The 144,179-nt window shown below is 38.6% G+C and overlaps 6 protein-coding genes across 16 annotated transcripts; 2 read left to right on the top strand and 4 right to left on the bottom strand.

Annotated features, from left to right (window-relative positions):
* Positions 1-1,031: 1,031 nt before the first annotated feature.
* Positions 1,032-13,617, bottom strand: RB195_000391 (uncharacterized protein; the record flags this gene model as incomplete). Of its 3 annotated transcripts, XM_064196709.1 has the most annotated exons (27): positions 1,032-1,079; positions 2,316-2,475; positions 2,558-2,665; positions 2,721-2,817; positions 2,880-2,951; positions 3,065-3,179; positions 3,391-3,468; positions 3,526-3,637; positions 3,920-4,015; positions 4,108-4,200; positions 5,389-5,523; positions 6,802-6,949; positions 7,012-7,145; positions 7,321-7,428; positions 8,902-8,998; positions 9,782-9,853; positions 10,062-10,176; positions 10,565-10,642; positions 10,698-10,809; positions 10,870-10,965; positions 11,058-11,150; positions 11,262-11,347; positions 11,406-11,434; positions 11,494-11,523; positions 11,571-11,630; positions 12,583-12,736; positions 13,486-13,617. In XM_064196709.1, the coding sequence occupies 27 exons, from the start codon at positions 13,615-13,617 to the stop codon at positions 1,032-1,034; spliced, it is 2,658 nt and encodes an 885-aa protein (XP_064052588.1). The 3 variants fall into 3 exon arrangements, with proteins under 3 accessions (XP_064052588.1, XP_064052590.1, XP_064052589.1); XM_064196707.1 differs by lacking the exons at positions 1,032-1,079; positions 2,316-2,475; positions 2,558-2,665; ... (10 more) ...; positions 12,583-12,736; positions 13,486-13,617 and having other exon boundaries at positions 6,771-6,949; positions 11,406-11,489; XM_064196708.1 differs by lacking the exons at positions 6,802-6,949; positions 7,012-7,145; positions 7,321-7,428; ... (11 more) ...; positions 12,583-12,736; positions 13,486-13,617 and having other exon boundaries at positions 5,389-5,516.
* A 1,256-nt stretch (positions 13,618-14,873) lies between these two features.
* RB195_000390 (uncharacterized protein) lies at positions 14,874-31,890 on the bottom strand (the record flags this gene model as incomplete). 3 transcript variants are annotated; one of them, XM_064196706.1, is made up of 24 exons in its annotated part: positions 14,874-14,938; positions 15,012-15,139; positions 16,215-16,360; positions 17,414-17,478; positions 17,539-17,610; positions 17,893-18,079; positions 18,144-18,291; positions 19,359-19,471; positions 19,802-19,886; positions 19,952-20,088; positions 20,154-20,261; positions 21,777-21,886; positions 22,768-22,891; positions 23,469-23,478; positions 25,239-25,418; positions 26,987-27,085; positions 27,798-27,928; positions 28,405-28,482; positions 28,933-29,094; positions 29,155-29,230; positions 30,681-30,801; positions 30,864-30,944; positions 31,585-31,702; positions 31,888-31,890. In XM_064196706.1, 24 exons carry the CDS (start codon positions 31,888-31,890, stop codon positions 14,874-14,876), a joined length of 2,547 nt encoding a protein of 848 aa, XP_064052585.1. The 3 variants fall into 3 exon arrangements, with proteins under 3 accessions (XP_064052585.1, XP_064052587.1, XP_064052586.1); XM_064196705.1 differs by lacking the exons at positions 23,469-23,478; positions 25,239-25,418; positions 26,987-27,085; ... (6 more) ...; positions 31,585-31,702; positions 31,888-31,890 and having other exon boundaries at positions 22,768-22,816; XM_064196704.1 differs by lacking the exons at positions 14,874-14,938; positions 15,012-15,139; positions 16,215-16,360; ... (10 more) ...; positions 23,469-23,478; positions 31,888-31,890 and having other exon boundaries at positions 25,232-25,418.
* A 230-nt stretch (positions 31,891-32,120) lies between these two features.
* Positions 32,121-42,550, top strand: RB195_000389 (uncharacterized protein; the record flags this gene model as incomplete). 2 transcript variants are annotated; one of them, XM_064196703.1, is made up of 11 exons in its annotated part: positions 32,121-32,239; positions 33,364-33,400; positions 34,234-34,293; positions 34,370-34,423; positions 35,959-36,082; positions 36,388-36,531; positions 38,269-38,330; positions 39,557-39,693; positions 39,870-39,988; positions 40,603-40,679; positions 42,476-42,550. In XM_064196703.1, 11 exons carry the CDS (start codon positions 32,121-32,123, stop codon positions 42,548-42,550), a joined length of 1,008 nt encoding a protein of 335 aa, XP_064052583.1. The 2 variants fall into 2 exon arrangements, with proteins under 2 accessions (XP_064052583.1, XP_064052584.1); XM_064196702.1 differs by lacking the exons at positions 32,121-32,239; positions 33,364-33,400 and having other exon boundaries at positions 34,252-34,293.
* Positions 42,551-44,362: 1,812 nt separating this feature from the next.
* On the bottom strand, positions 44,363-55,473 carry RB195_000388 (uncharacterized protein; the record flags this gene model as incomplete). 2 transcript variants are annotated; one of them, XM_064196701.1, is made up of 15 exons in its annotated part: positions 44,363-44,423; positions 45,059-45,184; positions 45,494-45,586; positions 45,649-45,842; positions 45,902-45,976; positions 46,060-46,226; positions 46,718-46,747; positions 46,839-47,001; positions 47,586-47,702; positions 49,671-49,817; positions 50,763-50,837; positions 50,895-51,033; positions 52,201-52,321; positions 53,567-53,730; positions 55,376-55,473. In XM_064196701.1, 15 exons carry the CDS (start codon positions 55,471-55,473, stop codon positions 44,363-44,365), a joined length of 1,770 nt encoding a protein of 589 aa, XP_064052581.1. The 2 variants fall into 2 exon arrangements, with proteins under 2 accessions (XP_064052581.1, XP_064052582.1); XM_064196700.1 differs by lacking the exon at positions 46,718-46,747.
* Positions 55,474-63,880: 8,407 nt separating this feature from the next.
* Positions 63,881-118,415, top strand: RB195_000387 (uncharacterized protein; the record flags this gene model as incomplete). Of its 5 annotated transcripts, XM_064196699.1 has the most annotated exons (39): positions 63,881-64,033; positions 64,141-64,168; positions 64,216-64,265; positions 64,367-64,453; positions 66,688-66,759; positions 66,852-66,922; positions 67,160-67,313; positions 68,638-69,576; positions 70,710-70,997; positions 72,454-72,657; positions 72,741-72,824; positions 73,690-73,784; positions 73,877-73,980; positions 74,475-74,627; positions 74,862-75,017; positions 76,014-76,073; positions 76,132-76,227; positions 81,952-82,097; positions 82,486-82,558; positions 82,628-82,705; positions 82,807-82,896; positions 83,880-84,198; positions 84,248-84,514; positions 87,185-87,274; positions 110,881-111,031; positions 111,171-111,386; positions 111,874-112,035; positions 112,657-112,781; positions 113,747-113,861; positions 114,585-114,734; positions 115,141-115,281; positions 115,351-115,434; positions 115,529-115,637; positions 115,723-115,874; positions 116,880-116,987; positions 117,860-117,996; positions 118,087-118,186; positions 118,275-118,294; positions 118,349-118,415. In XM_064196699.1, the coding sequence occupies 39 exons, from the start codon at positions 63,881-63,883 to the stop codon at positions 118,413-118,415; spliced, it is 5,694 nt and encodes a 1,897-aa protein (XP_064052577.1). The 5 variants fall into 5 exon arrangements, with proteins under 5 accessions (XP_064052577.1, XP_013301764.2, XP_064052578.1 ...); XM_064196696.1 differs by lacking the exons at positions 63,881-64,033; positions 64,141-64,168 and having other exon boundaries at positions 64,173-64,265; positions 118,275-118,415; XM_013446310.2 differs by lacking the exons at positions 110,881-111,031; positions 111,171-111,386; positions 111,874-112,035; ... (10 more) ...; positions 118,275-118,294; positions 118,349-118,415 and adding an exon at positions 97,888-97,891.
* Positions 118,416-120,218: 1,803 nt separating this feature from the next.
* RB195_000386 (uncharacterized protein) lies at positions 120,219-139,596 on the bottom strand (the record flags this gene model as incomplete). The annotated part of the gene is made up of 34 exons (XM_064196695.1): positions 120,219-120,275; positions 120,327-120,447; positions 121,165-121,299; positions 121,751-121,907; positions 123,312-123,441; positions 123,502-123,657; positions 124,703-124,810; positions 124,864-124,977; positions 125,661-125,731; positions 125,789-125,885; positions 126,925-127,041; positions 127,103-127,236; positions 127,299-127,380; positions 127,936-128,037; positions 129,423-129,522; positions 129,580-129,671; positions 130,239-130,344; positions 130,405-130,508; positions 130,575-130,738; positions 130,827-130,940; positions 131,660-131,747; positions 131,816-131,881; positions 131,935-132,034; positions 132,127-132,225; positions 132,323-132,444; positions 132,683-132,757; positions 132,955-133,081; positions 133,595-133,727; positions 134,333-134,448; positions 134,515-134,621; positions 135,532-135,636; positions 135,782-135,948; positions 137,429-137,540; positions 139,507-139,596. 34 exons carry the CDS (start codon positions 139,594-139,596, stop codon positions 120,219-120,221), a joined length of 3,768 nt encoding a protein of 1,255 aa, XP_064052576.1.
* Between the last annotated feature and the right edge of the window lie 4,583 nt (positions 139,597-144,179).

Raw genomic sequence — 144,179 nt, 5'->3', positions numbered from 1 at the left:
GCCTTTAAGTAATGATATATGAAAATATGAGGTATATTACAATTTCCAAGATGGTATTCGCATAGAGCTATGCTGAAACGAAAAGATAAGGTAAATAAGATCTGCACTTCATGTTGTTCTATCGTAAAATCATATCATACCCTCTCATTATACATACAGAAATATAAATACAGAAACTACTCTACAAGTCTGTATTTCATCCTCTTCTATTGCAGAATTTTTGGTGCTAAAGAAAAAAGACGACAGAAAAAAACTCAATCTCTTTTCTCTCAAGGTTAGCGCTTGAAATCAACTCTAAATTGATTTAAAGCCTTATTTTCATACTTTCACTGTGCTACTCCCTTCCACATGCTAACATCTAACATTTTCGAGAAAAAAAAACATTTATGTAATTTCCAAAATCAAATAAGCCGAGAATAAGATGAGATTAGAGAGTTAGAAGATTATTATAAAATTACAAATTGACAATAGTGAAAGATCTTTACGTGAACAAGGGTTGATTTAGTTTGTTTGGATTTATTACAAATCATGATAAGACAGTGAGAGACATTTGTGCAGCAAAGGGTCAATATCCTATATTATTACATTGCGGGACCACTGGAGTTGAAGAGGTTAGCAATCACTTATACGAACTTCTGTTTGTTTTTCCTGGGAATCACGATTACAAACTATGTTTGGCCAGCAAACTATCTTCTTGAATCGTATCGAGCTTTTGTGCTCAAAAGCGAACACCAGATACAGCCATATCAGTCAAGAATACACAGACAACACAACTAGAGCTAGATGAGGAAATCAAACACAGAAACCTCAAAAATTGCTTGTGTTTCCAGCACGTACACGCATTCCGACCAATAAAAGCCGGAAATAAAGAATGGTAAAGACTAAGGCATCTTAGCCACACTAATCCACAAGTTGTGTACGTAAACGAGGAAGCAGATGAATGGCAAAATGTAAAATGAAGTAGTTGCTCTAAAACATAATCTAAGCCAATCGGCGCCTACTCAAGCTAGGGTTAAGCATCAGAACACGAATCATTCATCCATACTTGTCGCATTCTCAGCAGACGGTGATTGATGAATCTGCAAATATTCGGGATTCAGTGGAATATGTTTAAGAGTCTCTATGCGATTGGATTTATGAAAGGGAAATGAATGTATACGAATGATATGTACCGTGATTTCTCCAATTTCACTCTTATTACTCACACTCGCTAGTTAGCAAAGCATCACTTCACGAATCTCGTGTGGTACGGGTTTCAGGCGGGTAATGCCTATACAGGGTCCTAGATTGTGGGGAAGAGAGTGATCCCGACCATCTTTGCCTGTATCAGTGTGAACGGACGACCCAAGAACGCTCCCTATTACGACGGCTTCTGTTGCAATACGCAACCATTGCGCCCCGCTCCATCTGCGATTCGTCGAAAATCCATTCGGACGAATTACAGAGAGAGGGGGGTGGGAATGGTTGCGTATTGCAACAGAAGCCGTCGTAAGAAAGAGCGTTCCGGGGTCCGTTTACACTGATGCAGACAGAAATGGACATCCTCTTCACCGTAATCTAGGACCCTGTACAGGCATTACCCGTCCCAGATTCGTCATCCCAAACATCCTTTGGTGCCCTGTCTCCAACTTTATAAGTTTATTTCATTAAAAAAAAAATATCTTCGCAGTTCCAAGAAATACTTGAACTATCATTACCGAACTTCTACTATAAATGCCTCCCCATTGCCTCTTTTGTCCCCTTTATAATGAGATGGTCTCTCTACCGCCTCATAGTGGCATGGAGGTGACTCTGGGCGTCGAACTGCGATGCACAGCCTAGGAACATGCTCTCAGTAGGCCTCTAAAGCTGAGGAGTTCAACATCTCCGACATCTGACTTTTCTGAATCGGAAGCTTACCCAAGAGTAAACAACTGCTGAGATTCCCAACGTATTGGCAAAATGTCCAAAATGGTGGTTCTCTGATCCATATAGGTTTTCGACGATATGTGGTGAACTGTACTCAGTACTCTAAACACTAGGCCCCGTCGTCTCATGCGTCAGACAGTATGGCGATGAGTGAGAAGTCAGACGTCAAATCTCAGGTTGCTTAGGACATCTATCTTTTTGGACCAAGAGGATACGTGCATGGCTCGTCATGCAGCCCGTTTCAGAGATTATTCCTCTTACAACGCAAAAACGCATCCATGGACGCCGATCTTCGCGCTCTTTAGCAGATGAATGACACTACACTCGTCGTTCACGAAGACATCATTTTGTTAATAAAACTAAGGTAGTTACGAAATTTCAAAAGAAAAAAACTAGTAGTAACTAACAGAAAAATCTTCGATCTCATCCCAAATTAATCGCCGCCATTCATCAATGTTGTTTGTTTCGACACCTTCGTCCAACTCCAATTCTTCAGCCACCGGCTCATCTGTCTCGTCGTGATAAGCAGCAAGGTACTCATGTTCCATAGCCTCTGCAGCTGTAGGCCTATAATATCTTATCGTCTATCTGAGTTCTAGAGGAAGGAGGGAACAAGCTCCTGTAAGCTGCAGTATAAAGTACACAATACCGATAATCGGGATCAAGTTGGAGCATTTTTTCTAATAGATCAACTGCTGCTGGAGAAGCAGTAGGAAACAGCCTTCTGAAGTCTTTACGAGGCATTCTGGGAATATTTCTGAAATTGAAAATAAGTCGACATCTCGCGCTATACATAGATGTCTTCAACAGACCTTATATAGTTTCTCGCTTCCTCAGACTGGATTTTTGTTAGGAATTCCTCGTTGGGCGTACCGACCACATTCATTATTCGTGTCAGTTGGTCAATGTCTGAGCAGAGTAAGATGAATAAAGAACTTTGAGAAATAAGAAGACAATGATCGCAAACTTACGGTCCGAACCAGGAAAGAGAGTTCTCCCAGTGATAAGCTCAGCTAATATGCACCCAACTGACCAAATATCAACTTAAATGCAAAAATCCATCGGTAGTAGGCACGCGATTTGTATACACCGCATATTTGAAACTTCGTTTTACTCTTTGTAAAGATAAAGAATAAAACGAAACAAAAACTCCAACCTGTTTGTGTGTAATGCATCCAATTCAACATGATTTCTGGTGCCCGATACCATCGAGTTGCAACATAGCCTGTCATTTCATTGTCCGTTTGTCGAGCAAGACCAAAATCGAGTATCTTAAGAAGGTCTATTTCATTCAAATTTCTCGCAGAGGAAGCTTCAAGGACAATAAGAGTGGAAAAGAGAATCATTAAATGAGAACTATTCTAGTCAATATGTTCCAGTCAAATAAGAAAAAAAAAACAAATGAAAGCATTTTTAGTAAAATATGCTTTCTGGAACACTGTCGACGGAGGGCGCTATTCATAACACATTGGGAATCATCACCTTTAATTCACAATCTTCATTAACGGCAATATTAGAAGGTTTGAGGTCTCTATGAATAATACCAGCAGAATGAATATACTGAAAGCATATGTGTAAAACAAAGCAAAAACTAAAGAGTTGAAAGAAATGCATCACCTTCAAGCCACGTAAGATCTGATAAACCAAAAATTGAATATGTTCATCGTTTAGACGTTGAATTTTGAGAATATTTGAAAGATCAGCGCCCATCAGCATAGAGACAAAGTATCTGAAACCACCAAACTCAAAAAAGAGATACAGGACTGCATAGGTGAAAGTGAGCAAGAGTAAAGTAAGAAATAACATTCTTATTTAGTTATCTATAAATGTGAACAAAAGAAGCTTTACATCAGAAGTAGAAGTAGAGAAGTACATCTGTTCAAAGTCAAAACCTTTCTTTTGTCCTATCTTCCTTCTAAAAAAGAGATCCGCTAAAGATCCCTCAGAATTAGAGGAATAAAATGCTGATTTATCTTTTGGGAAGTGGAAATTGGTAACGATAACGACGCACACGTCTGTTAGCTGTTCACAACATGCATCCGGAGTGAAGACGTCCAACATATCAATCACATTTTCGTGATCCATATTACGTAGGAGGCGAAGTTCTCTTAAACGGTCAAATAGTCTTTTCAAAAAGTGCTAAAAGTATGAATAATGGTCAGAGCACTGCCTTCTTTTTAAAAAATGTCAACTGCGAACCTGAATGTCCTCCGCGCGTGAATAACGGACTGGAACGGTCGGCTAAATTTTTTGATTGCTACACGAGTGTTTGTTCGTAAACATTCCGCCGCACTGTAACAACATATTCCAAAGACATGGTAATTGAAAAGATGTAGCTGGACTTTTGCCGCTAATTTCGTGTCACAGAACACGTTCTATTGGAGAAGTTTTTTTCTTCACAGTGGTTAATAATTTGAACAGAAACCCCAGTATATATCTGCAATCCCAACATTGTTTAAACATGACTTACTCCTAACACTTCTGTCCTTAATTCTTCTATTACATTGGTCCGAAATCTCGCACCAAGTTTCAAACTTCTCTCAAACAGTTATAATTTTATTGTTCGTAGATACCAATCAACAATATAATGACCATCATGATCCACCACGTATGTCCAACGCTTAACTAGACTATCAAATCCACAAGTGCAGAATTCCACCGGGTGCGAGTTAAAGAAGAGCGAAATCTGATTTCTCAGGTCTCAGGGAATAACCAGGGTGCAGTAGAACTTCCCAACCACAACAAGTTCGCGAATTTCCAGGAGAGTAAGCTTCATGACAATACCTCACGTGGTATCCTAAGCAAATTGATAAGGATCAGAGACTTTATCTATATCTTTTATGTGATGTAGACGTAATCAAATCTAGCTTATACAGGCTTGTGATGAAACTACTCCATATTCATTTTATTCACTTTTAACATGGGTTAACAACTACAATTTCCTACAAAAGAACAGGAGAACGTGCTGTTAACAATGCAAACTCCAAATACTCAGTAAAGCTTGGTAGTTGAAATTCAGAAAGCCTAATTCTTTATTCTATTTCTTCGAGATCTTATTTAGATTAAGATTAATTTTAAAGAACATGCATCAATCACGCATCATACATACGTTTTCTGAAATGTTTGCGTTTTTGCTCAACCTGAAGTCTACGTTTTTCCTGGGGTTTTCATACGTCAACTTCCTGATACCCCACCTTTAAAGATAGTGCTACCGGCGTAAGACCGCCCTCACTCGCTAATCATAAAATAAATCAGATTGCTTTGAACATAGTTAACCGACAGCGAAAGATACGCTCTAGATGGACACTATACCCAATCGCATCGAATCACGACTCTTAGAGTCTATTTTTTGCTTCTTCCTCGACATTCTCAATATTTCCTCGGAACTTGGAAAAGTAGTCGGTGGTAGACCAACTTAGACGGAATGTGTTAGAACTACATGGTTTTTGGTATACTTTTCGTCAACGTTCAAAGACTCACCATACAGTCCCGTAAGCGCCGGTACCAATGGGGGTGAGGTTCTGATAGTAGACTGGAACGGCCCATACGGTACGGTTCAATTCCACCGTGTAGTACCCGGGCTTAACCTCCCTCAGCTCTCCCTCCATCACAGAGCTATTGTAAGAAAATTGTAAGAGAAAAATCGGACGAGGGAAAATACATAGAATTGGAGGAATTTGACGAAAAAAAAAGTCCAACAGAAGGATTACAGTCTGAAAAGCCAGAAAATAAAATCTGCATTAACACAGAACAAGGGAAGAGTCTACCCGTCTAGCAACCAAATTGTATTTCAATAAGCTTTCATTCTATAACATATAAAGAATACAAAATGAGATCATGGAATCAATATTAATGTGGAAGAAAGAGATCAATTCCAAACCAAAGATCAATTGCACATGTATGTTATCAACATGTAGTGGACAGGAAGAAAGCGTAAACAATTGTTGAATCATATTCGATACATAGGTATCGGGAAAAGAAAGAAGTGAGTAAGCAAAGCAATTATATTCTGCTAGCGGGAGACATTTCTGAACAATATTCGGAATAATCCGAAGAAGAATTAAACTAAATAATGAACTGTATAATCAGAAAGCTGAAAAGAGGAATGACAATCTGTCCCGTCTTTATATACAAATCTGAAATATTTGGAAACTACGGAAACTTCTACAAGTCAACTCATACCTCTATGAGTAGTAGACCGGTTACATGGCACGACTAGAATGTATGTTGGGACAAAAAGTAGATTTGATTTCTGAGTGAATAAAGGATTAATGTGGATAAAGTACACGGCGATGATCTTACAATCTTGCACAATTGAAAGTATTTTCTCTTCTCACACATCTGAGAAAAAGTTCTAATATGAAGTGGTATCAATTCTCATAAATACTTCTACTACAACCCCATAGACTAATTAGTAACGCGCGATTCGACCACTGGAGTTAAGTGATGAGTAACATGACATTTCACTCTTATCACCATCTAAATATTCCTATACAATCCGATATGGAGAAATGTAACGAAATCATAGACAGATCCAGTCGATTGGAGAAAAAATAGATTTAAACTGCTGGTGGGATCCCTTACATCTGTGCTTTGCAAATAAAACACATTATATGTACACAATTACGTAACGCGTTTAATAGCAACTATGCAGATAACTGTTGTCAATCCGTTCAAGGCTAAAACATCGCCTGGATATACCGCCCAAATTAAAAATGAAAACTATGCATAAATTATATCTGATCAGGAGAAATAGAAGCCCGCAGCACCAGCAACAGCATGACAGTGAAAAATATTCAAACTAGGTGACATTTGATGGCAACAGAAAGGGTATGTACGATAGTCATTTATGATAGCGTGAATCATGACTTAGAACTAAATCCCCCAAAATACTCCTTTTCAGCTGGTTCACACTTCTTATTCCCGTCGTTCAACTCAGTCTGCTCTTCACTTTCATTAAAATCACTCTCACAGAAATCTCCTAACGAACTGTTTTGCCGGCAAGAATCCCGGAACATCTGTATTTCTTTCCATATAAGACCTGAAAAAACCTAGGATGTTATAGGTGCAGAACACTAACTTTTCAAAGAGCATACAACATACATCTCCAGTCATCTAATGTGGTAGCTGTTTCTTCGTCTGAGTCCATTCCAACAATGTGATCAGCAACTGGTTCACCTTCTGGGTAACGGCAGTCTTGTACATACGGATGTTCTAGTGCTTCGGTGACAGGAATTCTAAGAAATGGATTAAACAGAGTAAAATAACACCATACATAAATCATAAATGTAAAAGGACAACTTTTCGAAAGTTACCAAGAAAACTTAGTGCTAGTGTCGTGTAAGAAAATAGTAAGGGATAAGGGATAAAATATACAGCGATAATAATAATAACCAAATCAAAGGCACGCACCTGTCATCGGGGTCAAGAGCTAGCATCCGTCCTAGTAAATCGACAGCTTCCGCTGATGCATCCGGCAGCAACGTAAAAAAGTCGACTCGCGGCATCCATGGCAAATTCCTGTGATCACTTTATCCCTCAACTTATAGTCGAATAATCCTCTCACATATAATCACCAGGTCTAATTCTTTTCGTTGAATAGGTCCCTTTTCTCCACAGTGATGGAATTTTTGTAGTTACATGATTTCTGGTTATTCAGAATTTCTAGTGTTATTCCTTATGTAGGCCTGCACAGTTTAGAGAAGGGTTTATTACAGGAGTCAGATTAGAGAAGATTCACTGAAGTGTTATTCTGGACAGGTCATGACTCTGAGGCCACTTAACGAGAAAGGGTAGTCTTGAGAGCTTGGGCAGATTAGGATTGCCGTCTAGGCGGATTACTGGTGTAGTCTAGTCATATTATAGCGATATTTGTTAAAGATAGTGCAATCAAGAAACCGACAATGTTGGACCTTGGCAAATATAGAGTTCCAAGCAAAGATAACGAATACGAAGCATCAAATAACGAATATAGACGTGCCCGCGCTTAATTCACCCTAATCGTACTGAAAAACGGTGGAAATCGCCTTAGTTTCTACGAGGTACGTCAGGACGCGTCACCTTTGTATACGTTCCCTCAGTAGCCTATTCGTTGGCTTTGCTTGAGTGGGCTGCTGTGCAAATTCACTTCGTCCATTTTCTACGACCATTTTCTACGACACTTTGGTTAGAATACATATGAAGCAAAAGTCCACAAAAAGTCTACACTCCAAGAGAAAGTCCACGGTTTTTTCTTTGTTTCCTTCTTTAAATCAGAGGAATTTTTCTACTTTTATTTCGAGTCGAATTAGTTGTACTCTAGTTAGTTTATACTCCAGGTTTGCTACAACAGTTCGAGGAGTTTTTTTTTTTTACACAGCTTTTTAAGATCCTACAATAGTAGAACGCTATCGGAATTTGTTTCTAGTAATCGTGAAGTTTTTTTTTTCCCTTACGAAGCGATCTGGCATCCTTATACTTTCAAATTACAAAATGAGTAACGAAGAAAAACAGCTAAAAATAAAGTGCGGGAAGAAAAAGAAACGCTTCCATTCACAATTCCAGATTACTTTCCACATATCCTTATTTTCCTCGAGTATTTACAAAATCTGTATGAAGATATGTTCGCGATTTGACTCAAACAGTACGATGTAAGGACTTCTGTGAAGGGCGTGACACTGATAGTGCGCAAGAGAAGCGACAGTAACTAACTCAGGAGCTGCGCACGGCAACTATCGATGTTCCTGGCCCCTTTGGGTACGTGGCAGCACATTAGACGGGTATTTTTTTTACTGTTTCAAGGTTGTTCTAGGCGCTGATCACAAGCATAACACTCTCTTATATCAAGTCGGCTGATGTCGATCACGTATAATCCTTGCAGTAATCTATTATTTGATTATTTCCTCTGTTGCTGCTATGATATAGGAACAATGTTCCCGATTTTGTATTTCACACTAGCACCATAAGTAGTCATTTGAGAATTATTCATTTCGAGGTATAAATTCGGCAATTTACCTTATGTAGTTCCTAGCTTCCTCCGATTGTATTTTAGACAGGAAATCACAACTGGGTGTTCCCACTACACCCATGATTCGAGTCAACTGATCGATGTCTGAAAAATGTTTATATACATAACGTGTCTGAAACAAACTCGACGTAGGAGTCCTGCCTAATTTGTTTCTCGAAACTGTTCCAACCTAATTGTTTGAAATGAGATTTCCTAATGACTGCTCAAAACCACTGGACAGATAACATTCAAGTTTCTGTATGACAGAAGTTTCACAGTCTTTAACTTAAAGGTATTGTACGATTGGTCGATAGGGCAGAAATAATTTCTTCCGGGTACAGAAACTCCCTTCCAATGTGGTTGTATCAACTCATTGCAAAAATGGAATGAAGTAACTGAGAAAAAGGTGGTATTCCCGACCCGATGAGTATGTAGTCTACCACGGAGAAGTGTGAATTCACCGTGTGAGCACGATTGCTACACAGAGTCGAGTTGGTACAATAGACGTATAGAGCCTTGAGGTGGTGTTAGTGATCTTCTATTTGGTGAAACGCTAATAATGCCCCTTTCAGCACCAAATCACATTAAAATGTTTTACATTTACTAGGTAGTTGTACAGCAAACATAGGAAGAGAGATATTCCAAAACAGCTACAGTTAGATCAAAGCGAATATGTTATGATGGCGTTGCGTTCGCTGTGGGACTCTCGCTACTCCCGAGGGAATCAATTGCGGAACTATGCGAGGTTTCTACCAAGAAAATGCCACTTCGGACGGAATCGCTTACACAATTGTACAATCCGGATTGTTTTGACCCAACTACACGCACAACTATTTTCAAAGTGAAGGAGTGGAACAAAAAGTTTAAAGACGACGAAAGAAAACATACGATCATCACCAGGGAACATCGGTTTTCCTGAGACAAGTTCAGCCAAAATACATCCGACAGACCAAACGTCCACTGAAAAACTACGTATTGTGAACATTTCACTTTATGATGGCAGCAACTCTGATTTTCGCTTCAGGACATGTGCGTCTAGAATAAGGGAACTGGTCTGACGACATTTCAGAAATACGACATTATGAATTGGTGTTCTAAAAAAGTAAAGAAGACTGGTCTGCTCTAAACGGATATCATCCCACATTAAAAGTCTCAATACGTAAATGACCTGTCTGCGTGTAATGCATCCAATTAAGCATGATCTCTGGTGCGCGATACCATCTTGTAGCTACATAACCAGTCATCTCATGATCAGCGGCTCGGGCAAGACCAAAGTCGAGAATCTTAATTTTAAAAAGAGTAATTATTGTATTCAGTAGATGTTTTCCGGCAAACATGCGAAACTAACAGAACACATTATCTGCGAGAAAGCTACCTTACGATAATAGTAACGACACTGGTTTGTGGTGTCGTATGATTCAAAAGTGAGGGCATGAACACATATAAAGCGCGAAATAAAAGTAACAAATTAGAAGAAGGTAATGATCAAGCGAATAGTTGAATTAGTAAATCCACACCAGGTGAGTTAAAACTCTTGGAAAAATGTATGTGAGAGCATCACCTGAACACAGGTGGACAATAAAGAGATGAGGCAAACACTTCCTAATTCACGTGAATAGAAGTGCATCCCAGAAAACTTAAAAATTTGAAAGCATAGAAAAAATGGCTAACCTTGACTTCTCCTATCTCATTAACTGCAATATTTGAAGGTTTGAGATCCCTGTGTACAATCCCAGCTGAGTGGATGTACTAAAGCAAAAAAATCCAATTCCTCATACAGTCAAGCGTAGAAAGAACCCTGTACCTTTAAACCTCTCAATACTTGATATATCAACGACTGGATCTGGTCATTTGTGAGACGCTGGATTTTTAAAATGTTTTGCAGATCTGAACCCATTAGAACAGATACGAAATATCTGTAAATATCCATTTTCAATGTTGAAATTGCATATACTAAACTGAAGGTCTTTACATACACACTATTCAACGAAGCGGCATCTGAGTCTGGTGTGAATACGTCAATCATCTCTAGCACATTGGAGTGTTTTAGTGTGCGTAGTAGTTTCAACTCCCTTTAAAAGAAGGAATGCGAGGAAACTAACTGATTCGTTTAGTGATCTATGCGCAAGAAGCATGAAGCACTGAAGCGGAAATAAACGCTTACCTGTACGTTCTCTTGGCATGAATTGTGCTCTGGAAAGGCCGTAAGAATTTTTTCACCGCCACCCTTTCTTTTGTCCGTAAATCCTCTGCAGTACTGCAAAAAAGAAAAAAAAAATGCATGACTAATTATGGGGTCTTACATGACGAGAAACGGGATTGTGCTTTGCAGTAAAACGGCGAAAATATTTTTATGGCTTCATCTCACCAGACAACACCGTATGCGCCTTCTCCTAAAGATCTTAGTCGATCATATGTCTTAGGAATCACCCATCTCGTCTTGTTCAACTCAATCTAAAACACAAAAACAGAGATTCACTGTGACATTACGGAGAAAAAAAAAACGGCTCACCTCGTGGAATCCGACAGGAGGGGGACGCTCTGGCGGAGGCGGCCCGAAGTTTGCAAAAAATACACCCGGCTCAGCAGAAGTCATTTACCGAGTGTGACGTACACAATATGAAGAAATGCTGCAGACCATACTCGTCTTCACGAAATGGTAGAGAATTCAACACACCTTCTGCTGTCGGCCTACGCCATGATTTCAACGGCTCAACGAAACCGAAAATTGATCGAACTGGATTAAGGGCAGCGTATCACGAAGCTAACGATGCTGGATTTTCTCTGAGCGAATAGATAGGGGTAAAAGTGTAGTTCACGAAGATGTGTATAACGACCACAATCCGTTCCTCCCAGTAGGGAGGTATCCAGGAGGCGTATGAAACGGCTTTGGTTGCACTCTGCACGTGGCTACTTGCTAGGATAGCAGAACAGCAATATATCTACTTCTGTCCAGCTACAACAGCTTTTGCTTTTGCTTATTTGAATTATATTAGTTGGACTGTGGATGTTTTACTTCACTGGAATTGCCTGTGTTATACAGTGACAGTCTGGAATGTAGAGAACACGAGTGCAACCAAGGGATTTTCTCACGCCTTTTTTTTAAATAACAGGCGGAAATGATTGTGTTCACACTCACATTTCAGAACTACACGTTTACCCCTATCTATTCGTGGAGATATCCCAACACTATCAATCTGCTGATACGCAGCCTTTGAACAAGTAAATAATGAGGATTGTACCGCAGTCGAGAAACGAGCGTGGCCAAGCTCTTAAAGGTATCACCCTACGAATCTGGGGTGGTGCGGGTTTCAGGTGGGTTATGCCTATACGCCTATACGGGGTCGTAGATTATGGGAAGAAGGGTGATTCCATCCATTTCTTCCTAATTGCCGTAAAAAACTACCCGGAAGATGCGGCGCGTGCAAAAGGCTGGCACACTCCAATCGAACTCGTTGTAGGAAATAGGGTCCCGGAACGCTCGAAGCCGCATCTTAAATCGCCGTAAATTACAACTCGGCCTTCGCCGGGGTCTGTTGTCCCTAGACATCTCCGAGCCCATCCTGTTCGATCTTCAGCTGGAGTTCGCATAGAATCCATCCATCCCTCGCTATTCCATAATCGGCAAAATTTTACGTCTCAGCTGGACTGTCTGTCAACGCCAAGTGTCCTCTCCTCCTTTTTCCTACCTATCTTATTCACCATCTCCTTCCAGAACAATCTATAACGGTACAGGAGGCCTTTTTCAGTCCATATCTGAGAGTACTCTCGGGACAGCTTGAACGAGATGATCAGACGATCTCCACATGACATGCCCAAAGTAGCGAAGACGGCTTTCTGTGACTAAATCACAAGTAAGGGCAAGAAGTTGATGTTCTCCACGTATCATCCGCTGGTACATATATCTACCTCCGAGTGAAGTTCTTCGTTATGGCACATCTTCATGATGGGGTTAATTGCGGATAATTAGACTCTCAGTTTGACATCGTTGGGAATGGAGATCAATCGCAAGAACTTGGTCAATAAGCTGAACGCCGACTTGGTTTTTGCACACCTTTTCTGAATATCTCTCTTATAGCTGCCATCGTTTGAAGTTAGAATGTTGCCTCCTGAAAGAGAGTCCGTCGAACGTGTTTAAGGAAGGCGAACACCCCTTCATACTGTCGCTATACTGCCTTATCATAGTATAGGTTTTTTTCCGGTTCTTGTCCTCCCACGTTTTTTCAAACTCCTTCGCCCCTGACGTCCATTCGTTTTCGTCATCACTTTTCAACTGACGACTCAACCTCCTTCTCAGACGCTTCTCCTGGCTGGAGTCACCAATAGTGAGGGACACATACAGATTTGTACGTGGATCTTGTCCCCGCAGACGCAAAGGCGCACTTCTTCCTCAGTACTGAAAGCGTTCTATTTGCAGCGTTCTGAATGCATCTAGTGAAAGAGTCAGCGTTATCAACTCTCTCCTTGGTCCGTAATCCATTATTGATCGACACTCATTCGCAGAACATCATCCTGGATTAGAAGTCTTTTAGGCCTGCTAAGTCAAGCTTCGCTTGATGTTGAACCCCACGACTCCTTTACTGGAACTGTACCTTCAAGCTGAGAATAACTGGGCAGAAGTCGGAATCGAATGCGACGTCCAAGACAGCTCTAGATTTTCGGACATCTGACAAGGGGATGCTCTTCGTCAGACCGTAATCGAGCTGAGGCTTTAGAGCCAGCATCTGCCGCTTTCGCTGCTCTTCTGGCGTTGTAGGGGTTGTCCCTTCCCACGTAAGCTGGTGGCGTCGATGATTCCTCTTAAATGTGGATGCGACGATGAGCTGCGTCCGCTAGGAAAGTTCTATCAGACTATTTCCTTTGTCCGATATTTGCCTTGTTGGATAGGTACATTTCCCAAGCATATCGGATTGTTGTTCAGATCCAACCTTTCCATTCGCATCAATTCCGTCAATTTTAGCGTTTCTGGCTTGGTGTCTTGGATATCAAACAATTGAGTTCATCATAAACGCGTCCTCATGTGTTTATGCAATATAACTAATCGAAAAACAAGCGCATATTCACCACCGCAGCTACCCGCATTAATCCAGAGAATAGTGCATGTGCAAGAAATGTTAACGAATGTCTACGAAATTCCATTCGTTTGAAGGACGTTCTACGTTCAGAGAACTGTCTAACTGGCTTAATTCTACAATTGTCAAGGTGCTCAAAATGTCTCTTCAGTTGGACTTCCGCGTAGACGCCGAGTGAAGTTAGATTTGAAAGAGGTGTGAGATGCGAATGTGCGCTCTCGGTGATTTGTGAGCGAATACCTCCACTGCAAATCACTGTCACGCAAATCAGTGCTACGAAAGAAAAAATCAAATCAACGCCTCGGCATTTCTCGCATTACGGAAGGAGAAAGTTGAAACTAGAACAATCAACCAACTCTTATTGTCCTAACGGCTAAGGTCGCATGGTTGGTTTCCTAGCACCAAACATTCGGGATAAATCCCCTAGTACTTCTTTTTACCTCATGGTGAAAGGTACTATTCTAGGTTCTAGGTATGACAAGTTACTATTCTCTGACCAAATAACAGCAGGACTGAACCTGTAAACACAGTAACACAGAGGAGATGTTCGCAGTTTCATTGTTGAATATTGTAACAAAAATAGCAAAAAAGAGAAAGTGAGCAAAATGTGTGGAAATACATCATTCAACGAAATTCACTACTCCCAACCACAACGTATACCGTATTTTCGAACACGCATTTCCTTTAATCACTTCAGATAGTATCTTACCACTTAATAAACAGAAAACATCACGGAGTGTATCAAACTGTAATAAAACAGTTATGTGCAAAGTATCATCTACAAAGATGATTCGAAATCCCTTCAGAAGGACTACTATAAGCAAATAAGAACCGAGACGGCATGAATAGGTGTAAAGCCTGATTTTAAAGTGAACAGAAATAGATACTAAATTCAGATCACTAAATCGTTAGAATTGAATCTTCGGCGAAGCATCGTCTCCGGTGAAATTTTGAATTTCTTGCCATATAATGCCTAAAATAAAGTTCTTTGCGCAGGAGTAAAATAAAAAAAAAACCGACATCATCGCACCAAACTCGAAACTCGCCTTTCCATTCATCCCTGGACCTGCTGGGATTATCATTTAACTCAAAGGAAGAAGTTGCAGTTGGCTCATCAGTGGCATCTACATAATCAGCAAAGTAGGGATGTGAGAGCGAACCTTCCACGGTTAGCCTGAGAAAAGGAAACAAAAAATAACTAATAATAGCAAGCTTAGCTTGAAAAAGGCATTATCCTCGCTGTAGTGACTTTTTCATGGTAATTTTGCGCTGCAAAGCATGTATTCTCGAGTAGTAATGGGTTACTCATCACCTTATGTTCTCTTCCACTTCAATTGAATATCAAATAATAAAAAACGGACGTCACCGAAAATAGAGCTTCGATGAGAAACTAAGCATTTGTGATAAGTATCACAGAATATGTGTACTAGATACCTAAAAGAAGAGCTAAAACGAAATTATGCTAACACGATTTTTTTTTTGACTGATAAGTGATTTATTAAAACGATAGGATCTAGACCTCATTTTCGTTAGTGGCAACTCATGGACGCAATATATGGATTGCACAAAATGAAATATGCATAGAAAGACCAATCAGATGCAAGTAGAAACTGAATTCGAACAATTACTAGAAAGATTTTATAAATCTAACTGTTAAACCAAGAAAGCATCAGTCCAAGTACTGATAGTTTCACATCTGCAGACTCCTTGTATATTTGGATATAATGAGCAACAAGTGTCCCGACTATTTCGTAGGGCAAACGATTACGGAAAACGCTCAAGTAGAAAAGCGAATATGTAATTACGCCTGGAGCACTATTAGTGTTGGAGACATCCGCTGCGATTGCTTGCAGCCAGCAGTTGCACAGTGGGCAAGCATGCAGCTACAGAATTATTTTGAGAAGATTAAATCATATTGGATTCTGAACCTATTCGAGGAAAGTGTTAACATGATCCCTAATCAATGATCACCTGGAAAATTGTATCAGCCACTAAATTTTAAAACATCTCGAAAATCCCTTCAAATTTTAATATATCTTGCAAACTGATAATGGAATGTGCTTCAAACCTGATATTTTTCAAACCTATAACATTCAAAATCATCATTCAACCAGGACAATTTTAATTTTAAAAGTTTTATGCTGCGGAACTTGCGATTTTTTTTTATCACTAATTGACTTTCGGCGATATTGCACTAGTCTCGCGTGTGTGATTATCCGAATCTTCAAACAAAAGATAAAAAATATCACCTCTTTTCAGGATCAAGCACAAGGATCTTGTCGAGAAAATCAATGAATAACGGTGGGCATCCGGCGAATCGCTGTGAGAAATTCTGACGTTCATGATGTGGATATGATTCGACTACTCTACGTGTTGCAGGACTATTAGCTTCTATCTGAAAAGCAAAAAACATTGTTCAAGTTCGAATGAATTCTCGTACTTTGATGAATTGGCTTCTCAATCGTACCTCCGTGAAAATTTTTGGTGATTGATGACGTGATTTTTTCAAATGACTGGAAAACCCAGATAATAATTATCAGATTTCGATAGGGTATATGAAAGGTGCAAGAATTTGTGAAGCGACACCTCACCATCTTCCCCAATTCCTCAAGATGAAATTTTATTGTGTAGCCTGTACACGGTGAGACAAAAGAGTGACAGTGCAAGAGTGATGTTCGCATCTTTTGAAGCCGTTAATATATTGACACATACGCGTTTTGCGTGTCTAGGGCTTGGAAGTAAGGTGTTCTTGGGGATTTTCAGAAATTTCTCAACACAGAAAGAATCTGTATAATTCTGCGGTGGAAATTTACGGAAACTGCTTGTGCTTTAAATTTTACGAAGTCGCTCGATAAGTTAGGGACGAAATATTTAAAAGTATTCTGCATGCGCTAAGTGCCGCATCGGCTCTTTATTCGTTTCATCCGTTATTTTCGAACCTTCCATATGAAACAACGTTCAGGAAAACATTTCGAATTGCAGTGAAAGGTCTTTACAAATCCAGAAGTCACCTGGATCAGGAACATAAGACTGATCAGTTGATGCCGATGATGCAATCCTTAAGAATAACGACGTGAAATTGACAATTGAGAAGATAACGACATAGATAAACAGTTGATTTGTTTTTTCGATGAAGCAATTTCTCACAGCCACAGAAAACGCCACAGTATTCCATTTTACTAATAGTATAGTGTAGTTGCTTCCTCAATTAAATCTATCAGTCTTAAGAACCCGATTAATTTGATTTAGAAATTCGCAGAAGGTTTTTAGGTTCGTTTTCTTCTTAGTGTTGTAGTTGCAAAATTTCAAGAACCTCATCTACTAATGAAGAAATTCAAACATCGGAAATTTCCCCAACGCTGTCTCTAACTTTTGTTTTTTTTTTTCGAGATGGTAAATGATGAGATTCAGAGTACCGAACCTTATTTATTTAGACAAAACCACCAACCTTTCTCATCAGGTCTTCGTCAGGGCTTCCGCACAAACTCGTTATCATCTCATACTGCGCATTTGCTTAACATATAAAAATATGACAGTAACGAAACGTAATAATTAGTGCAATCACAAACTTACTGTCTTCCCCAGGGAAGAGAGGTTTCCCAAGCATCAATTCTGCTGTTATGCAACCAACAGACCATACATCCACTTAAAGAAATTTGAGAATATCACATTCTTTCTAGCCTTCTCGAAATATATAAGAAGAGCGTGAAAGAAGTAGAGTCTCATATTTTACAGTTAGCTAAACTAAGTGTAACGTTTCTCAAGGAGCAACTAGACCTTCTCCATATCTAGCGATAAAAATGAAAAATTTTCGAGCCTTTACATACTTTTACTTCATGTAAAGCAAGAACAGGTTCAAATTAACAGATCACAAAAGAAATAATACACTTAAGAAGGCAAAAAAAAAACAAAATTTTCTACCAATACCTTGCTCGTTGTAGCCGTCAATATTCCAATAAATGACTTCCGGACTTCGATACCATCGCGTCATAACATACTGAGTAAGCGATGTCTCTGTGCGTTCTAATGATCTAGCCATACCGAAATCCAAAACTGTCAAATCGCTGTCACTGGTCAATGCCAAATTTCCCGGTTTCAAATCTCTGTGGATTATCTGAAACAGTTCTATGACGAAGAGGAGAAGAGATTACCCATGTACTGAGAAATATCGAACATACATTTGCTGAATGAATATACTTCAAGACTCTCAGCAGCTGATATATGATAAAAGGAACGTGTTCAGGAGTGATGTGAGTTCTACCAGTAACTTTTTGGTCGTGCAGTATTTTCACTATGCTGTCGCCGGCAAACTCCGTAACCACATATCTAAATCCACCATAATCATTTAAATGATAACATTATGACCTTTTGAAGTGGTATTCACTTTCGAAAATGTATAATTGTGTTGTAAGAAATTGTTCCTTGTAAATTTAATTGACCCGTGCCGTAATTGAAGCTGAAAAGTGGCGCAACAAGTGAGATTTATTGACTCGAACATCCCGTCTTCTGCAGTAAATCTTCAGACAAAGAGGCAAAAGACGATGATAATTAACCAGGTGCCTACCTTGGAGGCAGCACAACAAAACTGTGATGAGCACCGCCATATACTAGAGCAAAAAGGTAGAGAATCTCATAATCGTCTGTATGTGTAGGCCAGTGTAAGTCAAAACTCGCAAAGATCGAGAAGAGGAGCGGGTTCATTGGTTTAAGTGACATATTCGTCTGTGTCCGTCCATTTCTGGGTTCTTGCTTTTATTCCGGGACTACCGGTCTTTTCGTGCATAGATGCGATATGGAAGAGCCAAACACTCCTCAGGTGAAGGGGGTCTAGCTCATGGGGTGCAGCTCAGGTGATGAGGATCCCTTTGCCAACTGTCCGAAAGTGAAAGGATCCCTTCGAAAACCGTACAAAAGTCGAGGTTCTTTCGCTAACTTTCCATAGAATCAGCCTTAACCTGGATTTATCCGGTAAAACCCGAGGAGGAAGACCCACGCTAACTCGATACAGTTCACAGCAACATGAAAATAACTGGGATCCACCCTGACCTAGCACATCATCAGCAAAGTGATGTGGGGTTACTGAGGAGGTAAAGCAGACCACCAAACGAGACAGATGCTGAAGAGCAAGAGGAAAACATTTGATGACATTTTCCAAACAGTTCTCTAATCATCACTTTGGTTAATTCTTGGAAGATATTCTCTTCATTAATTCGCCTCCAATATTAAAAATACTGGGAGCGGAGAACAAGCATGGGAACATACGATGGAACAAAAATATTCACAAAGTTCTGCTCTCGCTACCATTTCCAACAAAAAAATACATACTTCGATGGAAAAAAAACGTACACTCTGAATAATTTGAGAGATGAAAACTCTGAAAAGTGTTGACTCACACGTCTTTGAACTCATGCTCAACAGTGTTCGGCGTGTATAGATCAATAGCACGAATGACGCCATCATGTCTCATTATTTGCAACAATTTAATCTCTCTGTATATCATCCGCGCCTGAAAGCCAAAGTGTTACTGATGTTATGCCGCGGAACTTTCCAAACAACAAGTGGATTAGGAACTTATCTATTTAATCTACTGAGTTGCAGAATAAGTCGAGAGTGTTTCTTCAAAGTGAAAAATACACATGGAAACAGAAATTATTTCCAAAATGTTATATACCATTCAAGAGAAACTTTTCACTCTATAAGACTACATTACTAATGATTTGAACTTCAATAAGCCTCGTTTTCTTTTTCTTTTTTTGTAGTATGATCAGAAGTATGCTCGGGAATCTATGGGACTCTCTTTACCCGCTGCCAGGCTCAGGCTGTACAGTAAGCATACCTGCAACTGATCACAAAACGGATCCCTGAACTTCTTTACAGCCACTGCACGCACTTCTCCATCACGACATTCCACTATTGTTTTGCTGCGATAAAATGTATGTATCAAAACACTTGGAAGAGCTCATAAAAGACTAAAGAGAAGACGTACATTACATTACCATAAGCGCCAGAACCAAGGAATTCGATGTCACTGCGAGACGTTGAGTAACCCTCCGGAAGTGCAAAACTAACGGTGTTCACAGGTACATAGTTAAATCTTCGTTGAACAGGTTTGCATTCCACCGGCTGAACAACAGGATGTTTATGAATATGTTCATAGCTCCGCTCGGATCATTTCCTGAGTTACCAACAGCCGATTGTGCGTCCACCACGGTATCTGAAGTCGTTAATCCTGGACCACTTACATCTGCGTCATTTGGTGAAGGCTCATCGTCACTACCGCCGTTTGCAACAACACTCTGCAAAGATTACCACTACTCGTAATCACCATAAAAAGTTATTAAAATTTACTAGTACACTAATAACAGCTACTGTTAAGAATGAACACAAACAAGAATAGGTAAATGTTCTGACATAATTGACGAAAGGACCCCCTTCACTTTTAGAGGATTGGCAAAGGGATCCCCATCACTTGAGCTGGACCCCATAAGCAGGACCCCCTTCACCAAAGGAGGATCCGGCTCCTTCCTATCGCACCTATGACCTGAACTGAGGTCCAATCGGTTCAAGCAGTGAGCTAACGGAGAATTTGAAGAAGGGCTGTGAGGGTTACCAATAGTTAATGTATGTTTAAGATTCAAGCAAGGTAATGGATTAACATCGCCAGATGTATTCGAGTAATTTGGTCACATCACTTTCACTAAGCTCCAAGAGAGAAAGCGCGCGACTTAAAGATATGTAAAACGTGTAACAACGGCTAAACAAGAAATGGCAACAGCTCTGAAGTGCACGTATCTAAATATTTCTGGAATAAAATTCCTGTGAATATTCTGTTGATAACAAGATTACGTCTTATCTATCTTGTTTAGATTTTACGACTGCTTTTGAAAGAATACTTCTTTGCTGTGACTCAGTGACAGTGAATGTTGTTCTGATGTCGGCATAGTGGACGAAGGCTTTTCCCGCAGAAGATGATTCATGGGGCAAAAAGGTAATACTCAGATGGCACAAAAAAAAAGAGGAATGACCGTGTGAATTCTCACTGAAAGAATTCTCAAGAGGTGCCGGATAGATACTTCATATCATATACCACATTAACTTTGAGCTAATTTTCTAAAGAATTCGTGCATGAAAAGAAGTTTATCCACTACATTTTCTCCTAATAATTCAGCTTAGGCCATTGAGCAGCGAAGACAAACTGCAACAACAACATCATGTTCTGGACGTGCGCTGCAACTTAAATCATCGTAAGAAACGACGTCTTCCACGCCTTTTTTACGACGATTAGGAAAAAATTAGCGGAACCACGCTGTGTTCCCCGGTCTAGTACCCAACTCTACGCCTTAACAGTGGGTTGCGCACCACATCAAAATCGTGATACGCTGCCTTCAAAATGAGCGGGGGTGAGCCAATGTGTCCAGTTGCGTTTCCTCTACGACTGATTTTGGGATTTAAGTGTATTCTTTATCGTTTACAAGAAACTCTAACCATATACAATTACTAACAAAAAATGGGAATGAATTGAACTCCAACAAACCAAGGTCTTGGAGGTGTCCTAGAAGCGAAACAGATGTTAAAACAAATGGAGAAGGACTTCTTACGACTATTCGATCCTATTACTATGTATTGCTATATGAAGAAATCGTCAAAAACTACGAAAAGCAAAAGGAAGAGAGGTTTGGCCAATTGTGACGATAGATCGACATCAAATCGAATGTCATCAGTTATGTTCCAAAATGTAATAGTTCAATGAAGCTGTAGGTAATCAGTTTGTCCAAAAAAAAGTGGAAACAATAAGCTAAATCAAAACCCACCGCTTGTTCGTTTCGAACACTCCCTTCCACCATATTTTCTTCAATGGTTTCTGGACGAGCAACGGGCGTGAAATTCACGATCGTGCGCGACTTGTGGTCATCGATAGGAACTGAACACGAAACCATCAAGAAAGTTTGAATGGCACCATTTCCACACTTACATTACACCTGCGGCAAACGATGTCTTAGTTGACGTATCAAACAACCAATTAAAGAGTTTTGCTACTATTTAGTTTTATAAGCAGTTTCAGAAACTATGTGTTGATGAAATCAACAAAAAAAGTAAATAATGGCCGAAATGAACAAAATTCAGGAATGTATGCATTATCATTAGAATTAGAAGAATAGAATACAAAAAGGTTACAGAAGCTATAGAATTCGATGTAAAACATTTGCTGCAAAGGCCATGAGCCATCCAGCTCAAAAATTAACTCAAATCTCACATAATAATTAGGCGACCACATTACTACAACTTAATCAGGTGTACTTTCGATCCGAGAAAGCTTAGAATCTGTCAGTTGTCTTCAGCCAAAAAGTTAGTTAGAGTTTAGTACTATTCCATATTCCTGTAATGACATCCAAGTGACAATGCAAAACTAATTTAAAGATGAAAGCAGCACTACACTACGGGACGGTCGTTGCCGGAGACTTCAAATCAGCAAAGCAGAGGAAAAGGACCAAATTTTGCATCCTATTTCCTTTAAATGCCAATCTTTTTGATTTTAAGTGATTCTGGTTCCATCGGAAAAATTTGTTGCGCAACAGAATGCCAACAAAATCCCAACATTATAAATGAATAAATAGACAAACGTCAGTAGATATTTCGCTAAGAAGTTTGGAAGCTGCTAAAAACTTGGGATTTCTAATTACACTACGGTGTGGCAGTTAGGGCGATAGAACGATTTTTTTTTACTGTTATGGTGTATTCGAACAAATGCGCTGCCAATTTATACGAAATTCCAACTTCTAAAAAATGTAAATCGAAACAAACCAAATTTTTTCTCTCGCACGAGGTGAAGGCAGTGGAATGAGTTACCCATTAACGAAACGGGAAAGGTGTACTCAACGGCTACAAGAAAGTCAGGATAGCGGCGATCACTGTTCCGGAACTCAACCTAGGTGTAATATGAGAAACAGCACGAAGAGAATATGAAGGCAAAGAATCACTACCACCACGAAGAGAGGAAACCACAAATTTCGTTGAGAAAGGAACACTTCTCTACATTTACTCGAAGTAAAGCGCGTTGTTACACGCGGGCGCTACGGCTGTTCGGCTGAAGTGTGCAATGAGTTCTCTCCACAGTATGCGGAAAACTCTCTCCGACCTTTTTTTTCTTTAGAAGTTTCTAGAAGGAGTTTCTTCAGAAGGAAATTGTTGAAGAAACTACAGAGGATGAAGAGGTCTGGATGTTTCCTGTGCACTGCGAAGGAAGTTCAGGGCACGCCCGCACCGAAGACGCGTCGCGTCGTCGTGTACAACACGTTTTACGCCGCGTTTTATATCTAATTCATTGCAAGTTACAACAAAGACAAGAAACCAATACAGTTAATACTACGTTATACTGATTTTTTTGGTACCCGAATTGCTTTATGCACCTTTCTCGTGTCTTACTAACCATAACTAGATCGAAATCGTTCCAAAATGTGAACAGAGTGGGATGGGAGGCGTAATAGATGAAAGAAATCACCAACCTGTGGATAACTGTAGAAGAACGGCCTCTAGCCAAAGGGAAAATCACAGAGGAATTCAAGAAAAACTGACAAACTCCATTCAAGGTCTCACCAAAAGAACCTATTTTAAGAAAGATTAGGCTACTGTCGCAAGGGCAATTCTTAAGCTACTATGTTTCTGAATTTGAGAGTCCGAGAGAAAAATGATGTTATCGCCGAACATGAAGGAAAACTACGAGTAGGGGGTTCAGGAAAAACCCAAGCAAATTAATTACGTGCAGCCGATCGGTGGCCTGGAGTACCGACCGACGCTACGCCCGCCTCTCCGCATGATGTTTCTACTTCGACGAACTGATCAAACTTTCAAGGTAGTGAAGTAATAAAACGCAAAGGTCACAACGTGGTAGTTGTTAGCAAACGAAGAGAGTTGTAGGAAAATGAAGGGAGAACGCGGTGTACTTCCAAGGATGATAGAATAACAGCAAATTAAAGCTGATTAATTGATCCAGAATAGCTGTGATCTCCGTTGACCTTACGCTAAGTCACGCTTAGTATTTAGTGTCAGACATTCACTCTGCCGCTTCCTTTCTTTGCAAATAGTATTCATGCAAGGTGGGCATAACCTACAGGGGAATTCTAAAGCAAAACTAATTCGCAGATTTCCAAATCCGCTCTGTGTAAGTGGAGTGATAATAGTTATTTAATCTCCTCGGCTTGCAAGAGAAACGATTTTACCAACAGAATCGTCGAATACAAACGTAGACTAGCGATCATGGAGCATCCCATCCATAAGATATGTCTGCGTAGATATTCTGCAACCGTTAGGCAGCTTTCGTCCTTGGCGTAAAATGAAACATTAAGAAGTATAAGTTTCCAAAGATTTGTATGGTGTGTGAATGATAAAAATTAGTCGAAAATAATTAGGACTTCAAGTACAAATTAAACTAAGCTTCTAGCATTTCAAATTTCGAATTCTGATGAAAAGCATGTAACTCTTCGAATTTGACGCACAACTCCATCCTCTTGTTCACTATCTACTCAAACTGGAACCACTATAATCATAATTGGCACTTGTTAAATCTCTGATCAAGCGTACGTAGGGGCAGCTGCGACAGCGAGATGAGCGGGGCATCCGGTAACCAAAGCAGAACGATCTGCTGTCGTTTTTGACACCGCTGCGGAATTTTTGACCCAACCACCTAAGGGTAAACTGTGACCGATGCTATGGGTTCCTCCTGAAACGCACCCAAACTACAAATACTAAAGACTCCACGAAGTTGGAAGTCAACATTGTACTACCGATTGCAATGGCAAATACAGAGTGGATTGATATGCAAGGTACAAGTGAGAAAAGCAAGAGAACGCCCTCGGAATGAACACGACCACTACAGAAATTTCTTCGCAAAAAAATCAAAGGAACATTTAAAACTTCTCCAAGTTCTGCCGAAAGTACTCCTTGGAAATACTGATAAGCAGTGTAACAATTTCAAACTTGAAAAACCTTGCCTCACCACTGAGACTAATCAGAAGAAAAAACCCAAAAGCGACGAAGAACACCGATGAAACGTAAAGGTAAGTTATTTAACCGAATTATGCGGTTCTAAAGGCAAATTGCAACACAACAAATACATTTACTATAAAGCTTAAACTCTTTACAATATGAGCAATGCTATGAGCATACTAATTCGGCAACATCCCACGAAAGGTTCATCTCAAACGGTTACAAAATCAAGGGAATGAAATCGCAAAGAGTCACATATTCGAAAGGAATGATAAAGCCCTGGCTAAAACTGGCTATTTTCACGATAGCGTTGGCGGATTGAGCTTCTTGCCGAGGAGCTTCTGTTGAGTGGCCCAGCACTCTTCGATCGTTTATGACTTCCACTTTCAGTCGACTGCTTTCGAGTGACTATTGAACCAGCTCGTCTCTGTTCTGCAATAGATGATCGGGTTTCCACACCGGATTGATGCCTGAAAGCAAAACGAGAAAACATTTATGCAGTTCTGCATAAGAACGCATCAATGGCAAACCACTAGAATTTATTCAACATGTTTTGAAAAAAAGTGTATTTTTGAACAGAAGAAAAGAAGTTGTAGAAAAAATTTCAGTGGTACTAGAACTAAAAAAGAACTTCCTGCGTAAAAAGCGCGCTTAAGACTGTGTTGCCTTTCCTTTCCTGTGAACTCAAATCTTGCAGAGTAAATGCACGAGCAGTACACTCCAGCCAGATGAGTATTATCATGGGAGAACAAGCTTGTAACCAAACGACGAAGCAAATGACTGTGCAAATGTTCACAGTAGATTCATTACGTTGGCAATTTTCGCGGGCAAAGAGCAACAAAGATTTCGCAAATCCCATCTGCAGGGGTTAATCGCTGCAAATGGAGAGACGTTCATTGTGTCAACAGAGTCATAATGTCTTCCAATGTTCTCCCTTCCAAGCATAAGAGCAAAAATAAGGTGCACGTCGTTGTTTAATCCTATTGGGATGCGCCTAAGCGTTCGACTTCAATTTAGAATCGTTCGAGGTTTACGAACGCGTATCTATCGTACACAATGACCTACGAGTGTAACTGATGTACCAAGTCAGTGTTTTTGTCATCCTAGACAGGTTTGGTACCAGTTTATTGACTCTAGAAGGATGAAAGGCTTGCTTGGCACTAGTACAGCTTCGAACCAACTATCGATCGTGCAGTCACAGCGGAACCTCTTAGTGACTGCGCCACAACCGCCCATCTAAGCATCATACTATGCTACTATAAAAAGTAGTGATTTTCCTCTGCTCGACGCGAGTTTTGATGTACACTCATAGATCTTTCGCATTAAACTTAGATGATTGAACCAACACCGAAAACTTGGGCGATAAGCACTATAATCCTGGAACATACTTCTTCACGGGTTACTTTACAAACTTCTGTCGCTCGGAGCAAGAGTTCTACATGAGACCTTAGGTGACAAGATGCTGTACACCCGACTGTGATCTTTCGGGTAGCACCATTCTTCGCCAGAGTTTGCGATGACCCCACCTCGATTCCAACCGCTTTCTCCATCACGCCTCTTCAGCGCAGCCTCTTATGCAACTGCACCGTGTTTCATATCGTTTTGACTCCACTATCCTTACAACCATGTACGCAATTGCACAATACTCAGATAGTTTTGACTAACCTGTATTTAGAAGTTTTATTAATGTTAGTTCTTAATAGAATTTTATTTGAAATAGATTTTAGAAAAACAATAGAGCAAGTAATACAAATACAAATGAAACCTGAGCAAAAAGTTTCCAAACTTCTCGAAGTTTTTGAAAATCATTTATGAATTTCTGTGAATTGATTGTTATGCTTTGTCAATATGCTATGTTTTCTTACACTAGTACTTGTGCTAAAATATCATGTCATCAGTACTCTAGTTTGACAATCGCATCTATAATAATGGAACAAAAACATCAAGAACTATTGCCATGTTCAGGGATTCTCCCCTGACTAAAAGAAGAATACAGTAATTAGAAGAAAACTACTAATCACACGAATGTATCACATACCTCGCAACACTGGTAGCCCGCAACGTATTGTATGGACTTGCTATGAAGATACTACTCGGTGACTTTCGATGTAAGGATAGTGTAGAATATCCAGGAATACTGAAAAATGAGCCTGCATTAATTAAATATCTGAAAACCAAAAATAATTAAAATGAGTTAGAAATTTACGAATTCAAATTCACGAGGAATTCGTTTCTGACGTTAGAACGTGTACTTTCGTCCCACTTAAGATATATATATATATGCATAAACAGAGAGAGATGTAGAGATGTAACTAAATTTTTGCGTAAATGCATATACGAATGTAGCATCTGAATCGATATGGAAGATGCATTTGCATTCAGATACATCGGGAAAGTGCAGCTTAAATAGGCTATTTTTCGTGAGGAGCTATTCGTTCACCTATTTATCACATGAACTTTATTGATTTCGAACCGCTTATGACCCAGACAGAAACAAAGTTATATCAGATCATCACATCACGATCACAGATCTAGTTGATTTTCATGTGTCTTCTCTTCATAATGCCAGACCTTCACATATAGGACTACACAAATGTGTCCATAAATGTGATAGATACCAGACCCAGATTCTGCTTCCCCGGCATAAGAGCTTATTCTCCTACTTTGTGAGCTTCTTTCAAAAAAGCGAAAAATAAGATTGGCATTTTTGAGCGGAGCGGTAATCAATGATTACATTCGAGTACCTCGCTGATGTAACAATAACATGGGGTTAAAAACGGATATTTGCTCAAAAGTCACTAGAAGTAATTCACGAAGGAAGCTGAAGGTACGCCGGACCACAAACTTACACTGGAGGGTACAACTTCATTTCATCATGCGGACGAACAATTGACGAATGTGCATATTTGTTCTCTAGGACAGGATAGGCAGGAGGTGGAAGTGGCTGGTATGGATGCTTCTCAAATATAGGAGGTGCGGCCTACAACAACAACCCTTCACCACAGTAAAAAAAATGAACAGATAACTGCGAACTGTTCACCATTGGTACACAAGGGTCATTTGATTGTGAATACGAATGAAAAATTATAGAAATACTTGCAAAAACCAAAACTTTACAATAATCTGCATTGCACAATGCATTCTGTGAATGCAAATGTCTCACTTTCAAAGGTTATTCAAGGCTGGACAGATTGTCTAGTCAAACGGAAAGGCACGAATGCATTAAAAAGTGATTTTAGAGAAAGGCAACAAAGTTGTTATTTTTGGAACGAACACCGGTTAATGCTGAGACATATCCTAGAAATCACAATTTAATAGTTCACCTGAATAAATGCAAAAAAGGTTTGCGTCGGTAAAGATTATTTCGTGTTCCAGTTCTATCAGGTTAGCAATAGTTTCAAGCATGTAACTTAATTTCCTTCAACATCTTCGTTGAGAAACATGTGAAGCACCCACCTGATATGTTGTTGTTATTGTCGTCACTCTAGCTGGTTCATCGTGTTGTTTTGTATGGTGTAAATACATCTTGAAAAACTGAAAGAGATTTCTGAAATCGTAGTTTTTATACCTGGAAAACGCCGATGTCACAACCGGTCGTTTCTAATTTTGCGGTTAACAAGGAACCGAGAACCTTGTATATTGAACAAAGTAGATAGCAACTCGAAAAAGTAGCTCTCTACTTTGTTTGTGGTTACTATAAATAAGTAAGAAATAAGGTACATGGTGATGGATGAGATACAATATGACTACTACATCCAAATTTACTCATATCAGTTTCTAAGAAGCAATTCTCTATCCTTTCCCGTGACACCTATTCGGTAAGCTTAATTGAAGAGGATAAAAACTGGTCTTGGAGTTTGGATGAAAAGGTATCAGTAAATAAACATTTCCTTTTTTGTGAAAACTTCGAAAAAAAAGATTTAAGTGTAAGTGTATAAATGTACAAAAGTGTATAAATAAGTGTGGAAGTGTATGAATACTCACGCTTGAAGTAATCAGAGAATAAAGAGTAGCTGCTAGTACAAGAATGACTCCTAGGATAAAAAACAATGGTCCAGCAACTTGAATTGGTGGTGGACGTTGTTTGCGATCTGATGACCATGTCCAAAACGGTGAATCATGCATAACAAAGAAACCCATGTACACCTACAATAATATCTAATATGTTTTCAAATAGTATGGAAAAACAAGTAGTAAATAGTATACCATGAGAGCTCCTCCTAAAATCATGAACACGCCAAAGGCACAGATGCACACAACGGATGATGAGCCTCGGAATTTCCTGAAAATTTCATAAAATATGAGTATATTTTACGTGAATGTAAGTTACTCACATAAAATAGTGTGGGTATAGTCTGAACATGATCACTGCTGTAATCATATGCAATTTAAAAAAAAAGCTTGAGAAATTCAAATTGGCGGACCAAATAATCGCATAACTTGTTTTGTACATATTGTTAAATAAAATGTCCATCATAGTATATTTGTATGTTTGTGAGTCATCAACTAATTTCTATACAAACTTTTTTAACCTGACTATCCATGAAAAATCTCTTATCACAAATTGGAGAGACCTATTTTGCTTAGGAAGCGTTCCACTTTCAGTGGATATTTCATTGTAACCCACGATCCCAGTTTCGCACCATTCGCCAATCAAGTGTGGCAAGAATGCAGAAGGAACTGAGATATAGTAAGCTCAAAACGACATTAAGCACGGTGTAGTAGCGTAAGCGGGTGCGCTCGAAACGACGAAGTTGGGATCAAAGTGGGAACATTGCGATCTGCAGCGATGGGTGGTGTTAGCAAGGGTTCCACCACCCGCTACGCTAAACCGCGGCGCTTACGCAGTTGCACCGCGCTTCGTGTGGTTTCAAACTGACTGTATACGAGGGTGTATAAAAGTCACACATTTGTTTCCGAATAGAAAAAGAAATGAGGGGAAAGAAAGTAGGCCATCCCAAAAATGCCCAAAACGCTACCTAACAAGGTTTCTTGAGGTCTCAGCCACTCAACAGGGTTGGTTGATTTAGTTATTACGTTATCTAGAACAATTACTTCAAATGACCAAGTATCCTCTTGCAACAACACTTATTCACACACTGATTTGTATTCACAAGGAGACCCCAAAGAGCGCAGTTCGGGTATGAAATCCCTCAACTCGCGTTTGTAGCCTTCGTACTTCAGGCGTACGTTTTCACTGCTCGCGTTCGTCTTCGTGACTATACGCGAATTTCCACAATCAGAGCGTGATCACTGCTAAGATAGTTATCCAATTCATCACTCAAATTCTTCCTTGAACTTCGATGCAAGCTCCTGACACATAATAATCAAAGGAAAATCACGTGGAGTAAGCAAGTCAGCAGCGGCAATTTTTGCCGTTATGCAAATGAATGGGAAGGCGGATTCTCGTTGATTCGGCCTTATATATGGCGATTTTCGGAAATATGTCGTGACCAACCTCTAAGTAACAGGAATAGGAATAATCAATAAACAATTTTGAACGATTTCTTGAACTGTAAGGCTTCCAGACCGAGAGATTTAAGGAGTCATCACGGCGAATTTTCCTCAACAAAAAAGACAGATCAACTCAGGTGATTATGCTAATTAACGTAATTACTAAATTAACCAACCCTGTGTAGTGGCGCAGACCTCGAGAAACCTGCTTAGGTAGCAATTAGAACACTTTTTGGGATGTCCCAAGGCGCTTATCGTCAAAAATGAAAGAAGCTTACGTAGTGCGGTAAGGAAAAAATCCAAAGTGAGCGGGATACAGAACATCCCATCCCTTCGGATAGTAATAGAAGTAAGGATCTCTCTGAGCCATGGGTCCAAAGTGCAACACTCGTTGATTACCTACAAAAACCATTTAGAATACGTTTGTTTTTCTTCTGAAAAACTCTACACCTACACCAAACCTGTCCATTGAGATGGGTCCAGCTCACCGGCACCAGTCTGTATCATTTCGTCCTTCTTGTGAGTGACTTGATGTAGTTTATCTAGAGTGCCAGAAATTTACTATACAACATGAAATAACATTAATTCATTTATTCTTGATTTCATTTACAGATATACGTAACTTTAAGGAGTGTTTTTCTCCAGCTCCCCCTACCAACATCCTCTAGAGATAACACTTCCCCCGATGTCTAGTTCTGCTTTACTTTCGAAACCAAAATCTTTAGATATTCTATATTCTCTCCAATTAAGGTAGGTCTACTACAAAACCTCTACCTACTTTACAAAATCATGAATTCTCGCAATGAGGAGACCGTTTCGTATGATATAGGGGAAGCAAGCATAACATTTTAATGAATACTCGGAAATATATTTCAAAGAAAATTGTTTGAAGTGTTCAGCTTTCTGCCGCTTCCATCAGAGGCTCAGAACTCGTGGATCTCAATGTGACTAGTATCGCTTGTACAATCGACCCTTACTTTCTGGAAGATGTATCCACAACAATAATTTGATGTCTAACTTATCTGCACTGCTTTATGCAATAAAAACATTTTGTGTATTTCTTCTCCAGCTTCTGTACACGCCATATGATCCAGGAATAAAGTACAGATTTTCTTCGCTGATTTTTTATGCGTCTTCTCTCTAGACTGAATGAGATCTCGTGTCATAAGCATGAATGCCCACTTTGTGCTCTCCTCTTCCGTTTCTGATGCTGTCGTTCCGTCTGCTTTGAGAATAGCAAGTGAGTCCGAACGCGCTCTTGGCCATTGAGTGTGGTGGAGCGACCTCGCTTTCCGCCCATCTAAATTATTACTATGATTAGTAAACCTCTCAAAGGGATGTAAGATCATCATCCATGTCCGCGAGAAAAAAATCAAGTCACTTCCTTTTTGTAGATGTTGGTTCGAGTCCGGTCAGAACTTTACTCCGCATGAGAGTCATAGGCTGGCAGTTGAAAAAATAGGATAATCAGGACGTCGGACTCACCATTTTTCAGGAACTAGAGATGAGCATTCATTATGAGAACATTCGACAATTCCCGGAACTTCTTCACCTTCCGAAATAGTTGAAGGTGGACGCCTGATTGCTCGAAATGATGAGAGCAACTGGCCCAAGGGGGACCAAGTGCTCGTGAAGATTGCGAAGTGAAAACAAGAGAACTCTGCGGATATACAGCCGCCAGCATGCTGCTGTGATACCCCTCGCATTTGCGAAAACACATGCTCATCACTGGCGCAGTGATGCGAACTCCGAAGTGGCAAACTCGTTCGGACGAGTTTTACGGGCAAGGTGGCGACGAGCAACAGACCGCCCGTCCGTGTTTTCGCGACGATAGTTGGTGATATTTTTTCTGTTTGTGTGTGTATTATTTCATGTGGTGGGGCGCAATTCGTTCATTAGTGTTCTCTTGTTGAATTTGTTTTTTCTTTCACCAACTGTAGTAATGCTGATCCCTTGGGAACTCGAGGAGGTCCACATTTCCTTTATTTTGCTAGTTCTCTATTTCATCGTCTTACTAGACTTTCTTGATTCTAAACTTCTATAGGAAGCAGTTAGTTGATGCATCTGCGTAGCCGTGTAAGGATTTGTAGGAAGTCGATGCTGAAACACATCCTGAGACATTATAGAACCTGGATAGAGGCTAAATTTTAGGGAAAAAGTGGATCGTTTTGTCTCTACTTAGAAGATCTTAATTAGCCCCTTTGAGGCTCCTCAGAGGAAAAAAAAAAAAACCCAAAAAAAAAAAAAAGGAGAAAAAAAAAATTTTATTTTTTTTATTAAAATAAAAAGAAAAATTGAAGAAAAGAACAGTAGGAAAACCTAACTCGGAAGAATCCGCTGTCTTTTTTATTTCCTGCCTAAGACATTTTCTTTAAATAAGGTCGTTCTTTGAAAAATTGATAATGTAGTTAGTGATTTATAGTTGCTCTGAAGTTCCTAATTCCATATAACCGTACCGTTGGCGTTCTTTTCCTGCGCTTTGATGTCTGTCTGATTGTTGGAACTGTAGTTGGTCGTGCTTCACCTCTTCGCCTCCATAAGGAAGAACTTCCCGAAGATTTTATATATTTTCTAGTAAAACGTCTTTGTATTTTTTTGATATACGGTTCTAGCCTATTGGATACGGACAGTGAAAAAAAACGAGAAGTTGTTTTGGGTGAAAGGAAAAAAAAATTGGTATATTGTAATTTTGTAGTGAACTTCCCTCTGCATCCCAGCACACTATTACTTCTTGTCTCCTTTTCTTAAAGTGAAGTTGTTGTCTTTGAAATGTCCACACTCCAATTCTCATGTCGAAATTCCTTTATCCAATTTCTCTGCGGAAACAAAACTTTTTGAGAATTGCATTACAGTCTTTAATTGTTCGCATTCCCAAATATCCTTCACTGTTTGATGGTTTTTGTCTTCCCAACGTAGATATTTACTGATTGTTTTAGCGGATTTTTGTAAGCTGAAGTAAAGCACCACAATTCTTGTGGAATGGGATCCGGTGGAAACGGTAGTTGACTTCTGTATTTGCGTCATATATGAGCTATGCATATTTGTGCTATGCATGTATGCATATTTGTGCTTTACATTCATAGATGGTTAGCTTGCTTGCTTTTTGCCTTCTATCATTTAGTTTTGGCTTTATCCATTAGAATTTTATAAAGTTTTTTTTTTCGTTCATGTAACCGGTTTGCGATGGAGTTAGAGCTCCAGACTCCGATTATCGCATTCTTGGATCTTAAGGCTTTGTAATCATTCGGTTAATGCCTACTAAACCTTTCTATGGTCTGTTGTCAAGCAGCGGAAATAAAACAAACATGTTACTGTTGTGAGCTGCGAAATAGATTTAGATTTAGATTAGGTTTTTAATGTTTGACTCCTTGTATTCGAATAGAGACAACTCAGACCGTCTCTTTTGGTGTTTTGAACTCGTATCATGTTGCTGATTTAATCGCACCAAGAAAATAAATGAAACTGACCTTTGATCTGTAAACAGTGTTAGATTTATACTTCTTCGTAGTACATAATGTGATCGTCTTTTTGGCTTCTTTCCTCTATGCGGTTTTATTGCTGGAGAAAAAATCCAGAATAAGAAAGGATTTCTACGACTGATGGATAGCAAACAGTGGCAAAAATACTTCGGAGCGATAGGAAATCCGAAGACGCCGGGAAAAAATGCGAGCTTTTCTCAGAAAAAAAAAAACAAGAGCAGAACTGAAAAGTGGTTAAATTGGTTTGACTTTACTTCATTAACTTTATTTGCCCCTTATATTCTATTAACGTTCGCTACGCAAGATTTGCGGATGCAATAGCTCAGTTTACCTTATTTTTATGTCTTTATAGATTCTCAAACTTGAGAGAATGTCTACCCTGGCTCGTTCCGGCAATGTTGCCACAAAAGTGGTATGTATTCCTTCTCTTTCTCACAACATCGTATTTCTTCATAGTTGATCAAAGCATCAGTTGTTTTTACTTGCAGATCAGCGGCTCACAACAGCACAGCAGTTTTGTATTGGCTACGGCTCCCAGCAAGGTGAGCTTTAATATTCATTCTTATCTTTAATCAACGTGAGCGAGGCTAAGAATATGAACTAATATTCCCTAAAAGGAGTAGAAATGCTCAATGTAGGTTCTCCCTTGTGCCGTATATACCTCGTGATATAGTTTCCAAAAGTGGCGGCAAAAATGCGAAACATCTAAGGTGTCAGATGATATGTAGCCTGTTCGACGGCACATTTGTCTTAGTGTAGCTCTTATCATAATTTTCGCTCACATAGTCGTTTCTTTACGACCATCGCTTGCCAGGGTTGCAAAAACTTACAATTCTTCGTTATCCTTCAGCCCGGATATCTCAGCTAGCTGAGCCGCGTTAAAACTGGGAACGCTGGTAGTGGCTGGAACTATTGCAAGTACGATATAAAGAGTTTCATCAAGTAAATAGAGCGGATCTGGCGTAGATGATAAGAGGTTCGGCAGCGACTGTAATGCCGATGTTTTGAAACTTTTCTGAAGCTAACCAGGATAGAAAAAATACTGACTTGGTTAAAACGGTTAGCCCCTGCAAGCCATTGTATAGATTCCTGCGTTCATAAGTTAGTTTCAGGAAAGATAAATTTTAATACTATGCTATACTTTAATACTTGCGATGGATACTTCATGAATGCGCGCTTTTATCAAGTAAATTAGAAATCATATTTCTTGAATTGCGGCTAGTTGGGAAAAATCTGAGATCCTGTCATTCAAATATTTGGAAGTTTCACTTGTTCAAGAATTTGAATATTGAAGCCTCACGGTTGGTCAGAAGTCTGAACACTGGTATTCATATTTGGTGAATGGTCGATCACTCAAAACTTTCAATATTAAAGATGTGATTCAAAGGAATTCGCTTCGCCACATACTCTGCAACAAGCTGAGAGTTTTTGTCATACCGATTTTAATAGCAGCAGTGGTCTCCTAAGATACCTATGTATTTATGAATTTTTTTCGCTTTTCCTCTAGATTCTCCTCGTCTCACATTTTGGGGGATATCTTGTGCTGTATCCTTAATTTTCTCAAATCTGTTGGAGAGCAGCCTTGTCACAATGCTTACGTTTTTTAAATGTTTTTTTTTAATATTTTAAAATGTTTTGCAGTATAACATTTAGTTTCTTATAAAGTAACGTATGTTTATTGTTCCTTTCAAATCTTACCAATCCACGGGTTTTGAAAACTCGAATATTCGGAAGTTTACAAGACAGGAAAACTTGGGAAAAATTGAACGTTTGAATTGTTCGTTATCTTTGCAAATGCTTTCTTTAAAATTACGTAACAGAAGTATAAGATTTATTTAGTGACGGAGCGTAGTTACACGAAGTGAGCCAACTTGAAGCGTTTGATTTGCCGCGCGGCAACAAATGGTGCTTAACCGCGTGAGGTAGCAAAACTACACACAGGAAGCCCGCGTGAAAAAGTGTGCAAGCGTCCCCTGCGCGTTGTCGGCGCGAGAACTTGTGAAAATGCTTTAATTGAGCACAATTCAAGCTCAGGTTGATTATTGTGGACTTTTTCGTTATACTTGATAGGTTTCAGGTCACCCCTATCAAGGATGTCGTTACTGAATTCAAAACAGCTGATTCTCTGCAAGCAGCAGCAAGCCGGAGCACACATCATGCTGGCTTGCTCTCATCAAACCTCGCGAACAAAGGAATAAACGGTGTTTTATTATATGGTTTCGCAACAGGTTTCATTTGTTTCGGACAAAACTTTTTTTGCTTTTATGGGTACAAGAATAAAGCACTAATTTTCATTCATCTGAGACTGGATGAGACGATTCCTTTGCTTGTATAGTTCCATTTTGATTTGGAAGTCATTAGCGATGAGGACATATTTTTATGAATTGAAAACTGGATTTTTTGCTGCCTGAATCCATCCATTTCTCTTTTAAAGGATCGTGAGCTGCAGCATCTTAATGTTTTTCGAGGTAACATTCTCACCAAAGAACCATTCCGTACTCTTCAGCATCTTCTCGACGTTTGGCACATACCGATGTGAAGTTTCCGGACATGTCAACCTATCGGCGAGAGGTGACTTTGAATACTCAGAAGAGCGCCCGTGATGCAGAAGATGGGCGCAGATCTCTAGCTCATGCTGTATATTATGGAGGTAAGCTTTCTTCTCTTCGACCTTTTTGTTAAATATTACTCATTTTTGATTTATGTCGAACAAATAATTTTCATTGTGGAGAGGCTAGAACTAAATGTATAGTTCAACAGGAAAACAAGTTACGCGCCTTTGTTAAAGGCATCACCCCACGAATCTGGTGTGGTATGGGTTTTCGTTGGAGTATACCTATAGCGGGTCGTAGGTTATGAATACAGGGGTGGTTCCGCTCATCTCTCCCTCCATCACTGTAAACAGACGGCTTCTGAATGCGGTTCCTCACGACGTCCTCTATTGCAACGCGCCGCGCTTCCGCGTCCGAATGGATTTTCGACGAATCATTTAACCGCATTCAAAACTTGTCTATTTACAGTGATGGAGGGAGAGATGAGCCGAACCACCTCTGTATTCATAATCTGCGACCTAGGTCTTGTATTGTTCGTCAATCTATTTAATTGTACGGTGTCTCATTCAACTAGGGTCAAGACAGTAGCCATAACTTACTTTGGGAAGATAGTATAATTGAAAATGATCTTCCTATATTGATATATCTCCAATTTTTCAAAGGAGGAACTGCATATTACCAGCAAATCCATTTCTATCCGTTATTAGAACGAGATCTGATCGCCCAATGTTAGTATCACAACACTGCGCTTCCGCGAAGTAGTGATATTGACGCTGAGAAGATTAGTTGAACCCCCTTCTCCCATTCTCCCTTCAGAAAAAAAGGCTTGCTGGAACAAATGTTACAAGGAAGAGACGCAGGTTAGCATCACATAGAGTGTATTATGTCATAAATGATAATGTGGAGTGAAGGATAGTCACAGTTTGAAGGGTTGAGGATAAACAAGAGTTTAAAGCTAAGAATTAAACACGGTCCCAGCTAATTTTTACTTCATATTTCTTTTTGTAATGATAGCTGACTTGCGTGGCACATCAAGAATGTTCCATTTGATTGATTATTAGATTTGAGTTTGACTTGGATTTCTGTGGGAGGATATACTACCATGTTAAACTAATCATTGGTTTGTTTTGTTAAAAGAAAAAAACTACGAATTTCAAGTTATACACAAAGTTTGACGCAGCCTTTTCACTTCCTCTTCGCTTCAATTTTCCACATAAAGAAGCCATTTCTCTTTCATTGCAGTCTTATTAGATATTACAAACACTTCCTACTACATATTCTTTATCAGAACAAAAGTTTGTCAAACGTATTATGTACAGTATTATGCGTTTGTCCTTTTTTTTTTTTGATACCTCTCCAAGTTACCTTCAGTGTGTAGTTGAAATTGCGTATATAATAAACATTCACCTCATTCTAGTTCCGCCGCATAGTAATGTGTTACAATCTTCTTCTGCGTATGGGGCAGTAGCACCCCATATTCAGAGCCACAAATGTGTCGACAAGTTGAATGTTTCCTCTTTTGCTTTCTTGCCCTAATATCCAAATTTTGTGTAACACTCTGCAACGTTTTTTTTTTTGCTTTTTGGAAGAGGTCTTACGGTTGAGTAAAGAGTTATAAAATCTACAGTATGAAGGGAAACACTTCACCAACGCTATAACGTGAAAATGGTCAGAGTTCGTCTGTTATCGCATCTATGAGCATTTCTAATGGATTTCATCCACATGTTTGTGATAGCGTCTTTCAGAGAATCCTTTTCTTCAAGATTATGATGATCTATGATTTTAGATGTTGTTTTTAAAGATAAAACTTTCAAAGATTGAACTATATGTTGCAGCCGGCGGTGTGATGTCTTTGTGGGCCGGAAAGGAAATGGTTCAAACTATGGTTTCTTTCAAGGTAATTGTGTTGCAGTTTGTCATGTCAGTAATGTTTCTTTTCGTCCGACGTGAATTTCAATGTACACTCACAGAGTTATGTGAACCTGTACTTCAAACTTGGTCAGTAGAAGTTGTGTTGAGCACTGCTGCTGTTCACACGCTGTACTCTTGCTCCGCATATCGCAGAAGCGGAACATGTATTTGTTTGAATGCCGCAAGAAAGCTATAAACAAAAGCAAGAAAGGGCAGGACCTACTGCAGTTTAAACTTGTGAGCAAATGTGACGTTGCTCCTATGTATTCGTGGGTTGTCAAATCATTCTCCTGCTACAGAAACTTAGAAATTGCCAAACGAGATCCCTTTTTCCATTTGTTAGAGCGCCTCGAATTTTGGTGGTTTAATCAGAACGTTTTGTTCTGTAAGGGGAGGCAACCGGTGAACGACCAAAAAAACCGTTAGGAGCACAACATATGATAAAATTCTAGGTTAGAATGCGAAAAAGCTTTTGAACCTCCAGAGGTTCTGTCAGTTTTCTTGACTTCGTGTAGGATAGAATTCTTCAATGTTTTGATAGCACACCTTGTTTCCTAATATTAGTAATTATGCTAAAATGTGATGTTATCAGCGCAAAATGACTGCAATGCCAGCTGTCCTCTCTCATGTTTTCATAAACAGAGTCGATCTGATTGAAATTTGTATTAACCGGCAGTATTAAACCGTGCGCGAAGCTAAAGTCACATCGGAAAAAGCTCTTCCTCTTGCAGGAGTAGCGACTACAATTTCTGCCGAAGTGAAGGAAAATTATGTAGCACGTTTTCCGAACATGATTATTTTTACGAAAATTTGGCAGATCTTAACCGAGTACCTAGGAAGTTGAACTACCATTTAAGAATATTCGAAGCTGAGCGTTTCAGAATTCCTGGATCCTTGAAGAAAAATTGCATCGAATTCTCTTTAGAATAACATTTTGTTGCCCCTAAACCTAGTTAGTTTAATGCTTAGCTTAATTTCATCTTTTCTTTTTTGTTAAGAAAAAAACAGTTACATCTCTCGTTAGTAGCAGATTTGTCATGTGAGGACTGCAGCAGTGTGCTTGATACTGGATGATAACCCACCTTTTTGCATATATGACATCTTTATCCCATATTTGTGGATGATTCAGCTGTTCAGATTCTGATTCAGATGTTTAAAATAGGAATGAGAGAGTCACCTGAATTTTCCTCTAAATCATCTTTTTGAACTTAGGCTATGGCTGCTGATCAACGAGCTTTGGCGTCCATTGAAGTTAACATGAACGATATACCGGAAGGGCAAACGAAGACATTTGAATGGCGTGGAAAACCCGTTTTTGTGAAACATCGTACGAAGAATGAGATTGCGAGGTAGTAAGTATTGTTGTAGATTTGCAATACCTTTTAGAACTTTAGGAGTTTTACTCTTTCCTTTTCACTTCAATACTTATGACTACGTTGAGTACCGCATCTGTTTTTGTAGCACATGTTTTGCTGGTTCAAAAAATTTCAATTGCTTTTTATTTATCTCATTTTTAATTTTTAAGAGAAAAGGCTGTGAATGTGTCGGAGTTGCGCCACGCTGAACATGACGACGAACGTGTTCAGAAGGACGAATGGTCTATAGTAATTGGAGTTTGCACCCACCTTGGGTGCGTACCAATTGGTTCGTTGCCCCTGCAATTGGTTGTTAGTGAATGACATTTCTCCCACTATTCTCTCACTTATTAGACACATTATTCGCTCAAGTTTTTTCTTTTTTTAGTTTACCAAAGTTCATAATGGCGCTGTAGCGCACGATTGTTCAAAATACTGGTTTCCCTTTCTAGTTCCACCTTTTTGTTGTAACCGTGTGCTGACATTTTGTGTACATCAGAAGTTTTGAGATTATAGATGACTTAGTAGACAGAGATAATAGTCGTATTTGGGACTCGAAACATAATAAGAATATAGAGATTGATAATAGATTAATAAAGGGTAATATGGTAAAATGCTCGCTTCTATCAAGCTAAAAACTAGGCTGTGTCATCTGATGGTGAAGGAAAAGAAGTGTTGTTCACCTGTTGTTGAAACTTAACATACATGACATGCATAACGTTTCTTTAAGACATATCCATTCTAATCAATGGGATAAGTAATGAAGAAATTTCTTCACAATTTTGAGATTGCAGGATGAATAGAATTTATTTAAAAGAGTACTCTGCTTTAAATATTTTGTCCAAGTAAACATAAAACTATCATCAAACATTTAAATTCGGTGTAGATTTTGTGTGCTTTCAGCGAATGCAGGTGACTTCGGTGGTTACTTTTGTCCATGCCATGGATCACATTATGATGGTTCCGGTCGCATAAGAAAGGTGGGGTTTTTATCTTACAATACATTTTCTATTTATTATGAAAGTACGCAGCCTTTTTCCTGTGCTACACAAGCAAATCAACGAATTCTCAGTAGTGTGTTCGAATAACACCAGTGATTATGATGCTGATAGAACAGAAGTGTGTAGAAGGGTAGCGCGTTGTAATGTACTTCGGAGCTGACGAAGCTTTCCTGTGCCACCGTTGACCACGACTAAGGGAGATTGAGCGCAGCCACGCTCATACTTATAGTCCACACCACGAACTCCATACAGTCCGGGAGAGATCCAGACTTCAAAAATTTCATGATAAGCTGCCTTCAATGTTAACAAAATCCTAACTTCATCGTCTCTGTTGCCGAGATACGCATAAAAGATTCAAGCTTTTAGAAATTGAATTTTTGCATCATTTTCTCTTTGTGCGTTGTCTATCAGCTTTCTTCGTAGTCGCAGTTGAAGTGAAATCCGTTATCCTTATGATTATCATATGTTTTCCTTTCCGGACTTTCCCTCTATGGTTTTAATTAGTTGGGGTTGGATTTCTTTGTCATTTTCCCTCCATAACCATGCATGAATGCGGATTTTGTTTACCACGATGGTGAAGTAGTGCCAGCCATGAACAATTGCACAAAAATTGTGTCGTAATTCAATCGTCAGGAGAGCTCCATTGAAACAGCATGTTTCCGTAAAGTGTAGCAAATAACTTCATGCGAAACGCTTCGATCGATTTTTTTCTCCAAGTCGTTCTACTAACTACTCTGAATTTTCTTCTAAGAGCCTGCGAGCCGCCACGTATCTTGGAGGTTCTTGACAATAAGATGACAATTCGTGGCAATTAGATGCGCGAGATGACCCTTGCTTCTTTCTTCTTCTGTCACCAGCGCTTAGCTCAAGCACGTCCCCGTCGGTTATGATGGTTCTGTTTCAGAGGCACGATTTTGATTGTGAGGATAACCGGATAACCGATGCGTTGTAATCGTGTGAGGTATGGCTTTCGCGTTGGTGGCAAGCTATCTGTCTCATGGCTATCTCCTAAGAGCATGAAGTTAACTTGCGTCGTAGAGCTGCTATTGTAGAAACAACGAGGTGGTTCCAAATGTGTTCGCCATCTTAGTTCAGTGATCCATATTGGAGACCGCCACATCTGACCTCGCTCCATCATGTCCGTGTAGATCCCCTTATTTTGCCCTTAATTCGATTCGAACAGTCCTCCGGACTTGCTGGCTTGCTTTGCCAGATGTCAATCTTGCGAAGTTCTACAAAGCTGCTAGCTCGCGCGAGCCTTCCTGGAGCTTTCCGTCGCTAAGTTGGTCTTAGTAACGTTATGTAGAACAGAATAGTGTAGAACACGCCTAGTTGCCATCGATAGCTTCCTATTCGAAACAGAGGGGACTCGCATACTTTTTTCACACTCATGGAGCTCCGTGAGAGCATCAGCTCTGGCGCGTTGTCCTGGCTTTTACCTCGATTACTTTTGACTTTATCAACTATGTGTTTGTAACAAGGATGTTTACTGTTGCACGTTCGCTCGTTGCGCGGGCCTTTCGGCTGTGTCTGTTTTAAGAATGCCATGGTGAGGGAAGACTTTATTAGTCTTGGCTAGAGGTCGAACTCGAGGCACTTTGCGTAGCACAGCGCCTTGAACCACTTCACCAGTCGTGTTCTAAATACATAGTCGATCTTGACATCATTTTGAGAATTTCGCTAGTCAGTTAATTAGATCCAAAATAAACTACTGCGGAATCATTGATGTCTATGAACCATAAAATTGTTATTCTAATGTTTGAACTTGGTTACAGGGACCAGCACCTTTGAATCTTCATGTGCCAGCTTACAATTTCAAAGACAACATCATTGTAATCGGCTCGTCGTAAGAAAGTTCTGGGAATATTTTAGTGTTTTCCAGTGATTCTAGTGTTTAGCAAAGTTGTTACATGATGTTTGATTGAGTACTGTGCGTAACTTCATTACGGCACACCTAGATAAATATTCTTGTATGCACTCTTCTTATTTCTACGCAAGTATAAAATGTCTATTTTGTCTAAGAATATCATATCGTAATATTAGGTCCATACGTCAGTCCGACAGGAACTCCCATAGAATATCAAGTGTATAGTATAGTCAAAACGACATCAAGGACGGTGCAGTTGTGTGAGCGGCTGCGCTCGAAGCGGTGGGGTGGACCGTAAGGGTTAGGATCGAGGGAGGCCGGTTGCTGGCAGCCTTCTTGGCTGCGGTCCGCTATGGTCCCCCTCGACTGCTCTGATTCGCTTTCTCCATGCCGCTTTGACCTTAAAATACCCCAAATTTGATTTCTAACCGTTTCATTTCGTTTTCTGCTATGTTACTCGCTCGTCATAGCCTCATAGAGGCGGAACATAGAGATTAAATATGCAGTTGAAAATTTGATACATTAGAAAAGGGAGGTAGATCAACATATTCAACAGCGCTGTAGTGAGTGGTCACCAGGAAGGAGGAAGATGTAGGAAGTTCCCAGGCCTCTTTTGTAGCGTAAAATTGGACGAAACTTGATCTTCAATCGACAGTGCTGCCCAGGAATGTATAGGTCGTGGACGATACTCTCAAGAAACAATCTATGTTATCCTTTTCTCCTACACTGCACTAGAAATGTACCAGATCCAGTTTGTGAAAATTTAGTGTGACTATAAAATTTTGGCTTGCAAGAGATGAAGTAAGAAGCGTAAGATATCAAAATAGTGTTTCATTTGTAGTATCATTTAGAACTATCATATTTTTTCCAAAGACAAATGTCTGCAATCTACAGGAATCAGCTTTTAAAAATGCAGAGTAGTCATTGGTAATGTATATCTGATGCCTACTAGAGTTGTAGATTGCAAAAGAATCCTTATAAAACCGAGAATTCCGATTGAGACTCTCGGAAGAAGGAAGCTTTAGTCTAGAAACGCATGGACTCTAATGGACGATTTTTCGAGGATATGAAATTTTTTTCTTCAAAAGGAGTGAAAATTAGTGTGTCTCTAAAATCACACCGCAGATGTTTCCAAAATTTAAAAAAACAGTAAGAAATTGAGGAAAATATAGAGCCGCAAATATTTGCATGCTATTTGTATGGGGTTGTAGAAACACCTTAGATAACCCAGCTATGCTCCATCGCACCGCCTCGAGCCACGTACGCAATTGCACCGTGCTTCACGTGTCGTTTTGACCCTATTCACATGCTCTGTAGTATCATGAAACTACGTATTGTTAGAAGCAGAAAAAAATTTCGGAATTTGTTAGTATCTTTAGGGAAATCAATTTACAGCAGTTTGTTGCTTTCATCAATTTTAGAAAAATAGGCAGCACAGTCCAATTCACCATCAAAGGAGACCCCTAAGATGTCTCACATTTAAAAAATAAAAAAGTTGTTTTCTGTGTCCTCGCCGACAGAATACATATCGACGTCTAGCAATGTTCAGCCATGAGTGGCCAAGTCACCTTCCGAGTAGTTGAGATCAGAAAACATTGGATGGATGATAGCTAATAACAAAGGATTATAGCAACCTCGTGTCCGGCTCAAATTAAGAACACATACTGAATAGACGACAGACTGAACTTACACTTATAATACCACTACCATTATTCTCAAAGCGACTGAAAGTGAAAGAAGAAAAAGCGCTATGATTTATTAGTTTAGAAAGAGCATTAATAAACTCTAAATATTGTCATCTTTTTCTTACTCCGAGGAAGTGGTCGTGTTCATGATGCGACCGTGGCCAAGGTTCACTGAAAAGAAAATATTACAGTTGATAGATTGGAATACGAAAGACAAAAAGGCGAATCTTTTAGGATAACATTTGAACGTTTCACGGATAGGCGATGGGAACGTATATAGCTACAACCATACGTCGTCACAGCTCAGATTTACTTGCAAAAAGTTCCAAAACGGTTGCTATTCGAGTGATGCTAAATCAGCTTCCTTCTGAGGCTGATGTTTCAGGGAACCACTTTGTGATCATTGAGATGTTAGCTACACATCTCCGTTTCCATGCTATTGACTTGAATCCCTGATTGGAAGAAACTGAGCACCTCTAGCACTTTAACATCTTGAGCTGTCCGCATCATTACGCATTAAAGGTATCGCTCTTGAGGCATAAGGGAGGGGCTTACGAAATCCGTTATACGCTTCTGTCCATGTCTTAAAGTATTTGACGTATCAATCCGCTTTGGATGCGCCAAGGCGTTCAGTCCTAATTCGGAATCGTTGAGGTTTTATGAACGCGTACTCGCATATACAATGAAGGAACTAGTCGTATCAAGTTAGTGATTTTATCTTCCCAGACAAGCCTGGCCTCAGTTTATCGACCCCGGAAGGATCAAAGGCTTCATCGCCTTTTTAATAGTCTTAAAAAAGAACGTACTTTCTTCCTGCAAAAGTCAGGTGTCGTATCCTTTCTGGCCTTTCCTCAGGTTTAATTGCGTTGATTGCAACTCCTATGATCATCATTATTACGAAGCCAACGCCAGCATACCCGTAAGTGGAGATCCTAAATGTTCGCTGATAATGCAAGAGAGGAACCATGCTACAAGCATGACCGTGAATTAAATGAAATTAGTTGAAATTAAAAATTAAACTAGTTGAAGTATAGTAGGATCAAAACGACATGAAACACGGTCCAGTTGCGTAAGCGGCTGTGCTCAAAACGGCACGGTGGAGCGTAGCGGTTAGGATCGTGATGGGATCCTTGGTAGCGCCATCCATCGCTGCAGTTGGCGGTCCCATCTCGATTCCAATTTTTCTTCGTTTTGACCATACTATACATTCATTTCCTAAATTATTAACAACTATGACGTACCTCGATATAAACATACTGTTTGGATCACCATACTGAGCATCATACGATGGTGCTTGTCGAATCGTGAAGTTGTATGAGCCGCACCCAGATACACTAGAAAAGCATTTTCCAGAAGTTTCTAACGTCGAGTCAAAAAAAAAAAGAAATGTGGTCACCTTGTGTTGGTGGGCAAAAAATGGTCCCGGTACGGATCCTCCGTATAATTAGCAATACAAATTACCACCATGATAACGTTCGAAACCACGAAAGATATGAGACAACTCCAGAATCCGGATCGTGGAAAGAACATGGCTAAGACAAAAATCGCCACCATTGGTCCTGCTATTGCTCCCATTACATTCACGCATACCTGTATTAAGACATAGTTGACAATCGTCCATCTCTAGAAAGTTTAGATCCTGGTCTTACTCTTAAAATTCCTCCCAAAGATTCCGCTGAGAACGCGAGTACAGTAGAAATAATACCTCCTGCGATAACAATTCCCTTAAAATTGCGAATTGAGTTAATTATCCCTAACAAAGAGCCTGGGAAGCTTCTAACCAGGAAAGAGAGCTGAGCGGAATTACCTTATTGAGCAGGGTAGCCTGATGATCGGTGATACGACCATCCAACGACGATTTTAGGAAATCCTCGTAAATTGCCGCCGCCATACTATTCATTCCACTAGATAAGGTAGATAGTGTGGCAGACATGATACACGCTACATAGAGCCCAAAAAGGCCTGGAGTAGGTTCTGGAAACCGCGAATGCTAGAGGATATGTGCTTGCACGAAACGAGTGATATGTTCTCATTCAAGAATTGTTTTATTTAGAAGGTTTTGTTTTGTTTTCGTTGTTGTGTGTGTGTTTTTTTGTTTTTATAACTTTGCAACAATCAAACAACTACTATAAATACAACTCAAAAACATTAATATGCATACCATACAATTCAATTTATTTATTTTTTCGCTCACATTATTGTTTTATTTATTTATTTTTGTTATGTTATTGTGTTATACTATTTTATTGTTATATTGTATGTATATTATTTATTATTTTGTTATGCTCTACTTATTTTTATTTATTAGCGCAATTAGCATTGTGTAGAGCGATGCCAAGCAAAGCAAGCAAAAAGCAGTGAAGAAAAAAAATCTCAACACAATCTCCTCAAAATGAAAATGTTTGATGTTTTCTACCAGGAAAACATTGAGCAGAGTGGGCCAGGTTGTAAACGCCACACCGTACCTACGCTTTCTTCTTTTGAAAAATACAAGCCTAAATCCCTAACATAAATATCTAAAAAACAAACAAAAAAAGGTTACACCATTAAGAACAGTTTGCACCTTCATAATACGGCTAAACTCACGTAAAATATCTCTTGCAAACAAAATTGTGAGATGATCGGTCTCCGTTATTTCGCCAGTTTCAATCGGATTGCAGTTGTAAAAATAGGCTAGTGCCATAAATCCAACGAAGGCCACAATTGTACAGAGAATGGCGAATGGAATAAGCGTCCAGTAAATAATTTGCTACAATTTCGAAGTATTAGTGATGTTCAGGAATTTGTATTAATTGGATAAGGAATAAAGCAGCCCGCGTTAATCAATCCGCTTGGAATGCGCTAACGCGTTCACTTCAATCCAGAATAGCTTGAGATTTATGAACAGGCGTCTAACACATACAATGACCTGCGGGGCCAGCCGATGTATCAGGTCAGTGTTTTTATCCTTTTTTTTATCGGACAAGTCTGGTACCAATTTTTTTTACCCCGAAAAGATGAAACACTTAGGTGGGACTAGGGCGGTTTAGAACCATCGATCGATTGTGCAATCACAGCTGAACCTGTTACCGACTGCGCTACATCCACCCAGGATTTCGAATGCTGTCGCTTATTGGCTCGCTGGCACTAGTATGCATGGAAAAATTTCCACTGCACATATTTTTTGAAAATTGGTGCAGAATTTGACTCAATATCAAAATAAGAAACAGTATATCTATAACAACAGGAGGAAAGTAGGGAACATGACACTGTTTGAGATAATTCTAGAAATTCAAAAAGTGCCCCAGTTACTGTGCGTGCCTGAACATACTTATCAATCGATATTTCACTTACTTGAGCCTGTTTCAATGTGCTTAGACTAGCATAACGTTGTATGGCTAACTGGTTCACACCGAACGATGCTAACCACGTGATCGTTCCAGATATAAGATTGATCCATACGCTGTTGTACTGAAATTGTGATTGTATTGAAAAAGTCTTGTTGTTGTTTTCAGAGTCTTAATCTGTTCTTAAAGGTAGCTGATCCCGAAAATGACGTCGTTGGGAAAACTGCGGAAAAATATAGAGTTCGAGGTGTAGATTACGAAGATGAGCGTGGTCCCGCTCAGTTTCCTCTAATCGTCCTGAAAAACAGCGTGGGAAACTGTGTTTGTTCCTACGAGGTTCGTTAGGATCTTGCGTGTGTCCACGAGCGTGTGGTCTAAGACCAGTGAGGTCTTCTCACTGCTCTGTTCATTAGTTTTACTCGAATTAGCTGGTGGAGAGACCTTCGACCAATCTTCGACCGCTCCCTTGAGGGCGCGGCGCGTGCACAGGGGTGGAGCGTTCTAACGTATCTCGCAGGAAAAACGTTCCTACGCCGTTTTTTAAAGGACGATTCGGGAAAATTGATTAATTGGCCACGTTCGTATCCTAATCGACACCTCGAACTCTATTATTCCCATCAGATCTCCTTAATACATCTATTTCGCGATGCTGTGCCTTTAACCTCTCATATCACGGCTCTGTGACATTGTAACGTAGTCCATATTGACTTTAATGAGGTGGATAATATATTAATGGGTTGCAAAGTACAGGTAACTGAATAGTTAGATACAACATAACAACTTCGCAAGATGAATTTAAACAAAAAGAAAAGCAATAGAGAAAAATCTGAAAGCACATAGGTTTCCTCAGAGGAAAAAAAAAAGAAAGAAGAAAATACGCTGCTCATCTAGTTCACTTTTTCCCATTTTTCGTTATATCCTTATATTATATTTATCCTCTCGCTACTTTTCACTAACAAGGACGTGACTACACGGTAGTGGTATTTAGAAGGAATGCAAAATTATCGTTTATAAAATTTGTTTAAATTTGCTCAGTACTAATGTTTATGCAAAACCACATACATACACTAGTGTGCAAAACTGGAGCACGAAAGTAAATTTCGCTTTATTTGTTACTGTTAGTAACATAGCTCGATGAAACTTGGACAATACATAAAAAAGAACTGCTACAGTATAGTATAGAAGGTAACTGGAAGAAATACGCAATGAGACGAACATAAATGACAGTTCTATCCAAAGAAAATAATTTCACTGATGTCACCGCGATTTATGATGGATCCCTGGACATTACAAATGGTGGGACATGGTTCTTAGTAGGATGTGTGATCACCACGGACGGTAAAACATGCTCTGTAAGGTGCTCCCATGCTGACCACAATGTTGGTAAGGAGTTCTTGTGGTACGGCGCTATACTCACGCTGACCTCACGCCTCCAGCTTTCTGTGCAGGACCCGAAGACTTCTGAGAGCATACCCCCTCACTTTCGTTCACTTCCACCGAGTTGTTATTGAAATATTATGTAAATTTACTTATCTCGTCCTTATATTTCGCACATCAGTGTATGCCCTTAGAGCAATACAAAATTAACGGGCATTCCTAACGAAATGCCCTTTAAATTTTAGCAAAAAAGCAAATCGTAAGAAACAGGATCAAATGCCTCCATGTAAACTCGACAAAATTGAAAAAAAAAACGAAATAGACGCTAAATAAACGCTAAGAAAAGGCCATTTCGTTAGAAATGCCTGTTAATTTTACCAAAAAAGCAAACTGCAAGGAACAGGATCAAATGCTTTCACTCCGGAGAGGCATTAGCGTCTATTTCGATTTTTTTATGAGTCTCTTTAATTCAATTTCACCTTCATATTTCCCTAGATAAGCCTATTGAGTTCACATGGAGGTAAGGGCATGGATTGAATCCAAGAGAAAAGTTATTGACACATGCCTTTAAGAATCGATCCCAACCTCTAACCTACAAAGAATCGTTTGCTAATTTCAATTACATCCGATTCCAGTCCTTAGACGCACAAACAGAGAAGTAAAAGTAATTATTACATTTATTAATGTATAGTTATGGCTTTTTACTCGATCTTACCTGATCTAGTCGTGGATCAAATCTGAATAGTTCTGCTGTCCTACCGCTTTCCACGGCTATACTCCATACTCTTCCGAAACCACCAACTTTTGGATGACGGAGTCCTTGTGCTATCAATGTCAGAACTCCACCGTACATGAGACATGCCTGAACTCAAATTATTCGCATGGTATCCGAGAACTGCTGATCAACTCACATAATCGTCAACTGCTTCAAAACAAATAATGGTTCACTTATTTGAAGACATCACCCCACGAATCTGAGGTGGTATGGATTTCAGGTGGATGCAGCGCATGCGCAATGCTAACGCGCTCCAGTTGAACTCGTTGTGGAAAATAGCGTGCCGGCTCGCTCGAAGCCGTATCGTCCGGATCGTTTTTACGGCAATGAGGAAGAAATGGACGGTATCACCCACCTCTCCATAATCTACAATCCCGTATACGAATACTCCACCTGAAATCCGTACCACCTCAGATTCGTGGGATGATGCCTTAAATGACATCTCAATAAAGGCTGTTCTTAGTATCCTCGTATATTTTTAGAGAATTTTTTTCGAGAAAATATTGCTTGCGATATCATTGAAGACGTTTTTAAAAAGGCAGAACTCCTATTATATATGTAACAAGTGTTGCTCTGTCGGATTGTTCAAAGGCCGCATACCACGAATCTGTGGGAAAAAGCTAGGGTTTGGGTTGTAGATTGGGAGATCCGGGGTTGTTTCGTTCACCTCTCCTTAATCTTCGTAAAAAAAAAACGGCATGGGAACCGCTTTATTCCCTACGACGTAAGTTAGAACGCGTCTCTATGTACTCGATCCATAATTCATACCGCCCTCAGCAGCCTATTCATTTATCTCATTTATCTTGAACAGGCTGGTGAGAAGACATCATTGATCGTCGACCGCTCGCACGTGGATGCGGCGCGTGCTCATGGGTGGCGCGCTGAATTTGAAATCGTCGTGTTGCATCCGATTCGAGAGAGATGAGCATGAGATTATGAGTGAACCATCCCGGAATTTACAACCTATCCCGGAATTCACGTCAGATTCGTAGTATCCTGTCCTTTATGTTAGAGATGACAACAATGAAGTACCTGCAGTGAGTCGCTCCACACAACCGCCTTCAGACCACCAATACAAGTGTACAAGGTTGTGCATAGTCCAAAAATCTGCATTTTTCAAAAACTTCATCGTAATTCGTAACAAAGATCGTCGAAAGAACTCACCAGCACTAAAATCCATTTATGGATACGAAGAACTGGAGAAAGTGCCACGGCAGGTGCATAGATCACTATTGACATGTAGACGATTGTGAAGGAGAGAAAAATTAGGGAAAATAATTGTCGAATTAGTGGAGAATTGTACCTGAAGTGGTCTTCATTTTCGTTCACCTTGAAATACTTCAGAATTATTTAATCTCAGCCTTCTTACTTTGATTGTACTTCACCTTGAAATTTCGTTATTCAATTAAATAAACACCAAGGGGGTCTAGTTTATCCTTACTCCGACTCTGAGAAGCAAATATTTCGTTGCATTGGGTTGCAAAATATGTCCGTTAGGTTTTTTTTATTTGTTCGTTGCCTGTTTTGTTGCAAAACAACTCAAATAAAAAAATCTGATCATTTGCCCCTTCTAGCTTTTACCGAGGCGAGAATGCTCGCTGAAGTTCAACTTTGTTGTGCACTAAGAGTGAAATTTACGGCTCAAAAATGCTTTTTGAATTTAAAAAGTGGAAACGATTTTGATCTGAACGAGTTTTGAAGCGACGATCTCAGAAAACTGGTTGAGAGGTAGGATGAGGTCGTAAATGACGGAGAATACATAAAAGTTTGTTCTTATACGTGTTGTTGTACTGTTTGAAAGAATTTTCAATAGCATTTTTTAAAATGAATTTATGTTACAACCCAACAGGATCGGTCAAAAAGTGATCTTGAAAGGATTACTCTTAAACGTCATATCATTTTGTTATCATTTTGTTTGTGAACGCGGCATACGCGTCCATAAATTTCTTTTAAATTTTGAATTTTTAACTGTTCTGAATCTTTTATTTGATTGAACCAACGCTGAGGTTACGGTACTCTGAACTGTTCTCTTCAAAGGTTCCCGAGAATTTTCTTCACTGTTCAATTGCACTCACCGCTGCGCACTATTTCGCTGTGATTTTTTGCTGAGTATAAGAAACTTTTCAGGCAACTTTATGCGAGTAAAAGAAAGTGGTCGGGTATAAGTTAGGATTCTGCAGCAGCTTTACAGAAAATGTTTATTGTTTTATTATGTTTCATTTAAAAAAAAGGTGTGTTAATTTGTGTATCATTGCCTAGATTTCATTTCTTCTTGTTTCCATATTTATAGAGAGAAGCCAACAGATACACCTACCATAAACGAGGTTAAATAAAGACGAGGACACGAGGAGAGCGTCTGCTTATCCATTGAGTAACGTACAAAAAAATTGATGACCATTGAACGATCAAGAATGGTACTCAATAATAACTAAGCTCCAAAAATAAATAATAAATAAATATTCAAACAGACCTGTGTATAAAGTATTCGTGTAGACACGTACATTTCATCTTATGGAACACTGGCAAAAATACAACGCATGTAATTATGGACGAAAATATTCCCACAATAAAATTCATCCAGATTTGAACACCTGAAAATCGATACACATTCAATAAAATATAATCATATGAAACAATAAAAAAATAAATCACTAGGTATAAATGAATGAAATAATAACAAAACGAACATTTAAATATCACTAAAGAAAATAATAATAAAGTAAATGTGATTAAATAACATAATAACAAAACAAGTAACTATTTTTAAATTCTTTAAACAATCACTTTTTAGAACTTCAAACTATTTAAATATCATTGGATAAAGTTACAATAAAGTAAATAATAAAATGTAGAGTTAAATAAAAAGTAATAATTGATAGAATTCCTTCACCCCATAGAAAAATCGCAAAAAAAGAAACATGCCACCGCTGATTTGTTGCGCAAGTACTTTTCACACAAAATCAAACAATAAAGTTTCACGAGGGAGACTTCATGGTTGCTTTTTTTATGGCTGAGGCTTCATTAGGATTGAAAATGTACAAAAGAGAAACCAAGAAATGGATAAGGTTAGTATTTTGCCATAAAGTAGCAGTTATATTCGTTGTTAACATGCGCCCAAGTTAACAAACTCCTAGTTAACCCAGAATTTGGATGAGGCCAGGAAAAAATGGCACGAAAAACAATAAACAGTAATATCGATTTTTTTCGAGGAAGTAAATTAATAGATTAAAGAATTAGAATAGAATTAATAGATTTCAAGATCTTTTTTTTTCAAGAGATTTTTCAATTTAATTTATCTTTATAATCTATATTTTATTTATATTATTTATTTGTATAATTTTAGTTATCTCTATAATTCATTTTATTTTTACTCCATTTCATTTTACGTTTTCTATTTTATTTTTTATTTGTTTTTTTTTATTTCTTCATTCACCAAATCTACGTAGGAGCTATATAAAGTCAGAAAATCCACGATATCGATATTTTCTGACTTTATATGGCTATTATATTTATGTAGCTTTTTTATATTATAGAGCGATGACTGTATACTTGAATTAAATGAAAAATAAATGTGATTGATGAACGGAGTAATAGTTATTCGCAGAAAATAATCTTTTAAAAAAAGTAAAGAAAAAAAGAAGAAGAAAAAAGGAGAAAAAAATGATTTCTTGCCTTCTAATTAGATAAAAGATAAATGTTATGATCGGACAAATAGTTAGTTATAGGCGAAAAGTAATCTTTAAAAAAGCAAAGAAAAAAAAGAAAAAGAAAAGAGTGGAAGGAAAGTATAGAATACCGCTGATTTTTTGCCTCATAAAACAACGAAGAGGACGCACCTCTTTGAAACATCTCTGCCGGTACGGCCAACATGAGAATCCCAGAGAGGAAGGTGGTGAGAAGAGAAAGAGCGACAGGAATCGACGGCATCATATGGCCACCCATCAGGTACTCATCTTTCGCCGTCGTTTTCGTCTGACCACTCTTCAGCAGCAGACGACTTCTGAATGGGAACGGGATTTCCAGTGACTTGAGGACGGGTGACAAAATTCCCAGGTTTTATAGTGTTTTCCTAATGGCCTTCTCCAAACAGTATTGCTATCAGTGAAGTTGGCAAAAATATGTATTATTCATAAACAAAATGCTTTGTTGACTTCAGAGTTGGAAGTTTAATTTAAAAGAATTAATATAAAATACAAAAAAAAATAATGGAATAAGAGACGAATAAAAGTGATAAAATATAGATAAAAATAAATAGGAATAAAAATAATGAAATTCAATGAACAAATTAATTCAATGCTACTCTCCCTTGTTTTCGATAGATTAGTTGTCACCTCTCGCGCTGGCATAATTCGAAATACTTAAGGATAAAATAGTGCATCATGTAATTTTAAATATTTAATAATTTCCAAATTTTTTGATTATCTAATTTTGGTTTTTAATTGAGAAAACTGCTACCAAGCAATTCCTTAAAAAATCCTATCAAATAAACCCCGGAAATGATTAAATATGTTAATTTTGTATTAAAGAATGACACAAAATGCAGCGTTAGATCTTTTCGCTAGGATTTATCATCTGATTCTGCGATTTTCGCTAAGATTCACTACTTCTAAATCAAATCCGAGAAAAAAATGTGTGTTTGTATTTTTCCACAACCTATTTGTTTTCAAACAGAAATAGAAGGATTTGTTTTTGCGTTGCGTCGCAACGTTTGTTGCCACCGCAATGAACGCCACGTGTTTTCGGTTGATCTTCTCCAGATATCAGAAAACAATAAAGTAATTAAATTTGACTGTTGATGGGGTTTTTATGTTTATGAAAATTATGAACTTTGTGTTTACATTCATAATATGTAAAGAAGTTGGCTGATATTTTTTATGCTTACACATATATACTATTTTTATATTACTATGTATATGTACTATTTTTAAAACTTATTTTATTTTTTTTATTTTATATTCATGCATTTTCTTTTTTTCTAAACTTATTTATCTATATTTATCTGAGAACGATTAAATGATGAAATTTGACTGTTCATTCTTTTTTATGTTCCTGAAATCTTTGAACTTTGTGTTTACATTAACGAATCCATAGTATTTAAATAAGTTGGTTGATATTTCCTATGCTTACACATATATACTATTTTTATATTTATTTTATTTTATTTTTAATTCCTATTTATACATGTTTCTTTCTTATCTTATGTATCTGCCCTTATCTATTTTTATTATTATATTTTATTTCTATTATCTATCCTACTATCTTTATTATCAATCTTATAATTCCGATCCGATTCATGTTCTTTGCAAATTTTCTCACTGCATCTGTTCATTTCCGAAGATTTCTCAGTGTAGATTGCTACTATCATCAACATTTTGTGAATAATGAATGAAAATTTATTTGAAATTCATTGAATTTCACATCTGACCGAAAATAATCAGTTGTAGGAATGAAGTGATGCGTGATATCATGACAGCTGTTACGTTTTGAGTAGTGTTTTCAGCGGTTATCAGCGCTTGTAAACAATTCCTCCCGGCCGGCCGAGAATCATACACGGACAGTTTGATCAATCCATATCATAAACACAGGAAAAATCGAGGGAATTATGATCTGGTCATTTGAAGAAGTAAAAATATTCCTTCGCTCACCTTATAGCATGATAGACTCCTGTCCCAACCGATAGACTAAGACTTGCAGCGAATATTGCATAATCCAACCATGAAAGCGACTTATCGTCGGTGTTCATTCGTCACTTTCGATTGATCTGCAACGAATAGATCGATCAATAATTCCGCAGTTCATATACGAGCGTATTTCGAAGATTTAAAGGGATACCCCACAAATCTGGGGTGGTGCGGACTTCAGGTGGGTTATACCTATACGGAGTCGTAGATTACGGAAAGAAGGATTCCGCCAATCGCTTTCTAATTGCCGTAAAAAATGGCCCGGAAGATATGGCTTCGAGCGCTCTGGTGCGCTGTTCTCTACAAGGAGTTCGATTGGAGCGCGCCAGCATTGCGCCGCCGCCGATCACCCTTCTCTCAATAATCTACGATCCCATATACGAATACTCCACCGAAAATCCGCACCAATCCAGATTCGTTGGATGATGCCTTTAATACAGCACAAAAATTCCGCCTGAATGTCTCAAAATAACGTCAAAATCTCAGAAAGATGGAGAAGTTTCGGAAATGAGAGATAATAGAATACTTAAATTCACTGAAAGAGAACAAAAAAAGTGGACCCAAGTTTTTTCTCCGCTTTTTCCGTAACTGGACTCATTTTACTCTATATCACGCCTTTGATCGGCTCGCCTCTGAGCGTAATAAATAAATAAACAAATAAAAATCACATTATATCAGAATCAATCGATTCATAATGATGAGATCTATCTATCTAGTTTGTGTTTGTGAACTCGGAAAAACTTTTCCAGAGATGCACTTATTTTCTAAAGTTCCAGCAGCTCATGGTGGACAGGCTCAGAGATAATTCCACTTTGAACATCCATGACATTTGACGCAAACAAAAGCAGAAAATAAGAGAAGAAAAGTTAATATGAAGAGAAGAAGAAAGAGAAGAAAAAAGATGAGATGCGAGAAAAGCTATGTTACAGTCGAATATTCGCAAAATAGATGTTGGCATGAACATTTTGGTATCCATAAGTATTTTTGAAGATTTTAAGATTTTTACACAACTTTTTCGAAAGTGACACATTTCAAGTTGATTAAAATACTTGTTTTCCCGGTTAGGCACGGTTTAGTCCCGAATTTTATGAAAGAACTATTCATTTACATTAACTTATCTACTTTAAGTTACTTAAATTTAACCTGTTTGAATCATTTTTTATTTAACTACTCAGAGAACTTTTAGATTTGCGATGTTAGTCTTTCGAAAACTACGTAGGATTCTCGAAATCAAATCCACGGAATCTGCTCTTTCCTCATCATTTACTTTTTAGAATTTGCATTAAATTAATGCAAATTTAATTAGTCGCATAATTTTATTAAATTATGTAATTTAATGTAAATCTTTGACCAAATGTCAACTATCTATGATAAACGGTTCAGCGCTTGCAACTTGATACTTCCATAGATCTCTCTGTTCTCTGGCTACGAGTTCAGGTAGAATTCAAGAGTGAGATGAAAAATTCTATTGTTTACACAAAAAAAAAAACAAATTTTCGTGGATCTTACAGATCACTTCTATATTTTCTGTTTAATTGTCATTACTATTTTATAATGATTAAATTAGTTAACTAATATAATTACAAATAAATTGTTACATCAAAAGACTTTGCTACTGAATAATAAAATTCGAAAATTAAAAAGTAAGTAAAATAAAATTTGAAACCGAAATTCGTTTGATTTTGTGGATTTCTTCCGGAATTTTCCGCCGGAGTCCGGTGGACACCACTTATAATGCAGGGATTTATCGCGGCCTCAGAAGGGTCCGCCAAATATTTCAAGCCACACAGCTAGACGATTCTCCTACGATTTGGCGGTTTTCTCTTTTCCTGTCAAATTAATATCCTTACATTTGGAAATAAAAAAAAATAAATCGACAAAAACACATCCATGGAATAGTTTCTCATAAGAATCACAACGAAGTGGTTTGAAATCTTAAGTGAAAGGATTTTGAAGGGAATTTTTGGAAAAATTCAGGAAATAAGTGCTTATTTGAGAAATTCTCAGAGTTCAGGACGAACTAGAAACTAGATAAATTGAATATGGCGAAAAAAAATGGAAAGTGAAAGGGATTCGAGCGTTTCATCGATTTTCTCTTAGGATAAACGGTATCCAATCCCAAAGATGCACTTCACGAAGATAAACTGCTTCTATTTAGCGAAGAAGTGATTTTTCACATCAAACTCGTTCAAGCACTCGTTTTCATACTTTCACTTGTGTGGAACAATATGATTTCCAAGGATTCGGCTTTTTTTTACCGATTCTGAATTGATATAGGCCTAAATTTTCACTAATTTTGTACAGTATCGAAATTGCACTTCACGAAGACAAACTATTTCTAGTCGGTTGATGTCCACATCTAATTATATAGAGGAAAATCAATCAAATTAGGGAAAAACGCTAAAAAAAGCGGGAACTTCGTCATTTTGTTTTCTGGCAAATGATGAAAAAGAACTGTTATTGCTAAGTAAATCGTAATATCAAGAGATAAAGAGAAAAGAATGTTAAGCGGAATGAAAAAGTGCAGAAAAGTGTAGAAGCTAAGTAAAGAAAAACCGGGAAAAACGTCAAAAATATACGGGGCGAGATGTTATGGGACGAGAATTCAATTTAGAAATGATAACTTCATGTAATCTGACAAAACTTTTTTCCCAAAATGCACAGCTCAACTGATTGAAAAGAACATTTGCAAATGAATTTACTTCTTAGTTTTATTTCGTCGAATCGTTTGCTTATCGCACATTTCCAGCTGATTAGAGTGGCCGGCCGGCGAATTCGCAATGTAACAGCCAGACAGCAGCGGTGCTCACCTGGTCCGTCGTCGTCTCTCCTCTGCTGATGTGGTGCAAAACTTCTCCCCTACTCATCCTCCTCCTCCTCCAGCTGCCCGTCCGACAAGTCGCAAATACCACCCACATTTGCGAAAACATGAGCAGCGAAAAAAAAAAACGAGAAAAAAAACAACTGTTCTTACTGTGCTTGAGATCCAATTATTCACATTATAACTACCAATTCAAGTAAATATTTATCGTTCCTGGTCGAAGACAAAAAAATATCCAAAAATTCGGATTGGGATCTATGTTTTTCTTTTGCTGAAACACCTAAGGAGTAAGAATCGGCTCACAAAAAAGGAATTGCTGTGATCCTAACTGCTTAAATCTTATCCTATCTTCTCTTAGTTTTTTCCCGATCAAAATCAATTTTAAAAATAAGAAAAACATCTCTGAGCACTCCTTAGACCTCCGATGCTTGATTTTGTTGAAAAAAGAAACATAATATAAACATTTATGTTTTTTTTCGTCCCAACGAAGTTTTGTGGAACTTCATTTATGACCGGTTTTCCTGAAATTTTCATTTTAGCCTGACTTTTCGACTGAACCTCGTCTCTATGAAAGACCTCGAAATGGCAAAAAATCCAAATAAGAAAGGACTTGGAGAAAACAAGAAGATAATAATTTTGTAATTAATAACAATGAAATAATAACATGTGATCTTTAATTTATTAATTTTTCTGTTTAAAAGAAGAAGAAGTTTCCCTAAACATTCTAAAGACCTTTTTCAGGCATAGGTCATGTTTCGAACAAACTAAACATTTTATTGAATGATTATTACTATTAGTTAAAATTATGAAAAATCATCATTAAATCTTCATTGAATCAAAAATAATTTTCGAATCATTATTACTTTAATTAAGAAACATTTTCATTTAGTGTTTGATGATTTTTTCATGTATATTTAGAAAGAAGAGAAGAAGTAGAAAAAAGAGAAGAGTAAAGAAGAAGTAAATAAAGTAAAATAAATAAAATAAATACAAATAAATAAATAAAATAAATAAGAAGTAACAACAAATTAAATTCTCTTACACACTATGAAATGCTCTTAGCTACACACAAATACACAAATAATCTCCTCAAGGTCAAACGCGGCGAGGACCACAGAAGACTTCAAGAAAAACGAGACGGCCAGCGGAAGTTACACCGACGACGAGAAAACATTGCCGAGCGAAAAATCTGTTGCGTAGAATCCAAGATCAATACGGAACAGGTTCTTGTCAATTCGAATGTTCCGTAGGTGGTCAACCTATTAAATGATGGCAAAGAGAAAAAAAAAGTGACAGAGAGATGAATAAAGAAAGATGGCCGATGGAAATAAGGCAGAAAAACCGGAGAACAATTGTTACAGTACTCAAAACCAATGAATACAATAATTTGTGAAGACATTCTACAGTAATTTAGCCACGTCATCGATTGTAGGTTTCCGTCCCAAACGGTTCTTCTTCCGTATGAGTTTTGAAACAAGACGATTATTATTATTATTATAGATTTATTATTATTGCTATTATTTATTATTTAGTATTATTATTATAGATTATTATTTGTTATTTTATGATATGATAATTTCATTAAAGATTATTATTTATTTATTTATTATTTATATTTACTTACTTATAGATTATTTGTATTTATTTATTTGTTATTATTTATTATTATTACATATCGATGATTACTGTAGTATATCTTTAAACCGATTATTGTGAGTGGTGTAGCGCAGCCCGCGGTTCCGCTGTGCCTGCAACATAATCGATCGGAGGTTCGGTTCCGCCCTAGTGCCAACCAATCCTTTCATCGGTCCGAGGTCGACAAAAACACTGGCTTGCTACATCCTTCACACACCTTCGTAAATCCCAAACGATTCTGAATTGAAGTGAACGTGGTGCCGCATCCTAAGCGGATTGATTAACGTCAGACACTTTATCCTTTTATCGTTTATATCGATTATTATTGATTATTGTTAAAGACCACATTGACAGCGAGTGCTGTGATCGGTCAAGAGCAGTTCAATGAATGGAACCAGCCCAAAAACACTATCCTTGGCCACAAGCAACCTCAACCTTAAGGAGAAACAGAGAAAATGAGAGGAAAATTCTCGAACATCACATTTTTTAACTTCATCTATGTGCTGTTCGGCATCAAAAATTAAAACGACGGTCCTATTTCCTTTCAGTAAGAGGAGACAGTTAGTAATATTACTCTTTAGGTCATTACCATAATGTATGTTTATTTAGTTTTTTCCTTTTTTCGAAACTTGCGCGTTATGCAGAGTTCGAATCGGTCTTGAATAACTTTTTTTTTTCGTTTCACAGCAATTTTTCCTGCCGAAATTCCCGACTTGGAGCTGCTCCTTTTCAAATTTTATCTTCTTTTTCTTCTTTATTTATTCCCTCCTTTTTTATCTTTGTGTTCTTCTTTTTCCTTTTGTTTTTCGAAAGGACATTCACATTTTATGTATCTCTAAGGAGTCTGTGTACAGCCAATGTATCTGATAAACAGCAAAACCCAGCATTCTACTAACCTGGCAAAGAAATTCATTGAAGAGCTCCAGCATGATTCCAACGGTGAAATAAAAGAAAGATGAAGACCACAACTCCTTTTTTCTTTTTTTTTCGCTTACTACAACTTTCTGGAAAACGAACATCAAGGAGATGTCTCATATATATGGATTGATGCCACGCTCTGCTCAGTTTCGACGCTTCAGTTCTTATAAGTGCACAAGAGTAGTTCTTTCTGGATGGTATACTTTATATTACTTATATTACTTTTGTATTACTTTTCTTCAGCAAAATCAAGATTGTTATTGATCTTTATTCTAGCTTTCGTTTCGATGTATATTTTGTTTTATATATTATATTCTATTATTATATTTATTTTTATATATTTTACTTATATGCATTTCGTTTTGATAGCCGTACATAAAGGCACGATGTAAGCGGACTGCCGGTTCATAGAATTCATAGAATTGCGCCGTTAATAATCTTTCTGGATGCTTGGAATTTTTTTAAGATTTTAATGAGGTCCCTACCTGCGATAAATCATAGACGAACAACATATATGATGCTCGTTACATATGTTCTAGTTAAAATCTACCATTGGTATCACCAGTCATTTTTTTTGTCCTGAATCATCACTTGTGTTTATTTTCTTTATTTTATTTCATTTCTGATCTCTTTTCGTAGAGTTGACGGTCGAGCATCTTCTTAAGCAAATTCTAGCAGTAATGGTTCATTTATTTTCTTACTTTCACTGAAAAAATCATCGTTCGCTAAATGAAAGAAATTTTCTCAAACCGGAAATACTTCTGGAGTATGGATTCAAAATTGCTTCCGGTCAAATAAATGCAGTCTACGTACCAAGAGGTGTGTGCTTGAAGTTCAATTCTCAATACAGTTACACATTTTGCGCAAATTTCACTTTTCTGGATGTGCGGATTTGAAACGAAAGACGAAATCTTCTTACAGAAAGTCACAAGACTTATTTTACTAGGTCCTACCTGCATTTTTACTTGAAATGATTAGTAGGGGCAAAAAATGGGATACAACAATGGTCACGGTAACTCTGGACGATTCCTGTTGATAACTGCGGGCTGTTGATTTGTCTTTATTTATTTATCATATTTTATTATTCTATAATAATAAAATATAATTGATAAATAAAGACAAATCGGCTGGCCTCCGCAAGTCATTGTATAAGCCAATACGCGTTCCAAAACCTCAACTATTACGAATTCCAGTTCCAATTCCGAAAAATGTAAATAAGTAAATAAATAAATAAGTAAATAAGTAAATAAGAAAATCCAGCGCATCCCAAGTGGATTGATACGCCAGTGACTTTTTTATCTTTATATTTTATTTGTTTTCTTATTATTTATTTATTTTTTATCTTTGTTTTTATTTATATATTGTATTATTGTTAACTGATTATTTAATTCTAATTGATACATTATTATTAATCATTTGAACTTTTTACTGATTTTCTTGAACTGTGTGCAAGATTGCTATTGATCTTTCTTTATTCACAGCTAACGTTTCAGCGTTATCACCCTCGTTAGAGCCTGGAAATCAGGGATATCAACGAGTTGGCCTCTTAAGCGCCTTATCAACCTACAAAAACCATCCAAACGATAGGTAAACTCAAAAAACAACACATCAGCTGGTGATTACCTCATTTGTTGGATCTGATAACGCCGTAGACCATCACGTACCTCAGCTATGAGTCACAAAAGTCTTTGTAAGGGACCTGATGACTCGTGCTGTAGATGAAAACCCTACCTTAAATTGTAGTTTTCTCATTTTTCACACAGAAATGCATGGCTAACGACATCGACGTATAAAAAACGTCACTAAGAAGTATGTGTGGATGATAATACAAATAAAATCTGATTGCAACGAGAAAATTTCACATCTTTTTAAGAGATGCAGCCGATGAAGAAAAGAACAAATACACATGTATTATTTTAAATGGTTATATAATTCCGATACAAAAATGAATACAGTTTTATTAGTCAAGGATAAGCCTCCATTGTTTTTTACAACTTCCGACCTCACAACAATCTCCTCAGTGCTAATTCTTGGGTTTTCTTTTACTAAGATACTCACAATACGGTCATGTCAATGTCAGTGGCCCGTTCCAAGCGGGGTTGATCTTTCAAAGTGAGGTCTCCATTTTGAAATTTCCCAAACCATTTTTTTAACTATCAAGAGCGCAGGGACACGATCCAAATAAACTTCCGAGATGTTTTTTTGTGCAGACGCAACGAATAATTCGTATAGTACAACATACCACAAATGCACTTTTTGCGTTATCCATTTGGGAAAAAAATTCCCTGAAACACAAATCGACATATCTGAACGATACTCGGCAATACAATGATACAAGACACTTTAACCATTTCGGTGCCTACAAGGGAAGTAAACAAAAATATCGGAATTTAACCACGCAATACATTTCAACCCTATGTATTAAAATGGTTCACAAACTTTATGCAACCGTTCGAAACATATTGTATGTATATTAGAGAGTAAGCTACTGATGTAGATAGTAAATAATTGGTAAGCAGAATTCACCCGAGTAATATCTGCAATTCATTTACAGTATATTTGATACTTATCAACGTCCCAACGAAAATATCTATTTTCTGGCAATATCTCGCAAGCGGGCGTAGCGCAATTGGTAAGAGAACCGCTATGGCCGGAAGACTGATGGTTCGAAGCCGCCCTAGTGCCAACCAAGCCTTTCATCTCGCTGGGATCAGTACCACATTTGTGTGGGAGGACAAAAGCACTGATATGATCAGCGACTGACCCTCGTAAGTCACTAAATAGTCTTGATACGCATTCGTGAACCTCAAACGATTCTGAATTGAAGTGAACGTGGTGGCGCATCGCAAGCGGATTCATACCTTGGAGGCTTTATCCGCCCTCCTTTTATTTCGTAAACGTAATGACAAGTACTTTTTTTCAACACTCGTGAGTCATCCAACTGAAAAAGTTCCAGTTTTTATGGGGTTCCGGACTGATGGTAAGTCATTGTCTTTCGCATATCCCTGACTCCCCCGCTCCCCCTTCCTGAAAAGAAAAGAAAAAATCTACGGGGGTCAAAACCTTGACAACAACTACACCATCACGCAGATGGAATGCGGCATTTTCAGCCGCCCGGCCAACCAGCCGGAGGATTCGACGATAATGTGTGGAAGCAACAGACACATACACACACACCTGATAAGAGGCAGCACACCTTACCGGCACAGTCACCGCCGCTTGAAATCAGTACGTCAGTACGGTTGTGGGTGAGTAGCTATAGTTTTTTCTCTTCTTCGTTCAGCTTGGTTTTAATTTTTGAAATAATTTTTCATTCTTTTTATTTTTCATTCATTGTCTTCTGTACGCTGTTTAGTTTCGTTCTCATCGTTTATCGTTCTGGTGTGAATGGAAGAAACGAAGGGAGAACTTGAAGCGGCCCTTCTTCAAGCGAAAAACGAATGTATCGCTATTCAACAGCAGATATGGGATCATGATAAGGTTTGTGTGCCAGGAATCCTGGAAAAGATAGATTTATGGCTAGAATTCTATGTAAACCTTACCTTCCTAGTATTTTTTTTCATGAGATCACCTTAATTCAGCATGAACTACGACAAGGCGAGGATCTTTACGTGAAACGATTTCTCTACGCGGTTACGGTAGCTCGAAAGACGAGATATTACAATGGAGTGAGTTTTTGTGGATTATTTCGTACATTTTCTGCCTCGCGTTCTCTAACGTTGTATAGGCCAACCCACGTTCCAAAAACTGAACGATTATGAATTCCAGTAAAATCCGTTTGCGCATCCCGAGTGGATTGCTAAGCCAGAGACTTTATCCTTCGATTTTTTTCTGTCTCTTTGAACTTCCACAAAACGTTCGCAGCATTTTCGCGACTCCGCGTTGCTGCGGCGCCAAAATATGGAGCGTATTCGAAAAAGAAATAACTTCCAAGCCCCTTGTATAGGACCCCTTATTCACACTTTACGGCTTTCTTATCAGTAATGTCGGCATGTTTGCATTTCTCCCTCATGCTCGTATCGAATCGATGCAACCGATCAAACACGATGTTCGAAGTTTTTGTAGAAGCTCAAAAGCACAGCTTGTTCCAAAATCTTTAGAAAAAAACCGTTCCTGAGTAAAACTCCGATTAGCGCTTGAAAGGTAATTTTAGGTGAGAACAAATAGATAATGAGAAAAAACGTGGGCAAGACCAATACCCACATGAGGAGATAACCTAAATATTTTTATAATTTTGATATTTATTATCTTATTTTTTATATATATTTGTTCATATTTTATATTAATATTTATAATTTACTTATATTTTTCATATTTATCTTTTTTATTTATGTATTATTTATATATATTCAGTCATTGTTTTTTATTTTGGTAATTTTTATATTCCAGAAATCTCTTCAGAACTACTCCTATCTCTCTCTCTCTAAAAAAAGAATTTTTTTTTGCAATTTATACTAATATTCTGGAATTTCCCTAAAATAGGTCGCTTCCGGTTTACTTTGGAGTTTGATGATCATCGAAAAAAAGTATAACCGATCATTTTTTTAGGATCAGATCTCTGGGCGATGATCGCTCATATTGCTATACATAGAAACCAATGACGTATTGACGTATAATAAACAACACAAAATTCCATTTTCTTAAATTTTTGAGACGAATTTTGAGGTTCACCTTCGAGTACAACGATTTTTCTGCAGAGAATTACGATTAAGAGGATAATTAGGGGGATTAGTTAAGGTAGGTAGCCATTATGCCCCTTGATAGGCTGCTTGAAAAATGAGTTCGCCTTTCCCTACGTACTGTGGAACGTTTATTTTTTTCCAGACACTGAACTTTTCCTGAACTGTAGGGTGTGATAAAAGTTGTGATGTTGACTCTGCGTAAACTTGGGCTGTTTTCTTTAATTGTACTCAATTTAAAGAATAATCCAAGAATCTGTGTTTTCCAAGTTCTTCCGTGTGATTTTCTTTTGTTGTAAATCCACTTTCTTCAGTAAAATCGGTGCTATCTATCTATCTAAAATCGAAGTTATGTACGTTAATTATATTTATAATTATAATTCATATTATTGGAGTGGATAGATTTATAGATAGATGAATTTGCTCAGATAATAAATCAACCGATCTTTGACCACAGATCAGGGGAGTTTCTAGATTTTGAAAGCAATAAATGGGAAGTTTGCAATTTCGGAAATATTTAAATTTCAAATTTAAGTTGCCTTTATTCATTATTAGTTATAATTCGTTTATTAGTTAGCAACAAAAGCTCATTTGATTTCATTTTGAAATTGGACCTCCTTAAAGTCATTCAGTTAATCGTTCACCTCCTTATCCCAGGAAAATTTAGCTGCATTCAGCAATGTTCGACTATCTGGAGTGAGAATAATTTTAAAGAGACTATCACAGGCAAACTCATCAGTTTCTTTGAATAATCGTGTGGCACACGCGGTTTCTTAAGCTTGGAAGAATTATCGTGTAAATCCTCGATTTGACAGTGAATTGATAAGCTTATCTACAGGAAAGCGACAAGAGCAGATTCATGAACTCTTGCGATTGCGGCAATTTGAAAAGAAAGAGTGATTTTTTGAGTCAAAGTCATTTTTTTTAATACGAAACGGTTTCAATTCGTAGTGTGAGTTATAAGATATATTTTTGCAAGAGATACGCGTTTCTTGATTCAACACAAATTTATTTTTCTCAAAAATATTGATTACACAATGAATATCCATAAAGAATTCATCCATAGAATTCTTATGGGTACATGACCTGGTTTCTTTTGTCATGGTTCGATTATATAAAGCAAGCGATACCGCAAGCACGGGATTTATTTCTGGATCTGCTCTGATAAGCCCTGGATGAACATTTAAATTCAAAATTTGAATATTCTTTGTTGTCCATTGCAGTATCGACCTTCGGATGTGCCCAGGAGCAAATCGCTTACGAGAATCTTCATGGAACAACGATACCATCGTTCCGTATGTTCTTCTGTTGTTGTCTCGGTTGATTCATGTACAGTTACATGAGTAGGTAAGGCCACCACGAACTGTACATCACCAGAAAATTCCAGAAATCGTCACCACCATCGCTACAAAAACAGGATCGTAGTGAACCGAAAGTAACGTTGTCTGATAGTACCGAGTAAGTTGCTGAGTTTATTTATTTATTTATTTATTTATTTATTCACATACACCAATGGTGCACCAGAAAAGAACGATAAAAAGTAGAACACACGTTGTCCGAGTCAGAGAATCTTACGAATAAAAAACAAAAAAAAATTACAAACTTTACTAGGACCGGAGTTCGGGGATTTTTTCCACTTTTTCTTTCTTTTCTTTTTTGCTCATTTTCCTGTCCCTTACTATCAATATCTTTCAGTGGAATCACCACAAGGATCGAATTCATTGAAACCGTGGAAGAGAGTCCCCTAAGAGAGCTGATTAAGAATGATTTGGAAGAATGTGCACAGTTGGCCAGGAAACTTCCACGTGACAAGCGAGATTGGGAACATGTTCGCGATGTTCATCTACAGGTGCCTGTTCTGGCTGTTGACTGAAAATAAATAAAAACTAGACGAAAATATAAATAAAAACATAAATAATATAAATATAGATAATATATGGATATAAGAAATATAAATAGAACATGAAAATTATATGTGTCTACATGGTATAGTAAAAAATACAGGGTCATCTCTGAAAAAATTGAGTGGAGCAGAATTTTTACTATCTGAAACGTATATATACAAATTATCTTAATTAGTATTATATTAATTAAAATTAATTACAATTATTAATTATATACAATACACAAATTCCGATACCAGCAGATTCACCGCCTCAGAAAATCGAGAATCACATGATTCGATTGAAAGCAGACTTTATTTTAGAGTACTTTTTTTCCAGAAAAAGGATACTTGAGATAAAGTGAAAAAAAAATTAATTTCGATTTTACAGTAATTTTTCTGTACAGAATGACATTTGCGATATAGTGAAAAAATTTACAAAACTATTCTTTTCGAAACTTATCTCACAGATGCGGAGAGTCCCATTCAGCCAAGGCTACGTCCGTCAAAATGAGGCCTCAGGCACTTCTAGTTTCTTAATTTATTTACTATCCTGTAGTTATTAGCCATAAGCACTGTATGTACTGTAGGTGTTGTACTGTAATTTCCTGCTTTCTACTAGTTCCTATTTTATGGAGTTTGATACGTACGTTACTAAGTGAGGACGAGATTAATTTTTTGAAGCGGGGAGAAAAAAAAGTTGCAAGGATAGTTATATTTTATAACCGGTTTTTTTAAGAAATATTGGAAACTCGCTTTGGATAAAAAGATCTGCTAAGAACATATTTTGCTGTGCATATGCTTGACGCTGGATACTAGTAATAAAATCACTAAAATAATACTTTTGAGCCGCAACGGTGACGGAATGTAACTGTTCTACGCTACGTTTCATTCCGTCGTCCTTGCGACCGTAAAAAGTAACCTCGTCCGTAAAAATGAGACCTCATTCACTTCTAGTACTTTAATTTAAAGGAATGAAATATTCTTTCCTCTTCCCGTTGCTTCCTACGTCTGGAGTCCCTCTTGTTAGTGAAAAGTGTGAAATTACCTCCAGAACTCTAAATTTCTCCGAACGCTGTATTTAAAAGAGAGGAATGAGGAGGAGAAAGGAGAAAAAGGAGAGAGAAATTCCATCTGAATAGAGTTAATCCCCTCTAAACACTCTAAACTATTTAAAGAAATATTAAAGAAATTTCTGTACAATTTCTTGTTTCTTATTTTTATATCCTTATATTTCCTTATTTTCCTAAGAAATATCTCTTGGATGTTCACAACTTCCCTTATTTTTCAGGTTTCCAATGGAGTCCCACAAAGAGGAGCAACATTCCGAATGGGAGAACATCTTTACGGATTCGATAACATACGAGATTTATCATTCAATGTTGCGGATCAAGTCGATATGTTTTTTGGGAGAAAACCGAGCAGCGCGTTACTGTATCAGTCACCGTATCATTTCCTTCACGACTACATTGAGGATTACGGACGAGTTTTCTTCAATTCAACCCTAAGTCGTTCCGCTCATGATTTGTCTGAATGGCGAAAACAACATTTGGAGACACCGAGTATCGATAGCCCGTTGAGCTTATCAGAAGTGGATTTGAGCCGAACTGATGCGGTGCGTATAGACGAACATCATGAGCCGTACAGACCAAGCACCACCGTTTCCGATCACCAGCGAGATGTAAGCGAGAAGCGATTCACAACAAATGAATGGTGGTCATCTAATTTTGTAGATTATGGTGGCAGTAATGAGCCCAGGCAATGGGAAAGCGTCTCTGACCGAACCGGCGCGTATGATTTCACAAAACATTCCTCTATTTTACCCAATACAGGATTACATGAATCTTCAAGCATGGATCATCTTGCCTCTTCCTCCTACGATCACCGCGAAACCGGAAGCGGCGGCGAGAAAATGAATGATAAACAATATTCATCCTTACACTCTCTGGAATATCAAAAAGATATCCGCGAGGAACCATTTAATTTCAGTCATCATTCAATCGGAGACTATCGCAGTGACTCTGCGAATGAAACAACTCACCTGGTATACGATGAGCCTGATCTAAACCCTATGCTTCAGACAGAAGACAGAATAAGAACCACAATATCCTCGTCCACACCCTCCACGCTTGACCGCCTCTCAACCGTCCCAGACTCTATCGAAGCCTCTCAGATACGGTCACCCTCCAGCGCTTATTCGAACATGTTCTCGGACCAAAAAACTTCCGAAGTAGGTCACATCGGCCAATTATTTGAAAAACTGAGTTACTTTACTGTATTGACCCCTCTAAGTTGTTCTAATTTTGAGTAGAGACTATTTTCAAATTTTTAAAGTCAGATGCACTCAAAATATTTTACTTGTTGTTGCATCCGCAGCCTAAGAAGAAGGTTACAAGATTTTCGTAGCACTTCTGATGATCTTGATCTTTTGATGACCATTGTTCAGAAAACACAAATTGCCTTTGGACGAAACATTTTTTGAAAGCACCGTTTCAGGAAATTCTACGTATTGGGATCTCTGTAAGAATAGGTAGGAGTAGGAGTATGGTCAACGAGTATGAGGGTGATCCGTTTTTTTCTTAATAATCTGGAGAAAAAGAGTGTCTGAAGCGAGTGAAACATCTGAGGGTGTTTTTCCCAACGATGCAACTTATTACGGGTAATGGAACGAAGACAATTCGCAACACGTACGCGATTGTGCGAGAAAGCGAGCTTCTGCTACTTATTTCATTCATTTATTTATTTGAAAACACCCATAGCTATGCGATAAAATAGAAATAAGAGGAAGAATAGCTTACTAGAATTCCACCTAAGCTTTACATAGCAAGGTTGGTTTTTCATAGCACATAGTGTGGTGGATTGAGAGGTCATTCTTCTGCTACAGAAGGTTATCTGAGTTTTATTGATTGGATAGCGGAAACGATGAAGTCAGCATTGTATTGCAAGTTGTTCGATTGATTGATTGTGAAGAAGGCGAGATCACAAAAAGGTTCAGTTTCAGTAGCGTTTGAGGTTTTCGAACTCTAATGCAACCTTACAATTGCTTGCGAGGTCAAACCAATGCGTCAAAACAGTGTTTTTATCCTCCCAAACAAGTTTGGTACTAATTAATTGACTCCGAGGCGATGAAGGGTTTGGTTAGCACTAGGGCGAATTCGAACTATCGATCGATCGTACAGTTACCAACGGAATCTCTTTCCAACTGGGCTATATCCTCCATTTTCTGGGTACCTAAAGAGAATTAACGTGGACTACACCACTATCCCTACCTGTTCGTGTAAATATCCCAAAATAGTCGATTTTGTGATCTATATCTTTTAAAAAACAGTTAAAACCGTCATTAGGTAACATTGAACTGTTCAGAGAAATACTCACAGTGTGATTGGCGGATCTGACAGTGAAAGAATGTCAACAACACTGAATAGTGGCGAACATCGTTATGATCCATACGCAACCGATACGACATCCTCGACAGTGGTGGAGAAAGAGTACAGGGAGGAAGCGAAGACCGCAAATCAACTGCGAGAGAAAGGAGTTGAAGGAAACAAGAGCGGTGGCGAATTATCCGACAGCGAAACACTTGTTGCTCCACGGTCGCCGGATTCTATGTCAGAATCCACACTTTTACCGAATGATAAGTATCCGTACGAAGTGAGTATCGTATCCGTTAACGACGATAAAAACAGTTGAATTTTCTTCATATCAAATGGAGAGTAATAATGTATTGTCCATAGCAGTAGGTCACGAAGTTATTTCAAAAATTTGGAAAAAAAACAGAGTAAAAAACAGAGGGAAAATCCTCAAAACCGTTTTTTTTCAACTCTTAAAATCTTCCAGCAGTCGATATCTATAACTAAAAACTTAACTTTTGGCTAGTCACGATCAATCCTCCTCATAATTTTACAAACCGCTCATCGATGTTGATCTCCCATTGATCGATCGCTCCCTTTTTTTTAGTTACTAGCTCTGGAAATCACTAGTGAAAAAACACGAAATTAGAAAGACGAAAGAAAGAACACAGTGCGATCACCAAGTACAAATTATTGCATTCACGGTGGCCGGGAACAAACGATCCAGAATGATTTCCTAGAAGGATCCGGAACTGATCCATGCTGCCACAAAGGGGCATAGAACACGATTTTTCGGCCGCCTATTGCCCATTACATGTGAACGATAGCCCATAAACGTTTGTTGACCCATCCCTGCGTCTCTTCCCCTCGTTATATGGAACGGTCGTAGATCCGTCGTTCAGCTTTTCATTCATTCCATTTTATTCGAAATTATCCGAAAAATTTCAATGTGTCCAGCATTTCAATTTTGCTATCACCTCTCACGTCAGAACCAGCATCACTCGACGTTATATCTTTTAGTTTTCTTTCCAGAATTTCTGGAAAAAAGAATAATTTTTTCCGAAACATTCCCGACATATGTGGATCCTTTCTCAGCTGTAGCCGTCAATTCAGTTTCCGATTCATTTTTTATGAACTCACATGGGATTCTTTTTTGCGAAGAGAGATTAAAAGCATTTGGTCGAAAAAATTTTAAAAAAAAAGAACAAAAGGAGTGTAAACACAATTGTGATGCATTTCTCGGCTTTCAAATACGTCCAACTTCTTGTTATTTTTGACAACATCATAATTAGTGGAAGATAATTAGTCCTCAAATCTGATCACTCCTGACCTACATCGATTTTTCAACTTTTGTGAATCAGTACAGCTTTGGATGGGAATTCTATCTGGGATTCACTGAGTTTTTATGGCAGCCATATACATTAAGGACAAAATGACGTGAGTCGCGGTGCGGTTGCGTATGCGGTTGCGCTTGAAGCGGTGCAGTTGCGTATGCGGTTGCTCTCGAAGCGGCGCGGTTTTGGTAGCGGATGGGAACGGGGTGGCACCATCGTAAACTGCGAAAACGATGAGCGGTACCAGCAAGGGTCCCACCGCATCCTAACCGCCGCCCTACACCGCACCGCTTCGAGCGCAGTCGCTTACGCAAACGCACCGAGCCTCATGTTGTTCTGACCGGGTTACAATTTTTTTTTGCAATTTTATGAGGCTACGTCATTGTGTTAAAATATTTTTTTTAAATTCTCCACCATGTTCAGGTCGAAACGCTTGCTCCTACTGCTGAACTGGAGGAAACGCATCTAAACATTTACGTCGATTTGGTCCCTCCACCTCACCTATCAGAGCCGGATGAGACCCATAACCGAAATAGAGAAGCAGAATTACTGCTCCATGACGTTCACTGCACTCATCGTGTTCTACAGGAAGAAATCGATAAATATGAAAATAAAGCTTGGCTGAAGGTGAGTCCTCATCTCGTGACAGATGGCCAGTTCTAGTATTTCTACAAATAAAATCAGGCCTATGAAAAAAAAAGGATTTTAAGGGGAATTCTCCTAAGGAGGTGGTTTACGACTCTGTTGCTGCTGATCCGAAAAACATTTATGACGCCGTTTATGATCAAAATCAGGTAAACGTATGTTTTTTGTAGAGCTTGAGTTTGGTTCTACTCTCTATAAACGGCCTCATGTTTATTCAAGAAACAATTCATGAAAAAATTCTCATTCTTAAAAAAATCCTATCAGTCACCGTTAACATTGACCACAGCTCTCTCCAACTTGACTTTTCTTCCTCAAAAATAGTCAATATCAGGAATTTCAGCTAAAACAGAGTCAGCGAAAAACCTTTCGATTTTTTTTTCATCCAGGCATCTCAGAGGTCCATACAATTACGTCCCAGCAACGTATAAATAGTGAAAAATCCATGCATGAAAGTAAAAATTCAAATTTTGTTTTGGTGTGAAAGTCTAACTATCCTAATCTTTTAAAGCTCTTTTCACGAATTTAAAGAGGTACCAAACCCTCAGGAGTCCTCATCTCGGGGTTGTAGATGCAATTTGTGGATTCAGGTTGTATAGACAAGCGTTGCAGCGCTCAATTATTTCTCGTCGTCATCAAAAAACGGCGTGGGAATTTCGTTTCTACCTACGAAGTACGTTAGAACACGTCCCTTTTACACGCTTCGCTCCTATTCTGAGCAGCCTATTCGTTCGTTTTATTTGGATAGGCTGGTGAGAAGACTTCATTGATCTTCGACCGCTCGCTCGTGGACGCGGCGCGTGCGCAAGGCGGCGCTTTGCGACTAATTTCGTGGGAGAGAACGCCATCTTTCACGCTGCTTTTCCAGAACGATTAGGGGAATATCAGGAGAGCCATGCACGTTTCGTAATCTAGAATCCGAATTTTCATTTTTCCTGGGGTTTCCATACCACGTCAATTTTATGATACGCTGCATTTAAAAAAGACTAAATCATTGTATACTTCCGGACTTTAAAGGTCCACCATGCTCATGGTGCTATCGTTCTCTCCGAACCCGTACAACGTCCACTTGCTGTCTCTCCTCCTATTTACGAGGAAGTACCAGAGGAACGGTACGTGATGAGTTATAGTGCATCTTCGAAATTTTCATGTGTACTTAGTTTTACTGTACTGTACCGTATCAACTTACTGTATTTACTCCCAGACATCACGTTGAAGAACTTCATTACGCAGAGACTGAGCTGTCAAAACGGCCCCATTACATAGACGATGAGAACATCTATGCAGAAATCAAGGATATTCCTCAAGGTATAGCGCTAATAGTTACTGTCATCATTACAAAGCATTACTGTAACTATTACTGTAGAATTACTAGTTATTACTGTAGTTGTTCTAAACAAGCTTCTCGGTAACAGAATATTAAATAAATTTAATAAGTTAAAATTTAATAACTTAATTCAATAAATTCAACGCTTATTTTTCATATATTTATAATTTTCTGTATTATTATGTACTACATTGTTGCATCACATTTATTATTGAATTCAACTGTGAACTTATTAGGGTAATTCTAGTTCACAAATCCGAATTATTGATTGACCTTCTATTTTTCTTAATTATTTATTGGTTAGTTTATTGTTATTATTGTTATTATTTTTGTTTATTTTTACTTCTACAACACTTGCACCTGACACGTTCTGTTCTAAGTCCCAGAATCCTCAGCACTAAAAATATGGGCAAGGGATAATCTGAGCTCCACGTGAGGTGCCCATTAAAAAAGGAACAAATTTCCAGAATTTCAGTTCCAACAAAGCAAGGAAGCGATGTGACAAGCGATATCAACTATAACATCAATAAGGAGCAAAACAGAGCTCTTATCGACAATACGGTGAACGCGTCCCTGGAAATCCACCAAAATATTCCATTCCAGAGGAAAAAAGAAGAGCTGGCAACGCGTGAGTTGTAATAGGCGTGAATCCACGCCTCCGTGCTTAGAACACCTTGAAGTCGCACATTTGTCTTGTTTATTTGTTTGTTTGTTTATTACGTGCGTGCTTCAATGCGTGCCAAAAGAGATGTGACAAGGAGAAAATGGAAAACACTAAATACGTTAGATACATAGTGAAAAATCAGAAAAAGAATACAACAGGTACGTGGAAATGAAATACAGTAAAAAGATCTTGATTCAGGGAAACAAACCCCATACTACAGTTCCGAAATCGTGCATGCAAAGCTGGTTAACGCTGACTATGACGATGTCGTAAAGGAGAAGGACTATGATGTCAAAATAAATAGAGAACTCAACTCAAAGCATCAAATCATCCGTGAATTAGATGAGAAGCAAAGTAAGCGCAGATTTTTCTTGAATAAATAGACTGGTGTGCAAAAATTAAGGACGAAAGTAAATTTCGCTGGATGTCTCAGTGCCAGAAAACTTGGACCATACATAGAAGGAACTGCTACAGTATGGTACGGAAGGTAACTGAAAGAAATACGCAATGAGATGAAAAAAAAATGATACTTTTATTCAAAGAAAAGAATTACACTGAAGTCACCGCGATTTATATAATTTATAAGGGTCCCAGGACATCATAAAACACGGGACATGGTTCTTAATAGGGTGATCACCACGGACGGCAAACTATGCTCTGTAACGTGCTCCCATGCTGACCGCAAGGTTGGTAAGGAGTTCTCGCGGTAGGGCGCTGTAGTATATAGCCGCGCTATAGTCATGCTGACCTCACGCCATGCGACGTCCAGCTTTTTGTGCAGGACTGGACGACCTTTGGAAGCACATTCCCCCACTTTCATTCATTTCCATCTTAGAGGCAGCATACCACGAATCTGGGTGGTACGGATTTCAAGTGGAGTATCCGTATTCGGGGTCATAGATTATGGAGACCGAGGTGGTTCCGCTCCCTGCATCACTGCAAACAGCAGCCTCCAGAATGCTGTTTTGTACGACGCCATCTATTGTAGCGCCCCACCTCTTGTGCCGCCTCCGCCCTGCGATTCGTCGAAAATCAATTCGGACTGCTCCTATAGGCAGTAAGGGACGCTACGCGTGCAAGGGTGGCGCGCTGCCATAAAAGGCATCGTACGAAACAGCATTCAGGGGCCGGCTGCTTGCAGTGATTCAGGGAGAGATGAGCGAATCCACCCCGGTCTCCATAATCTACGACCCCGTATACGGATACTCCACCTGAAATCCTACCATCCCAGATTTGTGGTATGCTGCCTTCAATACAGTGTTATGTACTCTTTACCTATCTCATCCTCAAGTTTTGCACACCAAACTGACTTCTATCACCCCAAAACTGACTTATTACCAGGAATTTCAGGATTCTCTACCGAGGAGAACAGGAGTTTGAACCATGACTACCATTCAGCGAAGCCTATCCGTAAGCGTTTCTTAATTTTCTTTACAACGGAGCTGTTTGATATGGGCTTCTCTTCTAGCATCACCAACTTTCCAACGACTTCAACACGCATACACTCCTGAGGATATAAGAGATCACGGAAGCAGTCAGCGAACTTCACTCAGCGGAAACAGAGGTACAGTCAGTTTCAAATTTTAACGCCATTCGAGTGATAAGCCTAGAACACCGTGTCCGCTTGATTCCACGTAAGATTTCATTTTGCAAATTCATCCTGTCTGGCTCGACCTACAATTTCATTCTCTTTCATCCCATTTTCATTCGCTAAGCATCTCATTCATTTCGTTCGAGTATAGCCACTTCTAGCTTCTAATGAACCCAGTAGCTGAGCAGAGCGAGATCAGCGCGCTGTCAGCATACTGCACACTGTTCTACGTCTCAGCTGAAGCTGCATCGTACTGCTCATATTTCCAAAGCAAAAATTTCAGTGAAAAACCTGCGAAAAACCTGCAAAGTAATTAGAGAGATCGTATAACGAAATTGATGTAGTGTGGTAACGTAATGGAAAGCGTAGAGTTCAATGTGTAGCTTACAAACATGACCGTTGCTATGCTCAATTTGGCCTAATCGTCCTGAAAAACAGCGTGGGAAACTATGTTTGCTCCTACGAACTACATGAGAACGCGCCGCGTCCGTAATACGACAACATAGGCCAATAATCTGATAAAGATAGATTCAGTGGGCCGGTGTAGCGCAATTGGTAAGAAGTTCTGCTGCGACTGGTTCCGCTGACTCGATCGATGGTTCGAAACCACCCCAGAGACAACAAATCCACCTCCACTGCGCACCCCGCATGCACGAGCGAGCGGTTGAAGATCAATGAGGTCTTCTCACCAACCTCACTCAAGTAAAACATATAGGAATAGGCGGCTGAGGAGACCAGAACGTGTACAATTACTCCCGACCGCTCGCATGTGGATGCAGCGCGTGCGCAGCTGTAGCGCGTTCTAACGTACCTCGTAGGAACGAACGCCGCTTCTCACACCGTTTTTCAGGACGATTAATGGGAATTGAGCTAAGCCACTCTAATATTCGTCATTTATACACTGGACTCCATGTTTTCCACAGCTTTCCACATTACGTCGATTTCCTCTTACGCTGTGTTCAAGGAAAAATAAGCGCAATCGCATTCTATCTTCATATACTCGTGATGGGCAACTTAATACTGAAAATTGGTGTGGGAAACTGTGTTTGTTCCTACGAGGTGTATAAGAACACAATTTTCCACAGCGTTTTCAGGACAATTAGAGTAACACTGAAGTTTATAGAGAAAAAATGCGATTTCACTCATTTTTCTTGAAGAGAACGTGAAATGAAATCGATATAGTGTGAAACCTTGTGATTGGCTTTCATTTTGATCGATAACTACTATCTTGACGAGGACGAGTGCAGAGGGTCCCATTTGGTCTCACTACATGCATCACAGACTCAGTCACAAGTCCATCAAGAGTAATGTTAGCGCACTCCTTACTGGTTAGGTTAAAGGCATCACCCCACGAATCTGAGGTGGTACGGATTTCAGGCCGAGTATTCGTATACGGAATCGTAGATTATGGGGAAAGGGGTGATTCCGTCCATTTCTTCCTAATTGCCGTAAAAAACGGCCTTGAAGATACGGCCTCAGGCGTTCCAGCGCGCTATTTTCTACATGGAGTTTGATTGGAGCGCGCCAGACTTGTGCAGGCACTGCATCGTCCGGCCCGTTCTTTACGGCAATTGGAGAGAAATGGACGGAATCACCCCTTCATAGTGTTTTCCCAAGGAATGAACACCCTTTCCATTTTCCATTCCATAATCACTGATGTGACATTGTATTGGAACACAACCACATTATTATGGAAATCATATTCATAACTGTATTCATTGTCGGCATAGAAAACGTGCAACAAAAGATCTCATAACACTATTTTTGTCACAATCTGTACATTCTTCTCTGTCCAACAACAAAAAGTTATTCTTGTTTGATAAATCGATACTTTCCCACTCCTATTCCTCCGAAATCTCACCGGAAGATTGAAGCCGTGTTGAAAAAACCACGAATATGGTACAATCACGTACGCATAGTGTTTTCCTAAAGATCTATACTCCGAACACCATGTTTTCCTCCGAGTTTCCATGCTAAGTCAATACAATCACGTGTGTATAATCGCTCACAATTCCAACTATCCGTTATTCTTTTTTCTTTTTTTTTCCAGCCTTATTACTCGTAACCCATTCCTGGTATAACCTCATTCATACTGACCGTACTCATCGAAAATGTCAAAGATTGCTCTCATTTACAATGAATGTCACCCTGTCTACAAAAACAAAACACTTCCTGTGTCTTTAGCAAGCAAAAATTAAAGGCATCACCATACGAATCTGAGGTGGTACGGATTTCAGGTGGAGTATTCGTATACGGGATCTTAGATTAAGGAGAGGGGGTGATTCCGTCCATTTCTTCCTAATTGCCGTAAAAAATAGCCCGGAAGATGCGGCGCCGCACAAGACTGGCGCGCTCCAATCGAACCTCTTGTACAAAATGGTGCGCCAAAACGAATGAAGCCGTATCTTCCGGGTCGTTTTTCACGGCAATTAGGAAGGAATTGACGGAATCACCCCTTCTCCTTAATCTAAGATCCCGTATACGAATACTCCACCGGAAATCCGTACCACTCCAGATTCGTGAGGTGATGCTTTTAAGTTCTTATTACGCGTTTAGAACTAGCGCTCGGAGAAATCTTTGAGTTTGTTCGGTTCTTCCTAACGGTAGGTAGAATTCGTCAAATTTATTATTATTACTTATTATTATTTCATTTTTGCTTTTTTTTTCGAATTTGTCGATAAACAGGTTACACCTATCATCAGCAACTACATTGTAGACTTAAATAACCTAATTTAACGTTACGTAGCTAACTGTCGTTAAATCTCGTCAAAGTGGTAGATGTCGGCCAATTCCTTTCTCTGGAACCGAGAATCCCCGAGCTTTTACATGAACCCAAACAGAAATAATGATATTAGAAGGATAGTTTACATCGTAACTCTTTATTTCCTTTACCTCACTGGCTTCTCACGTGTTCTCACGGAGTGGAATAATCACATTCAGCGGATATAAAATCTAAGTCCCCCAAAAATTTTACGTATTGTTCTGCTTAGTTGGTTCAGAAATAGTTCTACTATATATTTTCAACCTCGCTGAGGCAAAGACCTTCATACTTTTATCAAAGGTTGACGAAGCTCAGTTCACATATTATATTTATTATTTAGTATATTAGTATGTAGTATATTTTGGTATGGTTTTAAATATTTTTTAATAGAAATGTTACATCAATTAAAATGTTCCATTAAAATAGGTTATCAGGTTGAGCAAAGTTCTTTTACACCGGAAGGATCCTTACTATTCTAATTTTAACAGAAATATAACTATAACGCGAACTTAAATTCCCCATAAGAATTACAATTACAGTATCATTACGGTTCAGAAAGAGTTACTATTACCACAGATAAGAAATCTGGAAGGGTCTAATGAGTAAACTTAAAGTCACCTTTGAGGTTATCGAGACAGTTGTACAATAATTTTTCCTGCAATGAAATTCTCGCCTCCTAAGACTCTGGAACAGATGGCGATGGCATCTGGAACAGGACGAATGAGGATTGCGTTGAGAGGATTTAGCCGAGCTCCTCAACAGCTCCTCAACCAGAGCAGAGCAGCCGAAACGACATTAAGACGCACCTACTGCCATAGTGTAGATGGACTGCAACCTGTGAAGATTTTTTTTCGTGAGCCGATGTGTCAAATTCACAAAGCTACGCACTGAATAAAAGGATAAAACGATATAGGGTCAAAAGGATAGAGGGTCTGGCATTAATCGTTCCACTTGGGATACACCAACGCGTTCACTTCAATCCAGGACCGTTTGAGATCTACGAACGCGTGTCTAGCTCGAACAGTAACTTGCAAGGCTAGCCGATGTATCAAGTCTCCTCCAGTATTTTATCCTCCAAGACAAATCTGGTGCCAATTAATCGGCCTTCGGAGGGATTAAAGGCTTAGTTGGCTCGAGAGCAGTTTCGAACCATCGACCGACTGTGCAGTCGCAGCGGAACCTTTTCCAACTACGCTACATCCACCATAACCTTGACATTTGTGATCACGTTGGACTTTAGAGGAGTGTCTCGGTTCCGTTGGCACTAGGACGGGTCTTTCAATTGTAGAATAAGGTCGCTTCAGGATATTTTCTGTCCTTCTCGAAGCAGGAGGAGTCTCCGACGCAGCGCTGCACCCTTCTTTTCGATTTGGGTTAGGAACCCTCTAGAACATCTATGAAAAATGAGGAAATTCAAAATTCTGACTTCAAATTTCAAGGTGTAACAACACTTTTTTCTTTTGCTCAAGCTGATGACTTATTTTCAGGATTTCTTTCTCAAGAAGAGGAAATGAAAGAAAATTTTTTCTTGAAGATTTTTTGTTTAATGTTTGTCACTTATATGTTACAAATCATTTGTACTATTTTCGCATAGCGTTGAAGTGACAACATAAACAACTCCTATAATCGCCTTTTCTTGCATCATTCTACTTACAAACTTGTCTTTAGGCAGCTTTAATTGATTTCTTTTAATTGATTGAAATTGATTTTTCTTTTATGAATTACGAAGGTATTGTATCGCACTGGTAATTTTTTCCCCGCAAATAAACATTTCTTACTCTCGAATCATTGCTGACATTGCAACGAAAACGTACGAAACGGACAATGAGACATGTCACAAAAATTAAATCTTTGCAACAACTTCGTAATTCGTAGAGGAGAGAAATTCTTTGTCGTCACGTTCATCTAAAATGACATAATGAATTCCAAGCATTTGTTGGAATGTTTCTTTTGTGATTGAGATCAGCTAAGCATTGAAAATCACAGTATATATTGAACGCTCTCAAATATTCTCGTCATCGCATAAATAATGCAAATTTTCAATCTAGACAAAAGAAGAAAAGAAAAACTAAAGGAAATTTTCGTCAAAAAGAAAAGTGGATTGTGGAAGAGGGGCATTAGATCCCATCAGAAAGATGGTAAAGACTATATTGGTACGGATTTCAGGTGGAGTATTCGTATATGGGGTCGTAGATTAAGCAGAGGGGGTGATTCCGTCCATTTCTCCCTAGTTGCTGTAAAAAAACGGCCAAGAAGATACGGCTTCAGGCGTTCTGGCGCACTATTTTCTCCAAGGAGTTCGACTGGAGCGCGGCAGCCTTGCGCGGCGTCGCATCTTCCGGGCCGTTTTTTTACGGCAATTAAGAAGAAATGGACGGAATCACCTTCCTCTCTATAATCTACTATCCCCTATAAGAATACTTCAGCTGAAATCTGCACCACTTCAGATTCGTGGGGTGATGCCTTCAAATCCTACTATCCTATGCCTTGTTAGAGATTAGTAAAACATCTCCTACATATGCTGTTCTTAAATTATTTTATATTTCTATTCTGTTTACTTCTGGCAATGTTCTAGGCAAATGTGGCATAAATTAATCTATTCACATACACTAATGCTGCACCAAAAAAAGGAAGAAAACACACTTTGTTTGACCTTTTTTTTTTGTCAGAATACTTTTTTTTTGGAAAATTGGTCTTCAGTTTATTGTTAGTGGGACCTTGGTCTTGTCCATTTCGTGTTGGTTAACATATCAACATGTTATCCTCCTACTACAGCAAGTGAAGAATGCTCTTGCGACATCAGTTTCCCCAATCCAGAACGCTATGCATTGACCAACTTATCTAAATACTTCAGACTACTATACTACTTTAAATGCTACATGGATAAGCTGTAACAGCCAACGTTATGTTTGTTAAGGATCAATTTCCAATTCCAGACTATGATATGAACAAATATGAAGGCAAGAGCGAAAAAGAGTTACCGAAAGGAGATTTTGACAGAGAAACAGCGTTGGCAACGGTAGCCATTAGACGTATGAGTCGAAGAAATCAGTGGACTGATGATGAAGAGGAAAGTGTTGGGGTGAGTAGTCACTGTTCATTGATTATCCTTAAAGGCATCACTTCACGAATCTGAGGTGGTACGGATTTCAGGTGGATTATTCTTATACGAGTTAGTAGATTATGAAGAGGTGATGATTCCGTCCATTTCTCCCTAATTCCCGTAGAAGATGCGGCGCGTGCACAAGGCTGGCGCGCTCCAATCGAACTCGTTTTAGAAAATAGCTCCTCGAAGCCGTATCGTCCGGCCGTTTTTTAGGCAATTAGGAAAAAATGGACGGGATCACCCCTCTCCCCATAATCTACGATCCCGTATACGAATACTCCACCTAAAATCCGTACGACCTCAGATTTGTGAGGTGATCCCTTTAAAAGTCTATCTAAGAATGCAGTTAGATGATTTTGTTAAGAGTTACGACGTCGAGCGGGCACGACCGCTACTGTCACCGAGGATCTCCTCTCCACGTGTTCATTCTCCGAATAGTATGTTAATTTTTTCTAGCTATTCCTGTACTGTAAATGCAGAATAAGATATTTCTGTAAAAAAAACAGGCGCTGAAACGACAATCAGGCCAGCTCCGTTATCGCCAGGAAAGCCAAAGGCACCCGAACCCGAAATAAGCCATTCGCGTAAGCCCATTACTACATATAAAGGGATTTTCTAGTCTCAAATGAGTCTCAAATGATCTCGAATTTCCTATCTTCTTGATGTAATTATTTAATTTTCCAAGATATGTACCACGAGCACGTTTACGGAAAATATGAAAAGCTAGGACAAACAGACAAAGAGAGACAGAGAAACACGACGCATTATCCGGCAGGTAATCCAGAGTTCTTGTAACTTTCCACTCCTAGAAATTGTTATTGTAGTGGTATCTTTTTCTTTAAAAAAAATCTAAGAGGATAAAATGCTATAGCGCTACTAGCTTGCTTTCCAAAATTCGCCCCAAAAGTGATTTATCGGAAACGATCAAAGTCCCTGGAGTGAGCAAAATTAATTTTGCAAAAAAAATAATTGGAAGCATCTGAACCGCTGACTCCAAATTTGCCTCTAAAATTCTATTCTGCTTGACCCGTGAAAATCGGCAAACTTTCAGCAACCTCCGCAAGTTACAGGCAACACAGCGAGAAATTGACGATGTTGGGATCTGAATGGGACAATATAGACTTCGGATTCCCTGCCCACACTTCCCCTGTTCCTAATTTCCCTTGCCCACGCTCAATTCCCCTTAATCCTCCTGAAAAAGAGCGTGAGAAACGGGTTTTTTCCCACGAAGTATATCAGAACGCGCTGTCGCTGTGCACGCCTTAACGTTGCTTCTAAGCCGGTTATCAGACGCAAATCATTGACTATCCGTAAAAGCATCACCTCACGAATCTGAGGTTGTACAGATTTCAAATGTAGTAGTCGTATACGTAGTCGTAGATTATGGAGAGAGAGGTGATTCCATCCATTTCTCCCTAATTGCCTCAAAAAACGTCCCGAAAGATGCGGCGCATGCACAATGCTGGCGCGCTCCAATCGAACTCGTTGTGGAAAATAGCGCGCCGAAACGCTCGAAGCCGCATCTTCCGGGCCGTTTTTTTTACGGCAATTAGGAAGAAATAGACGAAATCATCCTTCTCTCCATAATCCACGGCTCCGTATAGGCATAACCCACCTGAAACCCACACCACCCCTAATTCGTGAGCTGATGCCTTTAAGGCAGACCTGGCTTCCGCAGCCGAAACGGCTCCATTTTTCTTGATTGAACTTTATGTATTTGTATGGTTAGCAAAAAAGTACTGTACGTATACATTTCAGCCGTGTTCGACGAAAGAACATACCAAGGAATAACACTAAACAAAGACTACGGCAGCGCCTCCAGCCTAATCAAATCCACCATCACTACCAGTTCATCGTCCACCCACGATAAAACCACACATCGTTCAAGGATTCTTGCAAAAAGCGAAGAAAATCTCCGGCGAGCTGATGATCTTCAGTTTGTTCCTGTGGAAACTGCTGGGACTTACAAAGGTCCGGCAACACTACCACCATACGAGGCTGTTTCAGCTCCTTCTAACTCAGCAGGCGTAGCCACAATTCGCAAAGGATTCGTTCTTGAGATGGCAAAAAAATATGAGTAAGTCCTGCGCCTTCCTCCTTAAAAATCAATCACTAAGCTCTTACAGGGAAGAACATCCGGATAACTCCAGTAGAAGACCGTTATATGTAAAACATACGAAGAAGAGGGCGGAGAGTCAAAACCCGTCAATGATAGGAACTGGTGCAGTTCCAACGCCAAGAAGCAGATCAGTTCCTTCACGAGAACTAGGATCCTCCAAAATCTCAGTCCAAGAAAAAGTATACGCAATTGAACATACTTCTCCAGTTGAATATTCGTATAATTCGATGCAATCTGTCAGTAACGACGAGGATTCAAAAAGCAGCAGAGAACGGTAGGTTTCTTAGGATTCTTTCTTTTATCTTTAAGCGAAGCGCAGAATTTGTACCTTATTGTTAGCGACACTTTATTTCGGCCAATGTTCGACTTAAACGCATTTTTCAAGGGAATGCGACAGTCAAATACATATTTTACGTTGTCGGGTCAAAACGACATAAAACTCGGTACAGCTGCGTAAGCGGCTGCGCTCGAAGCTGTGCGGTGGAGCATCGCGGTCAGGATCGTCAGGGACCACCAATCATCGCTGTGATTAACGGTGGTCCCGCCTCGATCCTAGCCGCTAGCTCAGGGGGTAGCATGCCACGAATCTGTCGTGGTGAACGAATTCGCGGGAAAACCTAGAGATGGGGTTGTAGGAATTGTGGGATCAGTGATGGTTCCGCTCACTCCTTTTTAATCGTTCTTTTAGAAAAAAATGGCGTGGAAATCGCTTTAATTCCTATGAAGAACGTTATAACGCTCCTCTATGTATGCGTTCTGGTCTCCTGAGCAGCCTATTCATTGGTTTCACTTGAATAGGAGGCAGTCGAGGAGAATCCAATTGGCGCGCCGAATCCAGCTGGCGTTCGATCGCCGCGCCAGTTGGATTCGGCGCGTGTGCAAGGTGGCGCGTTGTAACTGAAATCGTCGTAAAAAACGGAGTCTTTGACGCCGTTTTTTTTTTACAACGAATGGAGAGAGATAAGCGGAACCATCTCGGATCCCGCAATCTACTGCCCTATCTCTAGTTTGTCCAGCGGTTTCCCTCATCACGTCAAATCCTTGGTAGGCTGACTTTAAACGCGCCGCTCCGGGCGCAGCTGCTTACGCAACCGCAGCGAGCTTCATGTCGTTTTCCCCTACTAGGGTTGTGATTAGGAAAATTTGCCACTTTTCTTCACGAATTTACACTTCTTTTTTTTTTCTTTTGCTCTGCCAGAATTATCTATTTTGTGCCTCATGTCTTAGGTCCAACACAGAACAAATCAGTGATTTGTGTGTCCAACTTCGTCTGCACTATTGCGCAGAACCTTTTTCGTAACCGTAACGTATCATAGTTTTGCGATGAATACGCGGTACCATAGTATTTGACAAGTAAAATCTAACTGTGATATTCAGAAAAAAAAACCTTACACGGTTCTGGTCCCTAGAATCTAAATACATTGTGTGCGGTCTGGAACATGATGAAAGGATTTGTGTCACCGGTTCTAACCGTTCATTTAGTTGCAACCGTTCGTTTTCTCACGAATGGTAAAAGAAACAACGCTTAGCTCTCCTTTCGACTCGCCGACAGAACCGGTTATCTTTCGATTCTTCAATCAAATCTATTTGCAAATAATCGTGTCTCTTTCTGTTTGCTGGTCGTTACATTTTCGAATGTGTTCTTTTCCGGAAAAGAAATTGGTGGGAAACCCGAGAGGAACAAGGGGTAACCTGAAAAAGTATAGGGCTCACAGGATCACATCTGTTCACTAAGTGCGGATATTTTGTTGCCTTACCAGTGTTGAATTGATTATTTATGATCTATGGTTATGGTCTAAGGTGACTTATGAGTTATGTTGATTTATGGTTCAATGTATGTAAAGGATTGTGCGATTTACAAGGAAAATAGAAAACTTTTGATCTACCGCAGTGAGAGTGAACGAGCGTGGTTTTTACAGAGTGGAGATCTAGACGAAAGTGACCATCATAGTACTAGACGAAAGTATAGCCGGGTATGAAGGGCGGTGCAGTTGCGTAAGCTGCTGCGCTCAAAGCGATGAGATGGTGCGTAGCCGCCAGAATCGAGACGTTAATATCGATGCGGGACCCTCGCCAGCACCAATCATCGCCGAAGTTCGCCGCGGTCCCGCCTCGATCCGCGCCGCTTCGAGCGCAACCGGCTACGCAACTGCACCGAGCTTCATGTCGTTTTGAGCCGACTATACTAGAACATAACGTACTACACATTGGTATGTGGTTACGTTTGTAGAAAACTTCAAAGGCACGAAAAAGACAAAAAAAATATTCTAATTACTATTGTACATTACGAAAAAAAGCTGAGAATTCTTATCGTCCGATTGTAGAGGTCACGATTTCATCGTTGACATGAAATACCCTTAGGCTGCCCGTAGAGCTCAACTGCGTTCACATAGTGAACTCTGCGGGCAGCCTCAAAGCAATGATCGCTACTGAATCGCTACCACTGGCCCCATTCCACCGCTTCTGGACGTTTTGTCTGGAACACGTGTTCGTTTCCGGAGTCCCGGAGTGGAGAAAAGTGAGCGCTTTTAACCAATATAAATCTACAAATAAATAAAATCTATAAATGTAAGTCTAATATAAATAATTGACTAGTATTCCAAAGATACTTCCAAAGATCATTGTATAGGCCAATACGCGTTCCAAAACCTTAACGATTACGAGTTCCAATAAAACACGTTGGTGCATCCCAAGTGGATTGATGCGCCAGTGACTTTATCCTTTTTTTATTCCAAAGATTGCAAGACGTTTTTATTTGAAATAATTAAAGCATTGAGAAATTACCATTAGAAGGTGCAGAAGTTTCTTCTAGAACCATTTTCCATCGCTGATCATCTCTGTTTTTCCAAAAAAAAGTCTCTTTTTTCCTGGAAAAAATTCTCGCATGAGAAAACACGTTTTTCAAAGGTACTGGATACCTTTTCACTGTGTGACTACATTTCAGAATGGTGTCAATTGGTACGAAAGAATCGTTGAATCTGGATGAAATGGATCTTCCGCGATGGAGTCCACATCGCGGTGTCGATTCCTCATTGTAAGTGAAATCGCTTTTTTTTGCAGGATGGAGAAGAAAAATGTGAGAAATGTGCACTATCATTTAAAAAAAAAGCATTGCAAAATGTAAAATTGTGAAATCCCAGCTAATTTTCTCATGAAAAGCATCCTTTCTCCCTTGGGCACTAATTCAATCAACAATATCCTTGACATGTTGCATTGGTCGGTGTAATTCAATATGTACATACAAAACGGTGGGAGCGGTTCATATTTCAGGGTTTGGCTGGATTTCTGGACTTGGTTCCCATGAAACATCGCGTATCGCAGTGAAAATCGCTCCCGAACCACCAAAGAGGGGAATTCTTGTAGCAGAGTTAAAGTTAGCGGTGCAGTTACGTAAGCGGCTGCGCTCGAAGCGTTCCGGCGAAGCGTAGCGGTTGAATTCTAGGTGGGACCATCACATCGAACTACAGCGATTAGTGGTGTCAGCGAGGGTCCCACTATCTAGACTCTAACCGCTACGCTCCAACGCACCGCTTCGAGCGCAGACGCTTACGCAACCGCACAGTGCTTCATGTCGTTTTGACCCTACTATATATGATTGACGTAAACAAAACACAGTGAATGCCAGATAGAATCCCCATTCAAAGCTATATCGATCCACCGGTTGAAGGATCGATATAGATCAGATGTGATCAGATTTGTGGACTAATTATCTCCCAATAATTGTGATATTATCAAACGTAACAAGAAGTTGGGAGTTTATAAAACAAAAATCCATCACAATTGTGTTTACGTTCTTTTTTTCCTTTTTTCTCTTTCCTTCCTCTTTCTTTCGTTTCTTCGTACCTTATTGACGAAATACCTCAATCTTTCGGGGCAGAAAAGAGTCCCATGTGAGTTAATAAGAACTAAAATGAAAATTGAAATGATTTCCTTGAAACTTTCCGACGGTGCTGCGTAAAGCCCCGAAAGCACATGATAGGTTAAGGTTCAAACCACCGGGCAGTGTGGAAAGATGGTCCCGGAAATACTCGAACTTCCATTGCCCAGACCTGATCATAGGATCCACTAGTGCTTTTCGAGGATAGTCCGATCATGTATAACGAAAGCGACTTTTCCCAATGGTCCTGAGCAGAACCGCCGTGAGTCACGGCAAGCGGGACCACCTTTTCAGTGTCTCCTTGTCGAGAACCGCAATTCGGTGAAAACAACCCAAACCTTCCCGCAACTGCACGTAACTGGTTGCACTCGTGATAGGATCCCCTTTGCCTGCAACCAGTCTACTGAGATGTGTGAAGGTCCCATCAGGATCGGAACTGCTCCACAATGCTACTTTCAGCAGAGGCGCTTGCACCAGGTTTTGACACGACTCTAGGAAACTTTGCAATTTAAATTAGTCTTCTTCTTAGAATATTTCTTCGATAATTGATTACTTTATAGGTTTTTGAAAAGCAAACTAATAAATCAATCAAATCACAAACATTCTTTGTCGGCCATCATCTATTCCTTTTTCGTTCAACTGGCTTTCATCTTCGTGAATACTTACACGTTTATTTGTGAAAAAAGAGAAAATGGATATCTAGGCGATAAGGGAGTTTTCATCTTCTCTTTCCTGCATCCTTGGTTTTTACCGGACTTTCTGAACTCTGTAATTTTTTTCCGGTGGCGTTCTTCTTAGAATCAGGTTGAAAAATTCTGCACATGCACAAGTTCTGCTCATGTGCAATTGGTACAGATTTTAAAAAAAATAAAAATGACCCTTCATTCGTATCCGATTTACTCTGCAGCCACAAATTCATAAATAAATAAAAATAAATATAAATATAAATATAAATATAGTAAATACATGTGACAAATATAAGTAAAAATTCATAAATAAATTTATATATTCCTTTACTTTGCTATCACAAATAAAAAAATTATCATTTTAGTCCTAATTTCATCGTTTTCTCATTGTTTTTCTTATATTCATTGTTTCACGGATGACTACTTTTTTTCTCTACTTATTTTACTTCTACTTATTACTACTTTTGCTATGTTGTTTCTCTTTTATTTTACATTTTCCTCTCTTCTCTACCCGGAGAGTCTCAAGGGAGACCAATTTAAAAGTGGCTCGTCTAGGAGGAGGCGAAACTATCCACCATTTTTTAAATTTTACTGTTTATCCTGTTTTTATGTCATATTTACTTGGATCAGAAGGGTCTTTGCATTAACCAACAAATGGAAAAATACATCGAAATAAATAAAAATACGAATGGGTTCCTCGTCTCCCTACGTATAGACCCTTAGTCGAACACATGGATCCGATGAGGCTTCATCTCGCAGCCAACTCATACATAATGCACATAGGGGGAGGCAAATCAACCCGAATAAGCCCTTATGCACCCAGCCCTTATGCTACGAACGTTATTATTTTTTTTTTATTCTTTCAGAACATAACAGAGAAAAAGAGAGAAAAATCTATTTTTCTATGAAATTAGTTATGATCATCCTATTACCAAGAAATAATGGAAAAAATGAACGACTCTGCGAGTTCTGTTCCACCGAAGCGGAGAGTTTTTGAAAACGCGCGGCGGGCACACGTCTTTAAAACAACATTTGATTTTTTCTTGGATTTTCACAAAAACTTTGGGCAGGATTTGTCGTTTTTCATTCGTGTCTTCTTCACTGAAAGTTTGAAAACAAAAAGAGAATCTCATAAACAAAAAAAAGCATGAAATTGTGCACTCAAGAGAAAGAGTCACGGAATTTCGCCGTGCTGTAATAAAACTGAAAAAATTAAACCGAAAATAAAGTAAGAATAAACAGAAATGAATAAAACGATGGTAAGAGCACAAATTCTAAGCATGCTGAATGACAGGGATCTTAGCTCTTTCTGGAGCTATTAAATGACAGATATTAATTAACAATATCCTACATCGGCGACTCAACTTCGTCTACGAGCCTTAGAGAGTATAAATAGCATTGGAGAGCGATTCTTTTTGATGAAATCGAGTTTGAAAAAGCATTCGGGGATTTTTTTCCTTGATTTTGGATTCTTCGTAGTGTTAGACTCTATTAAGGACGTAGTTGGGAATAAAATCTCGCAAAGTAGAAGACAGTACTTCGCTGTGTCTATTCGTGTGAAAAATGGCCTCATTGTACAAACCGATCCCTCCGGATGCTCCTGATTCTGCCTCTGATTCCTAGATTTGTAAGGATTTTTGTTCTACTCTACCTTGCAATCCTACCCACCAATGGACCCAACAATCGAAGGTCTTGCTGATCGCTGTTTTTAGTTTTTTTTTTTAACGCTCTCAATGGAATTATCGTTAAGGATACATAATGTTGCAGTTCTGAAGAATCAGTAGTCGAATAGTTGAATATTTAATGTTCTGAATATTTGAATTCGAATACTTTCACAACTGAAAGATGCGGTTCTGTCGCTAACAGATATGTGTGATATGTTTTTTTTTCCTTAGGCAGAAAAAATAAATATTCACTTCCTGAAAATGGCAGTCCCTCGGCACATTTCATAGGTGTGGGACCTACTGTAACCCATATTCTTATTAGAAAACTTCTTCCTAGACGATATACTTCCAGTGAAAAAAGTCCTGAGACTCTTCGAAAGTTCTCTTCGAAATATTCAGTGTAATTTGTTCAATTCTTTCCATTTATGCCATGTTTGTCCTCTTTTTCCCCAGGAATTCTTCTTATTTTTCGCCATGTTGAATCTTTTTTAAGAAATGTGATAAGAAGAATTCAGTGTAAAAGAGATGAAGGACGTAGTATGAATATCGCCAAGATTAACAGAGTTTTTGTTGAAAAGTTCGACTTTCAATGAACCTCGGCATAGTTGAATGTAGTATCGAGTTTGATAAGCTGTACACGAGGTTGTTAAATAAATTTACTGGCTAACGTTTCGGTAATATCGCCTTGTTATATTATAATAATTATATAGATGTAATAATTAACAACATTATAATATATATAGAGTTTTTGTTATATTATAATAATTATGATTCTGTTTATTTCGTGTTTATTCCTCTTCTTCAAAGCGGTGCGACCAACCAGCTCGTCTCATAAACTTCTCATCAAATCCGCATGAAGTGTCTGTCAAAGAAAAAACTTGTGTGAAACATCTGTCAAAGAAAAAACTTTGTGTGACGTTTTATTTAGCATGTTCTATATGCATAAGGATAATATAAAATTAAATAAAATTCAAAGCAACCAAGCACCTTCTTCTATAATTCATGTAATTTAACTTTAGAGCTTATGGAAGCTAAATCTTCTTTTATTCTTTTCATTTTTTCCATTCTCTTACTATTTCCAAGAAGGAAAGCACGTTCGATTCCCTTCTGATAGTAGGATAAATGCTTGAAAATAATTTCCAAGTGTCTTGTGATGTATCTCCTCTTTTCTGACAATATTTTCTTGTTATAGCAACAATTTTCACTGTTATAAAATTTATTTATTTAATGGATGTTCGAAAACCATCGGTCTTCTTCCGCAATTACGACGTGCTTTCTATTTTTACTGTTTTGCGGCGATGTAACCCGTGGAAACAATTATATCAGAGAACAACTACGTTCTCTAACGGGAAGAAAATAGTTAAAAATGAAAAAATTAAGTAAAAGTGCTGAAAAAGTAGGAAAAAAGAGGTAGAGTTCACTCGGGCGTGAGGAGCACTCAACAGCGCAGCACTTTCTGGATATGAATAGCTGGGACTTTCGCAAAAAAAAAAACTAAAAAAAAACTAAAAAAAAAAACTAAAGCCTAAACACTAGTCTTAGAAGATCTGTGACATGTAGGCTAAAGCTACGAAGCGAAAAAAAAAAGATGAGAGGGTTTCCAGAAATAAGAGCACGGTTTAATCCTTTCCCACCTCCCCCAACTACATTTTCCCCAAAAGAAAAAAATTTAAAAAAAGAGTGTAGGAGAATGTCAAGGTTCCAGGGATCGATAGCACTGTATAAACAAAGGGAACCCCTCGTAAATACTTCTGAACAGGGATCGCTTCGGGAGCAGTAGCCGTGGATTGTGGATCTGGTTGCGGCACGACATTGTGGCGACATTGTGGCCACCGCCACCGGGTCGTCGTCGATCCGAGCTCCGTTCGCCGCACACCTGATCCCGATCCGATCGATCCGCCACCGCCACCGACCCGATCCCTACGGGGTCGGTCACCTGTCGTTCTACGCGGACGACGCTGTCAGCGGCGCCAGGGCAATAATGTTGCAATAAGGGATGCGTGTTAATGCAATATCAACGAAGCGGCCTACGTCAGTCGGTCGCCAGCCATTGCTATTGATCCAAACACACACACACTCACACACTCACATACATTTCTTCTTCCATTGCTTTCCGCTGCTCTCTCGCTTATTTGCAAACGCCCACGCATACACACACACACACACACATATGTACACTCATTACCCGCTGGCTGCCACCACCCCGGTATATGTCGTCGTCGTCAAGCAGAGCAGCAGCGCGTAAGGGTGAATTCAGTTTCGCATCGCTCGCTTCCGAATCGATCGCTTGATCCAGTAGAGTAGTCCTAGGTCTCCTTTTATTCGCCGATCCTCCGCTTTACCTCGCCTCGTAATGATCACACGAACCGGACGAGTTCTCCACCACCACCCCACAACCGTCGGCTACCGACGACTGTATATCGTCGTCCGGGCTGGCTACATTTCTGGCAGCCTGCCTCCCGTGTGTCTCTATGACTGACTCATCTCCGTGTCCACAGCATTCCACACAGTTCCTAGCCCCGATTCGCTTTTTAACTTAACCTTTCACTTCACTATTACAAAACCTTTCTACACCAATGAAGTCTAGATTTTTCTTCCTTTTTTCTTTCCTTTTTGGGTCCCAGTTAGCCGTTATTACTCGCTTTTTAACTTTACCTTTCGCTATACTAAAGCAGAACCCTTTCTCTTCTTTCTACTCTAGATTTTTCTTCATTTTTTTGTCTCGGGGTCCCAGTTAGCTTTATTATTAGCTTTCTACTACTCGCTTTTTTAGCCTGACCTTCCGTTACTCTGGTACAACCACTACTACTCCGTTGAAATCTAGATTTTTCTTCCTTTTTTTTTCCTTTTCTTCTTGGGTCCCATTACTAACCATTATTATTTGCTTTTTAACTTCATTTATCGATATGCTAACGAAGAACTCTATTACTTCGTTTTAATATGGACGTTTTGTCCTTTTTTTTTTCTTTCTGGGTCCCATTTAGCTCACTTTTTAACTTAATCTTTCGCTACACTAACGTAGAACCCTTCTACTTTGTTATAATCTAGATTTCTCTCATTTCTTCTTTCCTTTCTGGGTCCCAGTTAGCCGTAATTATTCCCTTTTTAACTTTACACTCCACTACAATAGCACAAAACCTTTTTACCTCGTTATAGTCTAGTTTTTCTTTTTTTTTCTCATCTCGGGGTCCCAGGTAGCCGTTATTATTCGCTTTTGAACTTGACCTTTCGACAAACGGAACGCGGAAACCTCTTATTTCGTTATTTCACTTTTTTTAAATTTTGTTTACGTTTCTTACCTAGATGTTGCTTTTCGGTACACTCTATTTCGTACAAAAATCTTTCGAACTTCAATTTGTTTGATGCAACTGCCTTCTCCATGCATTTCGTTTCGAGAGACGATAATATTTTCATCCGAAATGCCTCAGGCACAGAAAATTACCTTTTCAGATCAAATATTCTCGTGTCTCCGGAATATCGGCATAGTTCTGGGTATTTTTCCTATTAATGTACTTACAAGGTCTTTAGATGGAACCTTTATTAGTCCTGCTGGTTTCTGTTTTTGCTTTTGGGCTTTTTCGGCTTCTTTATCCTCCTCAGATACTGTATTGTGTGTTCGTAAATTCCGGGACAAATTCTGGAAGTGAGTAGGCACCTTCGCTTTGGCAAATATACTACGTACGTACTTAAGATGTTTGCCTAGAATCTACAAGATTCACCAAATCGATAGTATTATTTGTGATTCCGGATTGTTTACAGTACTTTCGCTATCGCATTCCAATGCCAATGCCGTTCTTCTCTTTCGTGTCCTCACCTTTGATAAGGGTTCTTTTTTTTCGAAAAAGGAAGCCTTTTTGGAGGAATTTCCGACTTTCGTGCCCTGTATTCGGTGGCTAGGATTCGAAAATTCGAGAAATTTGAAGTTCGAGACGTAGTTTGCGGTTATATCATCTACAGTGACTTATTATATATTGTGTTATTTATATTTATTGATATTATTTTGTATTATTATAATATTGTATTATTTTGTAGCGAAAACGCGAAATACTCGTGTATTTCCATGAATTAGATCTATGAGAGGAGCACTCAGAGTGATCAATCAATAGTTGTTTATATCGACTGATGAATTCATTTTATGCATTTTCACATTTTACTCTTTTTTATATCAACTTTTTATTACGTTTCCTTCCTTTCCTTGGACGGACGAGTTATCTCGTCCACTAAAACTGACCAATCTGAGTTTTCGCTGTGCCACTGTGCTTACTTCTGGATTCTTTCTTGTTTTTTTTCGCTTTTTCCATTTCTTTGTCAAGTGATTTTCTGGATTTTCTTCTCGGTGAGTATTTCGCTGTCCAGCCAACTCTTCCAAGCAACCACCTGAAAGGGATTGATATTCTAGAGAACGTTTAGTCCGGGGGAAATCTTTTGACATCAATCAAAGACACGGAGATTTCCTGGGACGTTTTCTAGGATGAGAAACGCAACGAAGTGAACGTTAAAAAGTGACATTTCGAAGATTTCATTCGAATAAAAGCGTTTTATTTCTTTGTTCTCGTATTCTTTTCGATGTGGCCGCGCCAGACGTGTGGTTATGTGTTTCATGTTTACCGAATGTCTCTCATGTGTGTGTGTGGAGTTCCCCTCAGTGCCGAACTCGAACTGGCATTGATCGGTCCCGTCGCTACTAATCCTCACACATTGTTGTGGTTATTGCACGAACTAGTTTTCTTTTTCTTTTTCTTTGAATCTCCAGCCATTCTACTTTTCTTCGCTCGTCAAATTCGCTGATGATTTCAGTCGTGTATCGACGCGGAGCTATCGATTTTTCCCCTCCGGAATCGAGCATTTACTTTTACTGGCATCGTACGAACTAGTTTTCTTTTTTCTTTTTTTTTTCTTTGAATTCCCAGCCATTCTACTTTTCTTCGCTCGTCAAATTCGTCAACGATTTCATACGTGTATCGACGTAGCGATCGATTTTTCGAATCCGAATCGATCCGATTTTTTCCCTATCGAGAATCCGAATCCGATCAGAATACGTGCTGATATTTTTAATGTTTGTAATAATCATCGGTTGCTTGAGGAAATGGATTTTCGTGGTCATGTTTCGTCGTCGTTTATATATGAGAATCGGAATAGAGAGTCGTGAAAGCATTGTGAGGACTAATGGCGAGACATTGATCAAAGAACTCGTCACGCTTGCGCCCTCCGAGTCCCCCCGAGTCAGATTAAGCTCTTCTTTTGTTTCCATCTGTCACAATATGTGACATTTCCTTGATTTCCTTGACATCTATATATAATGGTTTCCTTCAGAAGCAATTTTCTCATCACATCTCTCCGTCCATTACATAATTGTATCCGTTATTATCCCCGGAATCTCGCAATGTTGCCGTGGTGATTAAACGAAAACAGCGTATTCTATTCCTAAAACTAGAGAAGCTCTTTCTGAGTAGTTTTTTTTTGTCCGGCTCACTTTACTTTCTGCGTTCGGCTTCGGTTTCCTCAAACGTTGACGAAAAAGTCGACAGAAAAATTCATACTCCTTCTCACTCGGCATTTTTCGTGTCAGTTTTTCTCGTCTCCGAATGGCGTCGTTCCGTCGAGTGAGAGGTTCTCCGATGTATCATCGTAATTTTATACTTTTACTACTGGTAAAGAGTACATTCAGTGCTAATAAGGTAGTTAATGAGGGCGGGAAAGGAGGGGGAGGGGGAGGGGGGGAGGGGGGGGGGGGGACTCAATCGTGCTCTCTTTGGCTTGTACTTCAACGACTGAGAAAAAACGTCAATAGAGCACAAAAATAGTTCCTAACGCGCAAATATCTTTGTGTCTTTCCTATTTCTTTTATTTATTCTTGTTACCTAGACCCGTAGTTTATTATGTTGATTTCAATCATTACAGAACGTCACTCAAATAAGTTATTGTAACCAGTTATTACTTTTACTTTTACAGTAATTGTCTGCAAATATTATTTTGCGTACTAGCGTCACGTAATCGAAAAAGAGTCGAATTCTAGTGGACTGAGATGCACTTTAATCCTCTTAACTGCATCAATCCAGCAGAATATCATTCTCAACAGCGAACAACTAACGGGATCGTGCTAGGACACACATACATACATACGCGTTCTTTTTACATCTCCTTGACGTCGACAATACGAGTCGGCGCGAATGAGATGTGAAATCTACGGAAAGAGTCGTCATTTTGGCCGATCTTCGAATGGGTTTGTGTCGTTTCATTTCTCCAGTCCTTTTTTTTAAAGGATCCTTCTTCTTTCGCAGAGAAATGCTGCGAAAGTTCCCCCTACTGACGTCTACTGTCTCACATTTAATCTTTCTCATCAAGTTTAAGCTTTTTATGGTTTATATAGTTTCTTCATCGTATTCGTTTCCTCCTTTTTTTGCTCTTTAACTGTATGTTTTCTTTTTTTTCCTATTAGTCGTTTCGACTTATCTATGCCAGCGATGGTCTCGTTATCCAGCAATCCATCAACTATCTCCCCGTCATCGTTCGAGAATAATATTAGGGTGTTCGGAAAGTAATGTCCGTTTTGATACGACAAATTCAAACAGGCACATCTCAGCTTAAACTAAACATTATTAGTGAAAGTAAGAACCATTAGAATCAGCACACTTTTGCCAACGAGATTCAGCTTATTTATACCAGTAGCATAAAAATCTGGAGATCTAGAAGCTAAAAATTCTCCGAAGGTCATTTCGATGAAATAGAAATTGTCCACGATGTCCTCCTAATGTCTATCTGCCTCTTTTTCTCCCGTTCTTTTTTCATTCTTTTTCGGAGTACGTTTTCTACATAAATATACTTATTACCAAGCTTTTTTTTTTTTTGAATCCCCGAATCTATCATTATAAGTCAAAGTAAGAACCATTAGCAATAGAAAACCGCTTGAAATTTCATGTCACATGTGCTGTATACGACAGAATTCGCTGCCGGCGCATAATGTAAGCGGTTTTCTATTGTTGGTAGGTCATATGCAAAGGAAAAACTAAAAATCCAAATGACTAGGTGTAATTTTACATGCCCTTTTGCTCCCTGTCCGATTCGTTGTTTAAAAGGCACAGGAAACTATGCCTGTGGATAGGATTTCGTGGGTTTTTTTTCGTACAAAAAGGGCAATCGTTCTCCGTTTCCAAATCGATATTTCATGTGCATATGATTGAAAATGAAATAAAAGCACAATAAATTCGCCATTGCTTATTACGTAAGCGTATGCGTAAACGTATTAGAGCGCTTAGCAACAACCGGACTGCAACCATTTTGTGAAGAGCAACAGTTTTACTGGAATGATCCTGGTTATTCGTCTCTTCTCGATCTAAATTACCTTAGTTAGAAAAAAACCATAGTGAATTCTCACAACTGTTGCTGTTCAATGGTTTTACAAAAAACATTCGTCGTTTAGATAAACTGTTTGGATCGTGTAAGTCGAGTTGCTGCAAATGTCGGTCTCGCACGGAGTGCTGTCAACGTATAGATAACATAGCTAGCTGTAACTTGCTTTTGTATTTGCAAACACTTCAAGTGCGTCATATTTGTATAACCTTCTATCGCGTTATCGATACTAGTCAGTTACAGTACCGCTAGAACAAAATGTGCAGAACATTTGACAATTTTTATTTCGCACGTTTTTTTTTTCTTCCGAATAAAACATTTTGGATCCCTTTTAGTACCGGCTCTTTAGTTGCTCATCGTTGTAAATAACTCATTGTACTTTGTTTTGGAACACTTTAAGATGCCGCGAACCGTGACAGCTGCTACAGTTGTATCAGAACTATTAAGACAGCTTCTCGTTGGTCCTCAAACTGCAGCAAACTGCAAATTTATTTTCCTCAATACCTCGATTTTCTCGTTTTGTTGGTTTAGTGAATTGGTTTTCTTCGTAACAGGTGACGTTTGTGTGACACTTACATCATGTAAAAGGTGATTCCGGTGCTCTGCATGTGCAATTTTCGGATAAAATGTAGTTGAGGAATGTGGAAGGGTGGGGACACACGGTGGTGTCGTTATTTCTAGAAGTGGATAACTATATAACTAATAACTAAAGCGTCCAGAAATAAGGACGTCACTGGGTGCCTCCCCCCCAACTACGTTTTTCCCCCATTTTCACCACTTATATTAAATTGGAATAATTTAAATGCCACCATTACCACGATGATGGTAATGTTCAGGTCCGGTCAGCTAGTTTTGATTTCTGGGCGAAGTGAGACGTTTACAGTTGCGTGCAAAGTTAGACGGTTTCTTACTGTATTTTGACTGATAGTGCGTTCGTATTCTTCTAAGACTGCACGCTATTATCACTGTATATCATTGCTAAGTGGGCTAAGAGATGTGTCCTCCCTGATCAATCATGTGATAGCGGGACGAAGTGCGGAGTCCACGAATTTTTGGCCGAACTCTACCTTAACTAATTGCTCTCTTAATGGAGACACAGTTACGTCAAAACGACCCGAACCTCGGTCCAGTTGCGGTGATGCGAGCGGATGAGATCGAGGTGGGACCATTGCGAAGTCCAACGATGAGTGGTGTTAACCGCCTACGCAAATGCACCGAGCTTCAGGTCATTTTAATACTTATTACTATACCTTAGTCGGATCAAACCATATCCAGAAGTGTCACTAAGTATAGAATAATGTGATCTTCCTTCCTAGATGAGATTTTGAGGATCACAGAGACTGAGAATATATTCAAGAACGTAGGTTCGAAAAAAAAAATGGCTCAAAATACTATCTAGAAGTATCTTGGATTCGGCGTCTGATTCAAAAACCCATCTTATTTTTATTACTTACCATTTGTCCTACTTTTGACAATTGATTATCATCCATTGGTGATCGAGCTGTTCTCTTTCCTGAATTAAAAAAAAAAATGTGCAAGCGTCATCATCATAATCCGAGCAAGTGCTTCCTGAGTTCGGGCATCGTTGTTGGCCATGTAACAATACAGGTGCACGGCTATGATTCAGTAATTGCATTCAATTCAAACTCAGTATTCAGTGACGCAGAACCAATATGATTTAAATTTATCAATTTTTTAAAAATGTAATTCAGTACCGAGTAACGCAGAACCAATATGAACTTTATTTCGATGAAAACGGAAGAATTAGATCAGCGCCACCTTTTTCATTGTGTCCCGAAATTTTTTTTTCGATAATTCCATGAGTGTACTCGTTTCCTCAAGGAAGTTTTTGATTGTGCAAATCTGTCATGTATTTTTTGGCCCTTCAGGGTATCTCCTACTCATTCAAGAACATATTCATAGCTCGTTGACTCAACCGCAATAAACAACTGGAAGACGTGGCTTGTTGTTCAGTTGAAAATGTTTACGGCCTTGTCGTATTTCTTCGGAGGGTACTGAAAAATATGAGAGAAATAAACAGAGTAGAGAGAACGAAGAACAGCGGTAGAGTCTAAAAAAGTAGAAGATCTTAGAATATGAGCGGTATACTAGTAACATTTCATCTCGTCTCTTCTTTTGAAGAGCTTCTGAATGAGAATATAAAAGCTAGTATGTTAATGACACGAATAGTGGAAAAGAAGAGTAATCAATACTTAAGGAATACATTCATCTCAATCAGTTTTTTTAACTATATATACGGTACTCTTTCCTACAGTTAATGACGAGGAGGTAATTGGCAGGAGGCCACTCGAAACTGCTCTAATCGAACTGGACTGCTCTAATCGTACTGCACTTCGGACACTTCGCAAGAATCGTTTTTAATTGTAAGATGGGGATTGCGGAGAAGCCATCTCTGATTTCATTTCCGGTTCTTTTTTTTTCATTGAAAGTACTATATGATAAGACTTAGCTGTTCCCTTCCAGCAAAGTTGTTTGGAGAATTTCGTGAAATTAAAACGTTATTCGTTCCAGTTCTATCTTCTTCTTCTTTTTCTCATAGCAGCTTTAGCCTACATAGAGCCTGTCATAGATCCTCTAAAACTAATGGGTTTAGACTAATGAGTTATCTCTAATTACGTTTTACGGCCCCAACTTACTCAGCTATTCACTTCCAGTGATGAACTTCCGACTGAAGAACTCTGCCTTCTCCAATTGAAAAACTTTTTGTCGGTTAAGAACGGTTTTTGTACTCAAGGAATGATTGCTGCGCTCTAAAGTACAGTTCGATAGGAGCAGCGTTGAGTGAAACCCCCGTTCTCCCCTTTCACCTCCTCAAGTACCTTTTCTCCCAGTTTATCCTTCATTTGTTTGTGGTTATAGGAATGGAGTCATAGAAAAAAGTTGGGTAGATTGATTTGGTCTGCATAAATCATATTTCATGTTCTCAATAACGGGACAGAAGTTCAAAATACTCACTGTTCGTATCTGATGAATCCTTTTCTTCTTTTGATCTAGTAGGTATGGTTATGCGATCATTCACGAAACTCGTACGACTGCAGCGAAGTATTTTCATCCCTGTGGGATCGACAATAACCGTACCTATCATTGAATTCCTTTTACTAAGCCTTTAATCCATCTGGTATCGATAAATTGGTACCAGATTTGTCTGAGAGGATAAAAACACTGACTTGATATATCGGCGAGGCTCTGTAACCTATTATTTACGCTAGTTTGTAGACCTCAGAGTTGAAATGGAACGCGTTAGCGCATCCCAAGCCGATTGATTAACACGAGACACTTTATCCTTAAAGACATCACTCCACGAATCTGAAGTGGTGCAGATTTCAGGTGGATATAATTTCTTCTAATATTCTTATAATGGATAGTAGATTATGGAGAGGAGGGTGATTCCGTACATTTCTTCCTAATTGCCGTAAAAAACGCTCCGGAAGATACGGCTTCGGGCGTTCTGGCGCGCTATTTTCTACAGCGAGTACGACTGGAGCGCGCCAGCCTTGTGCGGCGCCCCATCTTCCGAGCCGTTTTTTACTGCAATTAGGAAGAAATGGACGGAATCACCCTCCTCTCCATAATCTACTATCCCTTATAAGAATACTCCACCTGAAATCTGCACCACCTCAGATTCGTGGAGTGATGCATTTAAGCCTAGCGCTGAATTGATTGTGATAGTGAGAAGAGCGGTCTTGTGGAAGCGCCCCTGTTTTACGCAAGGTTGTTTTTATAGCTTTTTCGCGCCACGCCGTAGATATGATGGATGATAGGGACGATGAGTAGTAAGTGCGAGCTGTCAGAAAAATCCAAGGAGTTTGCAAACATTTTGACGATCGAGCTGCTGAGCTCATTCTGAGAATCTGCACGGAATAGCAGACAAATGTTGGCTGACTCCTTGTGGTTTTTCTAACCGGACCGGATTTGACATGGAAAATGTTAACATATAGGAGGCCTAACGTTACCTATTCAACAAGCTCAAAAATATCACTTATCTGTCCCTGCAACCATCACTCAGCTGATAATCTTCAAGTAGTCTCTCCTGGAAACCTCAACGTTGTTGATTGGATTTATGTTTTTGTGTTGTGCCACCGAGATTTGGTGGCCTTCGATAAAGGAAGACGAGTCAGGCCACCAGCAAAGTTTCACGAAACCTCGCTGGAACAACAAGAAAACATAAATAACCAACGCTCAGCTGTTCATCAGTTACTTCATTGTTATCCGCTTGATTTAATGCACATTCACTTGTTTTTGCATCGAAAATGGCTTTTCAGCCGAAAACTACGCGACGAACAGTAAAACAAAGGCGCTACATGAATTTTTAAGAAGTTAGATTGCTTTTTTAGCTGCTCCTTTCGTTAAGCGTGGTCTTTTTTCCCTATTCTCATTTAAAAAAAACCCTAAATTTCCTTGATATTTTGCATAACCCTCCTAGATTCCCTCGTGCATGCAATTTCTATGCTCCTGCACAACTGCTTTGATGATAAATCGATTTTTTCTTTTTTTTATCTACTAGAATCTTATATGGGTTTATTGCTTTGTTCTTTATTCACGTCTGCAAACAGCTATTCCCAGAAAAACAAATCTTCCGTGATGACCGTCATTTTTGTCACTTCTTCGCTACCCTGAAATTGTTACAACAGTTTGTCTGCAGTGTACTTAGAGCGGGACGCGGTTACTCACGGCGCAGTCGATCTTTACGTAGTCACCTGAAATATCTCAATTTGACTTCGCTTTCCAGGTTCTATCCATTATTTGATCGACCTTCTATTCTTCTTTCGTGGTGCAGAGTTCAACGATTTGTTTAATTAGCCCCACACTTAGTTACAGTCATGAACTCTGTCGGAATTTTGAGAAATTCGAATCACTAGCAGTAGGGAAAATAAATGCGTTAGTCGGAGCCGGTGCTATGGCCCCCTTCACTGTTGGACGGTTGGTGAAGGGACCCATCCGTTTCTTGACGATTGGCGAAGGGACCCTCTTTACTTTTGTATGGTTGGCAATGGGATCCTCATCACTTGAGCTGCGCCCCATGAGCTAGACCCTCTTCACCTGAGGAGGGTCCGTCTCCTCCCTATCGCACCTCTGGTAGGGAGGCGCAGGTTCATGGGCTGAGATGAAGTGCTCTCTTTCCTGATACGTGCTGATCTGAGATAAATCTACACATAACTTCGCCAAAAATCAGTTCCTACCTCTCGTACCTCCTATTTCATTCTTATCATTTATCAGTACCGTGTTAAGTAGTGACGTATTTGTGGAAAAAGCTCTCAATAGCATAATATTAGCATGTTCAAAACAAATACTGCATTGTCCTTCGACTTTAGGTCGATATCGACCTTGGTGTATAAAAGCTAAGCGAAATTCTAGTGAACTCTGTTCCTTCTTGTTTTTTTTTATTGTACAGTGTTTTCAAATAAATAACTACAAACACTTTATACTGAATCAGTAATAGGGGAATATACATTAGAAATGTACTCTAAAACGTCAAACCAATTGACTAGATCGAGAATTACTCGGTTGTGAAACGGTGAATAGAAAGACAGAATTTTTTTTTTTGAATCAAATCAATATTTGAATCACCGCGCTCACGGTTCTTATAAATTTTGCTTATTTTTTTCTCGGAATTCTTTGTCAGCTTTGTAGTTCATTCCTCCATTTCCTTTCCAATAAGTGTCGTCCTTGAACATGGCTCTGCTCAATCTTCTCGATCTACAGGAAGAACTCGCATGGAGTCGTTCCATTCGTCACTGTTCTACATAGCTTGCGAGACGGTGTCTTGCTTGAACTGCCCATCGACACTGAGTGACCTGAGCACCTCAGGTCCGCAATCCTCTGGGTATCTTACCTATTTGGATTAGGATTTGACAGTGTGCTGGACGACAGCACCTCTTCGCAATATCTGGATAACACATCTTCCATTCATCTTTGCAAATTATATAGCACGTACGAGCGCAGAGCGTATACTTAAATGCCTGATTGCATTGCATTTAGTGTAAGCGTAGCCATTGCGACCAGACTGCCATCAGACTTGCATACGCAGCCCCGTAAACAGTTTTTTTTTTTCGTTTCATAGCTAGAAGCATGGTGGCTTCTTTTTAATTTCTGGTCCAGACGCGATTGTAGCAGAATATCGAAGAAAATCCTCTTAATTCTTTATTACTATTTCCCTATTATTCCTATTCCTTCTTATCATCTATATTCTTCAATTTTAAGTTCAAAGTGCCGTAGAGAGATGTTACGATTTTGGAATTGACCTAACAACGACACTAAGTGGATTAACGCTTCCCTAACGACTAACGTACATGTACATTATATGAGGTCATTTCAAAAGTCATGTTTTAGTGACTATGAAACCGTGACGGCAGTGTGACCATCACAATTCTGCGCGTTAAGTAAAGCGATGTTGCGCGAGTTTTTGCTTCATGCACTAAGAGGACGCCGCATTAACCTCAAAACGCTTTAGTTTCAACCGGTTCGGGTTATTTGGCATACCACAACGAAACCTCGGTTTCTGAGAGAACATTATCCACAGCGCATCCCTTTAGTAGTGCATGTAATGAGGAGTAGAACGCCCTCGGTCTCCGAATCTTTCACTTTGCGATTATTTTGTACAGGGGTTTCATTGAGGACGGTAAGGTTCGCGTTGAAACTCCACGCACTTCTGAGGCCCTTTCGGATGCTGTACCTCGACAAATTCAAGCGATCCCATTAGTTATGCATAGCTGAAATGTCCGTAGACAATTTCCTTCCCGGTTTACAAAAATGGTAACAAAGAGCGGTCACCTTTTCGATGATGTCATTTTTTTTCTGTTTTTTTTTTCACTAGTATTTCGAATTTTTTGTTGATTTGCCTAGTTTCTTCCTCTTTCCTTCATTTTTTTGACCTTATCAGCATTATATGTAGTCTCAGCAAAAAAAACGAACAAAACTTGAAACTGATCCATCCATCCTTTCCACCAATTATTTTTGACCTACCGAATCTGTGACAGGATATTTTATTACCGTTGAAAGAATGATGGTTCCTTGTTTTCTTTTGTTTTCCGTGTACATTTTAAACTATAAATATACATGCGATAATTGGAGAACGTGCTTGGACCCCTGGACTTTCGGACTGTTGGCGAACGGCCCACCGTCCCTCTGGATGGTTGTCGAGGGGATCCCTATCAGTTGAACTGCATCCCCATGGGCTGGACTCTCTTAACCTTAGGAGGGTCTTGCTTGCTTATAGAATCTGTGGCTATAAATAGTTATTTGCCTAGGTTTTTTTTGTCATATTATTCTCATATCGCTTTCATGCAGCTCTCTTTCACAATTATCTCCACATGTAATTGAATTCGCTGGCTTAACGGCCGTGCTATTCATAGCGAAAAAAGGTAGAGTATTTGTAGGCTTGAATTAGATTCTCTGAGAAAATGGCTTGTCGCTATCGCCATGCTATTGAGTGAAGTAGTAACGTAACGAATCATTCCTAATAGAACGTCACAACGTAGTTAAATTATTTGAAATCTAGCGATTCGAGAGTCCCTAAAATTCGAATATTCGAAAGTTCAGCTTGGATAATTTAGTAAGCGGAGAACCCTGATGCTCGAAAATCCCAAATTCGCCCGAGAAGCTGGTATTCTTGTAGTGTTCGACTTTTCGAAAATTCAAGAGGAAGTTTCGGTGATAAAACTTTAGTGAGGAAGATGTGACTGTGAAATCACGATCCCAAAGTAGTTGCTTAACTTTTGAGAGAGTGTCAGAGTTTTAATAGAAAGTTGATATTTTTAATGACAGAAAAGAACTTTTCTCACTAAGGATCAGCCCAAAATAATTTTTTCCAGTGTAGTTATTACGTTGAGAGGCATTCGATATATGTTTCCGATTTTCCCCGCTACGCGTTTCCACAAATTTCATCTTTGGCCTCCACGATTACTGCGACATTGCAGCACTCATGATAATATCACACCCGCTGATTATTTCGATTCGTGTTTCGTGTTTGAAAATGAGTTTGAATGTGTCCTGCATTGGCGACGTCCCAAGGTCGGCTCGATCGTTGCTCGTTTGTTCGACTAGTTTTCGAGTGAATGGTTCTTTTATTCGCACAAACACCCGTCATGCGTCCTCTGGTCTCGATCTGAGATTTAGGTTGCGATTTGTGCGTTCGTCCTCCGTATCTATGCAATGTATCCCGCATGCGAATGAAAACATCACCAGTTTCCTTTCACTTTACATAAAAAAACTACCGTTGTGTTCTTCTACGAGCCTGGCCATTTCTGATTATTCAACGATGTTGATTTATTATTCCAGAAAAGGTTGTTAGTTGTTGTAATTCAGTTGTTTGGCTGGATTTTCCTTAATAGTCGCGGCAACCATTCTTTACTATGTCCAGGAAATTAAGCTAGTACTGTCCTTTGAACAAATACCTGTATGAAAAGGTGGGAGTTTTGTACAAGCACAAGAACCATATGTGCTGAATTTATCAAGAGAAAAAAAAATTTGAAAAAAGAAAAAAAGATTTTTTTTGTAACAGTAGACGGCCACAAGTTCGTATCGTTTCCATTTGCACTACCAGATTCACGCTACTGCTGCTCGGGTGAAATTTACGATATTGATTTGAGTTCTCGTTGGTTTCATGTTAATACCTCGTTTAATGAGATGCGTCGAATTCAACCGATGTCGTGCTGCGGCTGACGCGTAAAACTGTGCCGGGGAGAAGTGACGGGGCTGACTCGAGTTTCAAAATCGTTGAATTATTTTTGAATTCGTTCTACACTCCAAAAAGATTTGATGTATTCCTTGAACTTGGTGAATCATAGCTTTGTCGACACCTTGTCGTTCTTCACCTTTTTTGCACCATTATTTTTTAGCGTTACTTGCGTTAATTCTGTTTAATTATTTGCCTTAATTCTGTTTGATTTGAATCATGTAAAATTCTCCAAAGGCGTTAGGAATTTTGAAACTTCTATATTTTTGACTTTTCTTCAATATAATCATAAACAATTTTCTGCTGAATTGTAGCGAACGGTTCGTTTCTCTTATATTCCATTTCTAGAGAATAGATAACCATGTCATCTGATGCCATTGAAGAAATATATTTTCTGTATAGGTTTTTTGTTTCGGCTCATTTTCAGATTTTCCTATTTGCTAGAAATTCAACCTGTTATAATCGAATTTCGATTTCATTCAAATTTCCAATTTTCAAGTCTTCAAATTTTGTCTCATATAACCGATTTTTACCTGAATTTGCACTGGAACATTTTTCTGCGAGTTACTTTGGCGTTTTTTGGCCAGCAAAAATCTAAGGAATATTTCGGCCATGACATCTTTAACGTCCCTTACACTTTAAATACTCCAATATTTTCAAACAGGAAAGTAGAGTTAAGTGAGAAGTGAGTGTGGTAGAATTGATGGTCGAAGAATGCTTACTAGAAATCACTAATATAGTTTATTTGGTACCATAAAATTATGCACCAATATGTAATGCGGTTTCGCCACCGAAGATGACTCAAGCTCCGTTTTTGATCTGCTTTCACATTCAAAAAGTCAGAGCTTGAACTTTAAAAGCTTTTTCCTCATTTCATTGCTGCTAAAATGCGAAACTTCAATGGTCCAATGAAACTATGCCAACTTTGCGCGTTTTTGATTTTCAAGCACATTCGAGTGCTCACCGCTATGTTGGTCTAGAAAACTTTTCTCGAATGATCAGTTTTTTTTGGACAAAGTCGAACACGGATCTTTTCGATCATTTTGAATTTTAAGACAAAATATTCGGATGTTTATTTGGACAAGTTACTTGCTCTTAAGCGCAATATTAAGTGTGATTAAAGCACCTACTTTGAAATATCATTGTGTTGTACTTAAAGTTGATTTAAATTTAAATTGTAGAAAATTGAAAAAAGAGAAACGAGGAAAATTGACTTAAATTTTAATTCTAGAAAAAACGTTTAACGGCAGCGTATCCAGGCACTTTAGATTGTTGCAATTTCCCGTTTTCGACAATAATTTTTTTCTTTTCTTATTTTTTTCCAATAAACATTATTGATCAGGCGCGTCCGCATCTTAGGACATTTCATTTGGGGCATGCGAGAACTACGCTGGATTGAAATTGAGATAGGTGTCCTTTCTCGTTAGGCACCAGTTTTTCCTCTTTTTGTTCCTCATTTTGCTTTATTCTGCCTTCGCTCTTTGTCGCCTTGTAATAGCCGTTCTTTGCCGCTCAGATGGACTTGAGAAGTCAAGTAGGAGGAATTGTTGGACGATTGAAAATTGTTGGATTGTTTAGCGTTGCGTAAAATTCTTTGTTCTGTAAGACAACGTACACATACTGAGAATTGAACGCTTAGCGGAAGATTTACAGGGAAAAAATGTGATGAATGAGTGAAGGGAATAGGTTTTAGTGTTCCGTGCTCTTGCGAGCGATTGTCACGCAGTGCTTTATACGCAATGCGTTGCAGTGAAACGAGCCAAAAATCATCGAAGTAACAAAATATTAAATAAATAAATAAATACGAAACAAAGCTCACGTATACTCTTGGGGAAGCGCAGGAAGTAGTGATAGCCTTTACGTCATGGATTATGATCGAACTGATCTACACCTGGTTTTTATTCTGGGTGCAGCCTTCTTTGGAACTCCGTGGTATCAGCTCCAATATCAGTAATAAGAAAAGCTTACGCTTAGGCTTAGCTTTTACTTTAAATCACATCAATCGTCCTTATTGTGGTGAAGCTAAGGTCTAAGCATTTTTTTTGTGATAAGGAATTGCGGACATCAATTTTGGCCCACGAACCACGTTGAAAACATGTAATTTCGAGCGACATGGCCGCTAGGCCTAGGATTAGGCGCAGAGTCTAGGCTTTATTTTGAATCGCACCGCTATCGCTGCACGAAATAATTTTGCATAATATTTGTTTCCCTTCGTGAAATTTTATATATTTTTATTTTATTTATTTATTTGTATTTATTATATTACTTTGTATAGTACTTGTTTCCCCTCGTGAAATTTTATATATTTTTATATTATTTATTTACTCGTATTTGTTATATAATATTATGTTATTATATTATGTATTATGTTACGTTTTATGTTAAGTATTATGACATGTTATGTTATATATTTATATTTATTATTATATATTACATTACAATTTCTCTTTGTTTTATTTCTTTGTGTTATTTTATTTATTTGTTTTAGATCTGGATCGCATAGAAAAATTCGCAGTTTCACAGTTTTAAAGTACGATTTTCCACAAAATATCTTTTTATGATTTTGTGGCTTTTTACATCACGACAAAAATTCGCAGTTTCGTTGTTTTAGGTACGATTTTCCAAAAAATATCTTTTTATGATTTTATCTTCGCATTTTACATCACGACCGTTGATTCGTATGCTACTATTCATTTACATATTTGCAAATCCGGACTTCACGTTGCACATAGTTCGCATTTCATGCAGGTCTACTGAATGCATACTGTATTAGATGGTGCAGCTGCTGAATTTCTTCTTTTTTTCCATAAACACACACTTTTTTCTTAACAACTGCTGCCAGCTACGACATTAGATAAGCAGAATTCTTCTCCGGTTTTGTGCCGTATATGATTTTGATGTCGATCTGAATCTAAATTGAATGTCCTGTCTCATCAGTTCAGTGTTTTCCTTTGGTTTTTGTTTTTTGCTCGGATTTCTTTGTTTATTCATTTCTTTTGTTTTTTGTTCTGGACTTTCGCTTACTGTCATTGCTACTTCTTCAACATGAATTTGATTAGATTAGTTTTCCTCTCGAACGGTTGACGTTTCGAATTGCTACATGGTGAGAGAAAAGGTGGAACGGAACAATCTGACCATTACACCGAGTGACGTAGAATTTGATTAATTTAAAAATGAATTAATTCTGAGACGACCTTCCATAGTGCGCATTGTTTACTTCCACGCCCGTTTTTGCCGTAGTTGAAAGCGGCAGCAGAACCGCTAACGGTGCTGGTAGCATTTTGAAATCCTATTGTTCTAAATTATTAGATTCTAAACTGTTCTGAATTATGAGAATTGCTAGGACCGACCTCAGTATCTAATGAGAAATATTTATTTTTTTAAACTTGAAAGAAGTGGGCACCACGAAGAGAGTCCCCTTTTATTTCACGGTCTAAGCATGCTAGCAGCATTCCTGGCATTTCTACGATCTTATCTGAACTCTGGATCTCGGATCTTTTTGGAAATCATGAATAGAATACTTTTTCTTCCTATTGCTCCTATATCGAAAAATTTCATCTGTACATGGTTTTAGCATAACTAACTTTTTCAATATTGACATTTTTACTCCTTGCTATCTCCTCATACCTAAGTACAACGCCTTTCAACGATGGTACTGTAATTAAACCCTTAATTAAATTAATTTAACACTTATATAACCTTAAGTTAAGGCTCTGTAGAGTTTCTACCATATTTTAATGCTCTGCTCTATTTGGGCTTCTAAAAAGTCATGAAAGAAAATTTTATTCAAGACCTTTTTCAATCCAATGCCTTTTTCATCTTAGTTACACTGTAGTTCTTTCGAATAAAATGATGATACCAATTGGTTTCTTCGTTTTTATGCTTCTTTTTAATTTTATCTATTTAGTTTTTTATTTTATTTATCTATTTTACGTTTTTTTTTTAAATTTATTTACTATTTTATCATTTACTTTTTCATATCATTTATCTATTTTGCAACATGAAAATAAGTACACTATGTAGAGAAAGTTGCGTGGTTCGTTGTTCAGTTTTGGGAGCGTTATTTTCGAAGCTTCGCTGATGTTTACGTTCGAGTTCCCAGATATCCAAATGTATTCGAACGTGCTAGAATTTTGATCATTAGAGATTCAGAGTTCCTCACGAAAAACATTTATGTGGTAGACAATTCCTCATTGAATCCAACGAATACTAAAGATGAGTGAATCGTTTCGCCACATTGTAACATTTTCTTGTTCTGAGTGACTGATACGTGATCCTTCCTTTGTTTTTACCATGTGTACAATCGACACTTGATAGAAAAGTTACATTTTTCTCCTCACTTCCATTTTTTGAGTCGATTTTTTATAGGAATCAAGAGAACGTTACAATCGTCCATCGTTCTGAAGTTGTGGATCACATTTCCTCAAAACCTTTACCGGCTACGCCTCGTATTCCACCACTACGAGATTTGCCCCAATCAGCAGCAGAACCTCCGGTGGAGGCGGAGCAAGCGGAGGAAGTATGTATCTCTGGATGTTTTCAACTACTATCGTATTTACTTGCAACAGCTAACGCCGCAGAGTAGCAAACTTTTTTCACTTCTCTGACTTACAATCCTTTGAATCCTTTGAATCCTTTCAATCATGAATTTCATTCAGGAGCCAGTGATTCTCCAAAGGAACGGTTCTGGTCGGCGTTCTTGGCCTGTAAAGACATACGAATACGTGGACATCTCCAGACAAAAACTAAAAATGCCTGATATTGAAACCTATGTTCGTAATGGGAACCTTCCGCATCCGGAAAAGGTTTTTGGCGAGGAAAATGCTGTTCTGAGAGATTGGAACCCTCGAGCGCTTGTGAGGACGTTATACGAAGTGAGTGTCAACATCCTTATCGGTGGATATATCTTAATGCATGAAATTGCATGATGCAATTTAGAGAAATATAGTAATATTTTTATCTGATCTATGCAGTTGCAAAGTTTCGTCTCACTTAAGCGTAGTATTGGGGCATATTTTTTTGTTTGTTATTAACTGTAATGACTATTTCTGTGGGAGTTGAAAGCATTAAGTTATGAATTCCACGAAACAAATTATAAAAATAATATATCATAAAACATATAAAATTTTCAAGACCCCCAAATATGTGGAAATCTACAAAGAAAAGTTCGAACAAAGTCGCTAAGAATGAGATTTAATTCCACTTTTTAAAAAAAAATGTGATGGAAATGGAAAATGTAGGTATTCCTATGATGAGCGGGAGTGTTGATGTATTTATTGTGTGTATTTGTTATGTGTGTTTATTTGTTTACCTTTGCTGCTTATATTTATGCATGCCTTAGTTGATGGCTTACATGTTCAGGTTTCGTATGAACCAAGAGTGGAAACAAAACGAAATCGATTCATCAGTATGGAAGGTCATGTCGAGGTTCCATCGGATGAAACATCCACAGTGGCTGAACTGGAAAGACATTGGAAACAATTATACATGCGTACTAAGGAGGGAAGACTACAAATTTTTGTGGTAGGCGAGAGTGTCATTTGTCGGTTTCCTCGTGTTCTTTACAACCTACGTCTCCCGTAACTTAAGCTTTTTTTGCATCGATAAATGCTCAAAATATCACTAGTTCTTGTTTTCTAGTGCCTCTGCCATGCATGCCAGACTGCTAAAGAAAATTTGACGGTCTCAATTGTTGTAAATTCATTTTAAAAATCTAAGTAGCAGGGAAAAAACAAGGAAGAAGAAGCAATTCAGAAAAACTACAACGTTCTCAGTTTTATGAGCCATCAGTGCATCAGTGCCTAAAAAATTTAATTCGGCTGGAGTTTTTTTCTTTTTATTTTTCTTGAAGTTTAAGCGGTTCACAGATGATTTAGTAGAGCAAAATTATTTTATCTCGTTTTATATTAATTTTGCTCCACTAAATCAGCTCTGAACCACTCCAACTTCCAAAAAAAAACAAATTTCGGAAAAAAAATTTAATAATATCCTTATGTCTGTGATTCAGATTCTGTGTTTCGTACCATTTCGATGTTGTTCTTTTTTTTCTACGTTTTAGAAGTTACTTTTAAAAAAACAGGAAAAAAAAACTCGTAAACTTCACCTTTGACGCCGATGGGACGCTTCTAATGTTTACCATTCTAGTCACATTGTGCTGATGAGGCGCCTGCTGAGGAAATCGTTCTCTCCGGTGTTGATGTGGATGCGAATAGAGAGGAACGAACGCTTACAATTCATGGTGGACGAGACCATATACGAATGACATTACGGTAATCATATCCCCTTTGTTGAGCCTTTTGTTTAAATTCAAGCTTATAAATTTTAAGTTTATCCTCATTGAGCGAGGAGCACTTCGCTTCAACCTCGAGACATCAAAACATATTTTTCTGTATGTTGTTGTTGTTGTTTTTCATTTCGAAACGACGTTCCCTCCAAATTTGTCCACGACGCCCGCACGTCATTTGTGTTGTTTGCATCAATTGCTTTGTTGCTCTATTTTTCTCCATGTTTTTTTTTTCAACTAAGTTGGATGCGCAACGGATGCAAATAACAAACATTAGTTTTGTCTGTTTTTTCTTGTGATGGCGGCTATTTGTTAGCTTGTCGCATTCGGGGGTGTTTACGGAACATGTCTAACATAGTTTGCGTGCTGATGTCTGCTTCTTTTGGATGTGCGTTTCGTTGTCAAAAACAACCGCCGATCGCTTGAAAACCAGCGATTGTGATGTCTGCGAACGGGCTTAATATCAGCGCCTGGGGGAATCCTCGATGTTCGGTCCTTCCCAAAATATGGGAAACATAGGGAGGTTTCAGGGCGTAGTTTTTACAAAAGATGGTGAAAACGAGAAACTTCTATTAAAAGTAAAAGAATCAGAGGCTTAAGTTCACCATTCATTCACCACGGGAAATCCACCTCTTTCTAATCGATTTTTTTTATCTTCACGTATGAATGGATTTTACCTGTCATGAAGAGTTGTTTTATTAGGGGTTACACAATTTCATTCGTGTGTAAAAACTTTCCTCATAGTACACCAAGTGGCCTCCCACCCTTAGCCCATTTAATGACTGGAGCTGGGTAGCCGGTAGTAGAAATAATTAATAATTCAGCGAAACCCCTTGGTTTGAGAGCTGGTTTTAAGTCGGAGATCCAGATGTTTTTCAGTTGTTCTTTTAGTTCTTTCGCTCTACGAATCTCCCTATGAATCCAATCGAGTTCAAAAGTATTTTTTTTTAGCGTCCAATCGAATGTGTTTGATAAATGGCGACATTCACTTCTTTCACATGCAGCTTCTTCACAAATCGATGCCTATGTAAAACCGATTCCCAAGACTTTCCAGCATCTCACAGAGGTAATCATATTGAAGTCACTGTAAATAATCTACTGGTTTTTAATTTTATCGGAGGCAACGCAACTTCAAACGATAAACATTCATATAATCGACAAATTCTGTTATCGCTGCAATGTGCATATCGTGGAACTTTGGAGACTTTTTTTAGAACTTTATTTTCAGATCCTTATCAGTTTATTCAATTGTTGCCCAGTTTTTCTTGATTTACTGAGTTACTAGCGGTAGAGAACCTATATTTTGGTGTTCTTTTTTTCTATAAAAACAACATTTGGGTTTTTTTGCGTTTAACTATTCTTTGGCTCTTTTTTTTAAATTAAAAATTCAAGAAAAAATTTAAAAGAAGAAATTCTCTAATAATTTTGCAAACATAAAAACACAAAATGAATTAACAAATTCTAGATGACAATACCTCGCATTGGTTGTGTTCTTCGAAAAGTTCCTAAGAATTATGATCTAAAATACACATTAATGTGTCCGCAAAGTATACTGAAGAAAAATTTTGTTCCTAGATTTATGTAAATCCTATGTTCAATTATGTCTGTTAGCAATAATGAACTGATTTACTTGACAGCATTACTTTAATAGCAACTTTTGTTCTGCATTGCGTCCGGTGACGCTTGAGTTTTTTTTTCTCGACAAAGCCCACTTACAACTATCTCCCCTCCGCAAACCAGTTACAAGTATTTCCGTTAGTAATTCGAAGGAAAAAGAACTGGTTTTTAGAGAGTTGTGGTGCTTGAATTGGGATCGTGTTCGATTCGTGGCGGTTTACTAACCACTGAACCTAGCCTTCCGCAGTCTTTCTTCCCTTCCATTGCTGTGCGTACTGATGACGGTAAAATCGTTGTTGGTGAAGATGCGTATGCACCTGAGGTCTGTTCCGAGTTAATTTTCTCTATTCGCTTTAAAGGCATCACCCCAGATTCCTGGAATTCGTGGCGTGGTACGGGTTTCAGGTGGGTTATGCCTATACGGGGTCGTAGATTTTGAGGAGGAGGGTGATTTCGTCCATTTCTTCCTAATTGCCGTAAACGAACGGTCCGGAAGATGCGGCGCGTACACAAGGCTGGCGCGCTCCAATCGAACTCGTTGTGGAAAATAACGCCCCGGAACGCTCGAAGCCGCATCTTCTGAGCCATTTTTTACGGCAATTAGGAAGAAATAGACGGAATCACCCTCCTCTACTCCTCTTCATAATCCACGACCTCGTAAAGGCATTACCCACCTGAAACCTGCACCACCCCTGATTTCTTTAATCTATATGCCAACAACAATCCAGGTTCGTCATCATGGTGAATTCGTTCGACCTATCCAAGCGTTGGATCCCGTAGTGGAGAGGTACACGATGGATTACGATGTTGTGAAAGCGTGCGTACAAAAAGTAGTGAGAGATCTCAATGTGAATCCACTTCAATACAAGGTAGGATATCTGTGAATCCTTTATCCTACGTCTGCGTATTTTTCAGCCCTGATTTTTTTCTCTCTACAGATCCTCTTATCCATTCCTCAAAACATCCCCATCGCTCTTATCGGACAACTGCTGACTCTTGTCCTGAAAGATATCGGATTCCAGGTAAATCAGTGGATTTCGATGGACTAACTTTGCTGTGGTTCTTAAAGAACTTCAGGGAACAAATGGAGTTCGTCATCCATTCTGTTAATTTTAGGGAGCCGCCATCACTCGCCAACCGTCATTGATACTCTATGCTTATGACGTGACCACCGGTGTAGTTGTGGATATCGGAGACCGACTTAACATCGTTCCTGTCATCGACGGTTTGGATCTTACTTCAGAATCCGTGCTCTATGGAAATCGAAAATCTGGAAGTTTGGAAACCCACCAATGGTGTATATTTTTAAGGATATGTGGTTGAATCCGCTATCTGTTCGATACCGTACGGAGCAACGCAAGTTCGAGAAGCTTTGAGAACCACGCTGTGCTCGAACAACAAAGGATTGTACTCATTCCAAAGCCCCATTGAGAAATTAATTCTTCGCTATGTTCTGGAGCAGGTAAGTACGATCTACCATTACAAAATATTAATAAACGCTTTATTAGGTGAGATTTATGTTTCTTAGAAAGCCTAACGCATAGATAGTGTGCGCTAACCTTTTTTTTGTATTGGGTTGGTAATCGGAAAGTCTTGCACCAAATTTCGCCACTTTCAAAGAATTATAACTTTATTTTTCATATGTATCAAAAAAGACTACTATGATCCTGTATGTATATACAAGGCTTACCTAGACTATCAAATTCAGAAGTTCAGAACTCTGGCGGCAGCGAGTCGAAGAAGCGCGAAATCTCATTTTCCAGTTCCTTCTGATCATGGATTTTTTCCTCTCTTAGGTGCGGCTTCAAAGCCCGAAACAAATGGTAATCGGACGGAGCCAAGTGAAGATAATAAGCAGGCTATGGTAGAACTTTCCAACCAAGTTCGGTGATTTCCTGACGAGTAAGCTTCATGACAATGCCCGACCTCGCGTGGCAAAGCTTACTTGCCAGAAAATTCCTGAACTTGGTTGGGAAGCTTCATTGCACCCTGCTTATTTTTGTGACTTGACCCCGTCTGACTACTATTTGTTTCGGACACTGAAGCTGCATCTACGAGAGAAAAAATTCGATGATTAGCTGGAAAGTGAGATTTTGGGCTTTTTTGACCCGCAGCCGCCAGAGTTTTGGGCTTCTGGGATTGATAGCCTAAAGAAGCGTTAGACATACATAGTGGATCATGATGGTCATTATTTTGATTGATTGATATTTATGAAAAATAAAGTTACAATTGTTTAAAATTTCGTGTAAGACATCCGGACCAATCTAACACCCATTTGATTTTCCCATTTTTCGTTGTAGCCCAGATAAGAAGTGTTTTTCTTCATTACAGGCTTCTCTTCATGATGGCAGAGTAAGTACGCATAGCACTAGTACTCATAGCGTTAGCTTAACGATAACTAGGCTACATTAGTTTGGTGTGGTCATCTGAACTGTCTTATCTCTCAGATGGTAATCCTGTTTTACAGACCAGCTACGTTCCCGAAGATTATGCTCAAGAAGAAAAAACGTCGAAAGAAGTTAATGTGTCGCTGGACAAGTTTGATCCGATTCCAGGAATGCCAACAAAATTCAGCGTATGCTTTTCTACAATGTGTCTTGGACAAAATAATTTAATAATTTAATAATTTTTGTTTAATAACGAGAGCACTATTTTTTATTATGCTATTTATATTTTCTTATTTTTATATCAAATTACGACTATTTCGTTCGTATCAAATCTATTATTTTACTTTTTACTTGTACACTTATTTTTTACATCAAATTACTACTATTTCGTTCGTTTTAAATTTATTATTTCACTATTTGCTTGTTTTTTTAATCTTAAATTAATTATCAATCAACTTATTTTCTTATATTAATCATTCCGTCCAATTTTGGGGAATTAGTGCGAATCCTAAACTAAACTTCTTTCCTCCCTTGGATATATCCTGCCATTCGTGTATCCCAATGGCAGGATTGCGGAGGTATGAAAGTACCACTCAATGGAGGTTGGAGAAACTTCGCATATTTTTAAACCATGGATTTGTCGAAACTAAATTCTGGAGGAATGTATATTTGAAATCAGCGACTCATTTGGTTTTGAATCATTTGAACCATAACCATGAATTTTCAAAATTGAGGCAGAAATTAGTAGCGGTGTTCGTTGTTATTGTCGGAATTACGGTTCCCACCTAGGGGATACGTAGAAAAAAAATAAAGAAACGGGGTTTTCTTTTCTCAGACAGCTTTAAAGCCCCATATTACTTTTTGGGCTCGACAAAATTTTTCGTAATAATACGAATCTATATTTTCGTTTGTTTTCTTCTTCAAAGATGATGGAACATCTTTTGTTTTCCCTCCAAATGTTCAAATGAAGGAGAAGAATAGATGAATGATTCATATTGAAATGTGTAATGATTGAGAACCACTGCAAAATGTCACGTTCGATAATTTCATTTGCATTCAGATCGATAATTCACGTTTCTTGTGCACAGAGGGACTTTTCCGTCCGAAGAAATGGGGTCTGGATACGAAAGGATTACATCAACTCATTCATGAAGCTGTACAACTAAGTCCAATTGACAGCAGGAGAACACTTTACAGGTGATTTTCTCATTCCTGTTGCTTGGTCATATCTGTTTTTTTTCATTTTCATTTTTCATTTCATCTTTTTTTCATTTTTTTCTGCTTTAGAAACATATACCTTGCTGGCGGAGCATCGTTAATGCCCGGTTTAGCGGAAAAATTGGAGCAAGAACTTGCTGCCATTGTTCCTAACACTATCCATACACAAGTACGCGCGGTTTCTCCCCTGTTTTTTTTTTTGTACTATAAGTAAACAGTCCATGGTAAATGAAAAAAAAATGAAATTTTCCTTTCAGGTGCACATTTCACCGTGGAGGTATAACGCTGCCTATTTGGGAGCACAAATTGTTGCTTCCGCATCAACTTTCAGTGACAGCTGTGTTTCTCTGGAAAACCTGCCGACGTTCCTTGCACATCTACAATCGTCTTGTTTTTAGATCTTATCGATAATTTTAATTACTTTTCATTACCTGTCTTAAGCACAGCCACACGCACATCTTACGGACAAATCATATGTGGTACATATAGAAGGCTTGAGCTGCCCATCTTAGTAATTTTAGTTTTGTTAGCATTTTTTTCCTTCTCATCTTCTCGTTTTATAAAACTACTTACTCAGTTGTGGTGAGGATATTCATGGATTATGTGATATCTAATCGATGCTTAGCCGAGTTGAATATTGAATGTTACTTATATTTTTATCAGATATAATGAATTGTTGAGTATTTTTTTTTCTTCGTAGTAATTAAAAAGATTATTCACTTATGCGTACTGTAGTCGAAAGTTGTGATCAAAGTGGGACAATCGGTAGTTTCATTTGAACTGCCGCGATACGGGAGCTAGCAAGGGTCCCATTCGAATTGAATCGCTAGCGCAGCCTCTAAAAACTACTAATTATCAGCAGAAATATCGATATTTACTCTCGAAATTACAGATTTATGGGCACGCTCTTCGTGTGAAGTGTCTATCTCTATATTTTCTAAGCGATGTGCTTCTTTCACCAGGTTTTCAGTAGTTTTCATACGGATTTGGGACATTGCTTTGGACATGGGAGGCTTCCAGAAAGTTCTAGTACCAATGATACAAGAAAGTGTAGCACAGTAACTCTGAAAAACAAGGATGATTGCGCGCTGTAAGCGGCCAGGGAGAAACACAAGGCAGTTTTATGGTCACACGGGGTGAAACGACGTGAAGTCCGATGCGCTTGTGTAAAGTAAATGGACAAGCGTCTCGAAGAGAACAGACTAAAGGTCGTGGATGACCCACCCCATTAAATCCTCGATTCAATGGTTGTTCCATTTGGATTCCGTAGGGAAGTCATCTTTGCCATGTGATTGATGAAGTCTCGATGGAAATACAGAGTGCTCTTCCCCGCCTCTGCAGCTTCTACCAACAATGTTGCTCCTCTCTCTTTGAGATTTTTTTTTGTCAGGCTTTTGTTTTTTTTTTCTTGGCCCAGCAGAAACATGGAGTCTGTTGAAAACCAGCTACTTCACAATGCAGGCGCAAGGTCTCTCTAGTCTTTAGCCGACATCTTCAAACGCGCTAAGTAGCCGTGATCCCTCCAGTGAGGGAGATCTGTGAGAGCGAAGCGTCACTGGGGTATGAATTCGCTTGGGATACGCGAATCAATTTATTAAAGGATAAAGGATAAAGTTTCTGGCGTTAATCAATCCGCTTGGGATGCACCCCCACGTTCACTTCAATTCAGAATTGTTTTGAGGTTTTACGAACGTGTAACTGGCTTACGCAATGACTTGCGGTGGCTAGACGATATGTCTAGTCAGTGTTTTTATTCTCCCAGACAAGTCTGGTACCAATTTATCGACTTCGAAGGGATGAAGGGCTTGGTGAGCACTAGGGCGGATTCGAACCATCTCGACCGTGTGTTTACAGCGGACCTCTAACCGACTGCGCCACAGCCGGCTAACGGAACATTTTACATGAGAAAATTCTGAAAATAAACATTGCAAGTTCCCTTCCAAGCTCATGTTTCATCAAATTAAACAAGCGTGGATACGGAGTACAATAATCGAATCGTGATTACCGTAACCTGCGGATACTGTAGACCATCACAACAGTGAAACACAACACACATTTTTCAGATTCATGAATGTGCCGAGTCCTCCATGCATCAAACGTACACTGAGATGAAGATGCATAATGCATTTGTTTACGGGTCATATCAAGCCATTTAGAACTTCATTGTCAATAAGTTATTGCTTCAGTGAGGTCTTTTTTCTTCATATAGAATTTGTACCGAATCCTCCTCCACCTGGTGTTCGTATTTCCAGAATATCCTAAATTATTACATAGAGTACATCTCAGATAATCAAAAAACCTTGACTCACTCCAGGCTCTATGGCGATATTGATTTTCCCTCCAAGATTCACCGTACGTGATTTCCTCTTCAGCAGATTCAACCCACGTTCGCCATTTTCGCCTCCGTTGAGACCGTACGGGGCAAAAACCCTTAAGAAGACTTGTTTGACGTAGATATTGGTAAAAATATAGTTGGATTAAAGCGAGTTGGTTTATAGTTCAATATCGCGTGGTGTACTGCATCCACAATTGAAGGGAAGCGCATCATTGCAGTCTAGTCAGTAGCTCCTTTCTAGGACGAAGACGAAGTTAAAGGCAGTATACCACGAAATTGCCGTGATACGGAAGCCCCAGGGAAAACATAGAGTTCGGGCTGCAGATTATGGAAAGGAGCTTGGACCTGCTCAATTCCCCCTAATCATCCTAGAAAACGACGTGGGAACCGCATTAGTTCCTACGAGGTACGTTAGAACGCACATTATTGCACGCGCTTCAGTTCCCTCACTAGCCTAAACATTGGTATTACTTGAATAGGCTGGTGAGGAGACCTCATCAATCTTTGACCGCTCGTTCATGAATGCGGCGCGTGCCCAAGGTTGGCGCGTTGCCATTCGTAGGAAAGAACAGCATCTTCCACGATTTTTTTCTGACGGTGACTTGGGGAAGATGAGCGGACCTATTCCCCAATCCACAAACCGAACTCCAGGTTTTCCCTGGGGATTCTGTGCTACAATTTTGTGATACGCTGCTTTTAAACAGGAGTGTCACCGCACAGATGTCTTCTATTGATCCTTCGAAACGCAGTGGAACGCAACGCAGAGGCCGCAACCTCCTAACAAGGTAAGAATGCAATAGATACACACATACCTCCGCTCCGTGAGAAGAGAAAGCGACAGAGGCCGGCGGAATTGAAGCGAGCGCACCACACCATCTCCTCCACGCCACTTTCCGTCTCCTCCGGAATTTTCGCGTAGACGGAACTCACGCAGTATGACCGGGTACCTGGTGACAATGTGACATTTTAAATACAAAGAGAAAGCATGTTTCCTCTTCTTAGCTCTGATTTTCCTTCATATCTGTAGAGAAAAGAATCGAATTATTCGATTTTCAATGAACTTCGGGATAGTAAGGAGTTTTATTGGTTTTTCACGAGCTCTACACGAGGTCACTCATTAATTCTATTGGCTAACTTTTCGGCAAATCGCCTTCTTCATGGCTTTGAATTGGAGAAGCTTAGTAGCTTTCATGATCGATCAGTCAGCGGTCACCAATAGCCTCCTCCAACCTGAAGCTCCGAAGAATTCGAGCGATTTGCCGAAAAGTTACCCAACAAAATCAATTAACCACTTCTCGTTTTAAAAAAAATCAATACGACTTGTTGAAAAAGAAGAACAACTGCGAATTTTTCTCATTTGCAAATCCACCGAATAGAACGAAAAAATAGAGAGTTCACCTGCTCTCAAGGATTTCCGGATCCGTAATTCTGGTGTTTGTCATGTGAGTATGAACACCACTCCTCCCATGAAAACCTTCGCCGGCACCTGCGCCTCCGGCGATAGTCTCGTAGTAGCCCATGGTGTCATCGCCGAATGTGACGTTATTCATGCATCCTGTGAATACAAAAGTAGAGATTATTCTTTCGAGGATTCTACCCTCGTTTATCCTGAAAATTACAGTGAAGCATTTCTCGGAGTTTCACGACTGTAACCTCACCAGGCGTTTATGAGTCACCTTACACTTGGGCAGTTAAAGGCATCACCCCACGAATCTGAGGTGATACGGATTTCAGGTGGAGTATTCGTATAACGGGATCGTAGATTATGGAGAGGGGGTGATTCCGTCCATTTCTTCCTAATTGCCGTAAAAAACGGCCCGGAAGATGCGGTGCCGCACAAGACTGGCGCGCTCCAGTCGAACTCCTTATAGAAAATAGTGCGCCAGAACGCCTGAAGCCGTATCTTCCGGGTCGTTTTTGCGGCATTTAGGAAGGAATGGACGGAATCACCCCCTCTCCTTAATCCACGATCCCGCATACGAATACTCCTCCTGAAATCCGTACTACTAGCCACTACGAATACCGCCTCAGATTCGTGGGGTGATGCCTTTAAATCCATGGAAACAGCAAGATAATCAGCCAAGCACGCAGAGAACACGAACACAATCGGCCATGAGTCATTATTTTATCCTCCCAGACGAATTTGACTTTGAGGAATTTGTTGACCTTCATGGATTAAAAACTTAGCTGACCTAATGCGGTTCCGAACAGTACACGGCGCAATCGCAGCGGAACCACTTATCAACTGCGCTACACCCTCCTGTTTAACATTATTATATTAATTCAAATTCCATAACATCGCCCTTCGTTACAATCAACAAACTAAATCCCAGCTTTATTCGGATTTGCAAGTGTTTTTGTTCTAAACAACCCTACAAAGAATTACGTAAATGTACCGTTATCAATTTGTTGGTCCCGAGGTAATGATTTTTGGGTCCCAGGATCTATCAAGTAACCCTTCGCTGCGACTATTTGTACTAATTTTGAGCAGAGAATTGTGGAGAATTGAATTCGAGGTCCTTTAACCACGAACTCACTCAAACTCAATGGGGTTCGTGTGAATAAAATAAATAAAATAAACGTGTGTTTTGAAAACAGCAAATAAAATTTATCACTTATCTTATCCCTGCTTATTCTCATCCTACTCTTTTCTCTTTGCCGGATTTCCTATTGTTTATTTGTGTTCATTCCTTCCCTCTTATTCTGGGCACGCCTTTGAGCGTAATAAATAAATAAAATTTGAAGTAAATGTGGTCTTGAATGAGCTGTGAAACTTACAAACTATTCTGGATTATTCTCGTAGACATAGAGGAAGTTTCATACAGAAAAAAGAAAAACCACGTTTTTTCATGCGTTATTTTTCTATTTCTTTTTTATGTTTATTTTTTCCCGTGCATTTAACTCCGCATTGATTTCGGTTTGAAGAGATGGGAGAGATAGAAAATAGAAAAGATTTAACCTTGACTAGCTGCTACTGCCTTGAAGGCACCCAGAATCACATCGCATAATCTTTGACTGGTCAGCACATTTCCTCCTACGACAGCCGCATTCTCGGACGGAGATAGCAACGTGCCCTCAGGGATTAAAATCTGCGATTGGAAAGTTGATTCACAGTTTTCCAGAAAAAAAGTTATGTACAACGAACTTACGCTAATTGGAGAAAGACAACCGCTGTTCAGAGGAATCTCTTTCGCCACAAGACATCGAAGGCAATAAATTATAGCGGACATAGTAACGGCTCGAGGACAATTACAGGACGAGATCACCTCCATGCCTGTGCCAGTGAAGTCGAACAACGCCTCCCCCTGTAACATCCGTCTCTCAGTCGTTTCCACATTTCTCGGTACGTAACATCATCGTATGATCTCACTACGTTCCACTACGTCTTAACTGCTTTTCCACAATAAATGGGCTAAGAGCACGTGTAGCACGCACAGCGTAAAGTCAGCGTATCATGAAATTAACGTAGCGTGGAAACTTGATGGAAAACATAGAGTTCGGTGTGTAGACTACGCATATAAGCGTTGACTCACTCAATTCCTCCTAATCGTCCTGAAAACCACCGTGGGAAGGAACATTTTTCTTACGAGACATGTTAGAACGCGCTCCTTTGAACACGCTCCTGTCCACTCACTCTCCTTTTCATTGGTTTTACGCGAATAGGTCAATGAGGAAGGCTCGCTGATCTTTGATCGCTCGCTTGTGAACGCGCTGCGCACGCATTGTCGACGCGTTATAACGTGCCACGTAGGGAAAAACACCTTTCTCACGCCATTTTTCAAGGACGATTAGGGGGAGTGAACAAGGCACCGCACCTATTCATAATCTGCACCATGAACTCTATGTTTTCCATCAGATTTCCACACGTGATACGCTGCCTTTAAGTCAAAAAGTTCAGTTTGCTTTACTTGTAATATTTGTGCTTGTCGAGCTATGCATTTTCGTTCCTCGACGAGAGCCTTATTGGCATTAACTGTAAGCGGTCCAGAAGAATAAAGCAAAAATAATAAAGCAACGAAAATTTCCAGGTTATGTTGTTAAACACACTATAGCTTTTTCTTGAACATTTATTTGAGAATACTATTTTTTTAGATTTTATCATATTTAAGTGTATTTGTTATCTTTTTATATTTCATTTTATCTTTTTATTATTTTTATTCAATTAGCTGAATCAGATCAAACAACTATGAGAAAAAAATTGAACGTATGCGTTAATGAAATCTTCTTTTCAATAAATAATGATCTCTAAGAACAAAAACAAAACGCCTGGACAGATGGCTTGAAAGACTCATCTCATCTGGTTTCATCATTGAGATACCGTCGCGAGATACTAACACTAACACAACAAACCTTCTCTATATCGATGTTGACAGTTAATTTTATTTGGGTCCCATCATCCATTGTATCACATGCTTGTAGTGAAGTGCTCCCAGTTCGTTCGAAAACACTTTGTCCTACCTGAAAAGAGGAATTTTCCAGAGTATACGTTTTTTCCCCTTAGTAGCACCTACCTCTTTCAGCATTGTCCTTACGCACTCTTCCGCAGTAGACTGTATGTGTTGCATGTACGCTTGCACAGTGTCCAGGCCATATTCACTTATGAGGTCGCAAACTAAGGAGATTCCCTGAATTTGTGTTACGGTTTTCTTTTTACGGTACCCACTGCTAACAGTTCCATCAGAATTGAAAGAGAGTGTCCAAGTGCGTCTTGGATCTGGTACAAGAAGCTGCCGAATTGTCGTGAAACGATCATAGAAAGCGCCTTTAGAGTGATTTGCGAATAAAAAAATATAAAATATATAAAAATTATACAAAAATAAATAAATATATATACATAATTCTTATGAAATATATGTGAGAGTAAACTTAATATATCTAATGGTTGGATAAATGATCAATACATAGTAAGATAAATATCTCAATATTGAATTTAATTTACTTTAAAGGTAAAAATTAAATGAATATATATAAAATTATGTGAAAAAATTACAGCATGAGTATTTCTTGGTATTTTGCCATGGACAAATAAAATAGATGCATGTGACAAGAGTAAGCAAACGGTAAAAAGCTTTGATTTCAGATTTCGGGATGAAAATCTTAATGAAAAATGAAGGCTGAAACGGACTAGTGGATATAAGAAGATCCTCTAGCGGGTCATATTCAAACTTGTTCTAATTGTTCAGTTAAAAATAATTTTAAAAAATATGGATAATTGGAACTAAGTGGAGGAAGTGGTCAACATTTAGCGGTGAAACTGCGTCAGAGAAGCTCATTTAACTTGACTTTTTGAGGAAAGTGATTAGTTCACCTTATTATTGGCGGCTATTTGAGCTTTGATATCAGCAATATTGTCAGCTAAATTTCGAGTACCGGAGCAACCTAAAAGGTTCAGTTCCGGATCTCTTTGCTTGGGGTACTTGCTGCTATGGAACTCACCTCGAATTTCCTTCGGAGCCATTAGGTGACTGATGAGAAAATCTTCTTGGAAAACACCTTTTTCAACAACTTTGAATGAGACGAATGTGGCGCCTTCCTTAAACGAAAAAAAACACTCTGAACAATATTTCATACAAACATTTTATATATTAAGAGCCTTGTTTTTAGTTAAGAGCTAACTAATGATTTTTTTTGAAGCCTCTACTACTTGAAGTATCCAGAAATGACATCGTATTCTGAGCTCTAGGACCTTATTAACAACTATACGTTGATTGATTACATCACTTTAAAAGTAACGTATCACGAAATTGACGTAGCGTTGAAAACTGATGGAATACATAGAGTTCCAGATGTAAAGGATAAAGGATGAAGTGTCTGGCGTTAATCAATCCGCTTTGGTCGGGCCACCACGTCCGCTTCAATTCAGAATCGTTTGAGGTTTACGAACGTGTAACTGGCCTATGCAATGACTTGCGGTGGCCCTGCGATGTTTAAGTCGGTGTTTTTATCCTCCCAGACAAGTCTGGTACCAATTTGTCGACCCCGGAAAGATGAGAGGCTTGGTGAGCACTAGGGCGGATCCGAACCTCCGATCGATCGTGTAGACAACGGAATCTCTTACTGACTGCGCTACACCTGCCCTTGAATTTGGGATGTAGATTGCGAATGTGAGCTTGAAAACGCCCTCATACACGCTCCGCGTCCACGAACGGTCGAAGATTGATAGGATCTCCTCACCATCCTATTCAGGTAAAAACCAATAAATAGGCTGCTAAGGAGACCAGAACCGTGAAGAAAGAAGGCGCGTTTTAACGCACCTCGCAGGAGAAAACGCCGTTCCCACGCCGTCCTTTTCATTCCTAATCTACACCCGAAGCTATGTTTTTCCATCAGGTTTCCACGCTACGTCCATTTCGTGATAGGTTGCCCTTAACACCTTGCTGAACAGTGCTTTGAATCCTCATAGCGTTATTTTTCTCTACTTCCAAAATCCTTTTCCAGGTTTTTACTTCTTCCGATTACGTCCGCTTGTTTTCTGTCGTTTTTCACATTTCTCATCAATATTATATATCAAACAACTCTTATAATGGTAACACAGACAAAGAACTAAACTAACATCAGGAACTAGGACGAACCTGATCTAACGAAGTAGCGTTCGGTGGCATACTACCTGGAACCAATCCACCAACGTCCGCGTGATGACCTCGATTCGCCAAAAAGAACACTGGACCTTTAATATTCTCGAAAAACACCTGAAACCATCTATACTACTGATAGATCCAAGAGAAGAGTTGTTCTTCTCGGAATGCTTACCGGCGTGATCACTGTAAGATCCGGCAGATGACTTCCGCCCGCTCTCGGATGATTCGACAATATTACATCACCTTTATGGATTGAATCCATTCCAAGATGATCAATTTGAAATCGTACGGCGTACTGCATACCACCTAAAAGCTTTTTGGGTCTCATAGACAAAATATAAATGTGTTTAAAAATATGGTTGCATTACCCAGATGTACAGGAATATGAGGAGCATTAGCGATCAGACCACCGTCAGGACCAAATAAGGCACAGGAGAAATCAAGGCGTTCCTGTGAATCAGAATATTTCAATAATAAATAAATCAATAAATCAAAAAAAAATATTTCTTGAAAATAGACCATTTGAAGAACTCACAATATTTCAAAGCTCAAGAAAAAAAAAGAACGAAAACACGTCTTCCTAGATTTCTATTTCTACTAAGTTCAAACTTTTTTTTTTGCTTAGTGCTCAATAATCAGCTCCAGATCACAAAATTACTGCTTTCATTACAATGACATTGTGCTCTGGAGGCGAGAATGGTTGAAAATTCAAAATTCCAGAAATTTTGACTTTCCTCTGCAGTAACTATGAGTTGGATTCTTGGGAATACGACGATTCCCTTTTGTATCCGGTAGCAAATTAAATTAAAAATTATTGGTTAGATTATTAATTATCAATAAATTATTTAATTCTTCGCACTGCTGAAAAAATATCAAAATGTAGGAGTCAAATGAGTAGAAGATCAATGTCCAGCCAACCAGCCAGCATTTTATGGATAAGCAAGAAAAATCAAAGGAAAAGGAAAGATGTGGAGAGACCAAAACACGGTATCCACGCGTGCACACCTTGATATTTGTGGATATGGCTGTACGCTGTAGAACACGTCCCATCTGTTCGGCAATTGACATGAATCGATTCGAGAAAATTGAAAGACGAATAGGGTCCACCTAAAATATGACTCGTTCATTTTTTAAAGGCGATTCAATAATACTCATTTCTTATTTGCTTATTTATTATCTATTTGTTTATTGTATTATTTATTTAATTATTTATTGATCTTGTTTGCTTAAAGGCATCACCCCACGAATCTGAGGTGGTGCAGATTTCAGGTGGAGTATTCGTATACAGGATGGGAGACTATGGAGAGGGGGGTGATTCCGTTCATTTCTTCCTAATTGCCGTAAAAAACGGCCCGGAAGATACGTCTTTATTCGTTTTGGCGCACCATTTTGTACAAGAGGTTCGATTGGAGCGCGCCAGTCTTGTGCGGCGTCGCATCTTCCGGGCCGTTTTTTACGGCAATTAGAAGAAATGGACGGAATCACCTCCCTCTCCGTAGTCTCCCATCCCGTATACGAATACTCCACCTGAAATCTGTACCACCTCAGATTCGTGGGGTGATGCCTTTAAGGCCGTCTTAAAACGCGCCTGTCTTACGCGTCTGAGGATGCGCTTGAAAAGCGCGTTGTCGTCAATGAGTTAAGGGCAGCGTATCACAAAATTGACGTAGTGTGGAAATCTAATGGAAAACGTAGAGTTTGGAGTGTAGAGTACCGATCTGTGCGTTGCCTAGCTCAATTCCCCCTAATTTTCCTGAGAAGCTCCGTGGGAACAGCGTTCGGCCCTACGAGATACGTTAGGACGCGCCACCGTTGCGCACGCGCCGCATCCACGAGCGAGCGGTCAAAGATCGATGATGTCTCCTCGGCAGTCTATTCAAGTGGGACCAATGAATAGGCTGTTGAGAGAACTGGAGTGTGTACAAGGAGGACGCGTTCTAACGCAACTCGTAGGAAATGAAGCGGTTCTCATGCCGTTTTTTTTTTTCAAAGACGATTAAGGGAAATTGGAGCCACTTCCATTCTCGTAATTTATAGCCGAATCTCTGTATTTTTTCACAGTTTTCTCAACTACGTCAGTTTTGTGATACGCTGCCTTCTAGCAGTGCTTTTCTACTGGAATTGCATTGTTCTTAGAACCAACAACATTAATTTTTAAGAGTTTTTCGCAAGGGTAAAGGATGAAGTGCACGCCTTTGATCAATCGTCTACGCGTTATTTTTTTTTCTAAGAAGCGTTGGAGGTTTCTAAACACCCCTGCAGCCTTACAATGACTTGCTGAGGATAACCGATGTGTCAAATCGGTGTTTTATCCCCCCAAAGATGTGTGGTATCCATTTAATGACCCTGGAAAAATGGAGAGCTTGGTTTGCACTAGGACGGATTCGAACCTCCGATCGATCGATCGTACAGTCACAGCGGAACCTCTCACCGACTGCGCTGTACACCCACTACAAATGCTAGTAAATTCAAAAGAAAAACTGAAACCGCACCTGTAAAGCGATGCTCTCCTCACGTTTGCTGCAAACGTCCAGATGAATATTCCCTTCTTGGGTGACAGTCGCAGTGCACCGTGGCTCCACTAAAATTGTGCTAAAACAACAAAATCATTGAAGAAGCTGTAGGAATGATCCCCGGACGTTTCCATACCTGTTTTTGTCGATAATAATCGCTGGTCCATGAATTATATGTCCACCAAGTAAATCTGTGATGTTATAGACGGCGGTGTCAAGAAAACCACCCTGAACCGAAGGAATTTTTCACAGGTTTTTCAAGTTTTTTTCCCCCAAGTTCTTCTTTACTTCAATTTTTTCATGACTACGTAGATTTAGCTGCGTAATTAGAAGTTGGCTGAGTATCACAAATAGTAAATTCAGAGTTTAGTCCTATTTCCATCGTTTTCTTATTGTTTTTCTTTCCATTCATTGTTTTACGGGTTGCTATTTTTATTTTTTTATTACTATTATTTTATCTTTTTATTGTTTTTCTCAATATTGCATATAACTACTTATTTTATTTTGGATTGGCCTCCCTTCTCTACTGACGAGACTAAAAGGAGTCTAATCTAAAAATGAATCGTATAAGGAGAGGAGAAACAATCCACCTTTTTTAATTTTGAATTAAATTAAATCTATTTTAAGTTTTTTTTAATTCACCATCTATCCTGTTTCTAGGATACATTTTGTTAGAACTTTTAAGAACAATGTTTTCCGAGAGACTGCCTAAAAATTAATCTAATTTAATTATTATTTAATTTCAATTACTATTTAATTTCAATTTATCTATTTAATTTATTACGCAGTTCGAACCTCGAAAAATGTCCTAGTAACTCCCGTAGCTTTCGGATGCTTAGGATCGTCAGCCATATCAATACGTTCGCTATGCTTCACCCCGGAAGAAGCTACTCCACGGACCCTGAACTAGTTTTTTTTTTTCGGAAATATGCATTCTACAGAGATTTTATGTCCTTGGTACCGTATATCATCCACAATGATGTCACGATCGGTCAGTGTGAATCCAAACTCTCGCTTGTAGATCACATTGAATGCGGTCACAAAGTTCAGCAACGTTTCAGCATTCTGGAAAAATCCTACTGCGTGCTCAGGCCTTATAGGGACAGTTAGGTCCCACCATGAATAACCAACCTGAGGATCGTAGTCGGCAGTGACCATAACGGCACAATCTGTCCTCGAAAACCTCATGTGAAGAAAGTGCTCGCAATCAACTTCAGCAAATCCTTGACTCCTGAGTTCGTTCGTGGCTTTTTCAACAAGGACGCGAAAGCGATCAACGATCACGGACATGGTTTCTGGAACAGAATAAAAAGGGGAATACGTCAGCTGAACCTTAAATTAAGTTTTGTTTATTTGTTTTTTTTTTTCAAAAATCAAACTAACCTCTTGAAAAAACAAGATTTGCTGGTTCCTGGACTTCGCTGACCACTTTAGCTAATGCAATTCCATATGCTGAGAGCAAACTGGAGTATTTATGTATCACAACACGTTGAATTCCTGAAAATATGGCACGTTAAGGATGTTAGGCACGGCAGTACTTAGAGGGAACGTATCAGGAAACTGAATTTGTTGGGACACCTGTGGAAAACAAAGACTTTGGGGTGTAGGTTACGAATATGAGCTCTACCCTGCTCAATTCATTCTATTCGTCCTGAAAAACGGCGTGGGAACCGCGTTTGTTCCTACGAGGCACTTTACAACCTGCCCTCTTGTACACGCTCCGCTCAGAAATCTATTCAAGTAATATCCATAAATAAGTTCCAGCGTCAATTCATTTGAGTTTTTTTTTGAGTCACCTTTTTGTAGACTAGGGAAATTCAAAAATGAAAAGAAAAAGAGTAGGGGAGAAAATTCAAAAATTCCCCACGGAAAGTTAAAAAAAAACTTGTATTTCTATTTTCTATATGTATTTTACAGTAGTTGCTACAGAAAATAATGACCATTACTCACCAATCAGATTGAACCAATGAATAAATTGGTGAGAAGACTTCATTGATCTTCGACCGCTCGCTACACGTCGCGTCACGTGCGCAAAGGTAGCGCGTTCTCACGCTCCTCATTGGAAAAAACGCCGTTTCCCACGGCGTTTTTCAGGACGACTAAGGGGAATGGAGCAGGGTCATGCTCATACTCGTAATCTACACCCATAACCCTATATTTTCCCAGACGTTTTCCAACCGCGACACCTTCGGCATACGCTGCCTTTAAAAAATTACCTAGAATTTGAGCAACTGCGCAAGCATGTTGCCCACCGGCTCCACCGAAGCAAGCGAGTACGTGCGCTGAAGTATCGTAACCTCGAGCCTATGACCACTTGGTGTTATGAGCAATATAATGTAAAATTCACAGGAAAACTACTAAAAATGAGGTACCTGAGTGAGAGCTCGGATTGGTCGACACATCTCTTCGTTTGCTACAGTTATAAAACCTAATGCAACCTTTAAACAGTTTATTTAAGAATGACTTGGGAACAGCAGGATAAAATCCTCACTTCCTCAGTTGTGTACTCTTTCTGGAGAGCATCAGGATTTTTCTTCACATAATCATTGATTTCATCTTTAAGTGCAAGCATCGCAGAGTAGGAGGCATTACTGTAATAGGTAAAACGTTGGTTAAAATGAACCTAAGATTGTTATTGGCTGATACGATACGATACGGTATAATGGGGAAAAGAACTGCGAACCTGTCCAAAGCTTCATCGCTGTTAGCGCCGAAAATCTTCGGGAAGTGTTCGGGTAGGATTCGTCCCAGCACAAGATTTGCATCCGTAATTGACAACTGGCTAAAATTTAGTTCTTTTTTCCTTTTTTTTTTGCAATTTTAACTTTTCTCAATTAATGTAGGTAAGCATACCATCTAAAATAGGAACTATAACATACCCTCCTTTTCTATAACAAACTGGACCCGGATGAGCTCCAACACTTTCAGGTCCTACGATGAAAATCCCATTCCTGAAGAATAATCTGGATCCACCACCGGCAGCGACAGTGTTTATATCCAACTAAAAAGTGTTTTAGAATCCACTCATTAACATAGAACAAGTCCAGGATCCATTATAGAACAACACAGCTTATGCGTCATACCTCGTAACCTCCAGCAAGCGAAAAAAATAACTTTAAAGAAATTAAATTTAAATTTAAAAAAATAATTAATCCAAGTAACTGTAGTGTTAGATTTCAAATTTTAAATTAAATTTTGGAGATGTAATTTTATAGGAAAAATCTGCTTCCAGAACACACCTGTGGTGCCTGGATTGTGACGCCGGCGGTTGTGGTTTCCATGACATGTTCCAGTGCTCCAGAATATCGACAAACCTGGATACGTAGTGATATGATACGAAAAACAGAAAAAATTCGGGAAAAAATCCTTTAGAGGACTAGAATAGACTACACTGGAACGAACGGTGCTTCGATATCCAAAGCTCAGGATTATTGGGTTCCACAGGACTGGGAAGGTGTCCAAGCGTAATGTGCTGGCAGCTGAACCGTGAAAACAGGAAATAAATCCTCACATCAGTCGACGTTCCTCCCATATCGAAACCAATTACGGGTCTTTTCGTTTTTGGATCATACGCTGTCAAAGCCACACCTATTACACCCCCAGCAGGTCCCGAGAGAATGGCTTTCGAGCCAAAAAAGCTGGAAATTGAGGCGTTAATGGGGAAACAGTCGTTTTTTTTTATAAATCTTCCAATAAGTTTAAGAAAATAATGCAACATATATACATAAATAAAATAATAAACGCTATATAATAATAATAATAATAATAATAATAATAATAATAATAATAATAATAATAATAATAATAATAATAATAATAATAATAATAATAATAATAATAATAATAATAATAATAATAATAATAATAATAATAATAATAATAATAATAATAATAATAATAATAATAATAATAATAATAATAATAATGTAACCATAAGAATATAATACAATATATATGCATAAATGAAGAAATAAACAACACATAACATAATTAAAATAATAACAAAATAGAAATAATAATAACAAATGAAGAATGAGTTCGTGTTCTCACAAAAAAAATTAAAGTTAAAGTTTCAAATTAATTAAATTAAATCATTTAAAGTTTCAAATTTTAAATATTAATAAAAGGTCAGATGTGATGTTTCAACTCACCTGTTCACATTGCAAAGTCCTCCGTCTGACTGCATGAAATCAACTCGTACACCCTTCAGCCCATCGGAAAATCCTGACTCGAAACTTTTGATATATTCCCTTATTTTCGGTGTCAAATAAGCATCGGCGCAAACTGTAAAATTTTTGTTTACTTCAATGGATGTCGCAAATATTTGCAATACTGAAAATCTCGGAATTTTTCAAATTTTTATCTTTTTTTTTCTCGTTGTTTTAATTCTCTAATAAGGAAAAGAAAATAAGTAATAATAGGAATAAAAAGACGTGAAATAAATAAATAAACGGTCTTGAACGGTTACAAATTTTCTCTGCCTGATGTAAACAAAGTGTTTATACGAGAATTTTATGATTCTCAGTATTTATCCGTAACAGTTTATAAAATAATGTTTATATTTATAAAAAAGGGTGGTTAGGAAAATAAAATACCAAAGTATTTTATATTACACATATATTACATATGTTATTCATATGAAAATATTTTAATAAATATTTGAAGTTTTATGGTCAAGAAAAATGTAAGCATATTGAAATAGTCAAGGATATAATAAAAATAACAAGTAACACATAAAAAATAATAAATAAAGAAAACAAAGAGTAATTACAATAGGAATAAAAAGCCGTGAAATAAATGAATAAAAAATGAATGAGAATAAATAATCAATAAATAAATATATCCATCATATTCAACGTCTAAGAACTATGTAAATACGTATGTATTACCTGTGAACCCTCTGGGAACGACCTTAATCATTGGCATCACCTCATGTGAGAGGGAAATGCTGCTGAATCCAAGCTCTGTGGCCACTTCTTTCACGTGAAGTTCATGAAAAGGGTAACTGAAATGAGAAAAAAATGATTTCGAGCAGGAATTGGTTGATCCGAAACAGCCGAAAACAACTCACATGAAGGAATGTAAAAAAACCACCGCGATACTAGTGATTCCTTTCGCTCGAACCGAGTTCAGGACTGTTTTCAACTCCTCGACGTCTGGCACCTTTTCGACGATCACCTAAAAATTCCACACCTCACCTAAAGCCTGGATTTAGTCAGGATCAGAACAAAAAAACCCAGGTTTCATAGTCAACCACAAAACCTCAACATCTCAAAATAGTCACGACCGAGATTTTTTGGATTCGAATATTCGAAATGATTCGGCATTTAGGGAGAGGTATCGAATAAATTCCAAATTCAATCCTCACAAAAATCTTCCCAATTCAAAATTTTTGCTTGAACCGATGCGTGACGCTAAGCCATTGCTGTACCAGCAAATCTTATGGACCTTGCCATAAAAAATTGGAAATAACCGAAGAATAGCAGAATAAATTAAAAAAAAAACATCACATTCAATTTTATTTTTACTTTTTTACCACTTATTATTCCCACTATTTTAACTTCATTTTTATTTTATTTTTTTGTTCTGCCTTCTGCCGAGCAAAGTGTCTCCCTCGCTCCTTCACATTTTCTCATATTAATTACCAAATTTATTTTTCCACTGTAGATTTGGCAACTTTCAAGCAAAAGAAAGGGGAAAATGGATGAACACTTCCAGAAAGTCATATCTGTTCGTGAGATCTTATTATTTCATGGCTCATTTCCTTCAAATTTTATTTTCAAGATGTATATTCTCCTCTGATTTTAAGGAAAATTATTTCTGCCTCTCCTATATATTCTGCAAAACACCTCCTAATGTATCTCAAAAAATTAAAACAAATTAAAATAAACATTTCTAACGTATCTAAGATAATTAAAATGAAGAAAATCCTTAGGTATGCGTCCTATAGAAAGCTAAATAAGTGATAAGTAATAAGTCGATAAGCAATAGCATAAATTATGTTCTCTATCGAAAAAAATTGCGAAAAAAATTTGGGTTCCTTCAAAAAAACTAAAAAGTTTGTCAGAACGTACACGAAATCACAAACCTTCCCGAAAGAAGTCTCCTTTACTACGCCGATGTCGTTCATTTGGCAACTTTCATCGTAAGGGATCACTCGTTCGTTCACCTCCACAACTTCTTCGTAGAGAACCTAAGCACTGTTTCCATAAGTACATATGAACATTTATAAAAATCCTTAATAATAATAATAATAATAATAACAAGAAGAAGAAAAAGAAGAAGGAGAAGAAAAAAGAAGGTATACTGTAAAGGAAAGTGTAGGTAAAAATCCAAACCTCAGGGATTTTGATGTCAAACTCGAATATTTTCGGACGAGTTTGATTCCCGATAAAAAGGAGATCCTTGAAACCTTTGGTGATGAGCAAAGCGATCCGTTCACCTTTTCTTTCCAGTAACGCATTCGTTGCTACCGTTGTTCCCATACGGATCCAAGCAATGTTATCTGCAAACGTTTCTTCGTTGTCAGGATTGAAATTACAAGTACAACAACATAAATATAATACATTTAATATAATATGAACAAAATATTTATTTATTTATTTATTTGTTTTACTGAAAACACCCACAGGTGTGGCATAAAACAAAAACAAAACAGAGCTCACTAGAATTTCGCCTAAGTCTCACACAACAAGACTGGCCCTTCAAAGCATAAAGGGTGGTGGGTAGACGGGTCATTCTTCTGCTACAGAAGGCAAGAAATCCTCTCGCGAGATCCTTTTCCCGAACCCAGAACGCTGCAGTACATGCACGGTGACCAGGGTTTGAGTGACCAACTTAATCTCGAACGGAGGAATCCGTCAGGGACCCTGGGCGAACGGGTGGGGGACCTCAAGCGAATTTGAAAATATGCCCCTTTCAGAATTTGAAAAAAAAAGCATATCAAGGAAGAATTCCAGCCAGCTAAATATATTAATAATATAGAATAAATATATAATATACCATATAATAGTATAAAAACAAATAAAAATTATTTGTAAACATTATTCATAAACAACAGCATGAGTACACATTCATGAAAATGTATTCATGCTGTTGTTGGCTGGTCATTTCATGCATTCGCTTTTATTTATTATTATTATTATCGTTCACTTCACATTCGTCTTTTATTCATTATTGATTATTATTCAATATTTTGTTCCTCGCTTTATTTTTTTACTGTTATTTACGGAATTATTTCGGGAAATTTTCGTGATTGTATGGATGGAGAAGGGCAAAACTAAAAAAAAACCATAAAAAGTCATTCAACAAGACCAATGCAACGTTTATAGTAGCAAAAGTGCTTTAAACGGATCCACCGCTTCTTTTTATTATTTATCTATTTACTATTTTTTGCCCTATTTGTAATATTATTTGTGTTATTTATATTTTTATTTTCTATAAATACATTACAGTTTGTGATTACTGATACTTGTTAAATGGTGGAACATCCTGAACACTTGAGGAGCGCCCTCTTGCTAATATCGTTTCCAAATAATTCATTTTTTTCAGTGTTTTTTTTTCGCAACACGACCAATAGATAAAGTGACGGAAATAATTTTCCCCAAGTAATTGTTGTTTCCCTACTACCACTAGGTACCTACAATATCCATGGAAAATTCAAATTCTGGTGAAAAATAGCGAAAAGAACCACAAAACAGTAGGAAAGATAGTTCAAAATTTGCCAAAACCTTGTTCAAAGCATACATTGATAGACAAAAATTCGACAATTTTTTTCTCCTCGAATTTTCGCTTCGATCCTTTCGCAACACGACCAGTAGATAAAGTGACGGAAATAATTTTCCCCAAGTAATTATTGTTTCCCTACTACCACTAGGTACCTATTTTTCGATCCTTCTGTTTTTTTTTCGTTAACTCTAGCGCACACAGTCGGAAGTGATGTAAAAAACACAATTTCTTTCCAAAAAAGGTGAAAAATTCCAAACCTGTAGGGACTGGAACGCCTCTGGGTATGGGAACACCAGATTCCTGCTCCAAAACTTGACGAATAGCCTCAGTTGGTGCATCATTATAGTTGGCCGGATCCTCTGAGAGCACCTGAAAAAAAATGAAATTACGAGAGATTCGAGAGGAAAAAAGAGCTTCTCCTATTGTTTTCAATCATTAAAACTTGAGAACTATGAGAAATCGCCCTAAGGGAAGAAATGTACAAGCACTATGGCTATTCTATTTTCTTCCATTGTGTTTTTTTCCCTTTTTAATTTTTTCTTTTGATATCACTTGATTTTTTTCCATTTGGATTTTTGTTCCTTGCCGAGTTCGAAAACATTTTTGTGATTTCCTTTTGAAAAAAAAAAACTAAGTTGGCCTATTAAGGAGTCGGATAAGTGATGAAACCTCCATAAACTCAAATGAGAGACTCGTTGGATTTTGGATGATGTTTTCGACTTTTCGAATTGACATTGGAATTAGTTTGTGTTGGCTTCGGGCATTTTCACCTCACTGCTGTTTCACCATTGTTTACGCACTCCACTGACGCAACGCAACGTTTACATTTAGGAGGTAAACGCTAGCGGAAAATACAAATTAAAATAATTTACTTTAACTGGAACGATTTTTGCAACTTACTAAAGCTAGGAACTAGAGAGTCGATTCTAGTCAATAATAATAATAAAAGGATAAAGTGCACGGCGTTAATTAATTCCCACGGGGATTAATCATAAGGATTAATCTTAATCCCTATGAACGCTCGTGCAGCCTTACAATAACTTTTAGGGACTAGCCGATGTGCCAAGTCACTGTTTTTATCTTCCCAGACAAGTCTGATAGCAATTTGTCGACCCCGGAGTGATGAAAGGCTTAGTTTGCATTAGGGCGGACTCGAACCCCCGATCGATTATAGCCAGAGTGGAACCTCTTACCGACTGCGCTACAGCGCCCCATCTAATCAATAATAAAAATTAATTTTTTATTATATATTATAATATATATTGTAGATATTGTATGTTCTTATATTATCATCTATCTTATTTATAATTAAAAATAAATTAAAACTCGGAACCAGTGAGTCGATACTAGTCCAAAATCCAAAATAACATTCATTTAATCAGGTCTTAAATTTCAATTTTTTGAAAAAAAAATTCCAAAAATGAGCAAAAAAAAAGCGTATGGCTTCGGAATTTTGTCGAGAAGTTAGGGTATTCCTACTTTTTCTGTGGGAATCTATTTGCTTACTTACCTATTTTCATATATTTACATACAGCAGTGAAGCAGAAAAAAGGAGAAAAGAAAACACATTTGATCCGAGTTGAAAAAAAGCAAAACCGCAAAAAAATTCCAGAAACAAAAGAGAAAATGAATGGTATGATGGTCAACGAAGGTGGTGCATTGCAATAATAAAAATTTTTTCAATAAGTAGTTCGTCATCTCCGAAAAATTCCATTCTTCAAAAAAAAAAAGAGGGAAAATTAATGGTATGATTTCAAGGATGCTGGTGTATTGCTTTTTTTTTCCAATGAGTAGCTCGTGACGCTAAAAAAAAATTCCAGAAAAAAAAAAACAAGAAATGAATGGTATGGTGATCAAGAATGCTGGTGTATTGTTTTTTTTTCTCAATGAATAACTGGAATCCCCCGAAAAATTCCAGAAAAAAAGGGAAATGGATGGTATGGTGATCAAGGATCTTGGTGTAGTGTTTTTTCTTTCAATGAGTAACTGGAATCCCCTGGAAAATTCCAGAAAAAAAGGAGAAAATGAATGGTATGATGGTTAACGAAGCTGATGTATTGTTTTTTTTTTCTTAATGAGTAACTAGAATCCCCTGGAAAGTTCCAGAAATAAGGAAAAAATTAATGGAATAATATTTTCTCAATGAGTAACTTGAATCCCCTGGGAAATTCCAGAAAAAAGGAGAAAATTAATGGTATAATAATAGTAATATATGTTGTAAATTAATGGTCAATAATGGCGTGTTGTTTATAATTGTTTATAATAATATTGTTTTTCTCCTAAGGAATACCTCACCATCCTCACATTCACAAGGATCACTCGGATCAAAACTTGCCTTCAATACACGTGTGCTTCCGTCCGGTTTAAACACACAAACATCGGTGAACGTTCCACCACGATCGATAGCGAAACCGAAACCACGCATCTACGGAGAGGGAGAGAGCGCGGCACAGAGATGTCCGCGCTGTGATCGTGAGGTGAAGAGAGCAAAAAAAACAACAACAAGGCGGTGATCGGGTGCAAAATGAGGTCGAGTCGATGGTCAGCCGGGGCGGTGAACGGAGACGGACGGCTACGGAGATAGCCCGGACCCCGGAGTGCACCCATTAAGCGACGATCTGATCGATACGGTGTGGTGGTGGCGGTCGGTAAAGACGCAAGCGGAGACGCAGGGAGAAGCACAGAATTCCCGAACGCATAGCGGAAAGAAGAAACGCGGATCACCGCCGGACGACGGCACAACGACGGTCAAATTTTCATTGACTGCGTTCTGCGACCATGATTTTCTGAACGATTCACTTGTATTATTACTATTATTATTTATTTGTTTATTTATTATTATTTTTCACTAATTATGTTTATCTATTTGTTTCTTTACTATTTATTTATTATTATTTATCCACTAGTTTTTTTTAATGACTGACTAGTTATTCATTTTCACTAGTTATAAATTTTTTGACTTCTCATCGACCTTTGCAAGAAGTTTGTTCACATTGTTTTTTTAAATTTATTTATTATTATTTATTTACTAGTTATTTATTATTATTTATTTACTAGTTATCATTAATTTTTTGACTTCTCATGGACCTTTGTAAGAAGTATGTTCACATTGTTTTTTTTAGATTTATTTATTATTATTATTTATTTGCTAGTTATTTATTATTATTTATTAACTAGTTATCATTAATTTTTTGACTTCGCATGGATCTTCGTAGGAAATTCGTTTACATTGTTTGCTGATTTGTTTATTATTGTTTACTTACTAGTTATTACTAATTTTTTTGAATTTGCATGAATCTTCATGAGAAATTTGTTTATTAATTTATTCATTATTGTTTGTTCACTAGTTATTATTATTTTTTGACGTCGGATGAATCGTCGTGGGAAATTTGTGCACATTGTTTATTAATTTATTTATTTACTAGTTATCATTACTTTTTTTTTAACTGGATCTTCGTAAATTTGCTCACATTGCGAGTCCAGCGCTTTGTGGACGCTTCGATGCTACTCATAACTTCCCCGCCGACCTAATGAACACTTCAATTACATCATTATTTGCTTATTAATATTATTTATTTATTAATATTATTTATTTATTTATTCATTATAGGAGGTGCGTAATCTCAAAAAAGAGATAAAATTTCATGTAAATACGTGAGAAACTTCTAATAGTGGAACTCAATCATCTCATAGAACTTCCTTCTTCTCACAGTACGCCGGTACCGTGTCTCTTGATCGTGGGGAACGGTAAGGAGGGCCCCGGCGGATTCCCCGCGAATGCCCCGGGGGAAAATTACGTGTCCAGTGGATATGCCAGCGCTATACGTGAACATATGTACCTCGACGAGGTCACGCTCCACGTCGTTCATGGAGACGTAGGAAATCGTCTCAGATGCTCTTCTGACCGTGGGACCCAAAGAGCTACACAGTTGTAAGGAACCATGTAAAGAAGCTTGGTGAGGTGTCGAAATTACCGAATAAATAAATGATGTTGAAATAAATTAAAGAACAAATAATTAATAATTAATAATTAATAATTATAATGATAATAAATAATCAATTATTAATAGCGAATAATAATTAGTTATTAAAGAACAAATAAATTAAAAATACATGTCATTTTTTGTGGTGTTCTAATAAGAAAACGGGAGCGAGTTTTGTCCAAATATTACCTTCCGGAAGTCTAGAAATTTAATCTAATGAACCGTTTTTCTTCTAAGAGGTGAGATAGATACAGAAAACCCCTCTGTGTGGAAATAAATTGGAGCACAAAGAAAGTTTGGAAGTTACAGGATAACGATACTTTTGAAAGCTAGAGGTTCCGTTTTTAACGAAAAATTTTGTATTTAAAGCTATTAGATGCATCTTTTTTTGTGATAGTTCACGTCAGGATTTCTCCTACTTCTGGAACGGTTACAAATTCACCTCACTTAACAAAATTCCGGTGGATTTGTCTGATTTCCTTTTAAAAATTATATCACATCGTATATCACAAGATTCCAATGGATCTGTTCGATTTTCTTTAAAAAAAAGTCTAATAGCTCGTGGATTATATCCTAGCCTAAGAGCCTGCGAATGATAAGCGGTAGGTAAGCAGGGTCAGCAATTTAGGCAGGGACACAGGTGAATCTCTTCAGGATACGCACCATCGCTAATTGCTCTGGCAAGGCATAACCGGGGCATTCAGGAAATTCCTCTGGGACGCTCCGATGAGTTCCGAAACTTGAACTTTTCCCACTAATTTACTTTTCCCATACATATTTACGTTACGTTTTATGGATTTTACTCCAAAATTGCATCCACAATTCAGTCTGGATCTCTAGCTAATTAAAGCAATAAAGCTAGCGATTTAGGTTATATCAACGTTCTAGGTAGAAGAGGAGAAGGTCCCGACGCTAGAGATCCAGACTGAATTGGCGAAAATTGGCAATTTCGAAAAAAAAATCCACGAAAAATGTCACGTAAATAGGGGAGAAAAGTAAAGTAAATAAGGAAAGTTCAAGTAGTGGAACTCCGTCACCTCATAAGACTTTTTCCTCCTTTTCACAGTACACATATTATTGTATTTTTGTATTTTTTACTTATCCCTAGGAACGCTGGTATGCACGCAAAACGCTAGGCTTGTTAAATTTCGGGATTTTTGTCCATCGTTTTTTTTTCAATAAGAAATATAAATAAATACATATAAGTAGTAAATAATAATAATATTTTTCTGATCCTCCACAATTCAGTGAATCATGTCCTCTTCCTCTGGTAAACGTTTGCAACTGTGTCGATAGAAAAAAGAAAAGAAAAGAAAAAAAGAAGTGTGCGAGAGTGTAGTGGTCGTGACTTCACCACAAGTCATTCAAAAAAAGTTCTTAACGCATTTATTGTTCATTTTTGTTCGTTTCATAACTTTTTTTTTTTTTTGCAATTTCTTTATTTATTATGCAGTATTATATTTATTTTCCATCCTACACAATCTCTGAACTCTTTTTACTTCGTGGAAGTCCTTTCTTTTCTCAATATCGGACAATTTTCACAATGTACGCCTATCTCGCTCTTAATTTCCCAAGCGAGTCCAATAACTTTTTTTTGTCTCTGGATATTTGATTTATACGTTTTTGGCGAGCCATTAATCAAATGATCCCGTCCTCTCGATCGTACACGATCGATCATAATCATATGATCTGCTGTGAACAGGTTCATTGTTTCACGTGCCATTTCCATGAACCTGTGCTGCCAGAAGATCGTTATCGATGAGGTCAGCGCGCCGATCGTTCGTTCTGCATCCGACCAACGGCGCTATCAGCAACTGTCACGATCAAAGAACATTTTCCAGAATTTTCCTTCATCTTTCCATTCCTCCTCTCTTCTTTCACTTGAACATTAACCGATCCTAAGAAGAAACTAGAAACTTCCGTTTTGAAAGATGTACGCGACTAGCACTGCAGAATCCTGAAGAAAAAGTCCCTCTCTTGTTTGTTTGCTACGAACCTACAAAACCTCAAAAGTACCTTATTCTATTAAAAAAAAGAACCTAAAATTCCCTAGAAATCCGTTTAAAAAAACCTTAAAATACCTTATTCTATTTCCGGAATAGTTTTACGTGCGTGAAGGAGGAGATGTAAACATTATCAGGACTGTTTTCTAAACATTTCTAAAGATTATTTAGTTTCTAAGGATAGAAACTGCAAAGCGTAGTGAAAAGAAAAACTTAGGACAAGCTAACCAAAAATTCTTTCTCTCGTCCAACTTACATGAGCACTTTTTTCTTATTCTCTTCGGCGGTACCAATTTCTCTCCTTTTATTATTTATTTATTATTTATTTTATTAGATTCTTTCTTCTCCCCGTATCCTTCTAAATCAGGTAGAAATTCCTCTCTTTTTTTACGAAATTAATTTTGTTAAATTTTCCATCTCTGTGTCCAGAAATTTTGTTACATGACCTGCTTCAGAACGACGGCTTAAGGTCTCAGAGATCCAGTACAATTTAGTCGGTAGCCATTATGTATGCATAGTCGATTATTCGATGCTGCCCCGGGGTAAACGAGGCTTTTTTTCTTTTTCTGAGTCGATACCATAATTTTTAGAGAAAATATATAAGGGCACTGACCTCATACATAGGACTCTTTGGCTCCGGAAATCATTGCATAGGCCTCTGGACGCTCTCAGAAACGTTCACAATTCTGCCTCTGAAGCTGAAGAAGCTGCTAGCTTCCATGTTGATTGATTGACGCCGGTCACTTTACTGTTTATTTTATTTTTTTTTAGCACAACACTAATCTTAGCACGCGCTGACTCCACTGACGTGCTCCAGTGACAAGGGGGATTTTTTCTCGACCTATCTTCGTTGTAAGCTTCATATGTATGCACGCCCCCCCCCCCCTCCCCCCTCCTTTCCTACAGGCACACGAGGAATCAGTTTTCCTTTATGGGTTCCCGCTTTTTTTGGAGTAACTGGTGGTGAAAATATAATTTTTTTAAACTATATGTCATAAATTAATGTCGTTTCGTCGAAATAC

This window comes from Necator americanus, chromosome IV, assembly GCF_031761385.1.
Source record: "Necator americanus strain Aroian chromosome IV, whole genome shotgun sequence".
NCBI classification, from domain to species: domain Eukaryota; kingdom Metazoa; phylum Nematoda; class Chromadorea; order Rhabditida; family Ancylostomatidae; genus Necator; species Necator americanus.
The sequence above is the reverse complement of the archived record's forward strand: the minus strand, read 5'-3'. Positions and strand labels throughout refer to the sequence as shown.